Source organism: Petromyzon marinus, chromosome 34, assembly GCF_048934315.1.
Source record: "Petromyzon marinus isolate PM22_M1 ecotype Great Lakes invasive population chromosome 34, UKy_Petmar_22M1.pri1.0, whole genome shotgun sequence".
In the NCBI taxonomy this organism is placed as follows: Eukaryota; Metazoa; Chordata; class Hyperoartia; order Petromyzontiformes; family Petromyzontidae; genus Petromyzon; species Petromyzon marinus.
In genome coordinates this window covers 6,386,998-6,531,176 of record NC_133700.1, presented here as the reverse complement: position 1 = coordinate 6,531,176, position 144,179 = coordinate 6,386,998, and the positions used below count along the sequence as shown (strand labels likewise).

Sequence of the window (144,179 nt, the reverse complement as noted above, 5' to 3'; positions counted from 1 at the left end):
GTTTACCTTTCCTATACTCTGCACTAATGTCGTGCGTTTGTTTTGTTTGTTGTTGTCACGTTCTGACACCCAGCCCCTCCTAGACATATGTGAAAACGAGCTTTATAGCTCATCGGATTCATCCAGCATAAATATTCTGATTCTTATGTTGAACTGCTCTTCGCACCATACTTAGCATATCGTGCTGATCGGAGTTGCGGGGGAAGAACAACAAACTAAACACACAAAAAACTGTTCTAAAAAAAATCTATTTTTCAATCTAAATTTCAAAGTGCATAGCTCCAGTGGCTTCCTAATAACGGAAGGGAAGAGCGTTCCAGATGGCCACAGAAGCGCGTCTGAAATCGCCGCGCGATGCAGCGGCCGTCTTTGTTCGATGGCCAGCCAGACCCTGGGTGCGAATGCAGTGATTAACACCGGATTCTCAAGTGTGGTGAGTTGATAGTCTCAGCCCAGTCACAATTACTGCAAACTTGCATATTTTTAAATATATACAATTAGTTCCACGCTTAATTTACCAAAATTCGATATCTGAAAATTAAATATCAGTTTGGCTGTCACTCGGCGAACGTTAGTCTCATATGCACAGCGGGTGGGAAAGTGCTGCCCTCTTACTGCGTGGACGAGAGCTACTTGAAGGGACTTCAGAGGTAGCTCCGTGGTGTCCACTTCAACGGGCCATTCTCTAACACGAAGAAGCGTCGCGCTGCTCTGCGATTGTCTTTTTACGTGAAGTCTGTCGCACCAATTGGCGTAAAATTGGAGAGGAGGGGGGGGGGATAACGAACAACAACAATTCATGCCCCCACCCCCCACCCACCGCAAAAAAAAATGCAATTCCGAAACAAAATCCACTTTACCACATCTACAATGTGCACATTTTTTTTTTTTATTACGTGTGGCGCATGCACTCTCACGCACGCATTGGCAAAATCTCACAGCTCTCACGCAGACAATATTAGCGCGGCGCCCAAGCGTGAAATGCCACTTCAGCGGACGATGACAAAAGGCCTCATCCGTGCGCTCGCCGAGGCTGGCACGAGGAGCCCGCCACCCTAATGAGCCTTATCCGCTTTGAAATGTCGCCGCGAGTTAAGGGACGGCGCCAGCAAGCGGTGGGGGGTGGGAGCGATGCTGCTGCGGGTGTGATGGTTACAGAGCAATGGACTCGCCAGTTGTACACAATAGGGGGGTGTGGTGGGGGGGGGGTCACGTTTCTTTAAAAAAAATCGCCCTCGCCTCTGTCCACCCAGCCTGTGTGAACGTGCACGCCGCGGTTTAGTGCAACGATCTTCACTCGTTGTTTTCAGTGGGGGGTGGGGGGTGGCGGTGTAACTGGCGCCGATAAGACGTAATCAGTGTGTGAGCTTCTGCCACACATTTGCAACCATTCGGGTTTGACAGCAGCACGATGATGATGATGATGGGGGGTGGGGGGTGTCACTCTCTGTCTATTGCCGGGGGGGTGGGGTCCGCATGTCAGGGACCGCACTAAAGGTCACCAGGGGTCACCAGTGGCCCGCGGGCCTTGCAGTGAAGAACACCGGTTTAGTCGCGTGTGGTGAGGTCGAGTGTGGATGCTCCCACCCCCCACCACCCACCCCTCTTCAAAGATGACTCGCCAGCATTTAAGAGAAGGCCACATTCCACGACAAAAGGGCTTTCTAGAGCTCCCTCCAGTGGAGGACCCTGCTGCCAGTAGTGTGGGCGAGCAAGCGATTCACCGCTGGATGGGTGCCTCCCCACGCCTCCTCCCGGCGCCTTGCTAGTGAGCTCCTACTCAGGCTGGGCATGGTGCAGGAGAGGATGAAATAGCGGGGACCATGTGTGTGCTCACGTTTGCACACTGCGGCAGAGTTGACTGAGAGGAGGCCTATAGGACTGCTTCATACAGTGAGGGAAAAAAAGTATTTGATCCCCTGCTGATTTTGTACGTTTTCCCACTGACAAAGAAATGCTCAGTCTATAATTTTAATGGTAGGTTTATTTGAACAGTGAGAGACAGAATAACAACAACAAAATCCAGAAAAACGCATGTCAAAAATTTTATGAATTGATTTGCATCTTAATGAGGGAAATAATTACTTGACCCCTCTGCAAAACATGACTAAGTACTTGGTGGCAAAAACCTTGTTGACAATCACAGAGGTCAGACGTTTCTTGTAGTTGGCCACCAGGTTTGCACACATCTCAGGAGGGATTTTGTCCCACTCCTCTTTGCAGATCTTCTCCAAGTCATTAAGGTTTCGAGGCTGACGTTTGGCAACTCGAACCTTCAGCTCCCTCCACAGATTTTCGATGGGATAAAGGTCTGGAGACTGGCTAGGCCACTCCAGGACCTTAATGTGCTTCTTCTTGAGCCACTCCTTTGTTGCCTTGGCCGTGTGTTTTGGGTCATTGTCATGCTGGAATACCCATCCACCACCCTTTTCAATGCTCTGGCTGAGGGAAGGAGGTTCTCACCCAATATTTCACGGTACATGGCCCCGTCCATCGTCCCTTTGATGCGGTGAAGTTGTCCTGTCCTCTTAGCAGAAAAACACCCCCAAAGCATAATGTTTCTACCTCCATGTTTGACGGTGGGGATGGTGTTCTTGGGGTTACAGGCAGCATTCCTCCTCCTCCAAACACTGCGAGTTGAGTTGATGCCAAAGAGCTCCATTTTGGTCTCATCTGACCACAACACTTTCACCCAGTTGTCCTTTGAATCATTCAGATGTTCATTGGCAAACTTCAGACGGTCATGTATATGTGCTTTCTTGAGCAGGGGGACCTTGCGGGCGCTGCAGTATTTCAGTCCTTCACGGCGTAGTGTGTTACCAATTGTTTTCTTGGTGACTATGGTCCCAGCTGCCTTGAGATCATTGACAAGATACTCCCGTGTAGTTCTGGGCTGATTCCTCACCGTTCTCATGATCATTGCAACTCCACGAGGTGAGATCTTGCATGGAGCCCCAGGCTGAGGGAGATTGACAGTTATTTTGTGCTTCTTCAATTTGCGAATAATCACACCAACTGTTGTCACCTTCTCACCAAGCTGCGTGGCAATGGTCTTGTAGCACATTTCAGCCTTGTGTAGGTCTACAATCTTGTCCCTGGCATCCTTGGAGAGTTATTTGGTCTTGGCCATGGTGGAGAGTTTAGAATCTGATTGATTGATTGATTGCTTCTGTGGACAGGTATCTTTTATACAGGTAACAAGCTGAGATTAGGAGCACTCCCTTTAAGAGTGTGCTCCTAATCTCAGCTCGTTACCTGTATAAAAGACACCTGGGAGCCAGAAATCTTTGTGATTGAGAGGGGGTCAAATACTTATTTCCCTCATTAAAATGCAAATCAATTTATAACATTTTTGACATGCGTTTTTCTGGATTTTGTTGTTGTTATTCTGTCTCTCACTGTTCAAATAAACCTACCATTAAAATTATAGACTGACCATTCTTTGTCAGTGGGCAAACGTACAAAATCAGCAGGGGATCAAATACTTTTTTCCTCACTGTATATCACTTGGCCACTGATGTTAGCCGTGGATGGGAATAAAACTCAGGTTCCTGGGATCGTATGCCACCGCTGCCCATACGCAGACATAAACATTAATGCACGTAACATTTCTCCTGTTCTGGGAGGCATAGGTATTGAAATATATCCACTATTTTGAATAAACAACGATATTAAATGAAATTAATACTTTAATTGATTTATGGCTCTTTGTCAATGCACTGCCAGACGCAGGCCTCCCCCATGCCGTGTCAATCGCGGGGGGTTGTTTGTCCATGCTTCACCAGCTGAACAAGCGTAGGTGAACCGTTAACCGTTTCGGTTATCACTCGCCACTGGTGCTGCACTTCTGCGGCCGTCTGGAATGCTCTTCCCTCCGATATTGGGAAGCCACTGGAGCTATGCACTTTTAAATCATCTAGCTAGAAAACATTTTTTTTTAGAACTGCTTTTTTCTGTTTAGTTTGTTGCCCTTCCCTTGGACCTCCGATTAGCACAGTTGGCTACGTACGGTGCGAAATAAGTTCAACATGCATAAATGTTAGCGCCATGCCTGGGAATCTAACCCAGTTCACCAAGTTCGTAGCGCAGCGGGCTAAACACTACACACTAACAGTTGGCATAAACGTAGCACATACTCTCATCCGAATATCTCTGCTATTCGTTTGCCGTGTTACGTCAATGCATTATAAAAAAAAAAGAGGCTGCCCGCATGGTCAGATCCGTTAAATCGCACAATTTGTTTTAATATCGCGTCAAAATACAAAGGTATCTCTAGACGCTGTACAGCTGTGACAGGGTTATACATCACAAGTCCGTGGTAGGGAATAGGAGCAGAAAAGTGGACAACTGTGCAATATTTACGTATAATGGAGTAAGTATGCAGGCGGAGAGGAGGGAGATTTTAACAAAACAACAAAGTATTTGTGGAATGTTAAAACAAGAACAAAACATTTGAGAATTCAACGCTCACCGCGAGGGAGTTGGGTATGTGAACAGCAAGAGGGACGAGTTACAAACAAGACAGATCGCATGCCGGTAAAATATTGGCTGGATTTGACGAGCAAAGAAATAGAAGAGAATTCTGGGAGCGATGAAAGTCAAAGGATGTTACAGAAATACCTCGAGATGTGAAGCAGATGTGTTCCTGGAGCTTCGTTCGTATATTGAAACAGCGTATATCGAGTAACGTATAACATTAGTATTGCCAGGATGCGTTCCCAGCCTTCAGTACTTGCCATTTCATACCATGAATACTTCATAATTTACCATCATACTGTAAAGAGAGACACTTAAATATTGACGATTTTTTTTTATATATATTTTGTACGATGCGATATTCAAATACAAAAACAATACGAAAGGAGGAAACCGCATTTTATTATTATTTATACAGTGCTGTAGATCGATGAATGTATTACTCATTTATTCATTCCAGTGTATTTATAATTTAACTTAATTTTTAGCTTTCTGTGTAAAAGAACAGCAAAAACAAACCTAACGTTAATTATACTGAAACTTCGTTTATCGAATATACGCATATTATTGTATGTATATTTTAAAGCACTTGGTCAATCCACTGCTATGCGATGGAATACCATGCCGTGTCAGTTGCAGGGACTCTATGACCATACTTCACCATTCTGGTCAGTGTGGGATGTTAAAGAAGACCGAGAGACTGGTGCGGATTTAACTCACGACTGAACGGCCAAAATATTCGGCTGTCAAGGAACAATGTTTCGTCCATGTCGCAATATGAATTATATCAATTCCATGGAATAATCGACACAGCTCTACGTAACCTAAATGATTGGCTACGTACGTTGCGAAAGAAGTTCAACATACATTCATACATATGGGCCCATGATTATTGCTATTAGCGTCGGAGATCGTTTTTCAAAAGGCCAGAAAAATCGACCGCGAAAAACGTGACCGATGAAACAAATTCGTCGATTAATCGACTCATTGACTTCACGGATTCGTGGGAGTCGGCGGTAGGCCGTGATGATTGTCCGTATCGGAGAGTAGGGGTGGGGGTGATCTACCAGGGTTTTGGTTTCGTATAGAATCACCCCCACACCCCCCACCACCACTTCGGCGGGCCTCGCTTGGGAGACGACAGGGCTCACGCATGGGGTCCTGTGATGAATGAAGGAGTCAGTAAAAGCGTTCATACAGCGAACGGGCAAGAACTTTGCGAGAGCGGCAGCTTACCCCGAACGCACACTCCCAGACCAGCGCGATCGCGGGCAGCTATCCATCTTTCGCGCCGCTCAGACAGGCGTGAAACAGTGGCGAATTAACAACAACAACAACAAAAACCAGCCCCCGACCCCCCAACGGAACCGTCTCGAATGCCGAGATGTAATTTTCACTTGCTTTCCCCCACTGCCCGCACCCCACCACCACCATGCATATAAATCGCCTTGCTGCGGGGGACCGCAAAGCCTCTGCCGAGTTCGTATCGCAGTGGGCACGGACAAGCAAGAGAGGGTGCCTGAGCGCACAATGGTGCACGCAACTTTGGCAATTGTGTCTTTTTGTTGTTGTTGTTTACAGCGAGGCATATACGTTTAACACGTAGGCTTTCGCGTCCAATGTTATCCATAATAATTGTCAACGTCGGTGGGTTTACCTCCTCAACACACACCGGTGGTTGCTGCACTCGCAATGCCCTGGCACGTTCTGTTTACGTGACGGGCCTTACGGAATTGGCTGTCGGGTGGTGGCGGGTTTAACGACACATTTATGTTTACGCGATCTAACCCAAAAAACCTCTGTTATGGATCGAGTCAAATACATTCCAGCCATGCCTAATCGACATCCCCATGCCTAATCGACATCCCCATGCTCAATCGACCTCCCCATGCTCAATCGGTCCATACTTTACCCACGCTCGTCAGTGCGAGTTTGGTGAAGGTGGAGTGCGGTTTAGTTGTAGAGTGGAGGAGAGCAGGACCGGTGGGATGCGTACGATGCGAAAGAAGTTCAACATGCACACACATACACTTGTTGTCACTGAGGTTAGCCGTAGCTGGGAGTCGATCTCGGCTTTAACTCCTGATTCAAAGTGCAGTGCACTAACCGCTGTGCCACCGCTCCACCCAGTATCTCTGTTCAGATAACTTCAACAGAAATCTCGTCCACAGCACTTTCCCACCCGCTCTGCCGCTGAAATGTTCGTCGTACGACAGTCAACACCGATATTTGTTATTCTCGCAGCGAGAATTCAGCCAAGTTAAGGGCAAAACCATATTTCGTATGATGCTTTTCTTTAAAAAAAAATTGATATATATATCATCTTCGGGTATATTGCCGATGATCATCTACTCACTACACTTGAAAACTCGATTTGATCACAAGTGGCTACCTGGATTCACACCCAGGACCTCAAAGGTGCCCGCCCAGCACTGTGAGCCACCTTGCAACCTCAACCAAGAAGCCCTCCACAGCAACATGGAGTAAAGTAGATAGAGCTATGAACCAAGGCCGTAATTATAATATATAATATATTGTATATTATAATATATTATAATATATAATATATTGGGGGGGGGACACATCCCCCCTCAATATTCAAATATGCTCAAAATGTCCCTCCCAATATATTGCTATAAAATAGATTTATGTTTATATGATTGTGGTTATGGTTGTACTGTATTAATCCCTCATCTCTGCCATTACATACAATGAAACAAGAAAGGTAAACAAAAGAAAAAACAGAGCATTGTAATACAATACACTATTAGACATTATTGTAAAAAAAAATCCATCTTATGTGTTAGTGAATTTTATTATATTTTAGGCAGGAAATGGCAGGAAATTAGTTTTCAAATTTTGATTTTTTTCTGGGGGGGGGGAACCCCCAGACCCCCTGAAAGATTTGGTTTCCCCCAATGTTGACTCCATGGCTACGCCCTTGGTATGAACGATACTTTTTGTTTCATAACTCTGCTGATTATGTTGTTGTTGTAGATTATGTTGTCAGTTTGTAAACTTCCAACTTCTGGGAAAACGCTTCCACGGGTTTCTTCCATTCCATCTTTTATCCGAGTTGTTGCTGTCCAGTATTTTATTATCATCATCACCAAGGAAAGCCTGACTGAGTCTCGTGATTAATTTTAAGGAGGGTCCTGCCAAGTTATCACAGTCGAAGGTGATGTTGCTATGTGCGATCGGAATCCAGTCATTCGCAGTGTAAACTTTATAGCGGTGGGATGTTTTGTGCGAATACCGGCTATACATTGTGTGGGGTTCTTTTTTGTCGATGGGAAGAAACTGGAGAACCCCGTGGAAACCGTACAGAGTAGGGGGAGAACATGTAAACTCCACTCACACGCACACACACGTTCACTCACATGCTCTGAACTCGCATGCTCACTCGCTCAGATTCACATGAACAACAAAAAGTCCTCGGCGATTTCGTCTCGCTGCTACCATCTCCTCCGCTCTCGTCCGCTCCTTCTTTCGCATTCCCTCGGTATTATTCCGAAATGTAAAAATAAAACCCATACACAGCAGCGCCTTCCACCCCATAGGGGGGGGTGGGGGTAGAGAAAGTGACAAGTGATGTCGCGATCGCCAACGCGTGTTCTGCATGGCCTTGGACGTTGACGTTAATTCCCCCTAGCAGGCCACATGATATATTGAGCCACGGTCCTTGACAGGCACACGTCTCTGCCGTCACCCCCATACATCTCCCCCCCCCCCCCCTGCCCGCGCGAGTCCTCCTGTCCCACTCGCGTCGCCAGCGCTAACATTTCCATCTCGCCCGCCGACCAGCGCCTTTCCCGCAAATCGACGTGGAATGGGAGGGTAGCCAGGCGTGACAAGGAACCCCTCGGGGGGGGGGGGAGGCGGGAGGGGGGGCGGGGGGAGGCGGGAGGGGGGGGGAGACGGGATTGGGGGGGGGCACCGACCCCCCGGTGCGCACGTGTAACAAATAAATGCAACGGCCGATCTAAATGGAATTTTCCAAAAAAAAGAATCACCCCGCAAAACAAAACTAGCGTGCCAAGCCAGGCTATAAATTGAACCCCCCCCCCCATCCACTTTGTGAGCGGTTGGCGGCATTGGGTCCCTCTGCTAACCCTGTTCCGGTGAGCCGCTCTCCTGCAATTCTGCACAGGCGCTTCCACCACTTGTCAAATCGAGCATCGTGAGTACATGCGGTGCTTTGGCCCCTTCTCATAGCGCAAGACTAATTCGCGACGGGCGCTACGTTTCACAGGCAGAGTCTGCATATCGGTTTTTTTTACTTTTCAGAATAAGGAGGGCAACGTTTTAATGTTTTTGTCATTATAAGGTAACTTACGAGTTACTCATTACATTTAGAAAATTCGGACCGTGACATCCACACACGTGACCTACTATCTTCGAATAACATCGTGGAATCTTTAAGCGTCCGCTACAAAGCAGACAGCGGGTATTCATGGACAATACACCCGCAGTATTAACCAGGGCGGTCGTGGGAATCGAACCACAAAGGCTCTGCAACCAGTGTCGATCGTGATACCGCTCAATCATGTCACGTCCCCGACCTCATTGCATCGCATCTACAAATCCCCGTTGCTCATGCACACACCCGTGGGTTTGATCCCAACACTGGCGAGTTTGCGCGTCTTTCTCCCCGTGGTCGCGTGGATTCTTCTCCGGGTCCCCCGATTTTTTTCCTCCACATTTAGAAACGTGTGTTAGGGTATTTGGATGCTATAAATTTCCACATGATGCTAACCCACTTGGTTGAGAAATAATTCGTGATAGCCAGGTCGCTTCCGAAAAAAGCTATAGATATGTCAGTGGACTTTACCTGGTAAAATAAAAAAAACAATTTCATTTAATGCGTTGTTGTATTCTATTCTGAACCTCCAAGTTGCTTACCCGAACCTGACACACACACTCCTCAGCATCCCCAGTGGCAGAGTAAATAACCAGCACTGCAAACATGAACCCACCTACCGGAACTCAGTTCTAGGCCACGGCTAACATCAGCGGAGAGTGATATCTGAATCAGTGCTAGCCACCACTTCCACCAAGCCTTCCTGCCCAGCGTGGTGAAATATGGTCAAACAACCACAACACCACAAGGACGTCTCCATCCAGCAGTGGAATTGATAAAGTGTTGTAAATTATAATTTTGTGATTTCTATATTTTTCTGCGAGTGTACTTAAAAATCCCGCTTGCGTTACTGGCATGTTGACACTGAATAAAATGCATTTTTCATTCTAGTATTATTGTTTTTATACAGTCATGACACATATCCCATAGACTGACCTAAAAATGGCACTTGGAGACCTTTACCTAACACAACTTTGCCTAGAGCTTCTTATTTTCAGCCTTACAGATGAGTGAATAGTTAACACAGCAACTGTCGACTGAATAAGCCCTGAGAGATGAGTTTGGTCGAAATTATAATAAAATTAATTCCATTTATTTATTTGGGGCATAATTTTTTGCCAAGTCTGACCGGGTTGGCGATCTGAAAAATATTTCCACACCCAGCACGCCACATCCAGTAGAACTTTTGCTATGGCTGTGGTGACGAATCACGTACCTACCCCAATCTAATAGCAACGTAGAAAACATTCAGTTTCTAATGCTCAGGTTGTAATTTGCAAGTTTTATGCAAAGTATATGCACATCTTAAATTTAGGCCAATTGAACCAATTACGCTATAAAGTGGAGAAAAAACGAATGAAAATTGTAAAACATAACACGATGTGGAATTACAGAGCATGTGAAAGCAATAACGTCTCAAGACGCTGCACAGAATACGGTGCAGGGCACATTTATTTTAAAGAGAGAGAGAGGCGGCCAGTTACAAGCAGAGGAAGAAAGGAAAGGGTCTTGGGCGTGGGCCATGGACAGGGGCAGGGGAGTCGACAACACGGGTGGCTGGGTGGAAGGGAGTTCCAGACTATAAGGGGGGAAGCAGAGAAGAAGGAGCGACCTCCCAGTGATAGTAAGACTGAACGAGACCGTGAATTCAAAAAGATTCTTGAATTAAAAAAAATCGTGGCCTCGAAGTAGTGGTCATCGAATCATGGGAGGGGGGGGGGAATTATTTCTTGCCTTGAAACGAGTGTGAATTGGTGATACAGTCGCACTCGGATACAATCACACTCGGACATAATCACACTCGGATACAATCACACTCGGATGAAACCACACTCGGGTGCAATCACACTCGGACACAAGCACACTCGGACATAATCACACTCGGATACAATCACACTCGGGTACAATCACACTCGGACATAATCACACTCGGATACAATCACACTCGGATACAATCACACTCGGACATAACCACACTCGGATACAATCACACTCGGGTACAATCACACTCGGACATAATCACACCCGGATACAATCACACTCGGATGAAATCACACTCGGGTGCAATCACACTCGGATAGCATCACACTCGGATACAATCACACTCGGACATAATCACACTCGGATACAATCACACTCGGATACAATCACACTCGGACATAATCACACTCGGATACAATCACACTCGGGTACAATCACACTCGGACATAATCACACTCGGATACAATCACACTCGGATGAAATCACACTCGGGTGCAATCACACTCGGATACCATCACACTCGGATACAATCACACTCGGACATAATCACACTCGGATACAACCACACTCGGATACAATCACACTCGGGTACAATCACACTCGGACATAATCACACCCGGATACAATCACACTCGGATGAAATCACACTCGGGTGCAATCACACTCGGATACCATCACACTCGGATACAATCACACTCGGACATAATCACACTCGGATACAATCACACTCGGATACAATCACACTCGGACATAATCACACTCGGATACAATCACACTCGGGTACAATCACACTCGGACATAATCACACTCGGATACAATCACACTCGGATGAAATCACACTCGGGTGCAATCACACTCGGATACCATGACACTCGGATACAATCACACTCGGACATAATCGCACTCGGATACAATCACACTCGGATACAATCACACTCGGATACTATCACATTGAGATACAATCACACTCGGATACAATCACACTCGGACATAATCACACTCGGATACAATCACACTCGGATACAATCACATTGAGATACAATCACACTCGGATACAATCACACTCGGATACAATCACACTCGGATACTATCACATTGAGATACAATCACACTCGGATACAATCACACTCAGACATAATCACACTCGGATACAATCACACTCGGACATAATCACACTCGGGTGCAATCACACTCGGGTACAATCACAGCAAACGTACGATGATGTATGATATTTGCCCAAACCTGAAGTACATAAACATTAACTACAATTGTAAAGCAGCGATATGCAAAGCTGAAGTCTCCTCTTGATCAAACGTGCACGGGTATTTACTAAACTCTCCGTTGTGACATGCAGATATTCAATCAGCTGTTCGCGCGTAGATTTGTCTTTGATTTTAAAAAACTGGGATTTGAAATGTACAATGTAACACTTTTTGATTAAGCAAAGGGATAGTCTGTCGTGCGACGTCGCCACGTAGTGGTGGTACAGGGGGTAGTTCTTAGCGTGAGACGAAGCGTTGGGAAAGTTATTGCAGCACTGTATTTATTTTTCTTTAACTATTTTTATTTATCTTCTTTGGTTCTTTCGGTAAAGTCACGTAGAATGAGAATAAAATAATAAATTGATAAAATAAAATAACACAATAAAATTCTCACGACGTTATTTAACTCGGTAAAAGCCCCACTGCGCTATGTAGTTATTTTTCAGAAGCGCCCAGGCAACACAAATGATAGCTCAACGAAGTGGCTTATCAACACGTGGAAATGTATAGCAGCCAAATACTCTGAACGCGTTGCTGTTGATTCTAAAGGAGGACCCGGAGTAAAGGCCACGCGACCACGGGGAGAGAGAAAAAACACAAACTACAAATATACAGCAGGCGTCAGGGTGCAGGATCGAACCCACAGTCCTCCTCAATACCAAGCAAGGGAGTTAACGTCTCACCACCGCGGCACCCCTAACTTTAGGCAGACAGAATTTGTAGCTTTAACATTGATATATGTGTAATGTTTGAAATGTTTTAAGTTCCTCATGTGATGAAATCATTTTTATTGTTCATGTTGTTCTCATTACTTAACTTCATTGCGCTACTTTAGGGCCGTCCATAAATGACGAAACGCGATTTTGGACGATTTTTAACCCCGCCCCCAATCGTCACACGTCACAAAAAGTCAGACCCCCCACCCCTCAAATATGACGTCACAAAGCTCTGCCCCCCCCCCCCCAAAAAAAATATATAAAACATGCTTCAATCTCTTTACACTATTGTCATTGTAGTGCGTATTTAACGTGGCGCTGCACTCTGATGTTGTAGGAGAAAACATTTATTAAAAAGTCTAATTAAGTAGAACGTGTTGTCTATATTTATTTAAAGTTGCGCATTTTGATGTGACGTCTCATTTCTCAACCCCTCTCCCCCCTCGTCACACATCGTCACAAATGTCTGACACCCCCCCACCCCCCCCCCCCTTAGGTTCGTGACGTCATTTATGAACGGTCCCTTTGTTTAGTTTGTTTTACTTTTGCCATTTTGGTGACCCAGATCAATCTTGCAGATGAGACTCATGCTGGGTCTCTTGAGTTATCTGTGAACATCTCGCCACCGCGTCTGGTGTCACAGACCATTCCCAATGACGAATCAAACACAGGCGTGGAACTCATCCAGACATCACAAGCGCCCCAGGGTAACTGCACAATATTCAATTTACTTGCTGTGTTGTCACTTCTCCGCTCCGCCGCGAGCGTACTCGCCGTGCCAATTTGGGAGCTGGTGGTCAAATCGGGCACCTGCAGGGCCATCACCAAACAAGGTTGGCAAAGTTGCCCAACACCAGACGATGCCCGAGCACGTTAAAATATAATTATGTATAACGATTACTGCGCCAGGGAAACCTCACTCGTTTGTCCTGCCAAGATTTTACAGAAGGAGGCGGCGGTGATTGCTATTTACATTCTAATTGATAAATTTACGAGTGTTATTTTCAAATTTGGCAAAGTTTAAAATGAAAAACTATTTTAAAAATGTATTGCACCAAGTAAGGCCCGCTGAGGTATATAACTCTTCTTCAGAAGTGACTTGGTCATAAATTATCGCTCAATGAAGTGGCATTTCAGGTGGAAATTTATAACAGCCAAATATATTTTTTATGTCGAGGGAAAAACTGGAGGACCCGGAGAAACATCGACACGACCGGGGGGAAAACACGCAAACTACAAATATACAGCAGGCGTCAGGGTCGGGATCGACCTCCTGCGTACCAGGCGAGGTAGTTAACATCTCACCACCGCGCCCCCCATTGACCATGACGCCAGCACACGCTGGCCTCCTCTTGCGTATGAAGCCACGGGATCTTTAACGTCCACTATGAAGCAGACGGCACGCAGTATTATGGTTATTGTTTGTATGCTTTGTTTCATTGATTGAACAATCTGTTTTGTATATATAGTCATTTTTTTCGGTGTGGTTTTCATATAAGTCCTCTTGGGTTTCCAACCTCACCTGCACACCTATTTACCTTGTGTTTTTTTATCTGCGGTGTTTGCCTTTCATTTGGCCTTTTTTGTGGGAATAAACAATACAATACACACAACGCAGCGTTAATCAGGGCGGTGGCTGAATTCGAACCGGTGAATCCCTGCAGCGAATGGCGAACGTCTTCAGGTGAAGACGATTGAAGACGATTGCTTGTGTTGCGATCGAAATGTCGTGATATTTTGTATAATTATTTTTTCTATCTACGTGGCTTTACCGAAAGACCCATAGAATATGTACTTAAGTTAATTTATCAGAGGATAATTAACTTTTACTTCATAGCGTATAGTGTAGGTGAGTATCCACAGAAACGCGCCATGGATATGGGGAATGTGCCACCCACACATTTCTGATACAGATGTCGTGACTCGTCATGACACGTGAGCAAGGTCCCTGCGTCGGTGCTCTGTACCACTTCAGATGTAGCTACACTGCCCTCTGCTGTAGCCTCAATGTGATGATCATCGAAAAGGTACGGTTACGAGACGTGGAATTAACGTATCGAATTTATCCATCGCTCAGTGCTGTTTCTCGTGTTCATATATATATATTTTTTAAATCACAGATAGCATTTGCACCAGTGCAAAATTAAAATAATCCATGACTGGGTGTTTAAGGTTAGCGTTTTGTCATATTATCTGGCTGTATAGAAAATAAAAAAATACAATTACTTGACTATGCAAGTTAAGCATTTGTGTTTATATATTTTTTTATTTAGGGCCCTTTTATAATATATGCTACAGGCCCCGCACCAGTTTAATCTGGCACTGCCTAGCCCTTAACATTAACCTTGGGCCCTATGCCTTCTCTCAAAACTCGTTGCCTTGCCCTTGACTCAGGAGGAAGTGAGGGGTAGTTTTGGAGATAGTGAAGCAAGAGTGACGTTAATGCGGTTGTGTAACTCTCGAATGTCGCAATCGACCTACTAGTAATGTGGCTTGGGTTGCTCTTGCTGCTATTGCCAGAGCAGGTGGCTGCTGCTGCATGGATTTGGAATCTCAACTAGAACTCAGATTGCCTCCCTCTTTTGCCATGCTAATTTGGTCTAATTAAACTACCTTTTTTACCAGGTAAGGCCCACTGAGCTATGTAGCTCTTTGTCAGAAGCGACATTGGCCACAAATGATAGCTCAACGAAGTGGCTTATCACGTGGGCATTTCTAGCAGCTAAATACTCTAAACCCATGTTTGATTATACACGTGGAGGGGAAAACCGGGGAACCCGGAGAAAATTCCACGCGACCACAGGAAGAGAGACACGCAAACTCTAAATATACAGCAGCAGGCGTCAGGGTCGGGGTCGAACCCACGACCTCCTGCATACCAGGCGAGGTAGTCAACATCTCGCCATATACAAACGGTAATTAAACAAAAAAAAAGCTGATAGAGAGCAGAAACCAGTGTTGGGAAGTGAATTACACTAACACACAACAAAAGCGTGCGTTTCATAAAATAAAGTAATATTTAAAAATACTTCTTTTTTTAAACACGCTTTAATGAAATGTACCGTACGAGTAATGGAAGAACTCCACGACTCCAGGAAGTGGCCCCGAAGCTTGCCACAACGTAAGGGGACCGTGGTGGTTTACAGCCAACGTGAGTTGTGCGTGGACAATTAGACCCAAGCTGAAACATAATATATATAAAAAAAGATTGCTTAAAGATATATATATTAATTTTAATGATAGAATATAGTATTGTCATCAGTATGACATAGGCATAGCAAGTTTCCAGTCGATACGACATTGGGAAGTGTGTTAAAATTGAGTTACAAGATTTGAGGATACGACAACAGAAGAGTTGAGGATACAACAGAGTTAAATAAAAGCGTGTAATAAAAAATAAAAACACACACGCGCTCACGTGCGCATTACAACCCAGGCGATACACGAAACATTGCGTTTGGTGGTGGCGAGTTGGAGGGTAAATATTTTCCATTCAAATTCCAGTAACAATTGAACAAGCTCAAACAAAACTGGCACATCCCAGCCAAAACAAATGCTGGGCACGCATGGTGGAGGGCGGTTTTCAACCGGCGGCCCGAGATCGATTCCCGCTCGTGGCCAACACCAGTGACGGTTATTTGAAGCGGTTCTGGGCCTCCCTTAGGTCGACTCAGCCTCAAAATAATATCTGGTGCGGTGTGTTAATATCGTCACTGGGGAGACAAAGACGGTCGGGCGTTGTGCTGGTCACCTTGTGTCCCGTGCCAGCCTTGATAGGCGTTCCCTAACAGTGCTTGCCCCAACAGTCTTTTAAGACTCGGGGGATCCTTGTCTTTGTAGGAGTGTATGCATGACCACATAGAGATGCTTTCAATGGCTGTACCAGAGGAGTTTCCATCTGGTACAGACACAATGGGAGGCTGATCGATGCCCACGTGCGGTCAAGGGATGACCTCCCTATTGGTCAACCATGTTGCGTGTGCTGATGATCTGGTCATTGCTGCTCATTCCGAGCAGTTGGAGACTCTAATGCTAAACTTCAAGCATTGTACAAAGAAATGGGGCCCTACTATTAGCCCGACAAAAACATGCCAAGGCCACTGCATGCCCAGCCACTGCGCGTCCAAACAGCTTCTGTTTGGCCGGATGAAAGGGGCTAAATGACCACTGCACGGGCTAGGGAAAAGATGGACTTCTTCTTTCGCACCGTACGTAGGCAAACGTGCTAATCAGCGATGTCGAGCGTGCAGTGGTGTAACGTTGTGTGTGTTGGTGAATGAGTGGGCGAGTGAGTGGATGAGTGAGTGGCGCGGGCTCGAGAAGAGGTGGGCTAATGCGGTATAGAAGGATGTGGAGCTAATAGGACATGCCGATGACTCTCACCAACGGTGTAAAAAGACCGGTCTCTGTGGAGGAGGTTCGTAAAGGGAACTCATGGGCAGTTGGAGGCAGTTGCCCTCCAAACAACAACAACGGAGGGCAAAACGCCAGGCAGCTTTCGAGGCAGCAAGTTGCCACAGTAGGGTGTACAGCTGGTGCATCTCTGCCAGTCATCTCCTTAAGTCAACCCATGGCACCAGGGTCTTGTCCCGTGACCTCCTGCCAAGCGGGCGTTCGACACTTCACGTGGCCTTGCAGTGCACCTAGATTGGCACAAGCGCCGTGGTGACGGTGTCGCCATTCAGTGGAGAATAGTGGTGCTGGTCAGGCTGCCTTGGCGAAGGAGTGAAAACAAGGACCAGTTGCTGCTGCCTTGACACTTCCCCATCATTGATTAAAATAAAATAAAAAGTGTTAAGTTTCGTTTAAATTTTAAATAAAAAGTGCGAAGTTTAAAGAGCCACCAGCCGCCACTGGTTTTGATCTGTCGACCACAACCGCGATTCACCACCACGTCCCTCCGCACACGAATTCCAACTTTCCCAACAGTAGCCGCAAGAGACTGCGGTACACCGTAACACGTCAGATAAGTGGACATCTCGAGACCGTTAGAGATACACGATGCACGAATACTGAGCGGTGCATTCGGTCGGAGCGGACGTTGACGGTCAGATACGCGACGTTGCGTAATGAACAACGTTATAAACTGTGGATGAAGGCTGACGCTGTCTCTCTTGTGAAAGTAAACCATGTCCTCCGGGCTGAACTACACGCGGGATGACTTTGCAAAAAAACAAATGCCACCTGACGTGATTGTGGCGACGCCCTTACTCGTGAGATAGCATTGCCACGAGGTAATCCGTAGAACATTCGCGATTGAAATGTAACGCGAATGCACTTGGCAACGTGCAGCCAAAACGTCCTCGTATAAAAAGAATTGTCCTAAATGTATCGGCGTTCTTTGGCGCTCAGTGAAAGTTAAACAAAAGCACAGTGTATGTGTAGAGTAGGAGTTAGTGACGTCATGTCACGCTCACCCTCTGGTACGATGGTGTCATGGATGGGGACGTCATGGACAGGGGGCGGGACGGTGACGTCATGTCCCCCCTGGGGGATTTAAGCTGGAACCCGTCACGGGTTCAGGGTCGTCTGGAGGGTCTGGGAACGTGAAGGGTGAAAGTCGGGACCCAGGGTAGGGGGAAATTGGCACCAGGCTAGCGTAGCCTGCGGGTGTGCTAGGGAATCCCCAGTACCCTTCCCGTGGGGTGTGGAGTGTAGACAGCGAGGGGGCAGTACACAGAGTCGTGTGCGGAGAGGTCTTTAATAAAACAACTGGCGTAAGCCCCTAAATAAACGTGGCGTGAGCCCCTACACGAAGATCTGCCTCGGAGTCATCATTTACACCGCAACATATGTAATGTTCCATTCATCTGCAAATACAATTTACAATAATATACATACGATTTACATCTCAAGACTGTGTACAGAATCACTGGGCTCATTTGTAATATATAATACATAGTCGGTATCACAATCTTTATTTATATTAGAGGAATCCGATGAGCTATAGAGCTCTTTTTCACAGATGTCCAGTAACCAAAATAACAAGTAGAACCTTAAATTTTGATTTAAAGCTTTCGTGACTGCAGTAATTCATATTCTTAGTTTTTTCGGTAAAGTCACGTTGAAGAGAAACAACAAAATAATAAATATATATATTTTATTAATAAGTAGAACCTTTTTTCGAATTCGGTAAAAAAGAACCCTCAATATTTCAAGAGCCGCAATGCGCGTGATGAACACGAGGCGATGGTGGTCCTCAATAAATAACGTCTCACGAAGCGGTCTTTAAAGAGCTGCATGCGGCTCCGGAGCCGAAGGTTTGCCGACCCCAGGCATAGACATAAGAAAAAAAGGTCTCGAGTCTGGACTTGCACAGGGACAGGGAGTCCACAGCAGGGATTTCTGGGGGGAAAAGGGTTCCAGACTACAGTACTTAAAAATCAACGTTGTCAATGACAACGGTAAAATGTCATCATTAAATTGTGTTTTGAATTTGAAGGTATCACCTTTCCACAAGCTTCAAACCTGCAATTCCACAGCCCTCTTGCTCTCAATTGAAAGCGTTTCTTTCGTGTTCAAATAAACGTGAAAAGCGCGAACATCCACTGGTGGTCCTGAGTCAGTGATGAAAATTCCAACATTTCCTTAGCAGGGGCCAGTCTATCAATCGCACGCACGATGACTGGGTTTACAAAGTGACACTCATTTATTGACCCTGAGTGAAATTATTAACTGAATACGATTACACCCCGGCATTGAACCCACAACCTTAGCGTTGGTTTTATGAATGGACTCGAAAAGCACCTTGACAAAAGAGATTTACAATCTTAGATAAAAAATCAAGTTCTGGGTCGATGCCCATTTCTTAAAGAGAAACCCCTGAAAATTAAACATTTGTTTAACACGCAGTGGTTTGAAACGCATTACACAACATCTGCCCTTGAGGTGAACTCCACCCCAACCAATCAGAACACCGAGACCCTTGCCCTACATTCCGCTTTTATAACCTACATTCTAGAAAGTTCCACAGTCTCAGCTCAGCCAAGGGAGGGGGGTTATAAAATCGGTACCACTTTGTGTATCGTCGTCATTGAGCTGAGCACTCAGCGATCTGAGGTCGATTCACGTCCAGGGCTAACGTCAATGGTGCATAGTTTCATAGTTTCATTTATTTTGGTATAGCCCTGTGAGCCATTCGGCTCTTGAATCGGGTGCAACCGCAACAAACAAAAAAACAAAAACATGAACAAGAAAACATCTTAAAGTGACTTTGTGCATGTGGAAACAGAAAATCCAGAAAAAAAACATCAAAATATTCCTGAAATAGCACCGTACACCAACGCTGTGTGCAAAAATCCCAGAAAACAACAAGAAAACTTAGATTAAGGCCATCAGTCTAACTCCGTACTACAATAAACAAAAACATGGCCAAACCAAAAAACTTTTAGAAATCACCAAAATAAAGCCATAAATGTAATGTAACAGTGCTCATAGGAACTGTGACCGAATTTTTAACAATAAACTACATAAATAACATGTAACACCAAACCCTAGAGCCACAGCTGGCTGCATGAGTCACTCCACAAACAACAGGAGCATCAGTCGGAGTATCACATTTTTCAATGCACCTTTAAGATCAGCACACTAAATCAAAATACTGATAATACTTTGCAGCGGTCATCCGGAGCGAAACATTTATTTTATTTTAGGCCACTGAATGGCAGTGGCAGCTAGGGGTGTACAACTCCTCTAGAGCAGTTTTGAGTGAAGACCTCATAACCCATCCTGGGAATCTTCACCAACTCTATTCCCCGTGTAGTACGGTTAAACAACCCCCACGACCGACAGACACAGCGTGGAGGCGTTCATCTAGCAGTGGAAAGACAAAGGCTGTGATTGTATTAAGGAATCGCTGGTCATGCCATAAGAATATGGAATTTCTATGACTGGCCAACGAAGGTGAGCACAAAGTGTAGTCAGCAATGGTTGTTTTATGGAATAACTGGCCCTGTCATAGGAATGTGGAATTTGACACGAATGGCCAATTAAGTGGAGCATTTGTGGAGTCAGAAATGGTTGTGTTGTGGAATAACTGACCCTGCCATAGGAATGTGGAAATTCCACGAATGGCCAATTAAGTGGAGCACATTGTGGGGTCAGAAATGGTTCTGTTGTGGAATAACTGACCCTGCCATATGAATGTGGAATTTCCACGACTGGCCAACAGAGATGAGAATTGCTTGAGACTTTCTCGAGCAGGTTATGTTACAGCCTATTACTTTTTTGACATTGAACTCAACGTTAACAAAGCAATGGCCCTACCCTGGATAACCCCCCCCTGACCCCCCCCCCAATCCTGACCACGTGCCCCGGTCACGCGCGCGGTTGCATCGCGATGAGATCATCCTCCTCAATAGATTCCGATTCCATTCAAAAATGATTGTCCGGAATCGATTCCGGAACAAATTAAATAAGAAAACTTGAAATTGTTGCGGAACACCTAATGTTATTTGTTCCGAGTTCACCCCTCAGCTGCCTTGCTATAACATTAAGATCATAAAAGCAGAATTTAGTGTATACAGCGCGTTCGAACCGTTGTAAATACCTCGATTACAACCACAACAACGACAAGCCTGGCTGAATCGAAATTGAGACGGCACCGCGCAATGGCGGCGCCCGATTGCGTCAAGGCTGCCACGTGGCCTTTAAAGCGCGTGATGGACCAGGGACACGCCACGCGCATGCGCACGGGGGTCACGTGACGTAGTGGCGGTGAATTAAGGGGGGGGGCTCCGCGGGGTGAGGGGAGGGGCGAGGGTGGTTGGTCGGGGAGGGGCGCGGGGGGGGGCGGTTGGGCGGGCAGGGGAGGGGCGCGTGGGGGTTATTGTTGAGAGCATTGGGCGGGAGGAGAGCGTGGGGGGGGGTAGTTGGGAGGGGTCACGTGGGAGTGGGAGGGGCGAGGGTAGTTGGGCGGGAGGAGAGGGTTGCGTGGGGGCGGGGTTGGACGGGAGGGGTGGGCGAGGGTTCGCGGGAGGGGAGGGGCTGGCGTAGGGGAATTTCCCCGTGGCGCGTGACGAGGTGACGTCATCGTCCACCGGCTTCTATATAAAGGAGGGGAACGGGCGGAAACGGTTGCGCAGTCGGAGTGACCCCCCCCTTGTGTGTGTGGTTACCGTAGGGCTGCTGCTGCTGCTTCTGTTGTTTCCCGGCTACTGCTAACATCCCACGTCTTCGGACAACACAGCCCTCGCTCGCTGTACCATGTACTGCTATACAGCCCGTCGTAGATGTTTTATTCGCGATCGCCGGGACACGAGAGAGTACTCGATTCGAGCGGTGAGTTAACGCGCACATGATCGCTGTGTGTAAACTATTATATGTGTAAGTGTACTGTTGCTATGTGCTTCGGGCCCCATGTGTTGTGGCGTTGTATGATGGCTGTTATCGATGCTGGTGTGTGCATTTCAGTTCAAATTCGTTGCTGTCAAGGCCAGTTTTCTTAATGTCTTTGGAATTATTGTTAGTGATTATTTTGTAACATGCGTGGACTTGTATGCATTGATGCATATTGTTGGTTATGGCCATGTTTTGGTGATATTGCTTACTCTTTGGTTCTATTCGGTAAAGTCACGTAGGTAAAAAATAAAACAACAAAAATCACGACGTTTCGGCCACAACACAAGCGGCCTTCCCCGAATACAACCAAAGAGTATGGATCCTTGCAGTCACGAAAGCTTTAAATCTAGATATGATTGCTATCAGTGCGTCCGAAGTTTATGTGTGTACACAGATGATGGTTTGATGGGAGGCAGTTGTATTTTAAATGGGTAACGGGGCAGGGTTTCTTCATTTGGGCTTAAATGAAAGCGGGTTTCTGTATCTGGGTCAAGTTGCATAACCCTCCTTTCATGCGCGTTTCGTGTTTTGCAGCACCTAATTTGGTCTCATTTTACATTTTGGCAGTCCAAACGTCTTTACATTCGGATGCAATGTTTTGTATTTGTTACTTTTGTAAAGATTTTAGTAGTACCGTGATTTATATATGGATAAAGTGTATTTTAATTGGTGTACATACGTTGGTAGAATTTCAGTTATTGAAACGAATGGCGCAGTGTTCATAGATGTTTAAACTGGTAAAGAGACCGCAACCGTTTATGTAATCCTCGTAATAACTAGTTCAAAGATTATATATTTTTATCAACTCTAAAGTTTAGTGATTTCTTGGCAGTTTGTCATGTATTATCTATATCAGGTATGGTCGATATACTTTAATTATCTTGATTTGAAGCTTTCGTGACTGCAGGAATTAATAATGATATTCTTTGGTTATTTCGGTAAAGTCCCGTAGATGGAAAATGAATTAATAGATCACGTCGTTTCGATCGCAACACGAGCAATCGTCCTCGGGTGAAAGAAATACACCTGTCGGAATGCTGAGACAGGAAGAAATGTAGCGAGAGAGCGACTGTTTTCTTCTTATTTGTATATGCAATGTTATTTGTGCATGTAATGTATTGCACGGGAGTATACTTCATTATTTAGTCTCCAAATACTTTCCCTTAATCGGGAGGAATCCGATGAGCTATCAAGCTCTTTCTCCCCTCCCCCCCCCATTGATGTCCAGTTATTGGCACGGGGTCAGAACGTCACAGCAACAAACTAAACACAACAAGCAGTTCTAAATATATACAGGAGATGGATGGATGGATCCACTGCAGGAACCATCGGAGAGATGGAAGATGGCTTTAGGGAGGCCTTCATCAAGCACCTGGTGACGATGATTTCGATTTAAAGCTTTCGTGACTGCAAGGATTCATCTTTGGTTCTTTCGGTAAAGTCACAGCGCTGTCCTCCAGACGTCCCTTCACCTGACGAAGGCAGCTTGTGTTGTGGCCGAAACGTCGTGAGAATATTGTGTTATTTTATCAATTTATTATTTTATTCTCATTTTACGTGACTTTACCGAAAGAACCAAAGAAAATGACGATGATGATTAGGAATTGGGTAGTGTAGAAATTGTACGTGGAGGATAAGTGTGTAATGTATGTGCTGTGTGCATACCTGTGTTCTTGTGGAGGTAATTTGAGTTCTCAAGTCCACACGGCATTACAGCCCTTTAAATATGGGGCAAAAACACTTTTTAGTCTTATTTGTTTTGTGTGTTTCTCCCTTGTAATGGAACGTTGTAGGATGAACGTTGAGATTTATAAGGGGCACGGGGGTGACCAATAAGGTCTCAATTGGTCAGTAACAAGATAAGGGCACTGGTTAAGGGGTTCACAGGTATGGCCAGTAATTGGCGAATATTTGAACCGGGGTCCCCTTAGGCACAGGACCCCGGTTCAAACACTGGTGGGGTCGAGCCAAGATAAATACGTCAGGAATTAGCGGAGAGCGTGAATGGTGGGGGGGGGGCCTTTACGGTTAAGTATTTGTGACGAGCGCCCAGTCACTTTGGGACCGTCCATAAATGACGTCACGCACCTGGGGGGGTGGGGGGTGAGATATGTGACGTCGCATCAAAATGCACAACTTTAAATAAATAAATTTTATGTAAAGCTTTCGTGACTGCAGGGATTCATTATCCTTGGTTCTTGACTTTACCGAAAACCAAGAATACGTTCTATTTAAATAAATTTACTTTTTCAATAAATGTTAATCTCCTACGACAACAGAGTGCAGCGCCACATTAAATACGCAATACAAGGGCAATAGTTTAAAGCGATTTGAAGCATGTTTTTTTTATTTTTTTTGTTGGGGGGGGGGGGCGCGCAGAGCGTTGCGTGACGTTATTTATGGGCGGCCCCTTACGAAATATGAATATTTCGTTACGCCGCTGGCTGTGGTGGGCTATTTAAAGAAAATACCTCCTCCTCCATGGGGGGGGGGATTCTCACGGCGAGCCACAAGCTTCCCCCGGCTGTCCGTGTTGTGCGGGGTAATTTCGCAGAGTCACGCTGCCGTCACTTGGCAATGGGGAAGTCGGGAGAGGCGGAAGGCGCGGGCCAAAGCAGCTGACGCTGGCGACTCGGGTGTTGTACAAACCACGCGGCTTGGCTGCTACAAGTTGAAACCGCCTCGGAGGAGCCATTAAATGTGTTGCAAAACGTGAACACGCACTGCGACCCCACGTTCGAATGCAATGCACAGCGGGTAAAAACACACGCGTTGATTTCCCTAAGAATTGTTGATCCGTTGTCTTGGTAAAGTCGCGTAAATAGAAAACAAAATTTAAAAAAAATATTAAAATAATACAATTTAAATCTTCAAAATAAAATTTAAATAATAAACTTCAAATTATAAAGGCAAAAGATCCATTGTGTTGGTAAAGTCGCGTAAATAGAAAACAAATAAAAAATAATATTAAAATAATAAAATTAAAATCTTAAAAATTTAATTTAAATAATAAATTGAAAATAATAAAAGCAAAAAAAAACCCACGACGTTTCGATCGCTGGCTTCGTTTTTTAAACGCTTGACAATCGCTTGATAGGGTTTTATTGTATCACCTCCCCCACAGATGGCTACACGGGTGAACTTAATTAATAATTAACTCAAACCGTTAATGTAAAACCAGATTTGAAACCGTTTATTAGACCTTTAAGCATTGTAACCCACTGAAATGTGGTGTTGTATTACTGGTCACGGTGGTTGGCGCTCTGCTAATGGTGCCCCGCAACCTTTGATCGATTCCCGGCCACGATTGTGACGTCAGTGGCTACGTGCATCAGGTGCAGGGGAATAACGTCGAGTTTGTCCTTGACCCGCACTTCCGATGAGCACGCTTGGCTACGTACGGTGCGAAAGAAGTTCTGCAAACAGTGCTTTAAATGTTTAAATGGAAAATAGATGAAAGTGCCAGCGCATTAGTGACCATCTGTAACTTTCGCTCGGGGAACCAAGATGGCCTTTCTGTATTTGGGTATTTAAAAACTGAATTTGTGTGCGCGTTTTGTCTCTCCTCCCCCCCTACCACCACCACCAGAAGAGACTGTGGCGCATCAATCAAACGCATATTATTCAATCCCGAACTACCAAGCGCAATGCAGGCTGAGTTCGGCTACGACGCGACACGCAGCCTTTTCGGCGCAAGCATGCCGACCCACGAGTGGTTCCAGGGCACTGGTACATGCGGGAGCTTGTGGGACGAGCCCTGGGCCGACCCGCTGGGGCCCCAGCGACCCGCACACGATCCCAGTGACAAACCTGGGGAGGTCTCCGCCGCCCCAGTTTGGCACTCGAATCAACGGCGTGCGAGTGGGCGAGTCGCATCACTCTACGGCGACTCTGACCACAACTGCAACATGAAGGTGAGTCGAGTAGTAGGTGTAGGGCCCTGCATTTATTATTGGTCTAGTAACTGACGGTACTGCCTTGACCGTTTCATCTCGTCCATGCTGTGTTCAATGACCGTACGGCAGGTCAAAATACTTATTTCTGCCTATTTCCCTGCACAAAATTGCTCAATTGGGAGAAACGTGTGGCCGATACAACTTTAATAGCGTTGTTTGTTGCCAGCCGCTTGGATCTTTGGACCTGTGCTTGGCAACTGATAATATATATATAAAGAACTTGTGACTGTTCACCTCAATGTTATGGAATGTTAGTTTTTTGTAAAGCAAAATAAATATCCCATGGAGGTGTCAAATCACGCACTTTTGTGAAAGGTCCAGGGTATGTAAACCACAAGACTGAGGAATAAGTTGGTCTGTGTCCACTTCACGTTTAGACTGGTATCGTATTCTGACAGTATCTTGGCCATCACTACAAGGAACACCCTCTTTTCTTACACCATCTGTTAAGAGCTTTATGGCTCAACGGATTTCTCTAATATTAATATTCTGATTCTGAAGTGCAGTTAAATTTGCCAGTAATGGGTCTGTTCAGCTGGATGACTTGCCACTGCTAATTTAAATGTGTTTTAACATGGGCAAAGTGTAATGCAAAGTACTGTGCATTATTCATTTCAATTAACAGGCTTGTTAAAATATCTCAATTCACGTACAAATTGCTGTGTATTTTAACACTGCAGTAACTTGCTATTAAAGTGCACAGATTAACAAAATGCTTGTTTCTTTTTTTAGATGGAGGATGGCGATCTGAACAGTAACCGCATCACCGATGACATCTTGGACATTTGTGACGCGTACAACAGTGGGCCTCGTCCGTCTGCAAGTGACGCCATGAACTTTAGATCAGAAAGTTCAGTGCAGGTGGGGACACATTTTTCCGAAGATGGAAGTGCCATGAGGCTTGAGAGTGGCATTGATATGTTGCCGTTAACCAACGAGGTGTCTTCATTTTGGGATGTTCTGTATGAGGATGAAACCGATTCCAACTATGCGTTGAGTGAGTTTGTCTTTGAGGACATATTTTCCCAGGGTGCGGACATCATCGATGCACAACCTACGAGGCCAATATATTCGGAGAGCCATGGAGGAATGTTAAATGGTGGCGAGCAAGCGACAGAAGGTGTGGAATTGGCAGAAGACGTTGGGGAAGCCGATGGTAGCAATCCGCCGGCGGCGGCGGATGGCAGTGGTGAAACTGCGTTTGCGGGAAACGCCGATTTTTTGTCACACGATGCGATTGTCCCCAACGCCAGTCCATCCCGCCTGGAGCGGGATGAGGTGGTGAAAGCTGGCACGAGTGAGGAAAGTTCTACAGGAGGTCGAGACGAAGGAGGAGGAGGCAGAAAGCGGGTGGTGCGTAGCAGGAAACGACAGAAGGATACGGGAAAGGAAAAGGAGGGACTCTTGACCACACTCGCGGCAAGGAATAAATATCTTAAAGCAGAAGCCGAGCGTCTTACTGAGGAAGTGGCCGCAGCCAAACGTCGACTCATCGCCTCCATTGTTGGCTCCCCTTGAAAGAAGCAAGTGTAATTGTCAGACTGGTCATGATTTCACAACTTACATTGGTTTAGTAAAGTTTTAGGAACGCTAATGGGCATATCAAGAATCCTAAATGCCACATTAATAATTACTCGAACAAGATGTGGGGGAGTTTAAAACAAACATTTGTGACCTACAAGAAAGTTGGAGCACGCATTAGGAAATCAATAACAGCCTCAGTCTGCACTCTCCACTGAGGTACAGATTTGTAGGTTCAGTTCCCACTGAAAATACCGAAAATTGACGTCCGTTTTTTAAGTAGACTTGACCATAGCATGCTTATATTATTAGAACATCGGTTAAGTGTATACTTTATAACCTACTAATAGCTTATAAAGATGATTTTTAATTATCACCTCGTTTACAAGCAAGACCTTTGTAACCCAGTTATGTTGAGTGGTAGGTATTGTTGGTGATTTCTAATGTTAGTTTTCAAATGTATGCTCCGTACTGTAGAAGGTAGGCACACGCCAATTTTCATGTTGAAATACAAATACTGCATTTGAATGTCACAACTTAAAAAAAAACTACGGTTCCTTTCACTACATTTGACCAAGTCTCACTTTTCAAAGATAGTGAATCTCAACCTATCCCAAAAATATTTGGATAAATATTTACTGTTTATGTTTATATATACGAATCTGTTGTACTGTAATAGTTGTATACTGTAGTTCTATTAGCCTCTCGCATGTTAAATGGCTAAACAATTATATCATTGCCGTTAAGGCTATGGTAATCGGTGTTTTTTTTATGTTGTGTCTTTATTCATGGTGAACATGTATCCTTAATTACACCCAATTAAACAAACTTGGAAGTAAGAAATGAATGTGATTTTTTTATTGTCAAAAACACAAACAAGGCCTTTGTCAGTCCACTTCCGAATGAAGGCCTCCACACCGTATCGGTCAAGGGGCGTAGCGACTACTTTATTCGCTTCCCTAGTGTAGCCATCAAACAAAGACGGTCACCGCATCGCGTGCTTTCAAATGCGCTTCCGCGGCCGTCTGGAACGCTCTTCCCATATAGCCACTGGAGCTATATGCACTTTTAAATCTAGGTTGAAAACTTTGTTGGTCTTCCCCCACACCTCCAATTTAGCACGGTTGGCTACGTTTGGTGCAAAATAAGTTCTGCATACGCACGTGTGGGTTGGTGAAGGAGAGGGGGGTACATGACTGGTGCTGATGCCACTGCTCTTAAATCTGTGGCTGCGGAATCCGGGAATTTAACTCCGTTTTCCATATTCCTAGCGCGGTGCACCACCATCTGCCGTGACGCAGCTCCCACTTGGCACATTTCTGAAATAATTTAACAGCGGCGTTGACCTTGTGTAGAGTTTGGAGGCCCCATGCGGCCTTGCTCATAGCCTAAAAACATCTGTTGGCAATAAAAAGAACGAGCCATTATTTTCGAATTATATTTTAAAAAAACCCTCATTTAACAGCCGCAATGTATGTGAATACAAGATGGTGGTCCTTGAGTCGCAGGTTGCCAACCCTTGGGCTAAAATCGAAAAGCATGACGACGCGCAAAAACGAAGACGCAAAACATCAAATTAGGTGCATTACATCTAAATGATTGTGACTGACAAGTAAATTCGAATTCTGTTATTTCAGGGCTGGAATACAAAAAAATTGCACAACTGTAGTCCAGTCTATTTCTAACTGGAAAAAAATGTTGAAAGATTTTTATGGTTTGAAGGTTGGTGGGTTTCACGCATTGGGCAGAGTTGGCATAGCGTTCTTGCATCGCTACATATGCTTGTGCTCAACAAATCTAATAGTTCCATCGGTGAACCAGATGTGTGGTTTTGGTAAGACTGAAATGTGGTGGTTGACACAAGCCAATACGTGTAAGTGGCAAATTATTTTCCAGTATTGTCAAACGAAAACCTCAATGTGGCAGATCAGATATAAATATAGGCTCATTTGACTGATTTGGTAGCTTTCAATGTTTTTTGCTGTACAATTTTACAGTCCCGCACTTTGGAATCGGATCGGCCACGCGGCCCGTGTCAAAAGACATGTGTGACAAGAGCTTCAGAGCTCATAGGATTCCTCCAGTCCAAATACATGATTCTAAATTTTGCCGTCTCAGAAATGCCACTTGTAAAGCAGACTGCACCGGGTGTGCTCAACCACAAGAGGGCGCTTGGAGACACGCTGCGGCAGCTCGTGCTCGGGACGCATTTCAACCTCAATCTTGAGTATTTATACTGGAGGTATCCGATGAGCTATGAAGCTCTTTTTCACATGTCCAGTAGGGGCACGGGGTAAGAACGTTACAACAACAAACAATGTGAAAACCACGATGGTAGTGCAAAGTACAGGCAAAGGCAAATAAATCGCCCAAACACATACAAATACAACACGAAACCATCCCCATCCTATCAGGCGAAGGCCACTGAGGTATTCACTTATTTTTCTGAAGCAACCTGGCCGCAAATGATAGCTCAACAAAGTCGCTCATCATATGAAAAAAAATAACAGCAAAATAATCTAACCTAAGGCCATTTTGACAGCTTGGGCACAAATGACACGAGCTTGAATATATAACTTCACAGATACAAAAATGCTTTCCAACTAAGATTGAGATCGTTGATGCACGTGCTCTTGTCTGTACCGGGCGGTGGGGGTGCACCAAGTCTATAGATAGTTTAGTAGGAACAGGTCTGTAGTACTGTACTGTGTAAAGTTGTCACTGTGAACAACTTGAACCGATTGAAAAGCAGCCAAATGGATCAAAGGGTTGCCCAAAACTAACTTTCCAAACCGTTGAAAAAAAATATAATTTAAATATGCCCTGATAGCTTAAAAATGCCCTAATAGCTAACCCAGTAAGCATTCATCATTTGGGCCAACGTTGACATGTGGTTGGAACCATTAGACCAACTTTGGACCAACGTTCCTCGTTTACTGGGTAGCTGTCAGCTCCTTATATGGCTAATATAAACTTCCGAGAACATGCACAAGTTGGAAAGCGTTATATAATCCATAAGAGGGGTTTTTTTGGGTTAGATCGCGTAAAGATAAATGTGTCGTTAAACCCGCCACCACCCGACAGCCAATTAGTAAGGTTTGTCACATAAACAAAACATGGCAATTCGTTACTAGTACAGCACACCGGTGCACCGGTGTGTTGGAGAGTAAATCCACAACATTTACAATCCGAGTGTGATGTTTCGCCAGTAATTACAACTAGCATCATCAGGTGACAGCCAGATTTGTGGAGAAATCCTGGATAATATTGGTCGCGAAAGCCTACGTGCTAAACCGGCGTTATATAACTTGTTGAGTTTATATTTGGACTAAAGCCGCAACACAATGTCCAGCTGTTGTGAATTATGTCACAGGATCTTTTGATATGTTCATTGCAAGATTGCCAGGAATCCACAAGGATCGAATCATCGGCTCTAAAATGTAGCTTAACTGTACTGGAGTGATCATACCAACCACGAGGACGAGACTCATTAGCCTTGATCAATACACGGCTGGATGAAAGCTTCCCTCGTACTGCCACCATCCCTAGCACGGCAATGCCATACAAATATCAAATTGTTGGAAATTAGATTTGACTTGTTTTAATATAGCCTTGCTTTGGTTAGAGTGACTTGTAACGTGGTTATTCGGGTTAATGCTGCGAGTGGATTCACTGTCAATATATCCCGTCTGCTTCACAGTGAATGTTAAAGACCCTGTGATGTAATTCGCAAGAGCCGGCGTTGTGTGCCACCGTCACGGTCCGAATTTGAATAATTAAATTACTCAATTGGGATTTTACATAGCAATCATTGGTCCCCCGCTGTGAAAACTGCGACAACTGTTGGCAGAAACCCTCGCGAAGAAGTCCTGAAGGCTCGGGCTTGCAATTGTGAACAAGGATAGTCGTAACAATAAATAGAGTGACTGACCCAAAATCGGAAGGTTCACTATTCAAAGTCCATTCGGGAAGCAACTGAATTCTGTCATCGCTTTTGGGCCACTGAACTTAGTACTGCGTTGTTTGAGGTCACCAGTGTGAAGTCACCTTCGGAATGTGGAATATCCGCCACTGGTTTCTGGCCACCAGCAGAGATGAGAACAAGGATACACTTGACTTTTAATAAGTAGTTGGTCTGTGTCCATACGACTAATTCTCAGCACGCCTGTGTCACTCGGTATTGGAATACAAAACAGTGTCAATCCACTGCTGGATGAGGGTCTACCTACACCGTTCATGTTGTGGTGTTTACTTGATCGAAATTAACGATTATGGTAAAATGTGGTTGTCGAATGTAGGGACCATAGCTGTGGTAGCATAGAAATCCAGTCAAAGAATGGATGATTCCACACTGCTCTCTACTGGCCACCAAGAGGCCCCAGAGGCCTTTTAGAACCTGTTTATGCAAGCTAAACACAATCAGTTCTGCTATAACGCCGCGTGCTTTCGTCACGCGAATTTGGATGTAACGTGATGAAAATGTAGAGTGGAACAGGTACTTTTTATAACGCGGATGCGAATTGGATATAACGCGATTGAGTGAACATAACTACGTCGTGCGAGTTGGAAGTAAGCGGTTGTACTGTTGGCTCGTCACATCATCGCTGCTGGATGCTTCTAGATCAGGGGTGTCCAAAAATTTTTTCCCGAGGGCCACATACAGAAAAATATACGAAGGACTGGGCCACTCACTAGATGTAAGGTATACTGCCTCACTTCTCATGCACTAATATTGGCAAAATCAATCAAATGCAGGTAAATTACGTTTGATCATTGAACATGTTTAAAGAAAAACAGCCTCCATCATAAGCTCTCCATTAGTAGATTTTCATTAAATTTTTTACAAAAAAGTTGGCAGGTCATTTTTTTAGTGACAGCCTCAGATTGGTTCTTAGGGTGCTGATCCCCCTTCATTGTCCTGTATGAAGGGAGAGACAAGAAGAGAAATCGGGGATGTGGATATTTCAAGCTTATTACACAAATAAATTATTGGGCTTGTTAACACATCAACTAACGTTTGCTAAAAAATTGTCATCAACTTTAATTGACTGAATTTATTAAGCAATTGGGCTTATTAACAAATGAAAACTGTGTGTATATTTTTAACTTACCTGTAATGGGAAGAATGTTGCGCTCAGTGGGAGCAGTGATGCTGCGCTTTGGTCTGAAGGATAGCTGACAGGTCAGGAGTAAATTTGGTAGTTGAGATCCGAAGGACGTCACGGAGATCGCTATCGGTCGTTCTGGTTCTCAGTCTGCTTTTGTTCAGCGTTAACAGAGAGAATGTCTGCTGACAGATGTATGTTGAGCCGAACAAACTCATCATTCGTTTTGCGTGGCGTCTCACCAGAGGAAACTTGGCCTTTTCCAAGCTCCGGTAGAAGTCAGGTAGGGAGAGAAGCTAATGCTGATTCTTCAGAGAATCATCACACTGAATTTCGATCAGTTCTAATTGCAGACTCTCCTCCACTTCTTTTGCATCCATTGAAAACGGAGCCGCAAAGAGTGTGATTTCCTTCTCAATGACAGAAAAGTATTGGAAGCGCTGACTGAATTCTGTCATGAGAGATGTGATCACAGACACATTCTCCCATTTTTGCAGAGAGCATGGCATTTGGAAATGCGCATTTGATTTTGGTCAGCGTGGGGAAGTGCGCTACATTGAAGTTGCGCAGTTGTGACTCGAAGAGACGGAGCTTCGCATGGAATGCTTTCATGTGCGCATACAGCTGTGGTACCAGCTGCTCTTTGCCTTGTAGTCTCTTGTTCAGGATGTTGAGATGATCAGTGAGATCAACTAAAAAAGCCAGGTCTGCCAACCATAAAGGGTCACTGATCTCATGGGAGGTCTTCCCTTTTCTTTCAAAAACTTGTCGATATTTGATCTCAGGGAATAAAACCGCTGCAGCACGGAGCCGCGACTGAGCCAGCGCACTTCAGAATGGTAGAGTAGGTCCCCGTATTCAACATCGACATCAGAGAGGGCTTGAAATTCTCTGTGGTAAAGCCCTCGTGCCCGAATTATGTTGACAGTTTTCACAACTGTGTTCATCACATTGCCAAGCTGGATTATCTTGGCACAGAGGGCTTCTTGGTGGATGATACAGTGCATTTTGACAGCCTCACCTCCGCTCTCCCGCACCTTGGCACTCACCATAGAGGCCATTCCTTTGCGCTCGCCTGTCATTTCTGGAGCCCTATCCGTTGTAATTCCACACAACTTGTCCCATTTAAGTCCAGCCTGGTCAATTGCATCTGACACAGCTTCAAACATGTCCTTCCCAGTTGCTGTCCCCTTTAGACTCCGAAGATCGAGCAGTTCCTCCGTAATGCAAAAATTATCAACTCCCCGCAAAAAAATGAACAGCTGTGCAGTGTCCGTGGCATCTGTGCTCTCATCACGTTCAATCGAGTAAAAATCGAAAGCACAAGCTTTATCTGACACTTGCTGTTTTAAGTTAGCCGACAAGTCTTCAATTTGCCGCACAACCGTATTTCTGGACATACTAACATCGTTGAAATCCTGCATTTTCTCCGGGCACATTATTCCCATGACTTTAGTGAGGCACTGTTTTATGAAGTCACCGGCTGAGAAAGGTTTCCCGTGTAGGGCAATGAGTTGAGCTATTTTATAACTGGCTATTGTTGCATTTTCTTGAGCTTTGTTAGCACGAAAAAAACCTGCTGCTGCATTATTAGCAGGCTAGCTGCCATTTGCTTTTTGCTTTACCTTCCGCTCGGCGCCAATGTAGGACGTGAAGGTCTGATGTTTCGTTTCATAATGCCGTCGTACATTGTACTCTTTTATCACGGCAAGACTCTCACTACAAATCAAACAAACACACTTCCCCTTGGTTTCTATGAAAAAATATTCATTTTTCCACCGAGTCTGAAATTTTCTGCACTCGCCTGCAATCTTGCGTCTCTTCGGTTCCGGCATTTCTGGGGACCCTGAGCAAATGTTTTCTTCGATTGCTTGCTTTGTGGAGACGGTGCCTTGTTCAAGACAATAGCGCCACCTAGGTTTTAAACTAAGAAGTGCAGTACAGTGGGCCATAGTCCATTATATTTTTAGACTTTGATATGGGCCAATTAAAAATGGATGGCGGGCCGCAGTTGGCCCACGGGCCGTAGTTTGGACACCCCTGTTCTAGATGCTACACATGCGCCTCGGTCTTTGTTCAGCCTGCATACACATCTTTCGTGTTATCGCGGACTGTGCTTTACGTAACCCCATATAATTTATTATAGCGCGATTTTGCCATTATGCGGGGTTCTTCAAGGAACGCAACTACTACCGCGTTATAGTAGAACAGACTGCATATAGGTGCAGCCCTTCGATAATCTGCTCATGCCACTGCTGCCCCACTTGGCAGACGTTTTTTTGGTCTACTCTTTCAGAGGTCTTGGAAGAGCTGGGGAGTAACCCACACTTTACCCCACCAAGCGCGACTTTCTGATTAACTGTGGGTCTACTCATTTATATTTGTGGGTCGACAGAGGGGGCCGGCTGGGGGGGGGGGGATTTAAGAAACGTGCCGGCATTGTTTCAATTGCCGCACCGGGAAATCAAACGGGCGACCCCTGGATTGGATTCCAACCAATGCATCACGACAGCATTTCCCGCACCTCCCATTAGCACGGTTGGCTACGTACGGTGCGAAATAAGTTAAATATACACACTTACATCCCATACAAACAACAGCAAGCCGAAAACATCAGTGGGTTAAAATGTGACACTCAAAGGCAGTAAGGCAAACAACATACCCCCCCACCCCCCCAAAAAAAAACCGCATGCACAACCACCACCGTGCAAACACAGTCATGACCGGCACATTTACGGGTTACACAGCTTTATCTTGTGCCGAGCATTGCATTAACTCCACACAGTTACCGGGCAACTCCCAAGCTGGGTTTCTGTGCTGGAAAATGCCGTGAGTGGGGGATGGGAGAGTTGGTGGCAATTGGTGGTTAGGGGGTGGGTGTGGACGAAAGGGGCACATTAGGACACGGACCATCATTCCGAAAATGCGTTGAGAATCCACGATCACCTGCCGCAAAGTGTGGGAACTGGGGGAACCGAAGCTAAGTAAGCGCAACCGCTGCTGTGGAACGAGCAGGGGGTGGGCGGTGGGGTGGGGGATAGGCAGACGAAGGGAGAAGGCCATTAATGGGAGAACTCATTATGCAAATCCAATCAGCGAGACTCTCAAGTGATCTTTCGAGGAATGTAAGGAATTTGATGGTGAGAGCTCGGAGACAATTGCACGATGTGACTGCTCAATACAAAGTGAGCTGAATGGAAAATTGTCGCGGCATCTTCGTGCATTCTGGATGCATGCTGAAATTGTAATTAATTCGTCAAATATATTGTTGATCTTTTTCAACCTTTGTCAATTGACTACCGGATACACAACAACACAAGTAGGCCTCGGCAAGGTAGGGTAATTGACCCTTTTTACCGGGTAAAAGGGTAAGGTAAAAGGTAAAGGTGTCGACATGCCAAGGGGTAAGGTAAAGGGTAGGGTAAAGGTAGCTCGGAAGAATTACCAGGTAGGGTAAAGGTAGCACGAAGTATTACCCGGTAAATACGGTACCTTGTTTACCGCTAAAAGCTCCGTGGCGCAGTCCGTGGCCTCCATTTAATAAGTAATATTTTTTAAAACATTTAAAAATAAAAAAACACGCTTTTATCAAATGTACCGTACGAGTAATGGCAGAACTCCACGATTCCAGGAAGTGGCCCCGAAGTTTGCCACAACGTAAGGGGACCGTGGCCAATTACAGCCCACGTCAGTTGAGCATGGACAATTAGAGCCAAGCCGAAACATAACATATAAAAAATAATGTTTAAAACAAATCTTTTTTTAATGATAGAATATAGTATTGTCATCAGTATGACATAAATATAACAAGTTTGTAGTCGATACCACATTGGGAAGTGGGTTAAAATTGAGTTACAAAATTTGAGGATACAACAACGACAACAGACAGAGTGAGTTAAAATAAATCATGTAAAATTGGAATCATTGAGAGTATTCTATATTAATTAAGCGCTCTACCTAGCATTTACCTGTTATAAACCTTTTTTCATGTACATGTAGTACCCCAGTAATTACGCTGTAATCGGGTAATTTGTATGGGGTAAGGGTAAAAGGTGGGGTAAGGGTAAAAGGTAGGGTAAAGGTAGGCTCGTTGCTTTTAACCTTTCACCTTACCTGTGATTGTATTGTGGTAAGGTAAAAGGTAGGCTCGTTGTTTTTACCTTACCTTGCCTCGGCTTGTGGTGTTGTGGGAGTTGTTTGACCATAACATAGCCGCACTGTTTAGTGCGGGTTGGTGAAAGGGAGGTCCAAGGATCAGTTCAGATATCACTCACCACCAGTGTTAGCCATGACCAGGAATTGAACTTGTTGCCTTATGTTCCATAGGGGATGAAGAGGAGTATGTAAGGAATCGATCTTAGGTGGCTGAAAATGTCAAAATGAAATGCAGTCCTTCCAAATACTGTATTACATTTTTAACACAATTAGATGTATTCATATTTTTTCCACGAATTATTTTCATCCTACACATTAATGGCAAAAAAACAGTTGTGATATTTAAACGAAATAAAATGTTCCCTTGGCTTTTTTTCGCCTTCCCTTTAAGTGCCCTCTTGGAATAAAGCCATTTAGCCCTTCTCATTACCTACAATTGTGGGTTTAATAAAACTCTAACTTAACTTTATTTATTTTTATTAAATTGAATGTACGATCTTCTTTGGTTCTTTCGGTAAAGTCACGTGACTTTACCGAAAGAACCAAAGAAGATGAATCATTGCAGTCACGAAAGCTTTAAATCGAAATTGAATGTACGATGTACAGCCCTTTTCTCAATCCATTGCTGGATGAACATAACACGCTGGTCACTGCGTGGCAGAGTACAAAGCGTGCTTCTGTCCGGCCGGATAAAGGGGGCTGAACGGGCACAGCACAGGCTCGAGAAGAGATGGACTGATGTGGTACAGAAGGATGTGGAGTTGATTGGACTTGCTGATGACTGGTACCGGCAGTGTCAATATCGACCTTTGTAAAGGAGGTTTGTGAAGGCCGCTACTGGGAAGTTCGAGCCAGTCGCCCTCCAGCAACAAAGTAGGATGGGCAAGAGAAGTGACGCTCACAACAACGAGCTGTGCGCCGGTGACTAAAACGCAGAGAGTTTTGCACAGTGGGGAACACAGTTGGTGCATCTGTCAGTCATCTCGGTCAACCCAAAGCAAGTAACCTCCTTCCAGCAGGCCTTCGACACTTTACGTGGCCTCAAAGTGCACCTCGCATGGTACAAGCGCCGTGGTGACGTAACCGCCACTTAGTGGTTGTTGTTGCTGTTGTGCCCTGGCCTGGTTCAGATAATGACTCGCTGCTGATGTTATCCGTGGCCAGGAATCTAACCCAGGTCACCGGGTTCATAGCACAGTGCACTAAGCACGATGCCACTGCTCCACCCCTTATACTGTACATGTGCTCTGTAGCGGAATCATTGCCCGAAACGTCACTGATTGTAGCTTTTTATTTTAAGCCGGTGTTGTTGACGAGTGTGAGTTTTTTTGTTATGTATACAATAGAGTATTTTAAAAGTGGCATATTGGAGTCACATTACAAGATTACCATGCTATTACTCTCAAAACAATAAGTGTTTGGTTTGCTGCTGTGACAGAGGCACAAGTTTGTGGCTACTTGTTAGGACATGTGTACTTATGATACCAGAGAATGTACCCTACCGTAAGCGATGCCGACCTCAAGAGGATAGCGATAGAATGGAATAGATGCATTACAATCGTGGATTTTGCTTAAAGCAGCAATTATAATAATAATCACTCAATTGATGTCTCGCTTGTGCACGCTCTCCAAAGTTACCATCGTTATCTTTCTCTCCATTGCCGTTTTTTTTACATCTCTATAGACACAAAGATGTTTGAGAAATAATTGTTAGTGAGCACCTGTTGAGACCAGTACGATACACAAGGGAGCTGTGTCGTAAGCCGCACACACATGTCTCCGCCACCTTTGTTTGTTTCCTTGGGCGTTGATGATAATCTCAGCAATTCCGTACTCGTTTTACACTAAGACAACCTAAGGGGGAGACCCATGCAGACAACAGACAGACCGGATTTAGACACCGCTTGCTAATGGGAAAGAGTTGAACTCGGGACACCATGATTATAGTGTGGTGTGGTCACCACTGCCGCCACCACGGGCAGCCAATTCCCCATCTCTCTCCCTTTCTAGCCCTCTCTCCATTGCACTGTCTCTCACACACAACGCACACATACCCAGTGGGAAGCCCCCTTTATAGGGTGGCTCGTTAATCTAAAAGGAGACATTATGACCAGATGGAAGCACCCCGCCCTATGGTGTGGGGTGGCGGTAGCTCGCAGGATTCTCATTACGGGGTCTAGGGGAGGGGGCATTAGACAGGGAGAGCATGGAGTTATATACTACTGGTGTTTTTTTTGCGGTTCATGCTGTATAGCTTCTCAGATGTGTTTTGGGCTTGTTCCGCTGAAGAACCCGCCCAACACACGGAGCAAAGCTTCTGTTTTCGACAATTTTGTTTAGATTACTACGTTGGCAAGTCGTGCACAAACATAAATAACAAAAGACTCAACACACGTGTTTGGGCAATGGCCCTTCTTCGTGGCAGAGAGGTTATCTGTTGGCTATGATTAGGGGAAATTACCTGAAATGTCACCGATTACTGTATATATTGTCAATTGGGGCAGTGCTTTCGACACATGTACTCTTTCTGGTTTTGTTTTAAATCCTCCGATATATGTACGTATGGCTTATGCCTGACGTTGTCCGGGAACGATGTCCGAGGTTTCTGAACTTAGTCGCTCAATAAGCTTTCCACCACGTGGCAGGAAACATTGAACAACGGTGGTGCACGACACACCGTACGGACCCGACGACACGTCGGAGATCGAGAGTGTGGGGTTGGTGCAGGCAAGTGTTGGTGGCCACATGGACATTGAAAGGAGGCAGCCTTGGGAGGAGGGGAGGGGGGTGCAGTGGTGGTGGTGGGGATTGTTGTTGTCGGGTCACACTATACTATAGAGTGGAGGGAGTGGTGATGGGAGCGGTGCAGGGGTCATGGTGCCAGGGGCCCTGCTTGCGGGTTGCTGGCTCATGCGCGGTGTGTTTGTGTAAAGTTCCATGTCAGCACTCATAACGCTCATTGGTGTTACAAGCAACATCAATTAAATCAATTTCCTTCATTTGACCAGGCGAGAGCCGATTGAAATCCATTTGTAATGTTCTCCTTGCGATGGGGAAACATTGGTGGAAATGCAATACAACGCAAGTAACTCGCCGTGTTTTTCATAACCACTGGCTGAAAGAGGGCCATTGCCCCACCCGCAAAAAAAAAACCGAGCCTAAAATATTGTTGTTGTTAAAAGGCAGTGTTTATGATGAATGTGGCCATGTGTTTGTGCTCGTGTACGCCTGCCAACAGTCTCTTTTTATTTTTTTGTTTAACTTGGTTACGGTATTTATGCCGGGCAGTAGGTACCGTCGGAATTTTTTTTATGTTTTACTCCACTGTAATTAATAACAATTGATCTCATGAAAACCTCTCTAGGCACTCAGTTTGGGGGAAGGGGGTTCTTTTGAGCATACTTCACCACGTTGGCCAGTGCGGATGGAAGGGGAACCGTTAGGATTTTTTACACTTATTTTTGCAACATTGAAGAAATGCTTGCTTGATCATTTTGTTCTGGAAAGCTAAAACAGTTTTAATACGCATCTATGTGGAGACAGAACGGAGTTCTGTTTATAGAGAGTAGCATACTGAATTCACGAACATTTATTTACAAAAAATCGTCATGAAGACCATAACAATGACAAACAATGGCCACCACTTGTGAAAGCTGTCACGTGGCATTTGTTCCACACTGTTGGAGGGCGCTTTTGGTAATTCCCCGCAGAAATTCTTAGGCGTCTGTGCTGAACCTCTCATCATCAGCAGCTATGCTAAATCCACTATTGGATGAAGGCCGCTCCCCCGCCCCCCCCCCCCCTCAAGCCATCACCATCAGTCATGATCTTCTTTGGTTATTTCGGTAAGGTCACGTAGAATGAGAATAAAATAATAAATTGATAAAATAAAATAACACAATAATATTCTCACGACGTTTCGGCCACAACACAAGCGGCCTTCATCAGGTGAAGGGACGAGACTGTCTGGAGGACAGCGCTGGAGTGAAAAAGCCACGCTCAGATCGCGACCTTTAAGCTGTGTGAGAAGAAATCCTTGCAGTCACGAAAGCTTTAAATCGAAATCAGTCATGATCCCGTGATGTAACAATCTACCTAGCACCTGCAGACGAGCGTATTTAAACGTTCTGCAGTAAATTTTGACATAAGACGTTCGTGACTGCAGGAATTCATATTCTTTGTTTATTTCGTTAAAGCCACGTAGATAGAAAAATAGAAATAAAAATAAAGTGAATGAAAATAATAAAAAAACAAAAAAACATTAATGTAGACTGTAGCCTGGTTCTTAATCGAGTGAGTGTACTGGCAGTCTATAGTGTAGACTGTAGCCTGGTTATTAAGTTTGGTGAGTGTACTGGCAGTCTATAGTGTAGACTATAGTAATGGTTATTAAGCTGGGTGAGTGTACTGGCAGTCTAATGTAATTAATAACCAGGCTACAGTCTACATTATAGGCTGCCAGTACACTCACCCAGCTTAATAACCAGGCTACAGCCTACATTATCGACTGTCAGTACACTCACACAGCTTAATAGCCAGGCTACAGTCTACATTATAGACTGCCAGTGCACTCACCAAACTTAATAACCAGGCTACAGTCTACATTATAGGCTGCCAGTACACTCACCCAGCTTAATAACCAGGCTACTACAGTGTACATTATCGACTGTCAGTACACTCACACAGCTTAATAGCCAGGCTATAGTCTACATTATAGGCTGCCAGTACACTCACACAGCTTAATAACCAGGCTACAGTCTACATTATCGACTGTCAGTACACTCACACAGCTTAATAGCCAGGCTATAGTCTGCATTATAGACTGCCAGTACACTCACCAAACTTAATAACCAGGCTACAGTCTACATTATAGACTGCCAGTGCACTCACCAAACTTAATAACCAGGCTACAGTCTACATTATAGACTGCCAGTGCACTCACCAAACTTAATAACCAGGCTACAGTCTACATTATTTTTTAAATTATTTTTATTTTTATTCACTTTATTTTTCTATCTACGTGGCTTTACCGAAAGAACCAAAGAATACGCTCTGCAGTATTTCCATGGTGAACGTCTTCTTGTATGTATGTACCGTATGTTGAAACTTCTTTCGCACCGTACGTTAGCCAACCGTGCTAATGGGCGTGTTTCCTCGCCTGGCCCTGCCACTATCATTATTCTTGACTGCCGGGCATCATCTCTTCTCGCGACGTGTCACGAGAAGGGACTCGTCAATCTGTGGTTGTGGTGCTTATTATAATTTTAATGCCGGATTTAGTATGTGGTTGTGAGTGGTGTAGCGGTTTTTTTCAATTAAAATGTGTCATTTATAGCAGGTACTGTATAGCATACGACGACAATGGGGTAGTCACAAATGCAAATCAAAGGCACTGCCAGTTTAAGGGAAGATGGCTTTTGGGCAGAGCACCTCGCGGTTTGGAGGGAGGTAATGGCCTACAGACGAAGAACTTCGATGAAATGGAACCGATGGAGAGGATTTGCCCGCGAATATGACCACCCACAGAGAAGAATCGATGAGATCAGCTCATATGCAGGAGATGGATGATTCCACCGCAGGAACTATGACAGATGGGAAGATGGCTTTAGGGAGGCCTTCATCCAGCACGTGGGTAGACCACTGCTCGTAATGATGATGATGATTATTAGAAAGGGGGTGGTGTAGAAATTGTACATGGAGGAATAGGATAAGTGTGTATGTATGTACTGCATGTTTAACTTCTTTCGCACCGTACGTAGCCAACCGTGCTAAAACGGAGGTGTGGCGGATGGATAAACTAAACGCAACAAGCGGTTCTAAATAAATGAGTTTTCAATCTAGATTTAAAAGTGCATCGCTCCAGTGGCTTCCTAACATCTGAAATGTGTGATTTTATGCGGTGTAGTGAGGGGGTTAATGAGTGATTAACGGTGCATTTTAGTGTGTGGTTAAGTGACTAGTTAACGTATGGTTTAGTGTTTGCCTTAACGTTTATAGCGTGGTTTAGTACGTGTTTTATAAGTGGCTATAGAGTTAGTGTGTATTTTTCTAGATTTTAAGCTTTCGTGACTGCAATGATTCATACTCTTTGGTTTTTTCGGTAAAGTCACGTAGGTAAAAAAAATTAACAAAATAAATGAGAAATAAATTAAATCACGACGTTTCGGGAGCAACACAAACGTCCTTCTCAAGGTTTGTGCTTTCGCTACGTTGCCCCCACCTGAAGAAGGACGCTTGTGTTGCGCCCGAAACGTCGTGATTTAATTTATTTTTCATTTATTTTGTTTATTTTTTACCTACGTGACTTTACCGAAAAAACCAAAGAGTAGTTAGTGTGTATTTCGATTTAAAGCTTTCGTGACTGCAATGATTCATCTTCTTTGGTTCTTTCGGTAAAGTCACGTAGAATGAGAATAAAATAATACATTGATAAAATAAAAAATAAAATAACACAATAATATTATTGTGTTATTTTATTTTATCATTGATAAAATAAAAAATAAAATAACACAATAATATTATTGTGTTATTTTATTTTATCAATTTATTATTTTATTCTCATTCTACGTGACTTTACCGAAAGAACCAAAGAAGATAGTTAGTGTGTAGTTTAGCGAGTGGATTACAGGGTGGATTGATGTGTGGTTTAGTGATTGTGTTGGTACTTCAGTGAGTGGTTGTGCAGAACTATATTGACAAATCTTGTGATATAAGAGCTACATCATCAAGTGTAATTTCACGAGCTGTCTCCACATTAATATAACACAAGAGTCATGACAAAACAGTACTATACTGTAACAATAATTAGTGTTATCTGGCAGGATCTGCACTTCGATAGGCTGGTTCACATTGTACACTATACAGTAAAATAGTAATGCAGAACAGCAGTAATTATATATTTCAATACTATACAGGATACAGTATTGTATTATTAATACCGGAACCGATGTGACGTGACCGCGTGCTATATTGTGCACATTTCGTGTCAATAAACTACAATACTTGAGGACACAAATACTATATATGATTGTTTTATGTTGTAGAGGGATAGAGTTGGGATGAAAGGCAGTGAACAAAGTACAGTATCTGAATAGGCGAATGCATTGTGTGCATAACAATAGGGGCAATAATTAGGCTTGTGGATATACAATAACAATAGGCAATGCACTGAAATATAATGGGCAGTTGATGGACACAGCCTCTGGCGTGCCTGTGATGCGGGAGCGGTGGCGCAGTGATTAGCGACAACCCGAGTTCCATTCCCGCTCACGACCACCATCTATGAAACGGTCTTGGGCCTCCTCCTCCCCTAGATCGACTCGGCCTTAAAACGAGAAACTGGTGCGGTGTGTAAAAAAAACACATCAACGTTGGGGGGAGAGGTGGTGGAGATACAAAAGAGGCGGTGGTGAGGCGTTTGCTAGCCCCTCCCCCCCCCCTTTCGTAGGTGTTGTCGTGCCGGTCTTAATAGGTGCTCGCTAACATCAACCCCTGCACTTCCACACCCCCTCCCACCCCACCCCAACAGTCGGCTAAGGCTAGACGGGGGAGCTTTGTCTTTGTGGGAGAGGGCAGTGGGGGGGGTGTGCAGGGGTGGGGGCGGGGTAGGGGCGGGGAGGGGCGGGGGGTAGGGGAGGGGCGGGGGGTGCCCGGCTGTGCACATGAAAGGCGCCGCACATCCGGGGCCCTGCCCCATCTCTCTCCCCCCCCCCCATGCACTCTCTCCACTCCAGAGAGCTCAAACTCCTCCTCCTGCTCGTGCTGCTGCTGCTGCCTCCCCCCCCAACTCTCCCTGACACGCACGGGGAGAGAGAGAGAGAGGCAGCGGGCAGAGCTGGTTGGGCCAGTGAGCCAACACGAACAATTGCCGCAAGCACGCACAAACTTCCACCATTCAAAAAAAACCCCACAACAACGATCATTGTCGCACGTACACAACAACACTACTACTACCACCACAACCACCAATCTTCACCACGAGGAGGAGGAGGACACCACCACCACCGACGAGGAGGACGACGAGGAGGAGGAGGAGATCACCACCATCTTCTTGCCGAGGAGATATGGAGCCGTTCTTCTCATTGTGGCACCGAAACGCGCTGTCGCTCCTGGGCTGATCCGCAAGCTTCATCACCACCAACCACCACGCGTGGCCTTTTACTTCATAATCATTCGCTTTTCCCTACGGCGTGGGCTGTTCTGTTTATTTAAAACATTTATTTAAACTTTTCCTCGCTACCGCGACGTTGTGTGGGGGGCCCCCGCAAGGCCGTGAGAGAGATAGAGAGCGAGCGAGCGAGCGGTGAAATGAGACTTGTTTCTTAGTAGCGAAGAACTTACGCGAATGTTAACTTCGTAACTTTAATCGTCAACGCATTGGGTTTTTGTTGTTGTAATATAAGGTAGCCGCTGTGGTTTCTCTTAACAGTTTTTTTTTAATTTAGTGACCATTTAAGTGGCGAGTGTTTGTGGGTTTATTTTGAAGGGGGGTTATTTTTGGCTGCCTCAGCCCGGACCACAAAAGTCGGCAATCTCTTCATCATCTTCATCATCATCATCCTCGACAATGGAGCCCAGGAGATGCTTGATACTTCGGCTGATGACGGTGGTGATGATGTGCAGACGAGCCGGTAAGGAAGGGATGTTGATTGTGGTGTAGTGATGGGAGGTTGATGTTGTGCTGTGTTGTTGACCGAGATGGTTATTGGTACTAGTGTTGTGTGTGTTGATGGTGATTGAAATGGTGGGTGATTTGATGGTGTGGTTATTTATAATGGTGCTTTTGCGATGGTGGAGTGGTGGTGGTGGCGATGACGCTTGTGACGGTGATACTTTCATGGTGTTAGAGGTGCAGTTATAGTGCTATCATTGAGTGGGTGAAGAACATTGTGGTGGTGGTGATGATGGTGGCGATTATTATGTATGTCGTGGTACTGCTGGTGAAGTGATTGTGGTGATGGTTTCGTGATGTGATGGTGGTGATGTGGTTCTCGCAATGGTAGGTGATGTTGGTTTTGTGATGCCATTATGGTGTTGATTTGCTGGTATTGATGCTTCTGAAATCTGCTAGTTACGTGATGGTGGCGGTATTAGGTGGTGATGATTGTTTAATGGTAATTGTGGTGTTTGGATGAGCTGGTTGAACCGAGTTAGTCATGGTGGTCACGGTAATGTGATGCCGTTGTGCTGATAGTGACTTGGACAGGCGTGCAAGAGCAGATTGATGGCCTTGATAAGTTGATGGTGGTTGGTGTTAGTCGCGTAATGAAGGTGGCGTGGATAGGTTGTTCAAAAGAGTGGTCACTGTGGTAAACGTTTTGATGAACGATGGTAGTGAACTACTGTGGTTATATTGATGATTGTGGTGAATGTAGCTATGGTAAAAGGTGTTTATCGGTAAGAGGGATGATGGTGAAGATGTTAAACGTGGAGGAGATATTTGAATGTGGATGGCCTGGAAGATTGCCATGGTAATGGTGGTAATATGATTGTAATAGTGGTAATATGATTGTAATAATGATTTTCTGATCATAATGATAATTTTGGTGGTGTTGATACACTTATGATAACAATATCGATAGATAATTTACCGTGTGATTGTTATAATACTGCAATGCTATGGTTATTTTGGTATTGTGGTGGTGATGATGTTTGTGGTGATTGATGGTCTTGGTTATATTGATGGTCTTGGTTATATTGATGGTCTTGGTTACATTGATGGTGATGGTTACATTGATGGTGATGGTGTGTCATGGTCTGAACTGTTATCTCTACTGTGAAGTATAGTGTTCTTTTGACAGTCAATGGGATCAGAGTGGATATGTTCACTGTGTGATGGAGGAGTGAATTGGTGTGAAGCTACAAATCGCTTGCCATATGTCACCCTCAAAGACAATTGGCCATTATTACGCCCCAATACGGTACTACATTACAGTATTATTGTTTTCATCATATGTTTAAGAGTGTTGTTTTGCACTGTAATGTACTATATTATTACACTGCACATTTAAATGTGTATGGCTTAGTCTAGTAATGGTATCCTGGAAGGTTGAGTGTTTTCCCAGGATGTAAACATTTTTGGCGAAAATTGTTGCAATTAAAGCCAATGAATAGTAGATATTTTTGTGCATTGAGAAATGCATCATTTTAAAAATATAAAACATTGAGTAATGTAGTGAATGGGCATACCATTTTAATGTTAATTTTATGCTGGCCAGAAAAAAAACACTACTTTATACGTGCACACAATAGTACATATTGTTGTCTTATAAAGTTACTTGAAGATAAATTAATCTAATTTTGGGTTTTTTTAAGTTAGTGACTTGTTTTCGGATGGTTAAGTTTGGCATGTTTTTGTTTTTTAAATTTATATATACGGCCTTTTGTTAATCCACCGATGGATGTGTTTGACTCGCGGCTTGCTTCACTATACTTCACCGCACTGGTCATTTCAAGTTGGTGAATTAGTCCTTATCAAGAAGCCAACCTACAATGTAAGAGTTTGTGGTGCGTTTGCTGTCTGCTTGGCGACTCGGTACCACCGACTAGTTTAATAGTATTTTGTTTAGGCACCGTGAAGTGGTACTCAAATTCTGTTTACATCCCTGAGACAATGTTGGAAATGTCCCCATTAATATGTCCGGATTAGTCTATCCATTGACTTATTTGGCCATACCCACTCCGGTATCTGTTTTGCCACGGCAGTTCATGTTGGCATACAAGACAGTCCCATAAATCACACGGAATGCAACCAAATTTCATCACGTCTCAGAAGATTAGGCAGGCTTGAGCTCCAATCCACTTGGAAGGATGACCAGCATTCGCAAAAACAAGGTTTTCACAGTACTGTGGGGCCACGTGGTGGGCAGAAGATAGCAGTATGGCAAAATCCGTTGCACTATACCCCTCTATGCCCCTGCATCAATGTTCCCCGCTTTCACCAATATGCACTGACCAGCATGGTGAAGTATGGTCGAACAATCCCAGTGACACACATGGCATGGGGAGGCTCTCATCCAGCAGAGGATTCACAAAAGGGGATGTACATGTATTTTATATATACTGTACTGTACATATTCATGTAAGTGGCAGAGTGTGATAAATGGCTTTTGGGCAAGTTATGATAACCATTTTTTGTTGGGTATATGGGAGCCTATAAAGTCTTTGTGGTAGGAAAGGTCACCATCTCCAAATATTAAATATTCGGATCCAAAACACTTGACACCAAGAAAGATGATAGTTTACTATGCCTCTCTGAAATGTTAAGTCCACATCTGAAAGGGTAAAATAAATTAATTATCATACATGTGAGTACGTCAACCGCACGGATGTGCTCTCAGGTTGTTACCACGTGTTGTTCGGAGCCCTCTAAATGTTTCTGTGCGCTAGCGGAAGCTTGTTTTAGGAACTAAATTTTGCGGATTTGAAAGAGCTTCCATGGCACATGGAGCAAAGCATCAGACATTTTGCAGAACAATACGTGGTACAACCTAGAAAACCTATCGGAAAGCTATACAGCATAAGCGTGAAAACCACCGGTAGTTTAAACCCCTCCCTGAGACCTCTAACATTTGGCATTTAGATGTATGTTCTCTAAATTATACATTGCCGTGTATGTATACAATATAGCGAATGTTATACAATACACCACTGGGCAATTGTTTTTTATGTTATGCATGGCTTGGCCGGAGCAATCTTTAATAAAAACGTAACTTCTTTTTATTTATAGCATCTAAAAACAAGTAACATTCCTATGTTTGTTGTGGAGAGTTATTCGCCATTGCTCCTCGTTTTAAAAGTATAAAGTTTACAGAGAATAACATTGTTTTGTGTCGCATTGAGAGAGAGAGAGGGAGAAAAAATGTTGCCACAGTATAATTTCCAGAGACCTCTCCTCAAGCCATTGTGATCTACAAGAGCCTGCAACAGGGCCATAAATAATGCTCTGAAAGAGCATTGTGCCTTTGAGACTCAAACGCCTTGGTTTTATTCTATGGGCCCGAGAAGAATTGTTACCATGTGAGGTGGCAGAAGTATCGTGGTAGCATGTTTTTTTTGCCATCAACATCAGCCATGGTCAATATCTACTGCTGGATGAAGGCTTCCCCAAGCTACTGGTTACTGTATTATATCGCGATAATGTAATGTACCTTATTGTCTGGATTATAAGACGCACATTTTGTCGCCGTACGTGTTTACTAGCAAATATGGGGGGGGGGGTGCATCTTGTAATCCAGTAGATGTGTGTGTATGTGACCAAAATTGTATAATTTTGGCACTGCACAAGTTTCAAGTTTTGGGGTGCGTCTTACGTTCCCAAAGTGCCTTATCTGGAGCATGCCGTTAGTAATCCACCCAGTGACTGCACATGAGCTGGTTTCAAGTGCTCTGTCTCCTGCGAATGATTTCCTCTCGGTCACGTTCCATTCCTTTTGGCTGCCATTCCATCACTATACTCGACTCACGGCTGTCATCCCTTCCTAGTAGCAACATGCCGTGGCCAAGCTCACTTTTCTTAAGTGCTTTATATGGCCAATGAATGTTGAATGATATGCTATCATATTTAAGGGAGTTGGCGTGGGCACAATGGATCACACTGCGCGATGAACCCTGTGACCTGAGTTCGTTTCCCAGCCACGGCTAACAGTGGCAGCATGTTCGACTATTCAAGTGTAGGTTGGATTTCTGACAAATAATCTCTTATACGTCATATAATAACTTCACCATCCCGTACTGGCCAGCATGATAAAGTACAACTCCCCACACACAACAGGGAGGCCTAAACCCCAGCAGTGGATTGACAAAAGGCTGTGTAAATAAGTTTTTCCTTAATTTTTTTTTATTAAATAACATCCGTGCCGCTCTTGTGTTCAAAAGAACGGGACTTTAACCGACTCTCTTTTTTTGGTATGGGACAAATTACATATCCGCCAGGTTCTGAACAGGGGTACCCCGTGTGGACTATTTTGACAAAACAAAGTGTGCCGTACCTTGGGCCCGCTCTGGGTTTGCTGCCAAGATCCGAGTGTGCTCACGACTTCATAAGCGTGCTGCTGGGATAAACGGCGTGGCAGCAGCAGCAGCACACGGACCACGCTCAGCCATGTGTGTGTGCCGAGCCCCTGGCGCCTGGCCAATCCGCCTGAAGCGGTCCTGACGGCACTAGGTCACCACACGCACACGCGTACGTACACAAATAAAGACAAAGACCCCCCCCCCCCCCACACACACACCCTTATAGCCTTAACAGACTGTTTGGGGCAAGTGCTGTTTGCGAGCACCTATACTGGCACGGTAACCCGAGGGAGTAGTGGGTGGCCAGGACCACACGCCCGGCCGCCTTTGTCTCCGCAGTGGCGATGATTGTATACACCGCGCCAGTAACTCATTTGAGTCGATCGAGTGGGGGAGGCTCATGACCGGTGCAGATAATCGTCACTGGTGTTGGCCTTGAGCGGGAATTGAACTCGGGTAGCCGGGTTCATAGTGAAGCGCGCTAACCGCTACACCACCGCGAACCGCTAAGCGACTACGCACGCACACGAACGCGCATGCACGCTTACCACATGCGTTGTATTTGTAATGTATTACATTACCACACAACAGTAATACAGTAATGGCAAGCTGCCGTAGTGTGTAATGGTTCGTACACTGAACCATCTAAGCCAGAGGTCGCTGGTTCGATTTAATATACTGGAACTGCAGTTTAAACAATAGGCAATATTATTTAATCGTCCCCCCTCCCCCGCTCTCTCTCTCTGTCCACCCAGTAGTATAAATGGATACAACCACAGTTGATTGGTAGGTCACATGTTGTGGGGTAATCAGTGGCGGGGGGGGGGGTAACTACCACCTCTTCCAAGACATGTGGCCAGCGTGAAAGACTAGGCCACAGTACCCTCTAGATGGGCTCGAAAGAGCTCCCTCTAGTTGAGGCACTTCCACCAGCAGTGGTGTGAGCAAGACATTGCAGGGCTGAACCTTGAACCTTTTTTTACCATGTGACAATTACAAAGTAGACGGTAATAAAACTATACAGTATGTGCTCATGTAAAGTGAGGTCACTGGTTAAATAAAATCATCCACCCTGAGGGTTTATGCAGTATTTAAGTTTGTGGGAAATACTGAATGGTGGTTTGTCCAGTGAATGAACTGGCCTTGGCCATGGGAATGTGTAATTTTCACCATTGGCACAGTGACGCTATCACAGATGAGCCCCCCCCCCCTTGAATTACCTAATAAACGTAGATGATCGTAACTGAGTAAAGTACATTCTAATGAAGTTTTAGTGGAAGGCCTAGTAAATTTTAATTTGGTACTATTCCAGTGTGTATTTAATAACTAGGAGAATTTGAAAGCCAAAGTCAATCAAATATTTCAATCAGCGCAGACGTTGATTGGTTTAATTTGTAAAGCAGGAGCAACCAATCTAAGATTCACATTACTTATGGGTTTCATGCTAAACATTTTAAAAATATATGATCCCAATCAGTAGTGTGCCAAGTAATTTTCCTCCCATGGAGTTTCATGATAAAATTAAAGGGAACGCGTGCAAAGTTGCTAGTTTTCTACGAGTTGCTGTGTGGGTAGTATGTCACATGGGGTGAACAAACTGGCACCACATTATTGAAAGTAACTGGAATGTGTTTTTTTTGTATTATCCAACACCCGAGTACAGTACAGCAGTACCCCAAACCGGCATTCTACCTAATTTTAAATGATTATTTTTTTGCGAGACCTTACAGCCATGAGCAGAGTGATGTTGAGCGATGGTAGCGCGTGAGCATGGTGCTATTGCTCGGCCATGTGATCTGACTGGATAAACAGGTGCGCAACATTGAGCGTACATCTGTTTTCCATCTTAAGAGTGCACGCGGGGGGGGAGGGTGTAGTGCAGTTGTGTCACGGAGACTGGCGATGCAGTTGGCTCTGTGACTGCCCGTCAGGAGCTCTGTGAATGCTGTCAATTTGCTCGACGGCCGCCGTTGGGAGATGAGCGACCCCGTTCAGGGCTCCACGACCGTTGAGAACTCACGAATTTAGCTTGGGGCTCGATAACGGGTTACGATATGTTGTCGCTTTGATTTATTGTGTTTGAATTCACCAGACTATCAAAGGAGCTACGTTTTTAGAGATAACGGCGGTCATAGGTTCCATCATCATTTTCATCCTCCATCTTTTAAAAATGAAATTGTCATAATGCAATCATTATCAGCATCGTGCAACAATCATGCCATCATTACCCCCATCGAATGTGTTCTCATCACCTTTTGCATTTGTTACGGACCAGTACAGCATACAAACATTACTCTTTTGCATATGCCACCACAATCTCACCACAGTTCTTCTGTTAATGATATTGTTGAGCCATTTAAAAGGGTAACATATGTCATTAAAAAAAAACGTTCTAGCAGCCTCCATTTCAGCTTACCAACCAGGCAAAAGTCGGTGTGTCGGGCTTTTTAAAGCATTGTTGAATGGGAACAACAACTGGTGGAAATGGATTAAGAGCGTGCTGTCTGCCACGGTTGCCTGTAATTAGCCGGTGGTGATGGAAAGCACATCAACAGCTGGCCTAGGTGTCTCGGAACACCTGCTTTCCGTATGTCACGTGCTGGCACGCATGCGTGCAATGGCACTGTTTAAATTGTGATCATTAGCAGAAACCGTTTTGCTTCGGTTCCTAGAAAAAGCACTCGCTTAACGCCAACTCGGTGATTAACGCGTGCATTTGTAAATTGCCGGCATTACCACGCGCTTGGATAAATACTGAAATGTGCCCCTGCAATACGCCCCTGCAACTTACTCGTGCCAGAATTAATTATAAATTATGGGTTCTTTCGTGATTTTTGCACCATAATGGGGTATAAAAATTCTAAATCCCGCTCAATTGAGGAATTGCTGCATTGTGTATGAAATATATATGCATTTGTTATTCTTACATTTCCCTTTATTATATTTATTGTAGAATTAATGTAGCTTTTTTGCCAAATACGGTTAGTGTAGGATGCTTTCTGAGTGTAATGGTTATCGCACTGGACTTGCAGTCAAAGTGGGTACACCACACATGTGGGTACTCCCACCTCTTCCAGGGTGTTTGTCCCATGTGGTATGATAGACGAAAAATACCCTCTTAGAGGGGCTCTCAAGAACTCCCTCGAGTAGAGGCCCTTCTGCCAACATTGATGCGAGAAAGAAATTGCAGGGCTGCAATTTTTACCTTTGCCAATTATTTTTCGTGCTCACCAGTAGCTCAGTTAAAACAAAATCTATTTCAACTTCCCAGGTTGTGCATTGTGGTTACAGCACAGCAGTTGAAAGTACACAGTCTCCTAATAATTCACGGCTGCAATGGATCCCGTGTCATAAGTTGCAGAATTTAGCCATTTTTGGGTGGAGATGCAACCAGATATTGAGAATTGCCCACCAATGCGCTTTTGGACGCGTTGGTGTAAGCACAGTGTGTGGGACTGACCTTTATTAACCCAACTATTGAATTTTAACTGTCCTCTTTTTTTAATGATTGCCCTGGCCAAGATGCATGTTTGCCGAGTTAAGGCAGGTCGTCCTGTTGTTGAACAATTTCAAAGCAATGCGAAGTGTACAATTGCATGGAAATATTGGTCATGTGCAGTCCTTTGCTCAATCCACTGCTGGATGAAGGCCTTCCCCATGCCATGTGGGTCATCGTTATTGTTTGACCCTACATGTTTGACCATGACAGTACTTCACGCTGGCTCTTTGACCATGACCATACTTCATTATTCTGGTCAGTGTGGGTTGAAGGCATGGAAGGGACCGACGGGGTTTGGGGGGGTACAGCGTTGAGAGTAAGATGTCACTCGTCAGCTTAAGTCTAATAACCCATGCAATATAATATCGTTGGCAATGAAAGTTAGATTTTTTGTGGTTATGGGGGGGGGGTGTTAACACAGTAGGATTTGCTGTTGCTGTTTTTGTTATCACTCACTGCTTTGTACTCTCATCTGATCACACAGGGTGAATGACCCTGAAACTGCAGTCTCTCAGTGGGTCATTTCATCACTGTGGGTCTGGTGTCAAATGGTTCTTAGTAGCCGTCTGCCTGAGCCAATTGCAACAGATATACATCGTCTCCTGTTGATCTGCCATCGTTTATATTTAGTGGCAAATAGTGGCGTGCTGTTGTCGGTTAGCATTTGCCCAGTCTGTGTGCACTAAAGAGACTGAATATTCTTGAGGCGCAGCTAGGGATTGTGTACTGATGACAGTGTAAAATGTTGAACAGATTTTGTTCATGATATAGCCAATTTATAAAGTTTATTTTATGGAATAATACAAATTCAGCCCTTTGTCAATCCACTAATAGAGACATCTCCATGATCTGTCAATTGCGTTGGTTGTTTGGCCTGGTCAGTGTGGTTTGGTGAAGGGGTTTTAATGTTAGCCACGGTCAGGAAACCAACTTGGGTTGCCGAGTTCATAGTGTATTGCGTGAACCCACTGTACCATGACTCACCCCAGATGAAAGATGTAAAAAAAAAACGTTAAATAATGCTTAACAAAAAAACAATCTGTCAGCAAATGAAGTTTGTTTCCCTAAAAATTGCAACAGAAACAACATGGACTCGCAGTTACATGTTTGAGAAAAATCCTACAAGTGGATGTTTTCGTCTACGCAGAAGTAACAATGTGATGCTTAAAGTGAAACATTCATCTCAGCACGATTATGAAAGCCACTTGGTTTTTTGGCAGTCGCTGGATGAAACAGTGTTTGTTTAATTTAGAGAGGTCAAACAAGATCGTGACATGCCCGTGATAAGCTCTGCAGCAGACGGCAGTGTTTTGATATTTGATATGCGTCATCTGAATCTTTCCAAAGGGCCTCCCGAAGGTCATCACCACTTAAAACAAAGTTACAGTTTGCGTTGTCTCACCGTCTGTACTTGGGAGATACTGAATGGGTTGGGTGAGGTTGGTGCTGACCCCCATCATCCATTGTGTGCCATGATAGCCTCAGTCAAATACTTTAGTCCAGGGTTCTTCAATTATATTTTCCCATGGGCCACATAATAACAGTTTGTGTGTGCTGGTGGGCCATTGTAACATCACTCGTCAGACCTCGTAACATCATAACCTCTATACATGTCACCATTAAAATCTCTCCTCCCAAAGGCCTTGTTATTACTCTCGTTTTCATCTTATTAATTTGCCTCTTATTCACAGCTCTCATCTCGATCTGTCATGTCTCTCTTTTCGTCTTGCAAACCTCTACAATCTTCCATGTCTCAGCAGGCCACACCTCCGTAGGCCACTCTACAGCCAGCCTTTGCAGTCCACATCTGGCCGTCAATTGAGGAACCCAACCGTAGTTAAAATGTCTCGTTACAATGAGCATGGCGCCATGCTCTTCTCCCTTTGGCGCTGTGCCAGTGATGTGCATTCTATATATTGACAGCAGAGGGGCTCAGTCGAATGGCGCAGTCGGTGCATTACGGCTGAGATTTCAGATCGCAACTTTCCATATTGCGAGTCGTGGTCTCAGACACCACAATGGCATATGGTCAATTATCCAATCTCAATAGATGCCCGATATTAGCAACTGCCTCAACATACTAACCATACTCTTTGGTTCTTTCGGTAAAGTCACGATCGAAACGTCGTGATCTATTATTTTTTTTCTACCTACGTGACTTTATCGAAAGAACCAAAGAGTATGGATTCCTGCAGTCACGAAAGCTTCAAATCAAGACTAACTATACTAAGAGATTATCTGTTCACGCGTGTGTGTATGTGTTCGCGCATTCCCTTGGGGGCCTAGTAGCACAGTGGCTAGTATACAGAATCGTTTTCATCACGGTTGTGCAGCTGAAAACTGGATTTAAAATCAGTAGTTTGGTGGTGCAGGCTTAAAACTCTGAGCCAACCAGTCCACTCCATGTCTCTTACATGTAACGACTGTTCCCTCTCAGTTTGGTTTGTATGATCCAACTGCATGCATTCTTGGCCAATTTGAATATGAATACTTTCCACATCACCCCTTAGTTTATATCCTACTTTGGGTTGCCAGTGCAGTGCTCTGACCTCTTAGCCACCCTGCCACCTCAGTGGACAATCATATTCAATGTGATTGTCTCTTTGTAATCATTGGTGGCTGGGGCTGAGACCATCAGCTTGAGAACCCAGTCTAATCTGGGAAACTGAATTCAATCCCAAGATCTCAGCAGTACCAGCTCAGTGCTCTGCCCTCTTCAGCCATCCAGCCACCTCTAACCATATTTTCTTTACCCGGGAGGCAACATCATGCATAAAGGGCATCTGAAGGTTGCGAAAGGGTGTGAAGTTTCAAATTTTACGTGATTACTTTTGTGGAAGTCATTAGGATGGGTAGAGACAAAAAAACCTAACAACTTCGTTTTGTATGTATGTTGAACTGCTTTCGCACCATATGTAGCAAACCGTGCTAATCGAAGGTGTAGTTAGCCATGTATCAATCGGCATTGCCAGATGGAACTATGAACTGATCCCAAAAATGTTTGCGTGTGCGAGTGGGTCAGCCTCATCATACATTCTGCTTGGATTGACATATCGCGGTGAGATCTGTCTTGACAATAAAGTACTTAGCGCATATTCGAGTATTTGGTTGATATAAATTTCCACGTGATAAGCCACTTCGTTTTGCTGTCATTTGTGGCCCGGACGCTTCTGAAAAAAGAGCTGTAGAGCTCAGTGGGCCTTGCCTGTCAAAATATTTTTAAAATATATTTTTAAGCACCCTTGGCCATCGCGTTGCCTCATTCCTTCACAGCTCCAGGCGTGCTGTCGGGTGGCTTGACGTTGGCGCTGGCCGGGCCGCCGCCTGCGTTCGTGGAGACGCGCGAGTGTGTCTACTTCAACCTCAACTGGGAGAAGGAGGGCACGGCCGCCGGAGGCACGGAGGCGTGCGACGGCGACCGCGAGAAGCGGCAGCACTGCTACGCGTCGTGGCGCAACGTGTCAGGTGGCGTGCGGCTGGAGAGGCAGGGGTGCTGGCTGGATGACTTCAACTGCTACGACAGGTGAACCAGCGCGCCGTGGGGCTCGGGGGGCATTCGGGAGGTCGCCGTCGCTTAAGCGGCCGCAAATGAATCGCTCGTCGGCAGCGGTGGTGGTGGTGATGACGACGAAGAGGGTTCGCGGTTCGAATCCGGAAGCCACCCTGATTGATACCACGTGGTGCATTGTCCATATGACGAGATGTGCAGTGGCCACCTACGGACTATCAGCCCATGGACCATGATGATGATGACGATGCTGCATTGCCCGTAAAAATACATGCTGTCTGCTTCGCAGTGGACATTAAAGATCCCCTTGAAGTCGTCCGAAAGGGTAGGCCTCATCGTGTTCTGGGTTCGCAGTCCAAATTTGGCTGATTTTAAAAATTACCCGCAAGTTACTCGGTTTGGATACGCATTTCAATCCACGCTCCCTCCTGCAACAACTTGGCAGGACCCTCGTGAAAAAAGAGTCTTGAGCCTCAGTGAGGTTTTCTTGGGTAAACAAAGCATACTTCAGGTTTTACTGGTAGGAACGAAGTTGTAAACTGAGTGTACCAGCCTGCAATAGATTAATGTGTCCGTCCGTCCCCTTTCAATACTTTATTTCAATTAAAAAAAATTACGTCTATAGCAAACGCAAAATTCCAATGTTCCTACCAGCCCACCCTGCAGGGACCTGTTATTCACTGCTGGATGAACGCCTCCCGAAGCCATCGCTAGAATGTTTAATTCCCACCAGTCTTTCAGGGCTCGTATGCAAGGCGATAAGCACACACAAAGAAACGCCCATAAGTGATTTAATGACGCCGTTGAAGCCTTTGGAGCGCCACCTAGTGAATGTGCTGGTAATTTCTCTCCATCGGTCAACTGTGTGGCCCTTTTGTGCAGGAAACCTCCGGAGAGTTGGCCGTGATTTATAGCGCCCTCGCTGCAGCACATTTCCACACCGGATGCCACCTCTAATTCGCAGACCCACTATGCAGGGCTATCGCTTTACAGCTCCCTGCAAGAATCCACAAGCGCCGAACACTTACACAAGGGCCCACTGTATGTCGCGAAACTGAGATTTCAGCTGACTTATCTTAGTCGCTCAACTGACCGGGCATGCATTACTTACGGAAGGTAACCCTTAAAGTTCCGTGCCATATTCGGTGTGTCTTTTATTTTTTTCCTGGTGAAAATCCACTGATATACTGCATCCATGAATGTGTAATTAATATTATAATGGGACATCAAACAGCAGCTGTCAAGATATATAAACTAAGGTGGGGCATAAGGAAGTTATCAAATGTATTTGTAGTCAGGTTTTCCAAGATTGCGAAAACAACAATTTCAGGTTGTCATAGAAACCCAAATGAAAGGATACGGTTGTTAAATGTTAAGGAATCAATGGGGGTGGCCGGGTGGTTCGGAGGTCGGAGCACGCGGCCGGCATTGCTGACTGGGTTTGGGTGCTGTTGTGAACCAGGTTCTCAAAGTATTAGCTAGTTGGTCTCGGCCCATTCACCACTCACTGCTCAAAACAGCATTCACGTAAAAATTCGGCCCTGCTCTTATTTTAGCTAAATTCCAATTTAAATTAATAGCTTTACTTTCAGGTAATGAATATTAATCTGCAAAAGCATGGGAAAGTTCCGCACTCTAGTGTACGGATTAGAGCATGCTGGAATGGATCTCAGAAGTAGTTCTGTCATATCTGCTTTAACCAGCGATTCTCTTACAAGGGTGGGGCGAAGGTTGCATTACTCTGCAACATTTCTGAACAGATTTTCCATCGCATGTCATCTTGCCGATCAAGTATTATTATAGGAATGTTGTGGGTTTGTCAGGAATGTAGGCACATTCTCCATATCTATCATCCTGTATTTACATCCTGAAGCTCCTCGGTTCACCATTCATTGACAGTTTCCACACGGTTTTTATTTCCAGTTAATTAATTTTACTTGTGCATTGTGCACCACTGGAACCCATGAAGGCGATCGATCACATTAACTCTCGCCCTATTTACTAAACAACCACAGTGTTCCCACTCGTCTTAATTTGCGTCTGCATTGTGTATTATCTTAGTGTGGTCTGGGACTGTTTTTTTTTTCTGTCCTTGTCCAAGCTTGATAAATTTGACTCAAATAAGTAATTTATATTCAGTGACTTGCTTATCCTTTTCTACATTTTGCACTCCTATATGTTTTTTTGTTGTATTGTTTGTTGTTGTAACCTGCTGACCACCCCGCCACCATACTTGACATCTGTGAAAAAAACCGAGCTTCTTAGAGCTCATCGGATTCCTCCTCCAGCAGTCTTAAAGAAAGACTCCGATTGGTTCTGATGAGCAGGAGCGAGTGCGTGGAGTCGAGCGAGAACCCCGCCGTGTACTTCTGCTGCTGCGATGGGGACCTGTGCAACGCCATGTTCACCCACCTGCCCGTCCTACAGCCCCGGGCCCACGGTCAGTGTGTCGGGAACACACAAAAGACAACGGTTTTTTTTTTTAGTTAAAGCCGCCGGAAGAAACCTTAGAGCTGTTGTTAAGTTATTTTGTCACAGGTTGTGTCCAAGCTCAGCTGGTGGGCAATGGCATTTTTTTTGTTTACAGAGGGGAAGGTAGGTACGTTCAACGACCGTACGCAAGCTTGAATGAGACGGCATAATCATTTAGAGAGACATTTTTTTTTATCCAAAGCAAATAGTTAAACATTACACAGAGAAATGATAAATTAGACATTCACAGCTATCACACCATAGTTCTCAAAATCACATCTGCATGTCAGAGTTGACAATGTGAATGTCGTTGAAATCCAGCACATCCATCACAAACCCTGGTTCTAAATATACAGCTGTGAGTTTTTTTGTTAATGCTCAAATGAGTATCCCTAAGCCATTGGTGGAAAATGCCACATTCCCATGGTAGAAACAAAGTCTCCTCTCCCTTAGACAACCACGTTTGACTTTCCCACGAGGTGGTACGTATTTTATGGACCCTGTAAGGGGTGATGGGCTGAGTCAACAATCCCCAACCAGGATTTGAACTCGCAACCTTCCCTTTGAGAGCCGCTCGCTCTACCACTCAGCCACGTGGTCGGTAATACCAGTGCATCCTCAAAATAATGTTGGCGGATATATACCTTGCATTTCCTGTGTATCATGGGTTAGAAACAGTAGCGGTGCAGTCCTGAAATTGCTGGCTCATTATCGCGATGGCGGAACGGTCTCAACCAGAGGGAGCTCTTAGAGAGCCGCTCTAGGACTCCCGTACGCTTCAATATAAATTACCAGACAGCAGGATTTGAACTGTTTACCCCGTCAAAACCGGTCCAGTAGTAAGCTTGGGTTGCCAGTGGAGTCTCAATTCCCACAGCCACTTTGAATTTCCTGTGGCCCAATGTTCGAGTGTGTGTAATCTTCTCTGAAGTAGATATTTTAAAAAACCTGGACTAATTTTGCAATAATATTATATTTACTTGTCACTGTCATGACCTAAATCAAATCTTTGAAGATCGCTTCACCGTGAAATAATTAATTAAATACTGCTTCTGAAAACCTACAGTTACATAGGCTCTAGCACCATTACATTTTTAAAAATGGAAAAAATTAATGGTGCAGCCCTGCAATTGCCTGATTTCATCACTACTCGAAGAATGGCCTTCACTAGAAGGAGCTCGAGAGAGCCCCGCCAGAGGGTACTTGGTCTGCTCTTCCACCGTTGCCAGACGTCATGGAGAAGCTGGGCGTACCCACACTCTATCCCACTACATGTGACCCACCACTGATTGACTAACATTGGACACCGCTAAATTAAGAGCATTTAATAGTATTCGAACCGATGATTCCTGGGTCCACAGGAAAATGCACTCAACCATTCGGGCACCCAACCACCAAGTAATATTAATGATCTCATTCCTTGTAAATATTTTAGTATTTCATGCTCATATGGGCAGTTCCTTGCTCTGCAGTGATGCACTGTGTAGGGCTTGTATAAACACGAGCGTTAAAGCTGGAACTACAGACGCCTACAAAAACACACGGCGCTGTAAACACTCGCACAATGTATAATCAATTTGCATCGGAGACCAGTGCATTTGTCGCAAACTAAGTTTCCTATTTCACAATGAATGGTTTTACAGTCCATTAAAGAAGTACCACGCAGTGACTTTATATCGACCTGTTCTCGGTCAGCAAATGTACGGGTTTGGTGATACTGCATTGGCAGTGAAGCTCAAGCACAAATAACAAAATGACTCGACACATTCGTCATTAACACTGGCCATAAAATGACATATATAGGTGACATTTCTGGCAATGGGCTTTCATAGAACATCAAAGTGCAATGACGAAGGGCCATCGTTTGTGCTGTCGAAAAGGGCCATTGCACTAAATGTCAACTATTATATGTTTTTCCTGTTAAGGCAGTGGTATTGATGAATGTGAGTTTTTTTTTATATTTTCTCATCAAGCACATTGTCAATAATTAATGTAGCACTAATTTTTCTGAATTTTTTTTAATAAACAATTTTTTTTCCTATTTTTGATCATGAACAAAAAACAATTATTACTTTGCAGAAGTGAAAATTGCATGATTTTGCACGTGGTAAAACATATTCAACATTAAAGACATTTGTTAAAAAGTCACATTTCAGATAAATAAAATAGTTTTGAGCAATTCAGACAGCCAGTTTAATTGTGTTCCAGATGATCTTCACGAAGGCGGACATTAATTTTGGCCAGATCTGTCCAGAAAATACTTCCACACCAAACAAACCACATTCGGTAGACCTCTTGCTGTGGCTGTGGCTACGAGTCATGTGCCGCTTATTCCAGTCCACAAGTGGCCCGGAATTTAGTCGGTGATAAATTAAACCTTCGGCATCTACGATCACGATCGTACTGCCATATTGCATGTGGTTGCTAAGCATGGTTATCGGCACGCTTGTCTACCCATACAGCCGGCACGGTTTCACTGGCGGCTATTTGTATAAATTAATCCGAGACTCTTTGTAATCTGGCGTGGAGTGTGGTGCTCTGTGCACTCTGCTATAGTCTTCTTTCGTATGATGGGGAGTTGATCAGCAACGTTTATTTGTTCATGTCGAGGTTGGCGAGTGAGCCAAGTAACTTGGTGAATATCTGAAATGCTGCCGGCGAATGATCAAAAGCGGGCATTGGTGTGATGATTTTTCATCCTCATTAATTGTTTTTGCATGCTTAGGTTTTCGCAGTTGTGCTGTTATAGCTCGCCAAATTGTTTCCGGGCAGTGCCGCTTTTGGTTTGGAGTGATGTCCGACGTTTCGCTGAAGAAGCTCCCTGGCACGCTTACCCAAACGCCTCTTACCCCTCCTCCATCATTAACACCGTCATCCCCTTTCCCAGCTTCGCTACCCTTTCATCACACTCTTCACTAGACACTCATTGTCACGTTCATCGATTGTTTATTTCGCAACATCATCATACTCACGTACTACCGTGATTCTCATAAACTCATCTCACCTCATCACACTTTCTGCTGTACAAAATAATGAATTCTTTGTTCAGCGCCTTGGTCATCCCGAGACTCCTTGTAATCTCTCCTGGAGTGTGGTGCTCTGAGCGCACTCCAGGACGGCACAATGCGCTGTATCAATTAAAAAACGATAAGGTGACCCTAACTGGCTTACTGTTGGGACTCCTGTGCAGAGGGGGCTCAGCCCGGCGTGGCGGAGAGGCAGTCCACGGCGTCGGGAGCCTTCCTCTACACGCTGGTGCCCCTGCTGGCCGTCACGATGGTGCTGCTGCTGTCTTTCTGGACGTACCGGCACCACAAGCTGGCGTACGCGCACGCTGCACTGCCTCCACAGGTGTGTGTGTGTGTGTGTGCGCATGTGTGCTCCAGGACACGATGTGGGGAGCGGTAGTGTAGCGGTTAGCGCGCTGCGCTATGAACCTGGAGACCCGGGTTCGATTCCCGCTCACGGCCAACACCAGTGACGATTATCTGAACCGGTCCTGGGCCTCCCCTAGGTCGACTCGGCCTCAAATTAGTACCTGGTGCGGTGTGTAAACATCGCCACTGGGGAGACAAAGGCGGTCGGGCGTGGTGGTGCCCACCCAACCCCTCGTGTACCGTTCTGGCCTTCATAGGTGCTCGCTAACAGCACTTGCCCCTACAGTCTGTTAAGGCTATACGGGGGATCTTTGTCTTTGCCCAGGACACGAGGCGGCGGCCGGCATTTGTCGCGTGCTTTTGTGTAAAGTTGTGGGAATAACAGGGACGCGTCGGTTTGCTTGCGAGTTAGTCCCATGGAAGAGAGAGGTACAGAGTGTACGATAGTACATCACGTATCCAACCGTCACGTCCGGTTGCCCTGAACAATGAATCACTATTCATTCGTAAGTACCTGTCTGATGTACAGTGATGCTGACATATTTTCAAACTTAGAAATAATTGACTCTTACACGGACACTGTGCATGTATTGTGTTCATGAATAAAAAAAACCCTTCTAATTCAAATTATTTCAATTGTGAAAATAGTTAAACATCTCCTTTATGGTGGCTGTTGACAATAACCCATTTCTCTAGTTATAGAGTTTATGGTGGTGGTATGTATGTATGTTGATCTTCTTTCGCACTGTACATAGCCAACCGTTCTAATCGGAGGTGCGGGGGAAGGACAACAAACTAAACACAGTGGGAGTAGTGTTTTTTGTGGCAGGGATGAAGGTGGTGATGATGACGATGTTGTGGTGATGGTGACGGTGTGGTGGTGGCAGTAATGATGGTGGTTTGGTGATGATGATCTGGTGGTGGTGTGGGTGGAGGTGGTGATAGTGATGGTGGTGACGGTTCTGTTGCCATCAGGAGGCAAGCCTGGCACCCCCGTCGCCCGTGCTGGGTTTGCGACCCGTGCAACTGCTGGAGTTGAGGGCTCGCGGCCGCTTTGGCTGTGTCTGGCGCGCTCAGCTACTATCCCAGGTCGTCGCTGTGAAGATCATACAGCCCGTGGTAAGACTGCACACACAGGCCCACGAAGGCTGCTGTGCCACCAATCCACCTGGAAATATTCCTGTCGATAGTTCATGTTTTTTAATTGCATAGAAATAAATGATCTCAATGGAAAGACAACACAACAGCCACAGGTGATACCTACTGTGATTCATGGCAGCGGACACTTGAAACTCGCAATATTGCAAGTGATGTGATCGAAAACTATTTGTATTCTGTAAAAGCTGTATGGTGCGTGCAGGACTTCATATCAGCTAGGTTTTTTCAGATCGGTGACCCTGAAAATACTTTCCCCACCCGGCACACCACGTCCAGTATACTACTGGCTATAGCTGTGACTACCTAGTCACGTACTTACTCCAGTCTTATCAGCAACCCAGGATGTATGCAGTAAGGGATTACATCATTAGACCTCCTTTGCCACTACCAAAATATAATAATAGGGTTTTTCCCCTTTTGGCGTCCTCTAGTCGAGCACCAATTGGGTCGAGGCTCAAAAGAAAGCCGTCCCTTGGTGTGGACCAATCGGTTTCAAGGACAATGCATATATTATCATAGTGTGTTTTTTGTTTGCATTTGACTGCAAGTATTGTGGTTAATGCAGACATGAATCCTTGTAAAAAGGTTTCAGTTTTGTTGCCAGAATAAAGGGGAAAAACCCTGTTATTACAGTAAGGGGTTGTTATGAAAACAAGTACCTTTGCACATGGTGGCAAAACTTTTTATTAGGAAGCAACTGCAGCTATGCACTTTTAAATCTGACAAAATATTTCTTTATAACTGCTTTTTGTGTTTTAGTTTGTTGTCCTTCCCCCACACTTCCTATTAGCGCAGATGGCTATGTACAGTGCGAAACAAGTTCAACCTACATGCATTCGATCTTTAATTTGTAATCTTTATTTTGCATTGTTTGTCGTCTGGATGCACGCAGAATAAACAGTCGTGGCAGAACGAGATGGACATATTCCAGACGCCGGGCATGAGGCACGAGAACCTGCTGGAGTTTATCGGCGCCGAGAAACGGGGAGCGAACCTGGACATGGAGATGTGGCTCATCACCGCCTTCCACGAGCGGGTTCGTGCGCGCAAGCGCCGCGCTCGCCACCATCATGCGCGATCGTGCGCAGCACCTCCGATTGGCACAGTTGGCTACGTACGGTGGCGAAAGAAGTTCAAAGATGATCAGTTCCCCGTGTAACTTTAACAGACTGTTGGGGGCAATTCCTGTAAGCGAGCAACTAATGAAAGCCGGCACGGCACACAAGTGGCCGGCGCCACACCCGTCCGTCTTTGTCTCCCCATTGGACATGTTTACACACCGCCCCAGGTACTCATTTGAGGCCGAGTTGACCTAGGGGAGGCCCAGGACCGGTTCAGATTATTTTCACTGGTACATATGTGCTGCGGCTCGCACACACGCGACAGCAAATCGAATCGCATAACAAGTCCGTTTGCTTTTTGTCGCGCCGTAAAACAAAAGTTCCGTTTCCAATAACTCACAGCTGCCTAATGTTAATGCGTGGTGGTGGCGGTGTTCTTAATGCCGCATTGCTGCTGCCGGCCGCGTCTCATTCTGCTAGGGCTGCCTGTCGGATTACCTCAAGGGCAGCACGCTGTCATGGGCGGAGCTGTGCCACGTTGCCGAGACGATGTCGCGCGGACTCGCCTATCTGCACAGTGACGTCCATGGCAAGAACGAAGGCAGCAAGCCGGCCATCGCTCATCGGTACGTTAACAGCCTGGCTGCCGTTCGACTGTCATAAATAAAACTATAAACTGCAGGGTGTTTTAAAGTGATGGACCCGATTTGGAATCGCTGTATCTCTGCAACCACGAACCGCCCATTAATGAATCTCTCACCACTTGAAAGGGCGGGGCATAGATGTTCAAAATGATTACCGCTAGATGCCTCTCCCAGCGCACAAACAGCCCCTAGCCTCAGTCATTCGCAAGACGGTGACCCCGCAAACACACAAGGGGCGTTTTGCGTTCTGCAGTTCATTAAGACTGAATTTGTAATTGCGGTGCGGTGTGCGTTTCAACGACGTTTTGGCATAAATCCGCCAATGTCAAAGAGCATTTGTCATTGGTACCGACAGTTTGAGGAAACAGGCTGCTGTTGATGTAAGGGGAAGAGCACAGGGTGACCACGCACCTCAGAGGAAAACGTGAGAAGAGAGGCGTTTGGGACAAATTCAACTATCGTCTCGATGTTGTCCGTACAGCAGGTGGAGGGCACATAGAGCATTTATAAAATGGTTAGTAAAACTTGATAACTCATTAAACCGTTGGTAATTTTTTGTGTAATTGTAACATGTTGCCATCGTGAAATATACTGCTTTGAAATTGGGTCCATCGTTTTAAAACACCCTGTATATTTATTTTACCAGGTAAGTCCCCCCACTGAGCTATATAGCACTCTTTCAGAAGCGATCTGGCTATCACAAACGATAGCTCAACGAAGTGGCTTATCACGTGGAATTGTAAAGCAGCCAAATACTCTGAATGCACGTTTCTAAATGTGGAGAGAAAAACCAGGGGACCTGGAGAAAAATCCACGCAACCACGGGCGTCAGCATGGGGATCGAACCCACGACATCCTGTATGTCCGGCAAAGTAGTTAACATCTCGCCACCGTGGCGCCCCCTTATACCACTGGCATGTTGGAGCCGAGACGACACGGAGGGCCATCTATGGTACGTGTGGTTCTCCACTGGCTGTTTGCTAGGGCTAGCTGGAAGCAAAAAGTCTCAGGACTGATTTTTTTTTAAATGCGAAACCACAGCATCACCAGGCTGGATGCATACATAACCATTTTTTTTAAAGTCGGTGATTTCCTGCCCAAATGAGCATATCAGGTGATACTCAGCTTCTTTTTACAGCCCTGAGCCACTGGTGGAAATTCCACTTTCCTATGGATGAGTGAAGTCTATTCATAAGACGGCCAACGTCGACTAACCCATGAAGTGGTTCCCATTTTCATGACCCCATATTGGTGATGAGCCGAGTCAAAAACTCCAACCAGCATTTGGACTTGGAGCCTCCTGATTGCTATAGCGCTGAGCCGCCTGGCCACATATATATACAGCGCAACATATCGCATACAAATGCATGCACAAACATCAATCACTCGGATACTCCATATTTATTGTATTAATAATGTTGCCTAACCTTGTATTTCATACTGCTGTGTAATTGTAATTTGTAAGTAATAGGCGATGCCTTTCTAATAATTTGAATGCTCACACACACGTACTCGCGGCCAGTGCCCAACATTAACCACATGCCCACCCCTGTCGTTCCTGGCGGTCTTTCTTTCGTGCAGTGACTTCAAAAGCAAAAACGTGCTTCTGAAGAACAACCTGTCGGCTGTCATCGCCGACTTTGGGCTGGCGCTCAAGTTTGAGCCGGGATGCTCACCTGGGGACACCCACGGACAGGTTCGTACTCTGGCCATCCATACTACGCGAACTTTACAAACGAAACTCAAATGTTTTTTTTAATTTACCAGGTAAACTCCACTGACCTATTTAGCTCTTTTTCAGAAGCGACCTGGCCTTCGCAAATGATAGCTCAACGAAGTGGCTTTTCATCATGTGGAAATGTATAGCGGCCAAATACTTTAATTGCATGTTTCTAAATGTGGAGGGAAAAACCAGAGGACCCGGAAAAAAATACACGCGACCACAGGGAGAACATGCAAACTCCAAATTTACAGGCATTGTCAGGGTCGGGATCGAACCCATGACCTTCTGTATACCAGGCGAGGGAGTTAATATCTCGCCACCGTGGCGTGATGAACTGTTCAACACGAAACGTCCTCTCCACACCGGTCGGATCCCAATCAACGTACCAAGACGAAGCCACGGGGGCGGTGACGCGGCCCAGCGGTTGGCTCGTTCGCCGCTAGTTGCAGAGGTTTGCCGGTTCGATTCCAGCAGGCCACCCTGGCTATTGCTTAGGATGTAAAATACTACGCAACCTCTGCTGCACAGTGGATGCTTAAGATCACCCTGACGTCATTCTAAATGGCATCGTGCTAAAAAAAATTGCCAATTTTTTAAATGACACGCAATTTACTCAATTGGATTTCACGTAATGATCACTGACCCCCTACTCGCAGGCTAATGCCCGCTTGCAGACCAGGTGCCGAGTCAACTTGTACCGTACAGGGACCGAGGTGGGTTGGGGGGGGGGGCTTTCAAACGGGGGCAACGTGTGATGTCACTTCTCGCGTGTAAAGCACCTTGAGACGCCCCAGCAGAGCATAAAGGGTGCTCTTTCAAAACTGTTTATTATTCTGGTGACACACACCTCTAATGCAGTACTTCGAGGGGCCTGGGTTGGTGTTTCACATAGATTTGTGAAATTCCCCAATCCGCTGGGGTATTGAGGTAGGAAGTGCAGCTAATGCGTTGATGAACCTGTATGTGTGTTATCATTGAGCGTTATTAACTTCAATTCATGCACGGGAGAAGGTGGGGGGGGGAATATTTTCCAGACCTCAGCCTTGGACGGTTCTGGCAAAAGCAAGCGTTCATCTCGAGTCCTATTACGTGGGGCAGAACAGAAACACAGTATAAAACGTCATGAGTCCTCACCTACGAGACTGCGCAGCGTGTCGCGAGCGTGGTGCGAGTGTGGCGCGTCGCCACTGCCTCGCGATGACGTGTCCATCCTTGTCGTCGAATCTGGCAGGTGGGCACGCAGCGCTACATGGCCCCGGAGGTGCTGGAGGGTGCCATCTGCTTTCAGCGCGACGCCTTCCTGCGCATCGACGTCTACGCGCTGGGGCTCGTTCTGTGGGAGCTCGTGTCACGGTGCACAGCCGCCGATGGTGTGTGGTGCGGTGTTGCTCATTGCACGCTCGTCATACGAGAGAAACCCCCTTTTGCAATAAACAGCATGCCCAAACGCTCGTCACGTGTATGCCTCGAGCAATGAACAACAATGAACGGTGCGATCCCTGTTTATACGTGTGCGTGCGTTCATTCGTGTGTATAATTTATAACCAAGTGAAATCCCATTGAGAGTAATTGTCTGTCTTTCAATAGAGAATCAGAATATATATTTAGACTGGAAGAATCCGATGAGCTGCGAAGCTCCTTTTTCACAGATGTCCAGTTGGGTCGAGGTTATAAAGTTACAACAACAAACAATACAAACATAGGAGTCCAAAGTATAGGAAAGCTAAGCAAGTCACGATATAAAATTAACAAAGTATTTGTGCAAATTGCATATTTTTCAACACCAAATGCAATCTTGGGCAAGGCAGCAAAACAAAAAGTAGTCCCAGACCACACTAAGACAACACACAGTCTTCTTAGTTTTTTCGGTAAAGTCACGTTGAAGAGAAACAACAAAATAACAAAATATATATAAAACAATAAAAAATTCTCACGACGTTTTGACCATAACTCAAACGGTCATCATCAGGTGTGTCGGTTTGCATAAATTTATTTTTAAAAAAACGGCACATTTATTTATTTATAAAAAACGTTGGCGTCACGCGCAGCGATTGGCAGTTTGCCCAGGACTAGTCCATCTATTTTTTTTGAAAAGAGGAGGGGGGAGACGAAATTTTTTATAATGTATGCTGTCTGAAAGCCACTGTAAGCGTGAACAATCAATCAAGAACTGAAATGATTTATCAAATCTTTCCAATGATTGCTAAGATAGAAATCCATCTTCTCGGTTGAAATTGTCTCTGTGCTTGTATATGTGGATAGCCTCATGAACGAATCTCTCATGGAAGCCAGATGGCTTACAAAGAACCTCCGTCTTGGAAAAGTCAATGGCATGTGAGCCTACTGAATTAGAACAATGATCTGCTACGGCCGAGGTGTTGGTCCTACCGTGTTTAAGGTCTGCTTTATGTTCACGAATGCGGTCCGAGACATGGCGTTTGGTTTCTCCAATGTAACTACTACCACAGAGGCAACTTAGTTTGTAGACACCAGGGTATTGTATGTCCAGAATCACATCTTTTACAGACGGAACCAGATCACGGATTTTATGTAATGTGTTGAAACGGACCTGGATCTTGTGTTTATTCAAGATTTTGGAGATCTTTTTTGTGATCCCAGCAATGTAGGGTAAAGTGATGGTTTTGAAAGGCTCCTCAAGAGGGTTCTTCTTCATGGTTTGAGTGATAGCTTTGCGGATTGTATAGTCGGAGTAACCATTAGCCCTAAGAGCTTGGTGTACGTGCTTGAGTTCACTGCTTATGTGTTCCTGGTCGGATATGCATTGGGCTCTATGATACAGAGTCTTGATGACAGAATTCTTCTGTGAACATAAAGCAGACCTTAAACACGGTAGGACCAACACCTCGGCCGTAGCAGATCATTGTTCTAATTCAGTAGGCTCACATGCCATTGACTTTTCCAAGACGGAGGTTCTTTGTAAGCCATCTGGCTTCCATGAGAGATTCGTTCATGAGTCTATCCACATATACAAGCACAGAGACAATTTCAACCGAGAAGATGGATTCTATCTTAGCAATCATTGGAAAGATTTGATAAACCATTTCAGTTCTTAATTGATTGTTCACGCTTACAGTGGCTTTCAGACAGCATACATTATAAAAAATTTCGTCTCCCCCCTCCTCTTTTCAAAAAAAAAATAGATGGACTAGTCCTGGGCAAACTGCCAAATCGCTGCGCGTGACGCCAACGTTTTTTATAATTAAATAAATGCGCCGTTTAAAAATAAATTTATGCAAACCAACACACCTGAAGATGACCGTTTGAGTTATGGTCGAAACGTCGTGAGAATTTTTATTGTTTTATATATATTATTATTTTGTTGTTTCTCTTCAACGTGACTTTACCGAAAAAACTAAGAATATGAATTACTGCAGTCACGAAAGCTTTAAATCAAAATTTAACACACAGTCTCTCAATAACATTCCACATTAAAAGTGAACTATCGTTACAAAGCAATATAGTGAACGTGTTATTAAAGGGAAATAGAAACCGTGTACATCAAGGGTAGAGGACCTCCAACCACAGGTCAGATACTGTCTGTTACTTCATTGTTTGTACGGCCTGTCGAAACTGTATGCCTGTCGCTTTGAAACGGTACGCAAGCGGTATTTATCAATCACTGCAAGCATATTGGCTAGAGCGGAACATTTAATGTCTGGCAGTACCGTGTTACTAATTTTAGCACACTCAGTCACTTTCTGTCACTTCCAGGGCCCTGTTTAGTTTTGGTCGACTCCCAACATTTTTTCCATCCCTGCTTTATTTCTGCATTCCACAAAGGTGTGTGTTTGTTAATTTGTGGAACCCCCAAAGGTATTTGAACAATAGTATTCATTCAGTCTTTGTTATGGAAAAGGTTCCACACCCCCCAGTCCACACCAATGGATTAAAAATGAAATCTCAATTTTGCGAACTCGTACTCGGCAAGACGTCAGTTCTGCGTGCGCACATCAGCATTGAAATCTCCATTCACGAGCCCAATTAAAGTGACCTCGGCTTTATGAACTCTTTAACAGCCAAACCTCAATTTTTACGAACCTGTTAACAGTGACCTCCGTTTTACGAACCCGTTAAGTGAGACCTCGACTTATGGCAGCCATTATTAGTGAAATCTTTATTTTATAATCCCATTATCAGTGAAACCTCGGTTTAAGAACTCATTAACAGTAAAACTTCAAATGTATGAACTCTTTAGCAGTTAAACATCAGTTTTATGAACCATGAAACCTCAATAATATGGATATGTATATATTTAAATGAATGAAGAGCCACGCCTCTGTTGGTGATTCGATGCAAGACCTTTCTGGTTAGGTTTGTCTTTAATCTTGCATTCTTTTACATGCCCATCCACTATTTTGGAATGACCAATTTTTTTTTTCTTGGAGAGTGGCTCAAGATCTTCTTTGGTTCTTTCGGTAAAGTCACGTAGAATGAGAATAAAATAATAAAATAACAATAAAATTCTCACGACATTTCGGCCACAACGCAAGCGGCCGTCTTCAGGTGAAAGGAACAGACCTGTCGGGACGACAGAGCTTCAATGAAGCTTCATTGAAGCTCTGTCATCCCGACAGGTCTGTTCCTTTTATTGTCATTCTACGTGACTTTACCGAAAGAACCAAAGAAGATGAATTCTTGCAGTCACGAAAGCTTTAAATCGAAATTTGGCTCAAGATCATTGAGGCAAATGGGCTCTGCTCTACTGATGATCCTTAATGAACATTTTAGTGGATCATTGCAGAGCAGAACTTTGTATAAATTATTGCTTTTCCCTATTGGAATTAGCCCCCAATAGTTTAGATGAAGTGCTGTTACCAATAACTTCTGATAAGCCAACGACAGCATTTGTTTAACAAGCATAACTGCTGATGAAACCAATGATGGTTGAAATCAGTCCAGAATTAGCTTATTTGTTGCTGAAGATGTAGGATGTCATCAGTTTTCATTATTTCTTTAAAAAGATAGGTTTACTTGGCAATAACTGTGTGGTTACATGGGCAATGAGTCGCTGACCCTCGACGAGTGAGGAGCCAGCTAGCCATCGAACAAAGACGGTCACTGCATCGCACGCTCTGGAATGTGCTGCAGCCGTCTGGAACGCTCTTCCGATATTAGGAAGCCACTGGAGCTATGCACTTTTAAATCTCGATTGAAAACTAATTTCTTTAAAATAGCTTTTTGTACTTAGGTTATTGTCCTTAGCTCGCACCTCCAATTAGCACGGTTGGCTACATACGGTGCGAAAAAGAATTTCAACATGCGTACATGCAAACGAGCACACTGATAAAAAAAAATCCTCTTCGCACGCACCATGAATCCGCGACTCGGATTATCCTCGTAGCTAATCAATGCTTATCTGGATGATGATGATGATGATGACGATGACTGTGCACACGTTTTATTTTGAATTCCTCCTCGGCAGGTCCGATAGACGAGTACCGTGTGCCGTTTGACGAGGAGATCGGTGAGCACCCCACGCTGGAGGACATGCAGGACATCGTGGTGCAGAAGAAAATGCGGCCAGCGTTTCGGGAGGCGTGGCTTAAGCACCCGGTAACGTACACAGGGCACAGCCCCAAATTGTCTTTTATCATCTCGTTGGTAACGTTTCTCGTCTTCTCTCTCTTGTTTGTTGATTGGGATTTATTCGTAGCAGTGATCGTTGCCCCTGACTGGCAGAATAATGCCAAATTGCAAACCAGGTGCTGAGTGCCAATTGTGCCACACAGTGACAGCTGCCACTGGGGGGTGCCCTTTCAGATTTTTGCGATAAAATGCGCACCTCCGATTAGCATGGTCGGCTAGGTGTGGTGCGATAGAAGTTATACATATGTAGAAGAGTTCCCGACGACTCTGAGACGAAGGTAATGTTTTAGGGGCTTTCGCCGTAAGTTTATTCGAAGCTTATTCAAATAACACAAGGGTGTAACAACTTCCCAGGGGTTAGGGGTCCCGGGCTACATCCCACTAGCCCCCGTCACAGCCGGCTGCCCTGTGCCGTCTCCTCTGCACCGGCCGTGGGTTCAGCCAACACGGCCGAGCGAGGAGCACAGTCACCTCCAGCCCTGGCGCTGTGCTATCCCCTATTCCTACCCTCTTGCCCCTGGCTCCCCGTTCCACCCTACTCCCAACCCCGACTCCAGCAACGACCCCGCTTACGTCACGGGGTCCCCTTTTTATACTAGAGGAGACGTGACGTCATCGAGCCGCCCAGCGCGCATGACGTCACGTTCCGTGACGCCATCGCACCGGACGGCACACCTGACGTCACGTTCCCATTTTACTCCTCTACACATACGTAGAGCGCTAAGAAACACCCTTGCCGGTAGTGCGCTATATCAACAATATAGCATTGTCATGAATATTTGTACAGTGTTCTTTCCTCTGTGAGCCTAAATATAACCTTTCCATGAATTGTAAATCACCTGTTTTCACATGCATGATTCGATACATGTTTCACGAGTGTAAACATTTAGTTATTACAACAAATTAATCGGTGTATTGGCACGTGCCTTTTGTCTAGGGGGAAAGCCAAGTTTGAATGCAGATACTCAGATTTGGCTATGACCTAATTATCCAGAATGCACCTGATTTGCATCGGATCTCAGACGTTAAGCAGAGTTGAACCTTGGTTGGCATGGGTGACCACCATGCACTGCAGCTTGGTATAGGATGCAGGATTACACGGGGGGGGCAGCAGAGGGCAGCAGAGGGCAGTGCAGCAACATCTGGATATGTACTGCAACGTCTGTGTTGTCCGCCTTAACCAAGCTACGGTTAGCTGTCACAACTTTCACAGTGTGGGAAGGCCCTCATCAAGCACTAGACTGTCCATGTACAATTTGGTATTATTCCTGTAGGGGATGAGTGGTCCTCCATGAGCCTGACGACCAACGAGAAGTGCAGACGGTGGGATATTGTTCAGACGGATCTTGGCGGTGGTATATCTACCGTAGCAGCAGTAGCAGCTTCGGGATTTGCCAGAGGGTAGACATTTTTGGCGCGGTGCGGTGGCATCAGCAGCTTTAACGACGATTCAATTTTGAGCTCTTGATTTTCATCTTGCGCGGTGGGGGTGGGGAACGATGATGCTCGCAGGGACTGGCTCAGCTGTGCGTGACCATGGAGGAGTGCTGGGACCACGACGCGGAGGCTCGCCTTTCGGCCGGCTGCGTGGAGGAGCGCCTGGTGCAGCTGCGGCGCCACCCGGGGCCTCCAGGCCTGCCCGGCGGCGGTGGCACCACCACCGCTACCACCGCCTCCTCTCCTCCCACCGCCGACACCACCACTGCTGCTGCGCCCCTTCACTCCGACTCCCTCATCATCTCCATGTCTCCGACCTTACTCAACCTTCATTCGTCGTCACCCAGCAAGGAGTCGAGCCTCTAGACCAGGGGTGGGAAACCTCGACGGACCCAGGGGGCCGGATGTGGCCCGCGACTTCATTTCATACGGCCTGTGACCTTCAGTCACTGCAAGGGGCCCCCTTGAATATTGACAGAAGTGATGAAGCTGTTTGTGTTAACGTGTGGCCCCACCTAAGGTAATTCAAAGTGCTATTCGGCCCCTGGTAAGGAAAGGTTTCCCCAGTCCTTCTGTAGGCGATCGTCAAACTGTTCGAATCACTTTTCATTATTTAACCGGGTTTAGAGGTACGCATTGTTCGTTATATGCATCACAAGGAAGGCCTCGGAAACTTAAGGGCGTCACGTACGAACAGTTACAAATTTTTACCCAATTTAGTTTTCCTATTTTACACACGTTTTGGATTTGGTAGGCATTGACCCTTGGATAGATTTCAGAACGATATTGCTGGGTCATTGCCGTATGCTTTCCAGCAGGGGGTGAGATGAAATTGAATCAGCGCAAGTACCGTGACTACTAAGCATTGGGGAATTGAAACAATTTTAATTTCCCGCAAGCTGGCTCAGTGTGTGGGCCCTGTACAAATACAATACAATTTTGATATTTATCGCATATTAATGCAACCACACGTCAAGGTTCTGTAAACAGCTTGGTGTGTGCACCACCAAGCTGTTTATCTGCCCGTCCAATCTGGTTTTATTTCATCGATGTCACCGGGAGACTTGCTTAGTTTAGCCAGCGATTATTATTTTTACACTACCTGCTTATCCTAACCAAGGTAGAGATGCTATCTGTTCATGGCGTTGTGAGGTTATAAAAAAAAAATCACTCAAATAGTTCACGTTGTAAGTTGGACAAAAATAATAGTGCTTTAATTTTTTTTAAACCAAAGTGACTTGAGCTGATTTTATACTTCGCATATTTGAAATATGAAATGTATTATCCCTCTTTCCCTCCCCGTTCCCTCCAATTGGCTCTTCTGGCATTGTAGTAAGAAAAATGGACATTTTATTTAAGAAATAGTAATTCATTGCAGTTGATTGTAGTTAATAAACTTAACACTGGCGTTAACTCATAATCCTAATTTGGATACGTAAATGGTTACCAAACACTGTCCTCACCCAGATTACATTTTTTTTAAACATTTACCGTGAATGTTTAAAAGTAAATGTTTATGAAGCGCGCTTACCTGATGGTCAGGGTTAAGACCAGGGTTAGCATTTAGATATTGGCTGGGGATAGTCTCATTTTAGGTTAAGGCCTTGGGCTAGCGATAGTGTTAAGGCGAGGGTTAGTCATATTGGCTATAACCGTCTAAATACTTTATGATAAACTAAATTAGAACATGTAATATATTTGTTAAACATTTTTATTTTCACGATAAAATGTCCCAGTCTCCCCTGCTGTACATGAAACCAGGTCTGGTCAGGACCCTAGTTAGAATGTAATACCCCTCTTCCACTGGCACATCCGAGCCGAGCCAACACGGCACCTTCACAGTACAGGTGATTTTTTTTTTTCCACCGGCCAATTACCGTGCTAAGCTGGAACCAAATCGTGATGGCACGCTGGCCTCGCGAGACGTCGAAATCTGGTTGCTTTTTCATTGCACGTGGCATCAAACCGTCAGCTCTTAAAGGACACAGAGTCGCGGCGTCATCTACACGCGGCTCTCCACCCATTCGTTTCTTGTTACGTCAGCGGCTCGACTTGGCTTCGGCAGTGAAGAAACCAACAGCTGTGGCTGTGCCGGGCTGGCTCGGCGCAGCTCCAGCGGAGCTTGGTTGTGCAGTGGAAACGGCTGTGAATGTGGGGTGTCACGTTGAGTTCGCTCTGGAGGCGTGTCTCATCAGTCTGCCATGCGTTTTTAGCATTTCAAGGGACATCCCAGGGAATGGGTTTGGTATTTAGGCATTGTCAAATAATTGTTCACATTGCCTACTTTAGAAAACGATAAGAAAGATGTCATTTAAAATAATTTCATGCCTTGTTTTTTTGCTCAGTTATATCGAATTGCGATTTTTTTTTTAAAATAACTGATCGTGTGTGTACTGTACATGCCCAGGTCATGGGTCATGTTCCTGTGACTTGATTTGGTAAGATAGATTTGAGGAGGGTAAAGCGATAGTACTCGTAGCGAGACTTAAAAAGACCCTTTCAAGGTTGTAATTCCATTCGTCTTACTCAAAAGTCAAAATTAATTGCTGCTTAAATGGGGCGGTACTCATTTCTGCCCTGACCCAGTGGTGAAAATTGCACATTCCTATGGCAGGGGTGAGTCTCTCTACAGGCTGACCACTACCACTGTTGACCTCCCCCCCCACACAATGTGGTACTCATGTTATTGATCCATGATGCTGGGGTTGGTGAAATTGATACCACTTTGAAAAGAGCCAACTGTTGTAGCAAAAGACTGGGTCCTTCCATACCAATGTGGAATTTGCACCTCTGATTCAGAAGCAACAAGACGTGAGGGAGGTCTCGGTTTTCTACTCGATAATTGTGAACTTTTGCAAATGAAATTGGAATATATGTGAAGAATATTAAGCTTGCTTGTTGCCATCAAAGATGATGATACTTTCCTCAAACATTGCTTTCCCAGAGCAATGCTTATTTTTTTTGTTTATTGAGCATAAATCAAAAACATGCCAGTTACAAAAAAGGACGGCGCGTTAGCTTGTTGTTTTGTACGGTGGGGGGGAAAGCTACGTGAACGCACGTCATGTTTTCAATGGTGCTTTGAACGCACATCCTCAGTGCGTGTGCCTGGTGCAAGGCCCGTTTTATTTGTCCCGAGGGGCCTTTTTTTGTAGCCTTTGCGATAACTACGGCAAGTGATGGTTCTACAAAAGACACGATTTGAATGGGTCTGAAACGTGTTATTTTAATGCGGTTTTTTTCTCCCCCCCCTCCCCCGCCCCCGCCCATTCGTCTTTGGTACTTCAAGCCTGTTTACGTTGCGGGAGATTTGTGACTGGGTTGATTTTGCTGGAGTAACGACTTCCCTCGTCGATGCTCATCGTTGTTTTTATTCATCAATAAAGGGGGGGCAACACACCCGGTGAACGCGGACGGTAGAGGCCACCGGATATCAGGACACAAGCCGGCTGCAGGCTGCACTTGCACTCCGAGGTGTGTGTACGGTTGCCACTTGTCCCTGGTTTCCCCAGGATCATACTCTCTGGTTGAGGAGGTAGCTGTCTTGGGATCTTCGTAAGTCTTGCCAGGATATTAAAGCGTCCCCCCCCCCAACCCCCCGTTCTGGTATTATGAGATATCATTTCCATCATATGTCTTGGGTGGTTTTTAGTACCTTGGAGGTGGCAACCCTCAGTGTGTGTGTGTCCCTATTGCATGCAATGTAAAACTATCATGGCACAGAATACAGTGGGGAAGTAACATGCACATCTCCCTGCAGATAGAGCAAGGAAAAATGTATTGAGGAGTTGGAGGTATTCATATCCATTCCATACGGTCAAATCAAGTTTACAATTCGCCAAATAAAATAGGTAATTACGCCAATTGCACATGCATCGAATTCTGCATGTTGGAATCATTCCACTGCAGATTCTACAGCGGCAACTGAAAGAAAAATAAACCGAGTTGAATCATGGCCTCATTTTTATAATTAGCAAATTCGAAGCGGCATGTTCTGTTTAGGAATCGATGCATCGTCAGTTGACCACGAGCAAACAATGGAGGATGCGTGCTTTTCCCCCTCGATCTATAAAAAACCTCTTAATTCAATAAGTCGGGTTTTAGCGATGCTGGAGACGCAGCTCAACAATTTGAATGAAACGTGTTCATGCGCAGCGGTGACGAACTATGCGGGGTGCAAATGCGGCCCGCAACGTCTTGATGTCCTTAAGCTTTTTGTGTTCACGGAATCCTCTTCAGCAGAGGTGTTGGGGGGGGGGGGGGCGGTTTCCCAAAACGTTCCAAGCCCGCGGACCGCTGTCAACCGTCGACGTTTCGCACGCCACCGTTGTCGTGTAAAACGTGTGGCGTTTTGTGAAATGTTATCGTACGGGACGTTCGGTTCCGTGGGTCACTTCCCCACCCACGGCACGGCCTTGCCTTGCTCTCGAAAAGCAACGGTTTTGTTTTTGTAATCTGTGTAAACTACCTCAAGTTTCATTTTTTTTTTAAATATAAACTGCAAGTTTGATTCTTGCCACATCGAAGAGTCCCTTACAAGGAGAGAGCAAAACGTTCCAGATTTTATATACTGTATAGTGATATAAGGTTGTTTTTTTTTACCTGCTGATGGTTTTACAGTCGAATGGTTGGTTATTCTAGTTGTAGATCTGGGAAGTCTCATTGTACGACGTGAGCAGAAAATACCTCAGTCTTGGATGCACACTGTGTTCACTTCTGTTTGTTCCTCGGTATTCTCCATCAAATGTGAATTATCCGTTCTTAAAACATCCTACTCGCAAAGCCCTTTTTGTGCTCCAGGTTTACAGAGCAAATGAGGCTGTGTTGAAACGCAAAATCGCCAAGTCTGGGAATCGAGCTCATTTAAGGGAGGCATCCTTTTAAAACCTCTCTCGTGCAAGAATTATTAGAATGAAAACCAAACTGTTTCTCTATTGGTTTAAGGTAATTTTAGAATTCAAAAGAAATCCCCACCTGCCCCCCCCCCCCAAAGTGCTGATAATAGTTTTTGTATCATTTCATAGCGGTCATATATATCGTAGCAGTCCACCGCAGTATATATGATGCATGAGAGAGGGTTAACGTATACCCTTTATATGTGCCCGGCACCATAGCATGTGCGCCAATGAGCATGGTAGAATGCACATGCTGCCTTCCAAAGGGTTTATTGCGCAAGTTTTATACATCCTAGCAACTGTGCTGGTCAATCGCAAGTGTTCTTTCAAATCTGTGGTTGCGGACTCGACGTTACTTTCGACATCTTGTGTAGCGCGATGTAAGAAAAAAAAAGCTTTTTTTCCTGGTGCCCAAATCGTATTCATTTTAATGCCATGTGGTAGATTGTGCACACCTTAGCTCAGGGGTTTTACGTGTTCAGTGCTTTACACCGTAGGCGAGTCAAAGTCTTGCCATTATGAGCAGCGACACTGGGCTGCACATTCCTATGTTCACTGCTCCGTTGTTTTGTGCCGCTTAAGGTGGATCAGCGATTTGAATTCTACGCTGCACGGCAGCTCATGTCACCTCTTTTGCCAATCATAATGAACATTGCTGACATGCAAAGGCACTTGTTAATGCGGCCTCTTGTTAAGGTAGATTGTAGCACTTGATGTCATTGATTCTGTATTTAATTTGGGGGGAACCACAACAATGGATACATTCGGAAGTTTTTTTTTGTAATTGGCCTACATGTAATTGGGGTAAAATGGAGGTGCATTGGTTATGCACTACACAGTGAACCCAGCGACATGTTTTATTCCAAGCCACGGCTATCATCAGTGGCGAGCTATACCTGAATTGGTCCTGGGGCCCCCTTTCAGCCCGCAATGTACGGTCAAACATCCGCCATGACCAACGTGGCATGGGGGAGGCCTTCATCCAGCAGTGGATTGACAAAAGAAAGGCCTGTGCATTCTATTTTATTTTTGTTAACATTTGTGACTGAATATTTTTTTCTGGTTGGCTGAGAGAGTCTGAGAAGCTTGCGGATTTGGAGTATCTTGTGATGAATGCACAGCTCCTGAAGTGAATCATATCCTTAGTGTTTCTGTATTATAAAATCGGACTTAAAGAAATGTTCCTTTGACATCAGGGGCACATAACACCTGGTGGTTATGCATGTAATGATGGGTTACCACAGCTGTCTGTTGAATTGCCACGATTCTGGCTCGTAATTTGATTCGACAATACTCTGGTCTCACAATGTACATTACCATTCTTGGAAATCCTTGCAAATGCGTTTCCATCTCGATGGACTTTCCCAGGTGAAATATTTAAAAAAATTGAAATAATATTGTTTGCTATAAATTGATAATGCTAATTCCTCAAGCGCAATTTTATGCAATTATCGTGAGTAAAAGAAACACTTTTAATAGATGGATTGATACTGCATTGCCTACGGCCTCTTTTCACAATACTTTCAGATCAGCACATTTGGTATTTTTGCACCATTCTTAGGAGCGGGAAGGCTGTGGCAAAAGCGCTCTGCTTCACAAGATAACTGAAGAGTCTGCAGGAGTTTCACAAGTAGAGGAGGGGCATTTTCCATATAGGCCTTACCAAATGAGAGTGTTGATTTGGCGAGTCCTTTTCAAACGTGCCAAATTTGGCAACTGTAATACCAGTGAGCTTTTTTTTCCTGAACGAAGCCTCCCTTTAATGTGACACGTGACAAACTGCGGTTTAAATTACGGACATGGAGTGCCTACAACCTCTCACTGAGGCGGGGCCCTTTTTTTCTATACTTTTAATAATGTATTACTGTCACGGTTAGATTCCAGGTATTATGTTAAACCTACATGCAGTATTTTGGTTTGTGAAAACGATTTGTTAAGTGCTGTTTGTGCCTGGACACAAATAACTACTTTAAACATCGTGTCGTCAGGCGGCCAATTTTATAAGTCTCGTTTTTTTTGTCTCAGTCTGCAGGACAACTGTTTTAATGGAGAGCTCAACCCAGTGTCTGGTCTTAAAACCTTGTAAATTAAAGAGTTTTGTTACGAACGTATTGTTATCGTTATCGGTTTAGTTGATGTCGTTTATTTTGTAGAGTAAGCATAGGGCTTTTGTTACATTTTAGTATTTAACATTTTTCTAACGGGAAGGAAATGAGTGTGGCGTTTCACACGGCGCACGTTTTTTCATGTTTATGTGGGGGGGTCTCACGCAACCCAAGATGTTTCTGTCGGTTTGAAGGGCTTTTTTTACATTAAAAAGTTCCGTCCTCATGTTTATACAGTGTTCTATGGGGCTGGGCCTTCTTTGTGAATGTTCATATGACTTTTGTTGTTGCCAGTGTTTCATTTAAAAAAGAAATCTGTATCCTAATAACCTCAAGTCTTCATGTTTTCTTGTGTGCGACTTTTATGTCTGTCCAGAAGCCTAAGACAGCCAACATTGTTCCGAATGCATAAACTGTGAAACTGTACAGTCAAGTCTAAATAAATTCCTCCGGTTTTTACGTCTCGCTGTTGGGATAAGTACTTAACTTGCCTTGTGTCGACTTGCCTTGCAGCTTAGATGTCATGATGCAAACTGCGGCGAGTCGTGCTCCATATGACATTCAGAAAACACCGCACAGAGCAGTCTGAATTCCACATGACAACGTCGTATATCCGACCATCACGTGTCCGCACAAATCAATGAACCGCCCACACCCAGTGCCGTACCTGTGCATGGTGGACCATCAGATATCCGCCTATACCTCATCCCCCCCCCCCGCATCGTGTCGGATATGTGACGTTGCACTACATTCGACACTATCCACACTTCGGCCGGTGAATGCAGTGAACACGGTGCGGCCCTTTTGCCAACCCACCGCTGGATGAGGGCCTCCCCACGCCATGCCTATCACAGGGGGGCATTAGCTAATCAGGGGCGGGGGCATAGTACTGTACAACAATGAATTTTGCTGCACAATACTGATTCCGGTATAGGGATCTGACTTGAGTGGCGAGGGACTCATTACAATGCAGCATATCCCCCTTGGGACTCCTGTCCATGTGCAGCACTTATAGCACCGCAACGCACGTGCGTGAAGTAACAATTTTCCGCTGTAGAAACCCCCACCGACCGTTCCAATCCAGTGCCCCCTCATTTCGAGTGCAAGACATGAACCATTGCCGTGGGCCGCACTCATTCCAGTGCAGTCACTCGTCCGATGGCAAAGAGGCCCACGTTTCCTCGTACAGCAACACCTGCTCCTGTGCAGACAGCTCCGTGTTGCCGTGCCGTTTGGTGGCGAGATGTTTACTGCCTCGCCTGGTGTGCAAGGAGGATCGTGGGTTCAATCCCGACCCTGACGCCTGCTGTATATTTGTAGTAGTTTGCGTGTCTCTCCCCGTGGTCGCGTGGATTGTTCTCCGGGTCCTCCGGGGGTTCTCCCTCCGTGTAGAATCAACATCACGTGTTTAGAGTATGTTTGCTTCTCTCAATGTCCACGTGATGAGCCGTTTCGCTGAGCTGTCATTTGCGGCCAGGTCGCGTACTGAGAAAGAGCGATGGGGTAAAGCTCAGTGGGCCGTCTACGTGCGGTGCCAAGGAAGTTCAACATACCATACCTGGCAACCCCTTATTACAGACCAATTCAGACCTTATTGGTCACACCGTGCCCCTTATAAAGCTCAACGTCCATCCTACAAAGTCCCATTACAAGGAGCCGTCCATAAATGACGTCACGCGATTTTTGGCGATTTTTGACCCCCCCCCCCCTCGTCACACGGCGTCACAAATATCTGACCCCCCCCCCAGGTGCGTGACGTCATTTATGGACGGCCCCAAAGCGATAAACACAGACCAAAAAAATTCCCTTATTGAAACGGCTGTACGCCGCATGGACCTGAAAACTCAATTTCCCTGCACAAGAACACGGGGTAAACCCGCATGCGTTGACAGCTAAGACATACAACAACTACACGACATTACCCGGTTAAATGAAAAAAAACACGTTAGAATCTTCTGAATTCTGGTTGTAGTGCCACCCATACCGGTGCAGTCCACTCTCCCAATTTCAGTGCAAGTTCCACCCGTCCCGGTGCAAATCACCCCACCAAACCCCATTCGAGTGCAGACACTTGGCGGCGTTGCAGCAATCACTCCTCCCGCTCGTTCCGGTGCAGTTCCGCCTGCGGTGCCGTGGCCAATTCCAGTTCGAGTGGAGCGGGCGAGCCACGTGCTCCGTGCGTGGTGGGGTGTGGGCTTTTATAATAAAGTCCGGGCAGCAGCCGCAGCAGTTGCTGCGTGAAAACCATTCAGCCCCCGGCAGCAGCAGCAGCAGCTGCCACGGGCATCATCCGCGTGCAGTTTCGCATTTCTCGTCTCCTTTGGGCTCTCCAACTCCGTCGCTCGGCGCTCTTCGTGCGAACTTTGAAAGCACTTCGGCTCCGCTTTGCCCCCGCTTGTCCGTGATGCCGGCGGCGTCGCTCTCGTCGATGTTGTTTTTGTTTGTTAATATTTTGTTGTTGTTATTGTAAAGAGAACGTTTTAACCTTTAGCACGACTATACTAACCTCTCTGTGTTAGGTGTCGTCTTTAAAAAAAAAAAAACTGCTTTTTATTGAAACCGGACACAAAGTATAGCAACCTGTTCTGAGCAGCGACGGATCGATGCTTACAGCGTAACATCTCTTAGTGCGTCCACTGTTAAGTTATCGGTTCTGCAGTTACGTATATTATTAGTGTAGTAGTTTAAACGTTTTAAGTATATACTGTGTGTGTGTATATAACGTCGAGCAAAGTTATAGCAACATGTGCTTAGCAGCGATGGCCTGTAGCGTATCGTGTCCTGCTCTGAGCATGGTTATACACGGCTAAGTTATCTCTTCTATAGTTAAGTATATTAATTAGTGCAGTGGCAGCATTAACCTTGAGATTGCGCACCTGTGTTTTTTTTAGAAGATCGGCAATGTTTATCGCTTCGTTTGGTAACCGTGTGTAGCTTCCATCGGCACGTTGCTTGCGTACGCAGTCGGAATCTGCGCCTTATTATTATTATTGTTGGACGATCTCTTCGCCTCGCTCGCGATGTGTTGCTGCGAGTTAGGGAATCTGTCTCGCTGATCATTGTATAGGCGACGGTAGCAAATCGTAGCTTGTCTTTTATCTGGCGTAAAATACAATGTTTAAGTCCATTAAACCATCACTCTATCATCAGCAGTAGTAGATACGTACTCTGTTCACACACGCGCATATTATTTTCTACATTAGATCTCTATAGTATTAACGCATACATTCTTACACGTTATATATACACACGCGCGGTATATACTTATACGCTCCGACGTTGCGTCTAGTTCATACGCCCTTTCCCCCGCAGCTCCGATTAACACTGTCGGTCGGCTACGTACGGCGCGAAAGAAGTTCAACACACACGGGGTAGCTTTGGGAGGCGACCAATACCCAGCACCACCACCAGCAGCACCAGCACCACCACCAGCACCACCAGCAGCACCACCACAAGCAGCACCAGCACCACCACCCACCAGCAGCACCACCACCAGCAGCACCAGCAGCAGCACGCGTCAAGCCGAACCACTCGAATCAAAGCGGCTCACGCGCAGCTCGCATCTGGGGTGGCTCGCCAAGAGGCGGCTGGGGCTGTGCGGTAGCCCGCGACTTTAGTCCTGGGTTGGACTCCAGCTCGCCGGTCGCGATGGAGGGAAGCTCCTCCGAGTGTAACATCAAGGTGATGTGCCGCTTTCGGCCAAGGAGCACGGCCGAGCAGACGGACACGGCGAGTCCGGCTCGCCTCTGCGGCGATGGTGACACCGTGCTGTTCGGGGTGAGCACCTTCCGCACGGATGCACCTCATTCATTGCGTTCATCCATCGTTTCGTTCGTCCACCGCTTCGTTCATTGCATTACACTCCACTGCTCCAGACTCCGTCTCGACCCACCTCGATGTGAAATCGCGGTCGTTGATCTGCATCTGCACATCCAGCCACACGGCGAGAATAATATTCGTTTATTTTAACCGATTCGTTCGTTGATTCATCCTATTCGATGCCTGATTGGTCGATTCATTCATTGCTTTAAGCCATTCGTTTAGGAATTTCATTGTGTTGCTTCTTTGAGCCATTCGTTGATCATGGGTTCATGTCATTCGTTGCTTCATCCGTTTGTCACGTAATCATCGCAAAGCCGCTTAATTATGTGATCGATGTATCGCTTCGTTGTTGCATCGCTTCATTCATTTGTCATCTGCGTCGTTCGTTGGACACTTTAATTAATCAATCGCATCATTAAGCAATTGCAATGGAACGTTAAAAAAAAAACCAAAGCACGGTACGTAATGTAATGCAGTGCGACTGTGGCCATGCAACCCACGTGGCCACACGGCCACACGGGTGGCCTACTGAAGCCCTCTCGTCGTGAGCAGCAGGACCTCGACATTGGCAATCCAGCTCCTGAACGTACCGCCATCCGCATGGAGATGGAGATACATAGAGACCCAACGAGACCTAACGACTCAACGAGACGCATCGAGATACAGTATTCATCTCTAAGACAAGTCACATGAGTGCGACTGTGGCAATGTAACCCGAGGTGTGGACCCACACCGTAAAGCCACTGTGGCGGTCTCTGCGCTCCTTCAACGGATGAGGAGGAACAGCGACACGACACGAACTCTCTCTCTCTCTGTCTCGCTCTGCTTAAGCCCTCTTGTCGTGGCCAGCACCGGCAGCAGCCCTCGACATTGGGGCATCGATCTCCTGAACGTGCTGGATTTTCCATACGCAAGAACGTAGTTCGTCAACGCTTAATCGCGTCGTGCAATGCGTGCATTCATTGAGCATCTAGTTATTCAATGATTGCATTCATTAATGCCATCCGTTGCTTCATTCGTCAGAAACTGAGCCATTGTTGGTGTTGTTCAGGCATTTGGCTCCGTGGTGGTTAATTGGAATGCAGAAGTTTGCGAGATGAAGAAACAACACAGCAGGTTATTGAAATCTTCGTAGAATAACAGCCAAATATCTGCACAATAATAACAACAAAAACAGTAATGCCCTTTATTTATGCACGTAAGCCTCCGTGAGTCTCGGTTGCAAATCGGAGACATCGATTGTTCAATCGCAGTAATTGAGCATCAAGCACTTGGTGATGCTCATGCTGCGTTGGCAGTAGTGCATAAGCAGAACTAACAAAAGAGTTCAACGCGTGGCAGTGGTATTCGTGAGTTGCGTTTGGATTGGGATTATGTAGGCTTGAGCAGGAGAGGTTGCGAATACGGAAGCTGTGCCCCATATGTACAAGACTCGTGATGGAATGGCAGCCAAAGGAGAGGGAGGGAATGCAGCCGCGGGGGAGGGGGTGACGACCATCATGGAGATGGAGCGATGGAGAATAACATTCGTGTGCAAGGGGTGAGATGGATTAATTGCTGCATCGCCCGACCGTGAGGTTTGGGGACAGCATGGTAAGGCCGCCGTCATCCAGCAGCGGGATAGACCAGGTGTCGGCAACTTGCGGCTCTTATTAAGGACTGCCTCGTACCGTTATTTATTAAGGACCCCCACCGTCTTGTAACTACACACGCATCGCGGCCCTTAAAATATTTTCTTACCGAATTATGGAAAAAATATTGCTCCTCTTGTAACGTTTGTTTGCCGACCCCTGGGATTGACCATTGGCCGATGGTGAATTGATGCATTTTGGGTGTTACGTCTCCCTGGAACTGATCGCATGACGGTGATCGACGGCGCAGGAGGAGCCACGTGTCCAGGTCTCGGGCGGCTCCGCTGTTTGTTTTCGAGATGTACATGGAGCCAGGATGACGGGCAACCCGCGATCCGTCACTCGCGATGCTAAGCGTGTGCTCACTGGTAGCGCAGCTTGACGAGCGTGTTGTTTGTTTTATAGGGGCGAGAGCTGTGACACAACGGTTAGTGCGCTGCACGATGAACACCCCCCCCCCACCACCTCTGCCTGAGTTCGACACCCAGCCACGGCTAACATCGGTGGGAGTCGTGTACGGAAATCTAAACCGGTTCTGCCCCTCTCCACTTGCTCCATCCCTATCGCCAACCCACATTGACCAGCGTGGTGAAGTATGGTCAAATCAGCCCCCGTGATCTTGGGGAGGCCCGGCATCCGGTAGTGGATTCATAAACGACGGTACATTGCATTGCATTGTTGTTTGTGAATCATCATCGTTTAGTTATGACCCCATCTGGAGGTGAGTGGACACACAAAAAAAAACCACTGTCAGCAAAAAGTAGCACTCAGAGCTGTAAACTTTTATGAAACGTTCCATCACACACCATACTTCAAGTATAAAACATTTACACGTTAAGTTTATGTGTTTTACGTGCTGCGCGATGTAAGCGCGGCCCTCTTGTCAAGCCACTGCTGAGTGAAAGCAACCCCCTGCACTCCCGAATCATTAGTGATCGGAGTCGTTTGGCCATACTTCACGCTGGTCAGTGCAGATTTAGACCAGGACGGGTTCAGTTATCGCTCGCCCTCTGTGATGCTAGCAATCGAACCCGGTTGTCGAACTTGGGTATCCAACTCGGGAGTCTTGGTTTATAGCACAGTGGCACTAACCTCTCTGCCACCGCTCCCACGCACACCCCCCCCCCCCCCACCTCTGTTTCTGTACTTTGCACGCAACACATTCACGGCGTTGTAGTATTGTAAAAAATATATATGCACGTGCATGCACGGAGAATGCAAATCTCGTAGAGGCAAAGTGAGCGAGTGTTCTTGCCACCACAACGAGTAGTGTCCCGAGTCAGCAGTGGAAGTTCCACATTGCTTTGGTTGGGACCAGTGGCGCCGTAGGATAATCTAATGGACGTGCAAAAATCCAACCACTCTCTCTCTATACGTGAAAATGTGTATGTGCTGTGGGTAGATAGATGCTTTTAGTAAGTACCCCAGGAACCAGTTGAAGGCCAAATCCGTTTTCAAGCCGAGATTGGTGTTTTATTTGGAACACATTTCTACCCAGATGTGCCTGCTGAGATATTCACAACAATACATTTGAACGCAAAACTCCCTTCTGTGTCTCCGCACACAAACAAAAAATAAGTTTTAAGTCAAATTGGCCTATTGGCAGTTTGCAATGGTAAACTGTGAATAATTTTGCCACGCTTGCTCGAAAACGTAGTGCAACACAAGAACCAATTGTCAATGCGGCCGTTGCAATAGTACTGCACAAGAGACAGCAGCACTGTTTGGGATGTAGCAATCGCGCACCGTGTACTCCATCTGCTCCTCACGTGCACACACACACACACGTGTGTCTGTGCACTCAGTTGGGGGGGAGCAGTAGTGTAGCGGTTAGGAACCCAGCGACCTGAGTTCGATTCCCGCTCACGGCTAACTCTAGTAACGATTATCTGAACACGGTCCTGGGCCTCCCTTAGGTTGACTCCGCCCCAAATGAGTACCTGATGCGGAGTGTAAACATCGCACACTGGGGAGACAGAGCCGGGCATGGTGCTGCTCGCTATTACAGCACTTGCCCCAACAGTCTCATACAGGCTTAAACGAATACTCTCATTGTTGCTCAACTGCGTTAGCGATTCTGAAGCCGGTCGTGGAAATGTTGAGTTCTTGGCCAGGGAGACATTTTTTGACTTGAAGATGTCAGGATGTGTCCGGCAGCAGTTGTGTGCTAAATTCAGACATTACTGCGCGGCATTCGGCAGTGCTTGCAATAGCTGCCCTCCCGAGTGTGACACCACAACCCAGACATCTGCCCGGGCGTTCTCACAAGCCACCGCACGCATCTCCCGCGCAGCAACTATGAGAGAATTGTTTGGCCGTCTTCTTGCAAACAATATCTACCCAAAGGCAATAGCTCTGCAGCGCATGCCTTGCGTATTGCACATAGTGTACAATTTGTAATGCCCAGCAGTTCAACTTACAATAATAATACTAATAAGACATTTGCTTGTCCAGGAAATTTCCACCGATTCTTTTTCAGGAGGGTCCTGCATCGGGGTGTTTGGCCAATTCCATCAAAGATGTTTTAACTTTGAGGTGGGAAGACCTTGTCAGGAGCATTATTAGAGCGGTGAGTTGAATTAGATTAGACTGCGCTTTGAACCCGGCGGATCCAAGTTGGAGTCCAGGCCACGGCGAACAAAAGTGGCAAAGTAATATCTGAACTGGTCTTGGCCCACCCCTTGACCAACCCACATCGGCCAGAATGGGGAAGTAAGGTCAAAGCGCTGTCAGCGCAGCAACTTGATTTTGATTCCCAGGGCTGTGGCTAAAACTTCGTGGTGAGTTATACGTGAACCAGTCCTGGACCTCCTCCCTTCATCGACCCACACTGACCAGCGTGCTGAGGTACAGTAAAACCTTGGATTGCGAGCATAATTCGTTCCGGAAACGTGTTTGTAATCCAAAGCACTCGTATATCAAAGCACTCGTATATCAGTTGTGATCACGTGACGCTCGGCAGACAAAGCGTATACGTACTGCTCGTATTGCAAGACCTCGCTCGCTTATCAAATTAATATTTTTAATTTTTGCTCGTCTTGCAAAACACTCGCAGACCAAGTTACTCGCAATCCAAGGTTTTACTGTATATTCAAGTAGCCCCTTACTATGTATGTACACGACATGTATGTGTGTACATTGAACTTCTTTAATACCACCGTACATAGCCAACCGTGCAAATCGGAGATGCGGGGGGGGGGGGGAACAACAAACTAAATGCACGACAATGGAAAGGACTGTTTGTACGTCTGATTTTAAACATGTGTTTGTGTATTTTCCTCTCTCTGTGTCTCTGTCTCTCCCACCGGGGCCCCCCTTAGGGGAAGCCGTTCGTCTTCGACCGAGTCTTCTCATCGGAGGCCATGCAAGAGCAAGTTTACAACGCGTGTGCCCGCGCAATCGTTAAAGGTTAAACTTGTGGCCACGCGGGCTCGCACTTATTTTAACGCCACCCCCCTTTTCCCACGTTCGAATCTCGTGACTGCCATTAAAGCACGAAGCCCGGTCGCCGCTCGTTCGACCGAATCGCTCACTAATTACCGGTGACTTGTTTAGCTTTGCATTTTTATTATTGTCCGAGCTTGCAATTCCTCACCTGACGGCGCACCGTGCAAAATTTATGGACCTGCGTAAGATGTGGGCAATATCTTAAAAGTACCCGATGATCCATTTACGACTGTACACGTGGACGGTGGCGCGTGCATGTAAATCCGGCACTGGAGGCGGCGAAGGTTGGTGGATCACTGCACCGATGTTGATGATGAAGTAAGAGGAGTTTTATATATATACACTCTTTGGTTCTTTCGGTAAAGTCACGTAGGTGTAAAATAAAATAAATCACGACGTTTCGGGCGAACACAAGCGTCCATCGTCAGGTGGGAAAGCATGATGGTCTGCAGCTGAGGCAGACTGTTTTAAAAGTTTGTGTATATATACACACCTGATAACAATAAATGGATCGCCGATTATTTATAAATTCGCATTGCTTTTCAAATTGTGTGGCCGTTACCGCAATTGTTTGCGATAATGAATGACTTACTTAGGCGGCGCCTCTCGTACATTTGCATGAAACACGGCAGGGTTAATTTATAAACGGATAAAAAAAAAAGTTAAACTACCAATTGAACACTGCATTGTGGCCACGATGTCAAGGCCCAGCCCTGCAAGTGCTCGCTCACGCCACTGCTGGCGGCGGTGCCTCCACTAGAGGGCGCTCGAGACGGCACCACCAGAGAATGAACTTCGACCTCCTCTTCAGAGCTGGCCAGACGTTTGGAAGTGTTGGGAGCGCTCGCACTTGACCCCCACCACATTGCGACCTTCCAACGATCAAATAACTTCTTGTATACCCGTTTATACTATTGGGCCAATAGGCCTGTGCCGATGGATATTTTAAACCGTTTGAACATTTGCGCCAACTGTTCAGCGATGTCAACACGCCCGCTTGTCAATGCATTGGAGAGCGCTGTGACGTCAAACAATTTCTAAGCGTTGCATTCAACATTCCTAAGCCAAGCAAACGTGTCATTGCAGATGTCCTGGAAGGCTACAATGGGACGATATTCGCCTACGGCCAGACATCGTCCGGAAAAACACACACGATGGAGGTATCCTTTTTCTCTCTTCGTACTTCGTACATGCGTCTCTCTAGATCTCGGAATGTCGGAGCGCCGTGCTGGCATTGCTGGATCGCTGGCTGTGATTCCAGGTCGCCACCTACGCAGTGATTTCACGTCCTCGGCCTGAGTAACCCCCAAGGATCGCACGCGGAAAAAAACCCATCGCGTCGAAGTTTGTTCCGTGCTCGATTCGGTTACATTACGGCTATGGGAATGGCTGGGAATTAATGTCGAGAGGTTTGACTGTCGTGCGATGAGGAGTGCTCTCGGTGACAGTGCAGGATGGGAAAGCTCTGCAAGGATATCTCCGCTGGAGTGTCCACGACCGAGGGACGTTATCTAACACAGAAGGGTCGCTCTGCTCTGCAAGAGTTCCAAATGAAACGTGAGGCCGATATCATGGTTGGGATAAACCGCATTGGGAAATCGAGGCGATCACTCTCAGGTGTTAAACGCTCAGCTTGCAACTCGAGATAGCACCGGGGCGCCTTTGTGTAGTGAGTTACGTATCTGTTTGTAGCGAGTTAAATTCCCGTATGTAGCGAGTAAGGTACCCGTGTGTAGTGAGTTAGGTGTCTGTGTGTAGCGAGTTAGGTGCCCATGTGTAACGAGTAAGGTACCCGTGTGTAGCGAGTTAGATTCCTGTGTGTAACGAGTAAGGTGCCCATGTGTAGCGAGTTAGGTGCTCGTAATTTTTCTCCAGGTCCTCCGGTTTTTCCCTCCAAATTTAGAATATGCGTTTATAATATGTTGGCTTTTTGATTTAAAGCTTTCGTGACTGCAGTAATTCATATTCTTAGTTTTTTCGGTAAAGTCACGTTGAAGAGAAACAACAAAATAACAAAATATATATAAAACAGTAAAAAATTCTCACGACGTTTCGACCATAACTCAAACGGTCATCATCAGGTGTGTCGGTTTGCATAAATTTATTTTGAAAACGGCATATTTATTTATATATATAAAAAAATAACGTTTGCGTCACGCGCAACGATGGCAGTTTGCCAGGACTAGTCCATCTATTTTTTGAAAAGAGGAGGGGGGAGACGAAATTTGTTTTTATGTATGCTGTCTGAAAGGCACTGTAAGCGTGAACAATCAATCAAGAACTGAAATGATTTATCAAATCTTTCCAATGATTGCTAAGATAGAATCCATCTTCTCGGTTGAAATTGTCTCTGTGTTTGTATATGTGGATAGCCTCATGAACGAATCTCTCATGGAAGCCAGATGGCTTACAAAGAACCTCCGTCTTGGAAAAGTCAATGGCATGTGAGCCTACTGAATTAGAACAATGATCTGCTACGGCCGAGGTGTTGGTCCTACCGTGTTTAAGGTCTGCTTTATGTTCACGAATGCGGTCCGAGATATGGCGTTTGGTTTCTCCAATGTAACTACTACCACAGAGGCAACTTAGTCTGTAGACACCAGGGTATTGTATGTCCGGAATCACATCTTTTACAGACGGAACCAGATCACGGATTTTATGTAATGTGTTGAAACGGACCTGGATCTTGTGTTTATTCAAGATTTTGGAGATCTTTTTTGTGATCCCAGCAATGTAGGGTAAAGTGATGGTTTTGAAAGGCTCCTCAAGCTCTTAGGGCTAATGGTTACTCCGACTATACAATCCGCAAAGCTATCACTCAAACCATGAAGAAGAACCCTCTTGAGGAGCCTTTCAAAACCATCACTTTACCCTACATTGCTGGGATCACAAAAAAGATCTCCAAAATCTTGAATAAACACAAGATCCAGGTCCGTTTCAACACATTACATAAAATCCGTGATCTGGTTCCGTCTGTAAAAGATGTGATTCCGGACATACAATACCCTGGTGTCTACAGACTAAGTTGCCTCTGTGGTAGTAGTTACATTGGAGAAACCAAACGCCATATCTCGGACCGCATTCGTGAACATAAAGCAGACCTTAAACACGGTAGGACCAACACCTCGGCCGTAGCAGATCATTGTTCTAATTCAGTAGGCTCACATGCCATTGACTTTTCCAAGACGGAGGTTCTTTGTAAGCCATCTGGCTTCCATGAGAGATTCGTTCATGAGGCTATCCACATATACAAACACAGAGACAATTTCAACCGAGAAGATGGATTCTATCTTAGCAATCATTGGAAAGATTTGATAAATCATTTCAGTTCTTGATTGATTGTTCACGCTTACAGTGCCTTTCAGACAGCATACATAAAAACAAATTTCGTCTCCCCCCTCCTCTTTTCAAAAAATAGATGGACTAATCCTGGCAAACTGCCATCGTTGCGCGTGACGCAAACGTTATTTTTATATATATAAATAAATATGCCGTTTTCAAAATAAATTTATGCAAACCGACACACCTGATGATGACCGTTTGAGTTATGGTCGAAACGTCGTGAGAATTTTTTACTGTTTTATATATATTTTGTTATTTTGTTGTTTCTCTTCAACGTGACTTTACCGAAAAAACTAAGAATATGTTGGCTGCTATACATTTTTACATGATAATCTACTTCGTTGAGCTATCATTTGTGATAGCCAGGTCGCTTCTGGAAAAAATGTCTATATAGCTCAGTGGGTAAAATAAAAATCGTCAAATCAAAACAAACCACGTACGCTTCACGTCCTGATAAGCCTTGCCTCTCTGCCTGGCAGCCAAGGAGAACGCATCGCAGAGGCGACACGCACACGCGTGCACATGCGCGCGTTATGCTACCGCTTTGTCTGGAATGAACGCCACGCGCGTCTCCGCTGACGAGCCAATTGAGCCGCCGGCCCACGATAGCCGTCGTAGACAGTCACAAGGCCAAAATACCAATGGCCAACGGGCACCGCACGGGAAAGTGGGGCACCGCAGGGGCGACAGGTGGAAATAATGCTTCGTGGGGGGCTAAAATAAATAGTTTTGTGGGGTGGAGGGGGCTGAAAATAATAATTTATGTGTTCTTAAATGAGTGATATATTTTTCGTTGGATGTATTGCAGAACTTCTTTTTGCACTGTACACAGCCAACCGCGCTAATCGGAGGTGTGGGGGGGGAAGGACAACAAACTAACCACAAAAAGCACTTCTAAGGAAATTAGTTTTTAATCTAGAAAAAAAGTGCATATATCCAGGGGCTTCCTAATATAGGAAGAAAGAGCGTTCCAGATGGCCGCAGAAGCACGTCTGAAAGCGCTCTATGCAGTGACCATCTTTGTTCGATGGCTACCCAAAAGCCGCTGCAAGGATGGCCGGGTGAGTTCGCGTGATGGTTTTATGCTCCTTGACGAGATCGGCAAGGTATCGTGGTTCATTTGTGCGAGGCACTTTGTGCGTAATGAGTACAACCTTGTAATGTATTCGTTCGGCAACCAGAAGCAAATGCAGCTCGGCGAACACCGGACGGACACGGTCGGCTCTTGCAGTTGAAAGTTAATGACGCATCCAAAGGGCACAGGCTCTCACCGTGTGTCGGTCTACCGCGCACTCCGCCGGTGGTCGAGGTGGCGGTCGTGGTGGCGGTGGCCTTGCGCTTCCATCAATTTTGGACATTGTCCGAATTAATGAAATTGCTTGGGTTCACCGATTTGCGTGCAGCCTACGACGTGGTGATGGCACGATCGTCACCGACTTGCGAGAGCTGGCTTACCATGCAGGGTCCAGAGATTAAGTTCCACATCGTCAACAGTGGTAATGCGGGGGCCTTGCTAGCCCATGCAGGGCGGCAGAAGGCCCCGTCACGTCACCCGTAGCAGCAGGGCGCTGTGTCGCAATAGAACGAAGGAATGCTGTCAAAAGTCCAAGCAATTTCCAGCTCGAATGAGCATTGAGGCAGCTCACAATCGGGAACGATTGTGAGTTCAGAATCCTGGTTGGGAGGTTGAACTGAGTCCATCGTCCCTCCGGGTTCGATAGCATGATTGCCAGGCTGTCGAAACCCCCAATTAGCACCGTTGGCTATGCACGGTGCGAAATAAGTTGAACGTACATACATGCAATGACGGTTGTCCTATGGATAAACTCACCCCCTATCATAGGAATGTGTAAATTCCACTTCGGGTTCAGAACTGTGTTTGGAGATAAGTACCACCTCAATCCGCATTTGAACAGGATATTATATTGACTTTGACTGGTTGGGGGAGAGGCTTTTGGGCTTGTTAAAGCGAATTCTCTTAAATGGGTTTGGTTCATTCGGTACCCTTGAATTGAACCCTTGCCGCAGCTGCTCCTGTAAGTATTCTCCCATTCTTCAGCTGTTGTTTGCCCATCTCCAGAGATGCTCGCAGAGAAAACGAACCGTGCGCAGCAATACGTCTGGGGCTGGAGTCGCTGCCGCCGCCGCGGCTGATGGAAGGAAAGCCTGACATTTAAAGTGACGCTGCCTTTCAAGACCGCACTTGACCGCTATTTCTGTCCGTGGGCACGGAGTAATCCGATAACACGTTGCGTGTGTGCGGGGGGCAGAGCTGCTGGCGCAATACTTTGGGGTGGCAGAAAGTCTCTCTCTCTGTACAGTACTCGTAAAAACACACACACACGTAATGAGCTGTTGTGATGTTTTGAGTGTGTGGGTGGTTGTGCCTAAATTGAGACGCTGGATATTCATGCAGAGCATTTCTGGCGTCCGATATAAATTGTTGGATAAAAAAAAACTGATGTAGATTTTTGTTTGTTTGTTCAGTTCCGTCGCCTATTCACGGTTCTTACGCTTTAGGCACCCTTTGGGTTAAAGTTGTTTATATCGTGCGTGGCTATCCATTTACAGATACCCCACTGGTTTCTTATAACTTCACTCTCAACAGTGTTGTAAAGGCAATGGCTTCACGGATTACAGAGGAGAGGCGTTAACAACGATTCAACAAGTCCATTGAGATTGGTTTCGGAGACGAGACTTTGAAATTAAAGATTGTTTTCTCAACACGCAATGTATTCCTATTTTATGAGTGGGGTATCTGTAAATGAATTTCATTATATAGGCAGTTTCTGTCGCACGGTACTTCTATGCTGCCAACGTCCAAGGCTTCCCACCCCCAGCTTCACCAACCCACCCTCACCAGCGCGGTGAAGTAGAGTCGCTTAACCCCGCCCCCCAATGGCCTCGCCCGGCATGGGGAGGCCCGCATCCAGCAGCGGATTGCCCCAAGGGCTGTAGGCGTGCACGTTGTGTACACTCGGGCACTCGGACGTCGGTTTCGAACGGAACACGAGCACGCCTGGAATGCTGCTACGTGATGGAAAGTCTCTCGTTGTCCCCCGATCTCACATCGCCAGGCCCGGTCGCCTGCGGTGGAGGGGGGGGGGGGTGACCTCCGTGTGAAGGGCCCTTCTTGTGTATCGTGCGGCACGTTTCAGCCAAGGTCAAAGTGGTCAACCCACGCAAATCTGTGTTTGGCAAAGAGTGCTCATCTGGTGTCTGTATGTAGTTTGTATGTAGTTTGTATGTAGTTTGTATGTAGCACGTACGTATGTTGGACGTACGGAGCCAGCCGTGCTTATCGGAGGCATGGGGTTGGGGGGGGGGACATTTGAATTGCAAAAAGCAGTTCAAAATAAATGTTGTCAAGAAATTAGTTTTCAGTTTAGTTTAAGAGCCTTAAGCCAGCAGTGGAACTTCCACATTCCTATGGCAGGGCCCGAGAAACCTAGACGACAAGCACTGTTGACTTTCCCCAGTGATGCTGAAGTCATTGACCATGGAGGGATGAGAAAAGCGAGTTCAACCCCTCCCTGGGATTTGAGTGGTTGACCCGTCACATCATCCATCTGGGTTGATAAAATCGGTATCACTTTGTCGTGCGGCAGCGACTGGGTTGTTTTTTTTTACAAACTTTTATATAACTTGCCCCGTTGTCTGTTTATATTCTTTCAAATATTTGACGCTTAATATTTTCGGATCTACAAAGCCTAACGAGCTGAAATGTTGTACACACAATCGTCTCGCGTGACAATCCAATATTTCATTTAAAGAACAGGTCCAGGTCCTGCCGATTAACAAATAAAGTAAGAAACTATTTTCAATGCACAGACTTTTATTTGCACTCAAAAGTAGAAAATACATTATTTTGCCCCGAGAATTAATCAAATTTGATATGTTAAATTTTCTTTATGCAAGCCACCCACATTTATTTCAGCACATCAAATTTTAGACATTCTGCGGTCAAAACTATTCATTTTCTAGTAATAGTTTTTTACCCTTTTAGCTGGCACAAAAACTGACACCTTTATACAAGGGATCATGTTTGCAACAACCACAACACAAGCAGTCAAAAATGCAAACAAATATAAACAACTCTGATAATGATATGCACTGTCCTTGAATTTGATTGGTCCACACCCGAGACGGCTTTTCTTAGAGCCTAGTCTCCACTGGTGTTGGACCAGATGACACCATAAGGCGTACAACTCAAAAACAGCGCACTATCAGAGTATTGAGAGCTCGGGGTGAGCCTTTACATTATGAGACTTCCTTTGCCAGTAACAAGATATAGTAATAGGTTTTTACTCTTTTAGCTGGCACAAAAACTGACACCTTTATTCTTAGCTCTTTCGGTAAAGTCACGTTGAAGGGATCATGTTTGCAATAACCACAACACAAGCAGAAGTGTGTGCATTGAAAAACACCAAATTTTTGTGTGTATTTTTTTACCTTTCCAAGGGGGTGTTATTTACGAATGTGTTGTTCTTTTGTTATTTGTGTCCCTGTGGATAGACTGGACTCTGCCATGTGACTGTGGAATTTCTACCACTGGTTCTGGGTCCTCCAGCAGCGAGGGGAAATGCCTCCCATTGCTCAGTTGAGCACAGAGACTGAATTCAGGCTTCCGGATTAGTAGAGTAATGCATGTTCAAGTTCATTTAATTGAACTCGTATGTGAGGGGACTGGGTTATGGAACCGAATGCCTGTGTTTTGCGAATGTTCATTTTCGTCCCAGATTTTTTTTAGCGATGGGGCAAAATTGTCCCCTCGCGATGCGTTTCGTCCGGTTCCATCGCAATATGAATACTGCCGAAGCGTTTGAATCGCAACTTTTTGTGTTTGTGGTAACGTTTTTAGAGTTGTAGTTGGTCGCGTTTACTCCAGTGATTCCCTCATTTTTCGCGAGTGGTACATTCCGGAGATGCTCGTGCATAGCAAATTTTGCGGAAAATGATATTTGCCTACGAAAATCTTTATTTTAAATTAATTACGTTAAATAAATACATAAATAAGCTATTCAATACATTAAAATCATCTGATCCCTTTATCTCATCACATTCTCGCATCGCAAGCTCTCGCATCACTTTATCTCTCATCACTTTATATCATCATTTTATTTCTCCCCATCTCTCGATGCAGTCGTGTAGAGTTCCAGATGCGATTCGCGGATAACCAAAATTGCAGATGGCAAGTTCATGAATAACGTTAGAATACTGTATTACTATTATTTCGTCTTTTTCTCTCGTCTTGCCCATTGGTTTTTTACATTTGTGCATTAGCCACCATAAGTTACCAGCTGACATTGTGTATTTTAAAATAAATATTATAAACCGCTACGTCGCATGTCCGACTCGTTGGGGACTGCGGGACAGCCAGATATGTGAACGTCTGTGGGAAAAGACAGAGCATTTACACATACGCTACTGGATCAAAATAAATGTGGGAAAATGACTTTCACTGCACTTTGTAAGTAAGAAAATGTGGCGCAAATTACGTAATGGATAAGTACTGCAACTGGGTCTCGGCGGGTTAACTAGCCAGGGCTGATATGTGACGGTCGGATATGTGGTGCAGTACCGCGCGATATTTCGCTCGCTCTATTATCCAAATCACAGGATTCTTTTCAATGACACGGCTACGCATTTTTGAGTCGGCGTGACAACAGCTCCTGCTGTGGTTGTGCATGCTGACGTCTCTCGGCCGCTGTTTGTTTGATGCGTTCAGGGAGACCTCAACGACCCGGAGCTCATGGGCATCATTCCGAGGATTGCGCGGGACATTTTCAACTACATTTACTCCATGGACGAGCACTTGGAGTTCCACATCAAGGTCCGGCCCCCTCCCGATAACTTGCCGCTCCCCGCCCGCTTGCTCGATCGCTCGCCGTGCCGCGGGTCAGCCACTAGGTGACGGGGGGGGGGAAAGAGCGAAACAAAAACCTTGCGGGTGGCAGCGAGGACGCCGGAAGCTTCATCGTTGCACCCGCTGATTAGCACGGTCGGTTACGTACGGTGCCAAAGAAGTTCAACACGCGTACATACGTCACCATCGTATTCATCAGCCATGATCAATCCACTGCTGGATGAAGGCCGTCGCCATCTCTCATGGTCCTGCAATGGAGCAATCCATCGAGTAGCTGCACGCGAGCCGATTTCGTCGCTGCAAGCCAAAGCTTGTTTTGCGCAATTTTCTTACGTTCATTTGCATTTTCCTTTTGCATTTTCCGTTTTAATGTTCGTGTAAATCTCTCTCTCTCCGCAGCATCTCATGGTTGCTCGTGCTTTGTAAGCGAGTGCGTCAATTTACATTCTAGTTTTACCGTGATTGTTACAGTCCGTCGTTTTGACATTTCAGAGGTGGCTGGGCATCTCGGGGGAGGGCTTGCGTCCTGCCAGAGGCCTCAGAATCAGAATTAGTATTTTGGACCGGAGGAGGAATCTGATGAGCTGTGACGCTCTTTTTCACACGTGTCCAGTATGACCTGAACCAGCACCACTAAAATGCTTAGTTTGAATCCAGCCAGCCACCCAAGATGAGAATCCGGGGCAACCAGTGAACATTTTCACCTGCGGCCAACCGTTATTAGTGTCCCAAACTGGTCACCAATTACCGCACAAATTAAACGAAGTTAAGGGCTTTGGACATTTAGTCACAAACAAGTTTTGCCATTTTGATTTAAAGCTTTCGTGACTGCAGTAATTCATATTCTTAGCTCTTTCGGTAAAGTCACGTTGAAGGGAAACAACAAAATAATAAAATATATATAAAACAATAAAAATTCTCACGACGTTTCGACCATAACAAAAACCAACACACCTGAAGGCGACCGTTTGTGTTATGGTCGAAACGTCGTGAGAATTTTTATCGTTTTATATATGTTTTATTATTTTGTTGTTTCCCTTCAACGTGACTTTACCGAAAGAACTAAGAATAAGTTTTGCCATGTTCAGCCGTGTATATATATACACGTGGATTGCACATAATGAAAGTGTTTTGAGTGTTGGATATTAATATTTAAATGTGCTCACATCAATTTTTTTTATTCTGACTGTAGGTTTCCTACTTTGAAATATACTTGGATAAGATCCGAGACCTCTTAGACGGTAAGCAACAATCTCACTTGTGTACAACGGATCCATTGCATCCTTGCCTGCGTGCGGTCATTTCATTTTGCAGCCTCATATAATTTGCCTTGCGCCGTTCATTTCCTGAGATACAATGACACGCATGCCTCTCCGTGCGTGCGCCTTCTTACGGCAGTGGAAAAGGTGAACTTGTCGGTTCACGAGGACAAGAACAGGGTTCCCTACGTCAAGGTAACGTCACATACTGTCGCATTAAAATGGTGTAGATTGATTGAAAGTTATTTTAACATTCTGATTATAAATCTACAACCGATACAGCTACAGGGAAAGAGTAATGGACCAGAGAAGCGTAAAAAGTTTTCCCTTTTCAGAATGCAAGTTTAGGTTTTTTTGAGAGGGTGCGGACCTGATCTGGAAAGCGGGGTGAATGTATGTGTGTTGAACATCCTTCGCACCGTGCGTAGCCAACCGTGCTAATCGGAGGTGCAGTGTTGAGCCTATGGGCAGTTGTTAGTCTGTGGGCAGTGTTAGTCGTCTATGGGCAGTTGTTAGTCTGTGGGCAGTGTTAGTCGTCTATGGGCAGTTGTTAGTCTATGGGCAGTGTTAGTCGTCTATGGGCAGTTGTTAGTCTGTGGGCAGTGTTAGTCGTCTATGGGCAGTTGTTAGTCTATGGGCAGTGTTAGTCGTCTATGGGCAGTTGTTAGTCTATGGGCAGTGTTAGTCGTCTATGGGCAGTTGTTAGTCTGTGGGCAGTGTTAGTCGTCTATGGGCAGTTGTTAGTCTATGGGCAGTGTTAGTCGTCTATGGGCAGTTGTTAGTCTATGGGCAGTGTTAGTCGTCTATGGGCAGTTGTTAGTCTATGGGCAGTATGTATGCTGAACTTCTTTTGCACCGTACGTAGCGAACTGTGCTAAACGGAGGTGAGGACGCGGTGAATGGAGAGCGTCACCTCAACGCTCTTCATCAGGATTTTAAATTTGAAATCCACGGATTGCGCATTAAGTGGTCTTGCAGCTACGCACGCCCGATATTGTGGATTTAATTATCGGTGTGAATGTGATCATCAACTGTGGTGGTGGTGGTGGTCACCTGACTCAAGTGGGGATCGTCGTCGTACTGCGGTGTAAGAAAGTTTTGCTGGCTGGCTGGAGGGAGATAGGGACGGATGGACAAATATACAGATGGTGTCTTGCTCGGCAAAGGAATACACGGACAATGAGCAGAGGGAGACCTGTTGATGACTTGGATCATATTCAGGGTGTTGACAGACTAGCGCCCCGCTGAAGCCACGTATGCTTTCCAACACACCGGTGTGCTGTACTAGTAACAAATTGTCACATTCTGTTAACGTGACAAACCTCACTAATTGGCTGTGTCGGGCGGTGGGCGAGGATTCAACGACACAATATAATATTTGTCGCGAAAGCCTGCGTGGTGTTAAACAGAAGCCAACGTGTGTTTTGTGCGCCTGACCAAACGCCGATGCGTGGTGATGTCGGCGACACGGGGGACCCCTCCACGCTGCACAGGGCTGCACGGAGAGGTTCGTCTCCAGTCCGGAGGAGGTGATGGACATCGTGGACGAGGGGAAGTCGAACCGGCACGTGTCCGTGACAAGTGAGAGGGATTTCTCGTTATAATCGGTGCGCTCGTTCACCAAGGACGACTCTCGAGGCTCGCTCACGGGAGGGTTTCCTCCCAAGTTTCCACAATGGGGGCAGGGGGAGGAAACCCGGAGAACTCCAAGGAAGCCGATATGCAGAACGGGGGGGGAGAGACCTTACAAACTCTACGCAGAAAGGCACCCGAGTCAGAAATTGAGCCCAGGCTCTTGGTGCTGCCACGCAGAAGTGCGACCCACTGTGCCACCCTGCCGCACAACTTGCCCTCACACTTCTAAATATACGGAAAAAAATTTCCTTAAAGAAATGAGAATTCATTTGAGAAATGAGAATTCATTTCTTTAGAACTGCTTTTCCTGGTTAGTTTGTTGTCCTTCCCCTGCACCTGCATTTAGCACGGCTGGCTACGTACGGCGGTGCGAAAGACGTTCTACATACATCCGTACTGTACCTACGTACGTTATACTCCTCTCACCGGGTGCCCACGTGTGCCAACCGCGCGGGTGAGCCACCGCAAGTGACTTGGTTGAGCCCACTCCTTTATTTCCTCCGCCTGCCGCAGACATGAACGAGCACAGCTCGCGAAGCCACTGCGTGTTCCTGATCAGCGTCAAGCAGGAGAACATCCTCACGGAGACTAAGCTCAGCGGGAAGCTCTACCTGGTGGATCTCGCCGGCAGCGAGAAGGTGAACGCCCCCCTCCCCTTTTTTTTTTTTACAACGCCGATTCTTTTTTTATGACAGCGCTTTACGAGACAACCGCACGCTTGAAATTAAACCGATGGGCAGGGGAAGGGATGGGTTATAGAGCGTGCGTCGCTTCTCTCTCTCTCGTGTGCCGCTGAACGCCGAGCCTGTACCCCGTGGCGTCTCGACCGCAGGTGAGCAAGACGGGAGCCGAGGGAGCTCTGCTGGACGAGGCGAAAAACATCAACAAGTCGCTGTCGGCGCTGGGCAACGTCATATCCGCGCTGTCCGAGGGAAACGTGAGCCTCCAGTTGGTCCCTTCCTTTACCCCCCCTTCGGCAGCGACGACAGTGAGGGCAGGGCGGTGGCACGTGGTCTAATCCGGCCCAAACAGCCAGCCGGGGGAATACTGAGCGGGAAATCAAGCGCGACATTCTTTTCTTTGCCAAAAATAGTGCCACTGAAAGTTGCAGGGTTGGTCTCTCGCCCGTTCACCGCTGAATCTCGGCGTAAATTTTATTTCGAGGGGTGGCGGAGCGCCGTCGTTTTTAAAGACGTTGAGCTCGCCGCAAACAACTGTAGCGACGTGACCGCACTACGATAGCTGGTGCCAAACTGTGCCACATGCTCTCCCGTAATGGCCTTGTGGGAGACTCGGTACTGATAAAGTAAAAAAACAAATCCGTTTCCGTTTGAATGACGTACACACGCACGTCATCGGAACGGGAAAGGGTTCATAGGAATTGCATATTTACTTTCCTATAGAGAGACGTAAGCATCCCATATGGATGTGGAATTCGCCATCACTGTTCCAAGGGCCGTGCCAATGGTTCAAAGAGCACTGGTCCATTGCTGGCTTTGAGCAGACGTAGTGGGGTGGAAGACTCTCTTTAATGACCATCTGGGGTGATTAAAGCGCCACTGCTATGGGGAGCGGTAGTGTAGCGATTAGCGCACTGGACCACGAACCCGGCGACCCGAGTTGGATTCCCATTCATGGCCAACAAGGGTGACGAGTATCTGAAACTGCCCTGAGCCTCCCATCGATCGACTCAGCCTTAAATGAGTACCTGGTGCGGTGTGTGAACATTGCGCACTCGGGGAGTCAAAGGCGGTCAGGCGTGGTGCTGGCCACGCCACCCCCCCCCTCGTGTGCCGTGATGGCCTTCATAAGGTGCTCACGAACAGTCTCACTCGCCTCTATCACAGGGTATACGGGGCGGCGGGGGGGGGCGGGGGGGATCTTTGTTCTTCTAGCGGCTCCGGTTAGCACTGTCGCTAACACTCCCATCGACATACGGCGCAAAGGAAGTTCAACGCTCACACGTACCCGCAAACATTGCTGCCGCTCTTTTCGCGGGGAGCGCAGAAGGCGTACGTGCCGTACCGCGACAGCAAGATGACTCGCGTGCTCAAGGACTCGCTGGGCGGCAACTGCCGCACGACCATCATCATCTGCTGCTCGCCCTGCGCAAGCAGCGAGGCGGAGACCAAGTCCACGCTGATGTTCGGACAGAGGTGTGGCGGCAGCAGCAAGCGCCGCCGCCGCCGCCACGGTGGTGGTGGCGACGTCACCACGGCGGTCGCAGCTTCTGTAGCGGCGCCTTTCGTCGTCGAGCCTCAAAGGCGCTTTGCATCGATGACGATGGGCGGGATGGGGGAGTTTGGTCAAAAAGTGGGTCGAGTTAAAACGGGAAATTCCTTCTGAAAGAAAATTATTTTAGATCGGGATGGTGCAGGTGGGGAGCTTGGACAAGGGCACGTCAGAGCATGGTACGATGCAACAGTAGATTTGTTTTCACCGCAGCGTGCGGCGTTTACAGATGCGCCGCTTCTTCGGCCGTCCGGAACGCTCTTCCATCCAATATTAGGATGCCACTGGAGCTATGCACTTTTAAATAATCTAGATTGAAAAGGAATTTCTTTAAAACTGCTTTTTCTCCCACACCTCCATTTAGTACGGTTGGCTACGTAGGGTGTGAAATAAATTGAACACATCCGGGTTTCGTGCTTGCGTGCTGGTTGCCGATCCAAGACACCCTCTCCCCTTAACCAGGCTCAGCCCTGCTTATTAGCTTCCACGGCCTGCCGAAGACCGGGCGCGTTCCCACGGTGACTCGGTCACAGGGATGGCCCCCTCCCTGGTTAAAAGTCTTAGCGGCGAGCGAAAGCGACGGGGGACCCCGTCCCCCCCCCACCGTGTGTGTGTGGTGTGGTGTGTGTGTGGTATGTGTGTGGTGTGTGGTGTATGTGGTGTGGTGTATGTGGTGTGGTGTATGTGTGGTGTGTGGTGTGGTGTGTGTGTGGTGTGGTGTGTGTGTGGTGTGTGGTGTGTGTGTGGTGTGGTGTGTGGTGTGGTGTGTGTGTGTGTGGTGTGTGGGTGTGGTGTGTGTGGTGTGGTGTGGTGTGGTGAGTGTGTGGTGTGGTGTGGTGAGTGTGTGGTGAGTGTGTGTGGTGTGGTGTGTTCACCCGTGCACGCGCGCCACCCCCCGGTGGAACCTCGGCAGGGCGAAGATGATCAAGAACACGGTGACGGTGAACCTGGAGCTGACGGCTGAGCAGTGGAAGAAGAAATACGAGAAGCAGAGGGAGAGGAACAAGAGCCTGCAGGGCACCATCCGGAGCCTCGAGGCAGAGCTCCAGCGGTGGCGGAATGGTATGGCAGGTCAGAGGTCGTGGGCCGCTGCCCCCCCCCCCCCCCCCGTTCTTTGTAGCCTGGTGGGGTCGCGTCAGTATTTTTGTTCCGTTATATTTTATTCATTATTATTGTTGTTGTTGTTCTAACATCAACTAAAACCAACAATGCCTTGGATGGGGCATTAACTTTAAACTAAAAGATCCGACGTGTGTCCGTCCGTCCGGTGCTCGCCGAACTGCATTTGCTTCCATTTGCCGAACGAGTACATTACAAGGTTGCACTCGTTACGCACAGAGTGCCTCGCGCAAATGAACCACGACACCTTGCCGATCTCGTGGAGGAGAATAAACCGTCACGCGAAATCTCCCGGCCATCCTCGCGGCAGCGGCTTGCTTTTGGCTGGCGATCGAACAAAGATAGATGGGGTCATCTTCTTTGGTTCTTTCGGTTAAAGTCACGTAGAATGAGAATAAAATAATAAATTGATAAAATAAAATAACACAATAAAATTCTCACGACGTTTCGGCCACAACACAAGATGAATCCTTGCAGTCACGAAAGCTTTAAATCGAAAGATGGGGGTCACCGCATCGCGCGCTTTCGGATGCGCTCCCGCGGCCGTCTTGGAACCCTGTTCCTTCCGATAGTATGAAGCAAGCCGGAGCTATGCACTCTTAAATATAGATTGAAAACTCTTTTTTTTTCTCAGAACTGCTCGTTGTGTTTCGCAGGCGAGATGATGCCGCCCCCGTCGCCGGAAGAGGAGGAGCGGCGCGGCGCGTGGAGGCCCCACGTGGCGCAGGCAGCGCCGGGCGCTCCGCCCTCGCGAGGCGACACCGTGACGCCGTCGGCGTCACCGCCGGCGTCACCGCCGGCGTCACCGCCGGCGTCACCGCCGGCGTCACCGCAGGCGGGAGACGACGGCGGCGGCGGTGGCGGCGGCAGAAGCAGCGTCTACCCCGGACTGGACGACGCAGAGCCTCGCGCCGTCGAGGAGCGGCTCCGCAAGCTCTACCGCCAGCTCGACGACAAGGTGCGGGAGTGGCCCCCGTGGCAAGAGGGTTCGCGGTTCGAGCCAGCCGGTCGCCCCTGGTTAATGCCCCCGCGGCTCCCGCGTGCGTTTATTGCGACGGTGACCGACATCTGCTTCGCGGTGGATGTTAAAAATATTTCGGAAAAAAATTAAACGTGGGCCAGGCGGGGCCCGAGCGTCGTGGTCCGAATTTTGCCGAATTTGATTGCTGGCAGGCTAAAGCCCGCCGGCTGGCCGGTGCTACGTTCACCTCGAGCCGCGCAGGGACGGCTGCCCCCGGGGGGTTCCCTGCCTGCGGGCGCCTCGATGTGTTCTGCGTGGGAGGCACGGTGTGAATATTAAGTGATGATGATGACGATTGTGATTGGGCGGGTGGACAGGGTGTGCATATGACCCGGCAGTTTTTAGGTTTTTATCGGCTTGTGACGGTTGAGCTACAGACGATCGATCAAACAACCGTAGCGAGGTCCACAAAGGAGTAAGGATTTGCATGTACAGGCTCGGATGCCAATTGCCACTGGAGTATTTTTTTTTTTTTCTGGCAAGGAATCAAACCTGGGTTTCTACACTGCGGTACTCGCTGTGCTACACGCTAGGCCCAATGCCCTCTTGATGTACGCTCGCACACACACTCAAAGATGAAGGCCTCTCCGCACCGGTCATTGGGCGTTGTTTGACCACGCCGTACTACACCGCGCTAGTCAATGCCGGTCGGTGTCGGTGAAAGGGGATGGGCAGGTTTGTGTCACTTGCGTTCGCCACGGCTGAGAATTAAACTCTGCTCGCCAGGCTTATGTTGCTCGCCAGGCTTATGTTGCGCAGCATGCTGACCACTGCGCACCACCGTTCTCTGCTGCGCTCAAAGACGACGCTGGCGAGTGACCGCGGTGGCTTTGCGTGCGGTTGCGTTGGCAGGACGATGACATCAACCAGCAGGCTCTGCTGGTGGAGAAGCTGAAGCAGCAGCTGATAGAGCAGGATGAGGTGAGCACCCCAGGCCTTGGGCTAAACAACAACTCTCAGGACCTCATGTATTGGCTTTATCCTGTGTGTGCGACTGTTGTGTGTGCGCTTGCGTGCCTGTTTGGCCACGTGCCGGTTTGGCCACGCGGGTCCGTTAAGGTCGCTGCGACTCGCGAGCGGCACTCGCGAGCGAGTCACACGGCGCGGGGGTGGGGGGGGGGGGGTGTGGGGGACCTTCGCCTCCGCTTCCAGATGCTGGCGTGGTCGCGGCGGGACGACGCCGGCCTGCGGGAGGAGCTGGCGCGGCTGCAGCGGGAGAACGAGGCGTCGCGCGACGAGGTCAAGGAGGTGCTGCAGGCGCTCGAGGAGCTGGCGCTCAACTACGACGCACGCTCGCAGGAGGCGGAGGAGGGAGCCAAGGAGGTGGCGCTGCTGCGGCTCGACCTCCAGCGCAAGGCGGTGAGGGACGGCCTTGGGCCGTGCGCCCCGCATCTTACGCGCGTCCGATGCCTCCGCGCATCCGATGCCTCCGCGCGTCCGATGCCTCCGCGCGTCCGCGGTCTCCGCGTGCCCGCCATCACGCTTTTCCGCGTCTCCGCGTGTCCAGGCACGGCTGAACACGGTGGAGGCCGAGCTGCTCCGCCTGCACGAGTCGAGTTCCTTCCAGCGCAAGAAGACGGCCGAGAGCGCCGCTCTGCTGCTGCGCGACGTCGCCGAGATCCACGCCGTCCTCGGCGCCGCCGACGGCAAGGTGGGGGGGGGGGGGGGGGGCCCTCGTCCCCGCCGAATCGGAAATCTTTATTTGGAGGGAGGGAGGGAGGGATCCAATGAGCTCGATGGAGCTCGATTTGTCCACCTATGTCCAGATTGGGCGGAGGTCATGAAAGTTACAACGGCAACAACAAAAAAACGACGAGAGAGAAAAAATATGGACGAACTACCTCGCCTGGTATACAGGAGATCGTGGGTTCGATCCTGACCCTGACGATGCATTTGGAGTTTGCATGTTCTATCGTCACGTGGCCACGTGGAGTATTTGGCTGCTGTACATTTCCACGTGATGATAAGCCACTTCGTTGAGCTATCATTTGTGGCCAGGTCGCTTCTGAAAAAAGAGCTGTATAGCTCAGTGGGCGTGACCTGGTAAAATAAAAAAATATAGTCACTAAATATAAATGCGTAATGTTTGCTGTATATATAAGTCCCGACTTATCAACATTGGGCAAGGCAGCACAAGAAAAAAAAACACAGCAAAAACAGTCCCATACCACACCACGATGACACCCCCCCCTCCCCCCCACACAGCAGTAGTCCCTCAATAAAATGGGATATTAACATTGAACTCTCGGTACCTGCACAGGTAACAATCAAATTTACAAATTGCACTTGCGGATGCGACCGCTGTGTCCAGCAATAATCTTTCGTGGATGGGGCCAGGAGGACCACTGCCAATGCTGGCTGCTTAGCGGCACTAATCGAGTATTTAGGGGGAATGTGTTTTTTGACCTGGCAAAATAACGCTTTGTGTCTAATTGTCTCAACGCTCGGTCACCTTTTTTAAAACGCGAGCCCCCTCTCGATTGCTAAACATTATGATGGGATGTCGTAAAGGTGTGTGTGTGTGTTAATGTGTGGCCCGCTCAAGGTATTTGAAAGTCGACATATTCAGCCCTCGAGAGGGCTGAATTTCCCGACTGAATATGCTAGGGGTCGCTGGCAGACTGGAATAGGCACGTGACTCGTAGCCAGAGCCATAGCAAGACGTAGACTGGATGTGGTGTGCTGGGTGCTAATATCTCTTCTGGATCGCTGACCCGGACGAACCCCGGCTGAAATAAAAAACTGAACTATTTAAAACTATTTCAACTTTTTTTTTATTTTACCAGTTCACGCCCACTGATCTATATAGCTCTTTTGCCGAAGCGACCTGGCCACAAATGATAGCTCAACGAAGTGGCTTATCACGTGGAAATGTATCCCAGCCAAATACTCCACGTGACCACGTGATGATAGAATATGCAGACTCCAAATGCACAGGCATCGTCAGAGTCAGGATCGAACCCACAATTTCCTGTATACCAGGCAAGATAGTTAACATCTCGCCACCGTGGCGCCCATCTACTGCCGCATCTACTCTCGGCACGGCGGAGATTCTCTCTGCTCCGTGCGTTGGCGAGACCCCCCCGTAACGCGTCTTGGCCTCGGCTTGAGACGTCTGAAATTAACCCCCCCCCCCCCCGGGGCGACGCTGCCCATCCCGTGCAGGCGGAGCAGCAGGCGGGCTGTGCGGAGGACGACCTGTCCACGGTGCGCCTCTTCCTCACCAAGCTCAAGTCGGAGGCCAAGTCGGCGACGCGCCGCGCCTCGCAGCTCGAGGTGGAGCACGCCGACGCCGAGCGGCGAGCGCGGGCGACGGCGCTGGAGCTGGAGGGCGCGCGTCTCGTCACGTCGCAGGCAAGCGCGGGCGGCGTCGGCGTCGGCGTGTGTCCGTCTGTGAGAAGCGCAGAGGGTGGTGGCGCTGCGGCCCTACGAGCCGCGTGCCGAGACACACCCGCCAGTAAGTCGCACGGCGGGCGGGCCGGCGGGCGGGCCGGCGGGCGCTTCGCTCGCTCGCGCCGGTTTTGGCCGCGGGCGGTTCTCAATTTGGGACTCTGCGACGTCAACGGGCCGATGCTTTAAAATGTTCTCGTCGTTACTTCTCTTCCGCCTTGTGCGATATCCCGCAACGTGTTGTCAGGTCGGGTCCCGACGGCTATCGGGTTTCTCGGTCGTTCCCTTGGCCACCGACATCTTGGCTGCCACTCCATGGTTAGTCTCGACCTCCGGCTGTCATCGTCCCTTCTGACTTTGGAAGAAGCCCCGTTGACCTTGTTAAGTAGCCCCAGGGAGTTTAACACGTAGGAGGCTGTCGCGACCAATATCATCCATAAGAGTTTTTTGGGGGTTAGCTCACGTAAATATATAAATGTGTCGTTAAAACCCGCCACCACCTGACACAGCCAACTAGTAAGGGTTGTCACGTAAACAGGACATGCCACCACATCCACGCCTCCTATATAAGGAACGAAACGGTAAGACTTCTCCACAAATCTGGCTGTCACCTGATGAAGCTAGTTGTAATTACTGGTGAAACATCGTACTCGGTTTGTTAATGTTGTGGCTTGGCTCTCCAACACACCGGTTAGTGCTGTACTAGTGACGAATTGGCCACGTTCTGTTTACGTGAGACAACCCTTACTAGTTGGCTGTGTCGGGTGGTGGCGGGTTTTAACGACGCATTTATATATTTACGCGATCTAACCCCTAACACTTCTATCATAACCTCCGGTGACTTTGCCGCGTGCCCTGTGTGCCGCTGCCGTCCCCTGGCAGCACGAGTCCAAGGTGCGATCGCTCTCCGAGTACCTGCAGACGTGCGAGCAGAGCAAGCGGCACCTGCAAGAGGCCCTCGACGCTCTCAACGAGGAGGTTGTGACGCTTCGAGCACAAGGTGTCCTACCCGCCAGCCAAACGCCGGGATCTGATACTGAACGTCTGTGAAAAGGGGGCTTCCAGAGCTCATCGGATTTCTCCTCGATAGAGATTCTGATTCTGTGGGCACTGCCGAGACACTGAATGTACGTTTCTTGTTTTGTTTTTTGACGCGGCCGACTGAAACGCCAAAGAAGCTCGCGCCGTTGCCTTCAGAGACAAGGAGCAGGAGCATCTCAACAAGATGGAGAGCGAGAGGGAGATGAAGGTAATGTCCTTCCCCCACGCCGCTTTTCTCTCTCTCTCTCTCAAGTTGTCAAATTTAGTTTCTCGCATCCAAGCCCTGTGCATTGCCGTTGAGCGAGGGCAGGGAGACACGGGGGAGAGAGGCTCAGCTAAAACGAAACTATTTTTATTTTACCAGGTAATGCCCACTTGAGCTATGTAGCTTTTTTTCATAAGAGACCTGGCCACAAATGATAGCCAAATGAAGCGGCTTATCACGTGGAAATTTATAGCAGCCAAATACGCTAAATGCGTGTTTCTAAATGTGGGGGGGAGAGATACACGCAAACTCCAAATATACAGCAGGCGTCAGGGTCAGTGTCGACCCCACGACCTCCTGCACACCAGGCGAGGTGGTTAATATCTTGCCACCGTGGCGTTAACAGACAAGATAGCAACATCACGATACCATCCCGAGACAAACCCAACCGGCACTCGCAGTGAGTCGCATACACAGAGCAGCACCAGCGAGTCCCAGGGCATCCTTGGGCAACCGAGGACCTTGAATGAGCTGAGCCCCAAGACATCCTTCCTAGGGGGGAGTCCTTCACCACACAAGTGCCGTGGCACCTGCCACGTTGCTGTGTGCGCAACACTCGCCATATAGCCTCTAGCAGACTGGTGGGGCCAGTGCTGTTAGCGAGTATCACCTGTGATAGCCGGACACATGGCAAACTCGGAGGTGGGTGGCCAGCACCACGACCACTTGAGGCACACACACTCGCAAAGACAAAGATCCCCCGTAAAGCCTGAACACTGTTGGGGCAAGTGCTGTTGGCGAGCACCTATGAAGGCTGGAACGGTACACATGGGGGTGGGTGGGTGGCCAGCACCACGCCCGACCGCCTTTGTCTCCCCGGTGGGGAGACCTAGGGGAGGCCCAGAACCAGTTCAGATAATCATCACCGGTGTTAACGGCGAGCGGCAATCGAACTCGGATCGCCGGGTTCGTAGCGCAGCGTAGCGCTAACCTTGGCACTACCGCTCCCCACGGCACACGAGGGGGTGGGTGGCCAGCACCATGAGCGCTCGACACACACGCACACACAGACATGCGCACACGCACACACGCACACACAGACACGCACATATGCACACACAGACACGCACATATGCACACACGCACACACGCGCACAGGCAGACATGCGTGCGCGGCGGTGGCCCCGAGCGCTTTGGTGTGGTCCGCCCAGGAGTTGGTGGAGCAGCAGCTGGAGAGCCACAGGGAGGCGCATCTCCTGCAGCTGGCACGGCTACGTGACGAGCTGGCCGGGCGCCAGGCCCTCTTGGACCAACTCACCGAGTACGCACGCACGCACGCAGTCACGCACACGTCGTTCACCTCTGCCGATATTCTCCAGCTGACGCGGTTACTCTGATTAACTTCAGGCACGCGGGAGCTCGCGGACAATATAATGATGTTAATAATTCGCATTCGTAAAGGGGTGCGTCTTGTCCGTAGATCTCATTGCGCCACCGTGCACCGCAAAGCCGAGAAATAAACAGAACCTGCGCAGGGTAAACGGCCAGAACTAGTGGGGGGGTGAAGGTCAGATTATAAAGGGGCGAGTTTTCAAGACAGGCATAACTATCTCTAACGACTCTGATTGTCTTCCGAGCAACGGCAAGGCGTTTCAGAGCTTGAGAACTGCGCCGTTGTAAACAGCCCGATTCACCCCAGGCGCCAGAGCTTTAACCTCGGAGTCTTGAGAAGGCGGCGGTCCGGAGATATCGGCCCCTCGCTTGGAGAGTCAGCGCGGACCAGTTCCTGTAGACATTGCGCGAGGCCACGTAATGGTCTGGCCTAGGATTATGTCGTTTGGACCTCCACCACCCGACAGAATGAACAGGTGAAAGCTGTTGTTTGTACGAGCGGTTAACTACGCAGCCAGTTAGCGTTGCTTGAGGTCACCGCTGAGCTGAAGAAACACTACTCGCAGCCAAAGTTAGCAATTGGATGCGATATCTGAATGACTGAATTGTCAATAATTGTTACATGTGGCCAGCGTGTTGTTCTACGACATATTATCGAGCTGAAATATAATAATTGACGCATTTAACGCTTTTCATGTGACAATCTCGTGCGTTCCCGAAATAATATTTACCATCATAATGCCAACGCGATTGAGTTCACACTCCGTCGGTAGCCTTGACCGTGGTGCTTAAAATGAACGGGCGGAACCGGCGTGCCAACGCTTTGGCATACTTGAATTTGAAAGTCGCTTTATGAAGTAAGGGATCACTATGATCATCACACGCGGTGATGTTTTGTTGCTGTGACGTCGACGGTGCTCGTGCCGCTGCTGCCACGCGTGCGTGGTGGTGGTGGGGTGGGGGGGGCGCAGCACCAACGCGGAGCTGGCGCTGCAGCACGGCGCTCTCCGTGCCGACTACGAACGCCTGCGGAGCGAGGAGCAGGAGAAGAGCAGCCGCCTTCACGAGCTCACGTGGGTACCCCCCCCCCCCCCGCGCCCCTCCCCTCCAAGCCCCCCCAGCCCCCCCCCCCCCCCCAACCCAACCCCCCCCCCCTCCCCCCCCAACCCAACATCAGTGGCTTATGATATCGCGGCTAACATCAGTGGCTAATGATATATCTAAACCAGTCCAGGCCCTGCCCCTTTCATCGAATCATAACCTCCAATTGTGAATAGTTCATTGAATGGCAAGGTGGGGAGTGGAGAGGTGGATTGTTGAACACGATGAGAGCACACGCTTCTATTTACTGTTTCACGATTAACATTCCCCTGTCCCTTCGTAGGTTGGTGCATGACCGCAGGAATCAAGCTCAGCAGGACCTCAAGGAGCTGGAGGAGACGGTGGTATACAAATTATTTTATTCGCGTTCAACTTGAAGCTCCAGTGTTGTTGAAACTAAGCGAGAACGCAAAAGAGGCCTGCCATCGTCTCATTTGGAGGAGTGACGGGGGGGGGGGGGGGCATTGAGTGGCGCAGGTTTACAGTGAGGGAAAAAATTATTTGATCCCCTGCTGATTTTGTACGTTTGCCCACTGAGAAAAAAATGACCAGCCTATAATTTTAATGGTAGGTTTATTTGAACAGTGAGAGACAGAATAACAAAAAAATCCAGAAAAACGCATGTCAAAAATGTTAGAAATTGATTTGCATTTTAATGAGGGAAATAAGTATTTGACCCCCTCTCAATCAGAAAGATTTCTGGCTCCCAGGTGTCTTTTATATAGGTAACAAGCTGAGATTAGGAGCACAATCTTAAAGTGAGTGCTCCTAATCTCAGCTTGTTACCTGTATAAAAGACACCTGTCCACAGAAGCAATCAATCAATCAGATTCCAAACTCTCCACCATGGCCAAGAACAAAGAGCTCTCCAAGGATGTCAGGGACAAGATTGTAGACCTACACAAGACTGGAATGGGCTACAAGACCATTGCAAAGCAGCTTGGTGAGAAGGTGTCAACAGTTGGTGCGATTATTCGCAAATGGAAGAAACACAAAAGAACTGTCAATCTCCCTCGGCCTGGAGCTCCATGCAAGATCTCACCTCGTGGAGTTGCAATGATCATGAGAACGGTGAGTAATCAGCCCAGAACTACACGGGAGGATCTTGTCAATGATCTCAAGGCAGCTGGGACCATAGTCACCAAGAAAACAATTGGTAACACACTATGCCGTGGACTGAAATCCTGTAGCACCCGCCAAGTCCCCCTGCTCAAGAAAGCACATATACATGCCCGTCTGAAGTTTGCCAATGAACATCTGAATGATTCAGAGGACAACTGGGTGAAAGTGTTGTGGTCAGATGAGACCAAAATGGAGCTCTTTGGTATCAACTCATCTCGCCGTGTTTGGAGGAGGAGGAATGCTGCCTATGACCCCAAGAACACCATCCCCACCGTCAAACATGGAGGTGGAAACATTATGCTTTGGGGGTGTTTTTCTGCTAAGGGGACAGGACAACTTCACCGCATCAAAGGGACGATGGACGGGGCCATGTCCCGTCAAATCTTGGGTGAGAACCTCCTTCCCTCAGCCAGGGCATTGAAAATGGGTCGTGGATGGGTATTCCAGCATGACAATGACCCAAAACACACGCCCAAGGCAATAAAGGAGTGGCTCAAGAAGAAGCACATTAAGGTCCTGGAGTGGCCTAGCCAGTCTCCAGACCTTAATCCCATAGAAAATCTGTGGAGGGAGCTGAAGGTTCGAGTTGCCAAACGTCAGCCTCGAAACCTTAATGACTTGGAGAAGATCTGCAAAGAGGAGTGGGACAAAATCCCTCCTGAGATGTGTGCAAACCTGGTGGCCAACTACAAGAAACGTCTGACCTCTGTGATTGCCAACAAGGGTTTTGCCACCAAGTACTAAGTCATGTTTTGTAGCGGGGTCAAATACTTATTTCCCTCATTAAAATGCAAATCAATTTATAACATTTTTGACATGCGTTTTTCTGGATTTTATTGTTGTTATTATGTCTCTCACTGTTCAAATAAACCTACCATTAAAATTATAGACTGATCATTTCTTTGTCAGTGGGCAAACGTACAAAATCAGCAGGGGATCAAATACTTTTTTTCCTCACTGTATGGGGCAAATTGTCCTCCTCGTGATGTGTTTCGTCTGTTCAATCGCAATTCTGCCGAAGGGTTTAAATCGTAACGTTTTGTTTGTGGTAACATTTGTTTTTGGAGTTGTATTTGATGTCGAGGTTTACTGCAGCTATTCACAAAGGCGTACGTTCCAGAGATGCTCGTGAATAGCAAATTTCGTGGATAATGGCCATTAGCCTACGAATATTGTACGTGCAACATCTGCAGATGCTTCTAAAGCATCGAAGTTTCCTATCTCTCTCATCACTTTATCTCATCACATTCTCTCTCATCACTTTCTCTCTCTCAATGCTGTTGTGTAGAGTTCCAAACGCGATTCCCGGACAGCCAAAATCGCGGATAGCAAGTTCGTGAATCACGAGGGAATTGCTGTAATTCCAAATGAAGTAATTTGCGGTGTAAGTTTCAAATTTTGGGCCCTGACGCCGATGGCAATTCGATGGGTTGTCACGTTTCAGGGTCAGGCTTCAATTTGAAGTCGATTTTTAACATTGTGCTGCCACTCCGTGTGCCTTTTTAGCGGTTGCAGAGGTCGCATGAATGAATTACACAAAGTATACGATTCTAAAAAAAACATTTTATAAATTTTTCGAGCATTGGCCAGTGTGATGATGTGTGAAAAAACAACCTCCATGACCAGCGCACAGCAAAAGTCGAGACCTTTCTCCAGCAGTGGAATTGGCAAGGGCTTTCAATAATTATTCTTAATCGGCAAATGGATGTACCCTTCAATGTCTTAAGTTTGGACAAGCCTGGCATTCACAAGTAAAAAAAAAAAAACCCCATTGATTAAACGCAGCAAAACTGATCATGCAGGCAACTGGCTGAAATGAAGAAATTTTATTGTATTTTAATACAGAGAGGATAGTAGATATACATTCGAGTAATTCCGTTTAACGTAGTTGCCACCGTGCCACGTGGCCCCTGCTATCCATGACCGGCTTGGAGGGGGATTGATAGTGAACACTTCTCTTGCCCCGATGGGACACCGGTCCATGTCAGGAGTCTTTGTGCGGCAACCTGTGAAATTGCGGATGGCTGGCTTGGGTATTGCCGCTGTGCACACACAGTTCATTGCTTTTGTGTCTCTCCCGCCACCCTTCCCCTGGCAGGCTAAAGAGCTGCAGACCCTGCACAACCTTCGCAGGCTCTTTGTGCACGATGTTGCCACCCGCGTTAAGAAGGTAACGGGCGAGAGGTGGCCTGGCGGCTGCGAGGTCGGAGCCACCCCCCAACCCCCCGAGATGTTACCGCTGGGATCCTGCGTTCTAAACTAAACTCGATTTTTTATTTCACCAGGCAAAATACACAACTTGGCTACCGTACGTCCGACAGCGTCCGTACGTAGGTCTCTGTGAATATCCCAGGGCAGCGTGCAAGCAAAACACCACGCACGCAACCTGCTGCTCTGCCATGGGGACCTTTTTTGCCAGTAGCCGGTGTACTGTCCACCCTGGGTGATCACAAGCAGTAAACATTTTTTTACACTTTTTTATTTTACTAGGTAAGGCCCACTTAGCTATATCACTTTTTTCAGAAGCGACCTGGCCACAAATGATAGCCCAACGAAGTGGCTTATCACGTGTAAATGTAAGGCAGCCAAATAATCTAAAATGCACGTTGTTCCTAAATCCGGAGGGAAAAATTGGAGGACACGGAGAAAGATCCACCCAACCACAGGGTGAACAATGCAAACTCCAAATATGCAGGCGTCGGGGTCGGAATTGAACCGACGACCTCCTGTATAGCAGGCGAGGTAGTTAACATCTCGCCACCGGTTCAAATCCAGATGGCCACCTCTGATTAAACCGAGTTCTCAGTTGAAGAGAGTTTATGCTCGGAGTGGTCACCAATGAATGCTAAAAAACACATTTATAATTGGCCAAATGTTGTCACGTCACGTGATGGAATTTGCCCATGAACCAAATAATCTGTAATGCATCCATTCTTATCAGTTCCAAGAAACCGCACACGTTTGAGCCTTGATGGGGGTGACCAGGACGTATCGTAGATGTCATAAGCTGTGAGGCTGCATTGTCAGCAGAGGGCGGTGCAGTAGAATCCGTTGTTCTGCAGAGTTAAAGCTCCGGCTAGCTGGACTATTTGGAGGGGGATCCATGCTCTGGATGGCTGAAGCTTCTGGCCATCAGGGAACGCATTTAAAATAAATTAAACAACAAACCCATTTGTATTTGAGCATCTTTAGTTTATCACCAAATTTGTCTCCACATGAAAGATAAAATGATATCTTACACGACACATCGGCCGCCATAGCCTACTGGGAGTCCGTTTCGGCAGCATTGTGTCAAGACGAGCAAACTCTGGGCTGGTTTTAACATTCAGTGTCATCAGCTTGCTTGGATCTGTTCGTGAACTGCCCATCTTAGAGTCGAGGAACCCTGTCTTTACAAATATATATTAACTCAAATTAATAATGAGCGTGGTCGTCGAGAATATAAATAACAAAACAAGCAAGCAGACAATGCACCCTTTCGCATATCCGTTTCCACATAAAACATTTTAACGATTTCTTACACATCCCATCAGCCGCACGGCCTTCTGGGGGTGCGTCATACCAGCAGCATTGTTTCAAGACAAGCAAGTGTGTGCAGAGTGTGCTCTGGAACACCTTCACCAAATGGTCAACTCAGTGTTGAGGAGGCCCTCATCCAGCAGTGGATTAACAATGAATCTGCGATGGAATGTCTGCCTCATCCTCCGCCACTTCTACAGATGTCGGGGACGGACCCAAAGGAGAGTGCGGCCAATGGCACTCACAAGATCGGCTTCCTGGAGTCAAACCTGAGCCAGCTGACATCTCTCCACAAGCAGGTGTGGACTGTGCTCATATTGACCTCATGTGAGAATGTTGGATATTTATTTTTTTACTTTGTATCTGTACCGTTTTCAGAAGAAAAAAAAGAAAAACCTGAAGTTTTTCGGTGCTCAAATAATCGTTGGGGCCCTACTCATCGGTGGCCTTACAGCTAGAACACTGTGGAGAACGCCTCATCTTGTCACACCCCGGGAGCCAAGCGGGTCCGAGCCTGGTTAGTAACAGGTTAAGAGACTGCCTCAGGAAAACGCCGAGTGATGTGGGCTTGGTCTGCAAGGGGGGCCCGCGAGGTGGTAGTACAGCAGTCGATTGTTAGATCCATCTGTGCGGGGGGATTGTGTGATGATAATCGGCAGCGGTGGCGAGATGTTAACTACCTCGCCTGGTATACAGGCATTCATTCGATCCCGACCCTGACACTTGTATATTTAGTTTGCTTGTTATCAACTTCCCGAGAACACGTGGATTTCCCCCCCCCCCGTGTCCTTTGGTTTTCTCCCCTCCACATTTAGAAACGGCATGCGTTTTAGAGTGTAAATTTCCACGCGATAAGCCACTTCGTTGGGATGTCATTTGTAATAGCCAGGTCGTTTCTGAAAAAACAACAACTACATAGCTCAGGGGGCCTTACCTGGTCAAAAAATCAAAAGTCTTAAATAGTTTAGTTTGTCCATTTGAGCCGGGGTTGGCCCGTACATAAGCCAGCCGTGCTAAAAATCGATGAACACCCCACCCCACCCTACCCCACCCCACCCCGCCCCACCCCACCCCGCCTCTCACCGCGACAGCTGGAACGCGACAACACTGACCTGCGCGGGGAGCTGCCACGCCTCGAGAGGCGCCTGCGGGGCACGGCGGAGCGCGTCCACTCGCTGGAGGGGGCGCTGGCGCAGGCGCGCGAGAGCGCCGTGCGTGAGCGCAGCCGACACCAGCTCCAGATGGAGCGCATCAAGGAGAGCGTGCGGGCCAAGGGCGCCGCGCGGCGCGCCAACGCTCGTGAGTGGCGCCACCCGACCGCAGCGGCTGCCCCCAGCATCTGGGCGGTGTTTGGTGCCCAGTCGTTCCCAACCCCCCCACCTCCCCGCTCCGATTAGCTCACCTCCGAATAGCACCGTTGGCTACGTACGGTGCGAAAGAAGTTACGTTGAAGCTCCGTTCTCAACAGCCACCAAGTTGGGAAGTCAGCGGAGGGTGGTCCAGCACGATCCATCGCTAGTCCAGCACGGTCCATCGCTAGTCTAGTACGATCCAGTGTTAGTCCAGTACGATCCATTGCTAGTCTAGTACGATCCAGTGTTAGTCCAGTACGATCCATCGCTAGTCCAGCACGATCCATCGCTAGTCCAGTACGGTCCATTGCTAGTCTAGTACGATCCAGTGTTAGTCCAGTACGATCCATCGCTAGTCCAGTACGGTCCATCGCTAGTCCAGCACGGTCCATTGCTAGTCTAGTACGATCCAGTGTTAGTCCAGTATGATCCAGTGTTAGTCCAGTACGATCCAGTGCTAGTCCAGTATGATCCAGTGCTAGTCCAGTATGATCCAGTGTTAGTCCAGTATGATCCAGTGCTAGTCCAGCACGATCCGGTGCTAGTCTCACCAACACGACCTGAACTAAAACCCCCCGCGAGCCATGCACCATGGCGGAGGGCCCTCGCCCAGCAGTGCATCAACAAGAGCGGCGAACTCCGCGCACCGCGAGCACGATTGGCGATTCCGATCCGCGAAATCGACGCGTCACGGCTTTGCCTGCTACCAAACTACGCAACATTGATGAAGCTGGTTGTAAGTGCTGGCGAAACGTCGTACTCGAATTGTAAACGTTGTGGGTTTACCTCCCACACACCGGTGCGCTGTACTCGTAACGAATTGGCACGTTCTGTTCACGTGACAAACCTTACCAATTGGCCGTGTTGGGTGTTGGCGGGTTTTAACGACGCATTTATATATTCATAAGATCCAACCTAAAAAAAAAAATTGTATTACGGACATTTATATATTTACGCCATGGAACCCTAAAAAAACCTGGTAGTAGGGATGACATTGGTCACGAAAGCCTCCTACGTGTTAAACCGCACAGTGTTTTGTTGCAGCTAAGCGCGTGCTGCCGGGTCAGCCTCCGTGCACCACCGCCATCCGAGGAGGTGGCGCCCTCGTCGTGAGCCATCACATCGCCGTGCGTGGAGGTGGAGGAGCCGGAGGAGGTGCTGGAGGAGGTCGCTGGTAAAAAGCCGCATTGTCGGCATCGCCACAGCGACACGGGGGGGTGGGCGGTGACTTTGGCGAGCCGGAGCGCGTTTGCCGTTTAGTTTCGGATGATTGCGGTTCGAGCCCGGTGGCCGCTCCGGTTAATATGGCGGGTGCGTTAAGCGCAAAATACCACGAGACAACTGCTTTGCGGTGGACGTGAAAGATCCCGTGACGATATTGGAATCTTAGGAGGCCATGGTGTGCCGGGGTCATGGTCCAAATTTACCGGTTTCGAAAAAAAGTACACGCGCATTTGAAACAACTTTTTGAACAACATTTTCCTTCCACAGGGCACGGTGGTGTTTAAGTAGATCCCATGAAGAGGGCCTTTGTTCGGGCAGTTCCCACAGCACGTCACTGATGTGGCTGCACAGTGGGATAAACCTATTAATGATATCCCAAGCACGCACCTTGTACGTTTGCCGAGGTCTGGCCGTCCACCCAGACACCTGGTTATCGTGAGATGGCCAGCGAGGGATGATGATGATGGTGGTGGTGATTTAGACGGCTCGCCAGAGTAGCTTGTGTTGTAACAATGCCTTTGGTTTGCTTCCCCCATCTTCATCCGCGCAGCGTTAATCCAGAGACTGATGATGCGGGGAGCTAGTTCCTTCCGACAGCCTTCGCGACACAGTCAAGGTAACGGGATGAATGGTCTGTCCACATGGGGTTGGTGGCTGGGTACTGGGACATCTGTGACAAGAGCTTCATAGCTCATCCGATTTCTCCAATATAAATATTCTGATTCTGATAAAGATTCTGATGCCTTGGGCACCCGATGATTCACAGTCAGATGGTTGGGAGTTCAAATCCAGGTGGAGGGACCAACTTGGCCAAATATTATTCGAGGGTAGAAAAAATAGGTACCATATTGTGGAAGGCAACATGCTAAATCAACACATCCCCCCACACCAACAACAACCCCTCCCTCCCCCTACCTACCCCACTTGGTCCACCAGTTGTCTGTCACTGCTGCCACCTATCAATCCACCAAACATGCCCAAATATATTTTGATGTGCACCAAAGACCAAAAGGACAATGAGGCACTTAAGGAAATGCTAATGGGGCTTTTCACGTCCTGTTTGAGACTTGAATCTGAACGTTGTTGTTGCTTATTGTTTTATTTCGTTTGCTTTGTACAGACGACGTTGCATTGAGATTCAAGCGGAAGTTTGGACATGCGTAATCGCACACCACAAAATCGCGTGCGTGCAAACACACACACACACACGGAGATCCTTCATTCAATACCCCCGTACCCTTAGGGCAGTTGAAACAATGGGGCAAGTTTCTCTGTCCATGACCCGTATCGTGGGGTTAAAGTGTGGGTACTCCGTCTTTCTAAGCGCCGCGCCAGCATGGGAAGAGTAGGCCTAATACTACTAGAGGGGCCTCTGGAGCTGCCTCTTAGTGGAGGCCCTTCTGTGAGCAAGAAATTGCAGGGCTGCATCTTGCGTTTCTTTTTGGCCTTCGCCCTAGGGGCACATGTTAATGAGCTCCTGTGAAGCCCGGCATTTACGCTGGGAGCTTTACCACGTGCAGCACACACACACCTAGCCACGAGTGCGGATTTTAATGCACTACACATTACTTTTTTGAGGCCGAGTCGATCCAAACTAAACACAATTACACTTTTTATTTCACTAGGCATGGCCCACTGAGCTTTATAGTTTTCTCAGAAGCGACTTTGACACAAAATAGCTCAACTTTTAGTGGCTCATGTGTAAATTTATAGCAGCCAAATACTCTTAACGCATATCAATTGAGGCAAAAGCCGGAGGACACAGAAAAATCCACGGGACCTCCGGGAGAGAGAAACGTGCATTCTACAAATATACAGCAGGCTTCAGGGTCGAGATGGAAACCCACGACCTCCTGCATACCAGGCGAGGCAGTTAACATCTCACCGCCGTGGCGATCCAGTGGGAGGTGCAGAGGATGTTTTGGACGTGGATCGTCGCAGGCGTCCACGAGCAGGAGTTGAATGCGGTTCTGCAGATATTGCAGCGCCCTCGCGCGAACCACCACTGCACGCCAACGCCAAGCGCGCGTGCCGCCCGTCGACATGTTGCGCGGACCGCGTGACGCGCGTTGCTGTGAAAGGATGTGCTCCACCTGGCCAAACAAGCGCAGTAGAGGAAAAAAAGGACAAACCAAAAAAAATACATGCACGGGTTTTGTTCGTTTTAAAATGTTACTGTATCGTGAAACATTTCTGACAACGTAGCAATATAAATTAATTGTTGTAAAAAATGTCAATTTGACTCGAGCACTTGCCTTAATTATTGCCATGATGGTTTTCCAACCAAGTTTAATATTTAAGCGATGCGATAAAGATGCGTCTGCGCTAGTTGACATCTGCATGGTTTGCGAGGGCTCTTCCTGCTTGAATGTCCGCAAAACATGAACTGGACATCTGTGATCAGCTTCACAGCTCCGATTCCTCCAGTCTACAATCAAGATTCTGAACATCGGAGGACTCTTACAGCGAGGGAAAAAAGTATTTGATCCCCTGCTGATTTTGTACATTTGCCCACTGACAAAGAAATGATAAGTCTAATTTTAATGGTAGGTTTATTTGAACAGTGAGACAGAATAACAAGAACAAAATCCAGAAAAACGCATGTCAAAAATGTTATAAATTAATTTGTATTTTAATGAGGGAAATAAGTATTTGACCCCTCTGCAAAACATGACTTAGTACTTGGTGGCAAAACCCTTGTTGGCAATCGGAGGTCAGACGTTTCTTGTAGTTGGCCACCAGGTTTGCACACATCTCAGGAGGGATTTTGTCCCACTCCTCTTTACAGATCTTCTCCAAGTCATTAAGGTTTCGAGGCTGACGACTCGAACCTTTGGCTCCCTCCACAGATTGTCTATGGGATTAAGGTCTGGAGACTGGCTAGGCCACTCCAGGACCTTAATGTGCTTCTTCTTGAGCCACTCCTTTGTTGCCTTGGCCGTGTGTTTTGGGTCATTGTCATGCTGGAATACCCATCCACGACCCATTTTCAATGCCCTGGCTAAGGGAAGGAGGTTCTCACCCAAGATTTGACGGTACATGGCCCCGTCCATCGTCCCTTTGATGCGGTGAAGTTGTCCTGTCCCCTTAGCAGAAAAACACCCCCAAAGCATAATGTTTCCACCTCCATGTTTGACGGTGGGGATGGTGTTCTTGGGGTCATAGGCAGCATTCCTCCTCCTCCAAACACGGCGAGTTGAGTTGATGCCAAAGAGCTCCATTTTGGTCTCATCTGACCACAACACTTTCACCCAGTTGTGCTCTGAATCATTCAGATGTTCATTGGCAAACTTCAGACGGGCATGTGTAAGTGCTTTCTTGAGCAGGGGGACCTTGCCAGCGCTGCAGGATTTCAGTCCTTCACGGCGTAGTGTGTTACCAATTGTTTTCTTGGTGACTATGGTCCCAGCTGCCTTGAGATCATTGACAAGATCCTCCCGTGTAGTTCTGGGCTGATTACTCACCGTTCTCATGATCATTGCAACTCCACGAGGTGAGATCTTGCATGGAGCTCCAGGCCGAGGGAGATTGACAGTTCTTTTGTGTTTCTTCCATTTGCGAATAATCGCACCAACTGTTGTCACCTTCTCACCAAGCTGCTTGGCAATGGTCTTGTAGCCCATTCCAGCCTTGTGTAGGTCTACAATCTTGTCCCTGACATCCTTGGAGAGCTCTTTGGTCTTGGCCATGGTAGAGAGTTTGGAATTTGATTGATTGATTGCTTCTGTGAAATCTGATTAAGAGGGGGTTAAATACTTTTCCCCCATTAAAATGCAAATCAATTTATAAAATTTTTGACATGCGTTTTTCTGGATTTTTTTGTTATTCTGTCTCTCACTGTTCAAATAAACCTACCATTAAAGTTATAGACTGATAATTTCTTTGTCAGTGGGCAAACGTACAAAATCAGCAGGAGATCAAATACTTTTTTCCCTCACTGTATTGAGTTCTCACCAAGGGTGGGACCAGGGGAGCTTCCCTTGGGCAACTTAAACGTCTCATGCAATCTCAGATCTGTGCATCACGAGGTGGTGATCGAATGGCGATTTATCAAGTTTCGCCAAATTTACGCTGGAGTGCTCGCGATATTAAAACGCAACTTATATAACGCGTTACGTTTCCACGATTCGAACGCATCGTTCGAGAGAAAGCGGGAGGCAGAGGAGCTCAAAATTTTTATCCTAAGCCGGGTCTGAACAGGTGAACTTCAACAAACGAGAACCTTTAAGCTGTCACTTGAAGGTGGATGGTGATTGGACGCAGAGAACGTGCAGCGAGTTCTCGATGACTGGAACAGCTACAGAAGCGTTGCTCAGCCAAGAGCTCGGCTGTATATTAAAACAATGCTTAACTATGCAATTGTGTAGGAAAATTCCTTATTTTTCAATTCCGCTGATCTGGTTTTTTACAGAAATAATTTGCCAAAGAGGCTTTGATGCAAGACAGTTGACCGTTTTTCGTAACCCCAACCAAATCAGATCGCCCGGAAATGCGCCCGGTCTCATTAGGTCTTGGATGCCCAGAAAATGTGACCTTGATTCGTGCGTAGATGGGCGACCACCATGCACACAAAGAGCTTGTCATATGGCTGTGGATAGTGCAGCAAAATCCATAGTTTTGTACTTCATATGCCTCCATGTCCTCCGCTTCCCCGCTTCACAAACCCACACTGACTTGCAGGGTGAAGTACGGTCAGATAATCCCCATGACTTGCACGGTAGTGGGTGGCCCTCATCCAGCAGTTGACTGACAAGATCGCTGTAAAAACCACGTAAATGCCACACACACGAGAGCCACGCAGATTCATCTGACGCACAGTTCTCTAGTTGAAAGGCTTAATGTTTCCTGCCTGCTCAATTCTCAAAGTTCACAACCTAATTTGGAAAAACTGCACAATCTTAATTTTCCACTTTTGATGTCAATAACTGGATGCATAAACTATAAAACTCAAGAAATCGGGGTTTAGGTCACATGAGAGCCCAGGGCTTGAACCCAATAATGTGTATACTATCATGTACGTGTAATGTGTTTTTGTTTGCCTCTAATGTATGCTTTTAAATTCGTCATTTGATGTATTTATCTTATTCGGTGATCCACGTGATTTTTTGAGCGATTGTTTTTTTCTTCACAAGCAACATTTGGTTTTGCTGTACGGTGTTTTAATTTGGTAAAATCAGGTCTCCATTGAAAAAGGAGAATTCTCAACGGGCTCCTGCCTGGTTTTAAATAAAAGTCACCCGTCTATCAATCTATCTCAAGTGCCAACCGTTGTTTGCAGGTGTTAACGCAATAAGCCACGAAGCAATATTTTTCATAACATTTAGACGAGTGGTTCTTCACCCTTTTCTGCAGCATGCACCCCTTTGGTTCTCCATCGTTAGAACATGCATCATGTTAATAAATAGAGGTTTCATTAAATAAAGTAGTTGTACTTAAGTGCCCGTGCTTAATTTGTGTTTTCGATTATTTACCTTCTAAAAAAATGTGGCCTATGTCTCGCACCCCCCAGAAAGGGCATCTCGTGTCCCAGGTTAAGAACCACTGATTAAGAACAGTATTCTCCGACTATAACCCACCACAGCCAATCAAAATCAAGTTGTCGCGTAGGCAAATACTATACCAGTTGACTTGGATTATTCGGCAAAACTGTAACGTTTCAAAGCAGAGTTTGGTCGACACTAGGTGGCAGCACTTGTCCATGGACTGAAAAAAAACAAATAAATGTTCATTGCATGACGGTCCGACTTTGTAATTTATCTAAATTCAGGTTGAGAGAATTAAAACAAGTGCAAACCCAAAATAATACGTGTGTTGTTTGTGTTCCGTCATTGTGATAGCTAGACGCAGCTATATTCTAGAATCTATCAGATGGAGGAAGTATCGACAAGTGAAGCATTTTAGTCTAGATCCAGTCCTGTGGAAAAAGTGGAACCTGCACCAGGGCCCACCGTGCCAGAGGGGGCGTAGGTTATACGTACACCCTGTGTAGACCGACAGGTCTCTCTCTTCGTTCTGTCTAAACAATAAAGTGACCGGTACATGCGCAGCGTAATCCCACTCGAGCCAAGACCTTTGTGCAAGCACTGTAAGTGTTGAAAGAAGTCACTTTAAAAGTGTGAAGCACGTCCATCAGCCCCGCTCAAGTTTGCTAATCCCTTTAGTGCGAGCGGTCAGCGAGTTTGTAAATCGGCGATTAAATGTTTTGTCACCACTGTTTAGAGTTTTTTTTACCTGCTTACTCACCTGTAAGGGGGCATTCCCTTTATTTAAAATCAAAGAAAGTTCACGTTTGTCCCAGGTCAAATTTGCACGAGTCGCTGCTCATCCCCGGTGGTCCCGAGCCAGTGGTGGAAATTCCACATTCCTCTGGTAGGACCCCCAACTGCTGTTGCAATGGAACAATAATGGGCTCGGCTTCCTCCCAGTCAGGATATGGACCTCGCGAACGGAGGCGGTTGTGGTTCGCACCATGTATCACAGCACCACCTTTTTTAAAATTGTATTGTAATACAATGTATATGTTTAACTTATTTTGCACCGTACATAGCCAGCCATGCTACGGTGCGGGGTGAGGACAACAAACGAACCACGAACAGCAGCTCGAAAGAAATGAGTTTTTTCATCAAGATTAAAACATTGCATAGCTCCAGTGGCTTCCTAATATCGGAAGGAAGAACGTTCCAGATGGCCGCACAAAGCGCATCAGAAAGCGCGCGATGCAGTGACCGTCTGGTGGATGGCCAGCAGCCAAAAGCCGCCGCTGCGAGGGCCACCAGAGTTCACGTGATGATTGACGCTCTTGGCGAGATCAGCAATGACACTAAATTACAAAGACAACAAGGACTTATGGCATCTAAAAAAAGTCACTATTTCCAGACACCTGGACATCGTCAGCGTAATATTATTCACGGGGCCAGCCCAGCATACGTCTCTAATACCAATCGTTGGGATTTACGCGAGAGTCTACACAATTACCAATCAAATCTGAATTTAAAATCACGTCTAAATGTCACTGCACCTGAAGAAAACTGCGCACAGAAAACTGTGGGTGTATTTTTTTTTGTAAAAACGAGGCAGCCCTTGTTCCATGCAAAACCACAACACAACACTCATGTACACCTCCTTTGCCAGTAGCAAAATATAATTGTTTTTTTACCCCTTTTATCTAGCAACAAAACCGACACCTTTTATTTGGCGTCATCTGGTCCAACACCATGCGAGACGAGGCTCTAAGGAAAGGTGTCTCGGGTGTAGACCAATCAATTTCAAGGACAGTGCATTCATTATCAGAGTCATGTTTTTTGTTTGCATTCCAACCGCAGGTATTGTGATCAATGCAAACATGACTCCTTGTAAAAAAAGGTGTCAGTTTTGTTGCCAGATAAAAGTGTAAAAAACCAATTATTACAACACTCATGAGCACCGTTGTGCAGAATATAACAAAGGCATAAGCAGAAAACTACGCGTCCTCCCCGTATACGTCTCTCGACACAAAGTATACATCAACTCTACTTTGTACCATGTAAAAACAAAACCTTTCTGGGTCGAGCATAACTTGGAGCAGCAATTGGCTCAACACGAGCAAAACACACAACTTGGATTCGTTCAATTGGCAACCGATGGGCACCCTCGTCCCAGCAAATACGACCGCGACGAGGGGGGATTATCCCGGGGTAATCCTCGCCTCGTTTCAAGTTCGGTCTCTCTGCCGTCGCCACTAAAAGTCTGCCCCGTTTGCTGGAATGCATTCACGTGGCTTCGTGGCTCCTCAGTCCAGCCCCTCTGCCCCCACGCAACCACCTCCCCCAGCTCAACTGTGGCGGCCACCGACTGACAGATCTGCGATTCGCATCTCGCCCGACCTAAAGGGCTCCCCCGCAATGAAAAATACAAACCCGCACACACACAACGAGGGGTGGGTAGTGGGTGGCGGTGCGTCAGATTTCTTTTTTTTTTAGCCGAGGAGCCGGTTTGTTTTATCCCCCTTTTTTGGTGTGTCACGAGCAAGGGTTTAGGGTAGCCGGGGTCATTGACTCTCCCAGAGGCGGGTGGGGGGGGGGTGGAAGGAGAGCAGAGAGAGCAAAGTGAGAGTGAGCGAGCAAAAACAAATAGCAGAGAGTTTAGGGAGTCTTAAAGTACGCGTCCACAAGTATTTGTGAAGGGTCTCGTCAGTGAACATTGTAAGCCGCTCAAGGAGGGCGAAGTGGGGGGTTTATTTTTTGCAAAAGAACGGTAGCGTAAAAATGTGATTTCCATTCAGATTGCCATTCCACAGACACCGGCAGATGTAGCATCTCCCCCCCTACCACGCTCGTTCTCTTGGTGCACGTGTAGTGAATGGGACTGCTGGAGCAAAGCACCGTTAGCGAGCGCCTATTAAAGGTCGCCACGACGCGACCCGAGCACCTGCAGGGGAGGAGCCACTGTCAACATGCCTCGTTGGGACGTCAGAGACACCTGCTGGAATTTCAGCGAAAAACTTGAAATCGCGTCTTCGCCACCGACCTTTTGGTGTTGTAACACTGCCTTCTAAAATGTGTACAAACAGAGAGTTGACCATGGATGTAACAACTTCACCAGCACGCGCCCCTTCCTCCACACAATCGCTGCGGCTAGATTCGAGAATAGGTTCGTTTTAACAATGTGGTGCAGTGGCCTCTCATGGCTGCATGGGTCACATGAACCGACAGACGAATATAATATAATTTTTTTAAACGACAACCCCCCCCCCCCCATCAAATCCCCCGCATGCGATATTGTCAGATCGCGAGACGGTGAACGACAGCGACAGCTTGGGGGGAAGGGAGGCATTCATCCAGGAGTGGGTAGGTCTCATTGCTTCTGTTGATCAATATGCATTGCTCGCCTCGTGTAAATCGGTTCCCGACGTCTGGTGTTCCCAGCTCGCTGTTGCTGCCACCGCCGCCGCCGCCGCCTTTGTTTCCACACGGCGCAACACGAGGTCACGTTTCTTTAAAGGCGCGTGTGCGTGCATGCCCCCCCCCACCCCCACCAACGTCCTAATGTTCGGGGCGAGCTTCGACTCCATCCCCACTGCTCGTGAGAGAGAGAGGGAGAGCAGGGCAAGGCGGGGGGGCTTTCCTCTGCGGGCTAAGGCGATGCACCACGGTGGAATGTCGTCTGGGCTCGGCAGACGTCTCACGTGGGTCACAGGTGAATGCAGCCGCGGGTTTTAAGTCGATGCCCAGAGGAACGATAGCCCCCCCCCCTCCTCTGCCTTTGCCCTTACGTGGCCTTACCCCCTCGAGGTCACAGGTAGGATCATGGGTTTATGAAAAAGGGTATGCTTGTCGCTGGCCCACCCTGCCTGGAGTAGAGAGACGCGTGAGAGGTATCCTGGATGTTGTGTGCTGGGTGCGGACATACCCATTAGGTAGCCAACTTGTACAGACCCCGAATGACATTTAGCTCTGGTCTCCTACCAAGTATTGTATATCTACAAACCTCATTATTATATAACCTTGCATCCTAATGGGTAGACTGGACTTGCCATGGAAATGCGGAATTCGACGAGTAGTTCAAGGATCTCTCCATGGCTCTCCGCAGGGATAACCGATTTTGTTTTGCCGTCCGGAATTCATGGCTTGAAAAGTTAATTTCTTTAAGAGGTGTAATAATCGTAGAGACGGCGAATGCAAATGTATGGGGAAAAACATTTATACGTGAAATGGATTTTTTTAAAAACAAAAAACAATGTTTTTTATTCGACGTATGAAGGAACGATGAACGTTTTTACGTAAAAGCACGCGATAATTTAAATCTTTGTTCATGTTCTTTATGTTAGGGAGGGTAATTAGTCAATGATGACAAATAAATCCTGGCTGGGATCTGAATTCACGGTCGAGTAATTGGAAACCCCACTGCTCCACCAGCTGAGTTCTACTACCCCAGATATAAAAGCTGCTTCTAATCTGGATTAATTTGGGCCGATACCCTGTCTAGACAGTCGAGTCTGTATTAGTAGAACAATACAAGAAATCCCCCAAAGTATGTAAAAATGCCACAAATGATGATACGCATGGCGAGATTTCTATACGTATATTACTTGCGCTTTACGGCAACTGAAATGTTTTTGGACGTATGCATTATAAAAATGTGACGACGTTAGAATTATCCCGAATAGCTAGAATATCAATGTGTCCCATTCTATGGATTAAAATAGCTTGCATTGAATGTTACCATTAGTCCATCGTCACAGTTCTGCTGTCAAACCTAAGCCACAAGGTATATAAAACAAATAATTTGTGTAAATTTCTTACACAAGTCTACCCAACGTTGTTGTGCAGTGATCGGATCGCCAGGCTGTGACGATCAAACGCCCTGCATTTTGAGAACTTGGGTTCAATTATCATGTTGCCGTTGGGGATTTGAACGTGGGTCTCAGGATGCTCGAGTTCTTATAGAGTAAGATGCCTCTGTCCTGGCCAATGTACCGCCCACACACAGTGCAGCTATAACTTACTATGTGTGTGTGAACATCTACCAGTAACGTACTATATATAATCTCGGGGTACATTCGCTTATTTATGCATGAAGCAAAACTATATTTGGCCATTTCCATCCCTGAGCGTTTGGCGTGTGGAAAGAAACCAGAGTATTTGCAGAAAACCCACCACAAATTAGAGTCAAACGATCTATTGCCGTCTTGTGTATCTGGTCACCTGAGCCCAGGCATCCACGACTGCCCCCCCCCCCCCGTCTCTCAACCATCAACATCAATAAACCTACTGCTGGATTAAAGCCTTCCAACGGCTCCGCCCGTCCCCGCAACGTAACAATCCCATCAGAGACCTGCGCACGAGAGACGATCTTGCCGGCTCCATCTCAGCGGCGGGCGTCCTCTGGGGCGCGTTCCCTCTCCCTCGGCCGTCGCTCCGCCCTCAGGCCTCGACCCCCCCGGGGCATCACCCCTCGTCGCCGTGACGGCGCGTCCCCTCGACCCAAGGGGCCCAACGTGGTGCAGCATTCTGAAGCGACCGCATCGTCCCGCAAAAACTAGGAATCGAACTCGGGCCGCCGGAGTCCGTGCCGCAGCGCGCTAAATCACTGCGCTCCACCGACATCGTACACAGGCACACACGTGCGGCTTGCCACCACTTACACTGCACATCATAAAACAATTTCGTCTCAACAACCACATCCACCTCTTAGACATTGCAGTACTGTCGGGTGTTCCATTTGTTAGGTATCATCTTACTGCTCGCTGTCAGTACGTTTAAATATGTTCGTTGCGCGCAGTTACACTTTATTCTGCCAAGTCGGCGTTAGCCACAGGGGTCGCGACGGGGTTCTTTCAATCCTGTTGCTCCATGCCCCCCTGTGCCAGTCCCGTTCTGTTGCGATGTTCACCAATCAATGCCCACTTTCTGGGAGGGCGATAGTAGAGCATAAAATAACGATGGGACAGATGTCACCACATCTTGGAAAGCGCCAAGAGTTGGACCTGGTTAGAGCTAAGATTGAGTCTTCTTTCGTATCGGCCCGACGCAGACGCAGAGCAGCAACTGCATTGGTCACATGCAGGTGGTCAAGCCAGATGACCGCGCCAGGAGCAGCGCGGTACATCGCAGCGATATCTCCTTCGTATTTGTGTTTCGGGAGTTGCGTCGTTACGTTGTATGGTCTAGAATTAAGATAAGAACTGGAGGCAGAATTTCTAGGAATTCGAGACGCAGTAGTTGACATGAGAAGTCACTCGACCCAATGCTGTTTATGAGCTTGTATGCTTACAAGTGGCTTACCAGAAACACAGATTTATTTTCCCTTGTTACTTAGAACCCAGACTCCTGGTGGCTTAACGGTCGAGAGCTGCTCACATTTGGAAGATTACACCTTCAAATCCTGGTTTAGGGATAAAAACGGTTCCCACTTTGGTTGGGGAAGTCAAGCGTGGTTGTCCTGTGGGTTAGACTTGCCCCGCTATAGGAATGTGGAATTTCCATCACCGTCTCCGGGCTGACAGCTGGCGTCAAGCACCGCCTCCGTGCTCATCCGAACGGGATGTCACTTCAGACTTGAACTTTTGAACTTGTGTAAAATAGGAAAATCAAAGTGTTCAGCACAATATTTAATATATTTTCTGAAAATTATTTCCAGACCTTTGTCAATCCACTACTGGATGGTCCTCACAGTCCCGTGTTTGACCATACTTCACCGCGTTGGCCAGTGTGGGTTGATGAAGGGGAACCCAGGTCTGGTTCAGATAATCGCTCAACAATGAAATTAGCTGTGGCCGGGAAGTGAACTCTGGGTCACCAGGTTCATGCCTCAAAGTGCCACCGCTATATTTACAGTACTTGTGTGTGTATCTGGAGAACTGGAGACTGTATATATCCATTTGTCAGGCAATTCTAGAAAAGTAAAAAAACTAGTGTTTTTTTCCCTCATGTCAGGAGGTAGGCGCACCTGCATAAAAACATCAGTTGAAGGTCGCTCTTTCAACACAACGATGTAAGAATTCCTCTTTGTAGCTTTTGGCCCTGTCCGTCAAGTTTCTAAGGGAGGCCAAAGTTTGCCAACATTGACGTCGATCTGCACCGCGCGACGATTCCGTTTCGAAGTGAAAGGTGGAACGCGGGTACTTGGCCCCGTACGCAACACCTCAGGGACTGAACCTGCACCCCCCCCCCCCCTCTCTCTGTTCTATAGCGGACAAAGACGCTGCAGCGCCTGCAAGACGCAAGCCTCCCCGCCCACCCCCCAGTGTCGATGATTCATTGCCTTCCCGCGTCGCTTCGCAGGGCGCCTTACGGACGCAGCAAATTGCCCAACATAAGCAGGACGGCACGCCATTGTTCTGCAAGACCATATGCGCCACGGGTATTATTGTTGGCTCGTTTGTTTTTGTGCAGCTCCCCCGTCCCACCCCCCCTCCCCCTTTTTCCTTTCGGTGGCTAATATTTGTTGGCTATTGTGCGCGCGTGGGCGTACAGGTAACATTAATCTTTTGAACCTCGTCGAGTCTGCAAAGAGCGGAGTTTGATCGGTGTCAAAAAAAATGAGTGGTCCTTGACATAAATCGTTATAATCAGCAGCGGCTATGGTCCATCCACTGTCAATGTAATTGCAAGCATGCATCTCTCCATGCTTCCCTGCACCTCTTTCCAGCTCAATTTTATTCACTCTTCACCATGTTTATGATCCAGCACAAGGTAAGAATGTAATATTTGACCTCTTTGTGGGTCTTTCAACAATCGCACACGGCTTGAGGGCCATTTGACCATACTTCGCCGCACTGGTCAATGCAGGTTGGTAGAAGTGTGCACAGCCCGGTTGGAATTTTGGTCTTGGAGTTTTATAGCGAAGTGCGTTGTGCACGACAGTTGTAGCTCCAGCAAATTAAGGGCCATCCATTGAGTCGGTCCGCATAAATCTGTCAAAACTTGACCCCACCCCCCCTCCCTGTACGCACGCGGACTTTTTACACCCCCCCCCCCCCGCCGAATCCTATAGAACGGCCGATATTTAATCCACGCAGAAACGATCAAGGATTCATATTATTAACGTTTTTAAGGAAACAGATAGTCCACCGCCGGCTGCATTAAAGAATTAAGTTGCATACCTTGGGCACTTATTTAGCTGAGCTGCGTGATAGCTGCAGTCAGGGGTACAGTGGCATACAAGTGACACCTCTCCCACAGTCCTACTTCTACTGGTAGTATTTGTCTTACAGCTGAAGAAACTGAACTGTGGCTCATTTGATGGCCAATGCAGACGAATTATTATTCACCCCCCCCCCACCCCCGTTTTCTATGTGTACGCACATTGTCAGTAGAGCCCCCATACGCAAGCGTACGCATTTTGGTGAACCCACCTCCCCCTCCATGCGTACGTACTCAATGGATGGCCCCTTAAACATAGCCAATGCTACAAAAGCAACTTGAATGAGCATTACGTTTCAGTTAAAATCAAAGCCAAGGCAGTCTCCAAAGGATTGACCATGGATCGTGTTCATTTTATGGAACACCGCGTACATTTTCGAATATTTCACGGAGTACTTTATAAATACCAAGCACGGGATTCCATTGTTATTTCTACAACTTCATGCAATCAGTAATCCCGAGAACGCATCGATTTCGTCGATTAAAATAAATTATTTTAAAAGCACGATACGTGCTCTCGAATTGTCTGCACAATGATCGATTGTTTACCGTCAGATTATTTGTGCTCCGTGGAGAGCTGTTAACCATCCCACCTTGTATACAGGAGGTCGTGGGTTCGATTCCTACCCTGACGCCTGCTGTATATTTGTAATTTGCGCGTTCTCCCCGTGGTCGCGTAGAATTTCTCTCCGGGTCCTCCGGTTTTCCCCCTCCACATTTAGAATCACGTGTTGAGAGTATTTGGCTGCAACACAATTTCCACGTGAAAAGCCACTTAATTGAGCTATCATTTGTGGCCAGTAGCTATATAGCTCAGTGGGCCTTACCTGGTAAAATAAAAGAGTCAAGTGTTTTAGTTTACTGATCACGCAAATGAGACGTCCATTAAATGTCGGCTCATAGAGCGCACCGAAAGGTGGACCAAGGAAACAGAAGAGATGGGGAAAACAATTTGAACAAAGACACGAAAAGACAATTAATTATGAACATAATCGTGACCGAATCGCGAGCTATTCATTGGATCACCATGTGGGGTTAAGGATCACCATGCCAAGTACCAACACCCATGTTCGTCTTCTTCCGTACGACGCGTCGCAGAGATCAGCACCTGCTTTTGGGAACAGCAACAAAATGTTCCAAGTCGACGTCTCGATTCCTTTCCCCCATTTCACCAGGCATCGGTTACAAGTCGATTCATTTCTTTGGTACCGTCGTTCGATTGAATCGAGCCGCCGATCAATGGGACTTCCACGTCTACTTTTCAGAAAGCCGACAAAAAAAATCACCCTCCCAACCTCGCAAGCCCCGCCACATCCGCTAAACTCGAGGGCCTCCTCCGCATCGCATGTTGAAGCCGCTGCCTAGACGGGACAGCAGAACAGAGGAACAAAACAAAGCGAAAAAAAGCCACCACCGTGCTCTCGCTTACGACTCCGCGTGAGGCCGTCCCTAATTGCGCCGCCCTGTGACCCTCGGGCTTTGCTGCCCTACAATGGGGCATCTGGCAGAGCGGCGTGGGCTCGCCCCATGCACGGTGCCCCCCCCCTGCTCCGATCCGAGGCCTCCCACGCGCTTCGCGTTTACATTTCTGCGCGCGCGAGCGAGCAGCCGCCACACGCACGCGCGCACGCGCGCGCGCGCTCACTCACTCACTCGCCTCCCACCCCATGGTCACACACACATACACACACGTGCATTTCTCTTCACCACTTCGGTCGTTAACGTGTTCAAAAGATGGTGTCAGTCACGATCTCGTTTCATTTCTTTTACGCCGTCGATTCACATTCGCCAGGTCTTGTTTCATGTGCCGCTGTCCACGCGTTGTATTATTTGTATTGCTTAATCGAGGTTGGCATTTGAAGATTTTTTTTGTTGCGCTCTTACAATTATTTGCAGCGGTTTTTTCCCCTTTTTTTGTATGTCGAGCGGCAAGGTTTGCCGAGTGGTCCCTAAGCTCAAATCGCACAGGACCCCTTCACACAGAATCAGTTGAATTACTCAAGCGGTTCAATAATTTCCGCGGGGAATTACCAAAAGCATGACTTCATCTCTAAAAGCAAATGTTAAAAAGCCTTGTACATCCGTGGCACGTGGAGGCCGGTTTATGCCATTGCTAGAACCCAAATCTCAAATTTCACAGCTGCAGTAATTTCTAAATTCAGCTCATCATCTCTTCAGGGCGGGTTGATAAAAACGAATACCACTTTGTGAGAATTGAACGGTGGTTGTTGTTGCATGAACGGACATAGCCCTGCCTGAATACTATGGAAGGTCGCCACGAGTTCACGGCCACCCACGGAGAAGCATCAGCCCACGCTCACGTGAGTATGGCGGTGGTCCGACGACTTTGAAGGTGAACATTCAAAGCACCGATAGAACGACGCCACACGAGGACCCAACGTCTGAGATGATCCATCATGTTTATATGCAGGATATCAGCCCGTGGAGAATTTAAGTTTTCAAAGCCTTCAATCTGTAGGTCTTCGTGATCGTGCTGGCACGCGCCTCTCCACAATGCGTTTTTCGGGGTTTTTGCCGCGATTTGTTTCAGAATCAGAATTTATATTTGGACCTGGGGAGGAATTCCGATGAGCGACGCGCAGCCTCTTATTCACAGACGTTCAGTAGGGGGCGGCCCGGCAAATTTGTCAACAAGTCTGATGGTTTCGCTCCACATCGTGGGAGCTTCTTCAGGAAGATGTGTATTCTTCTACGCTCACCTTCAGGAACTAAGTTCGGTTCCTGAATAAGAAATTCCCAGCGTGGAGCGAAAATGTTGAACATCCTAAACACCATGTCCGCAACAACTAATGCGGACTTTTTTTTCCCCAGGGGTGTACAAAGAAGCCCGGGATACACATCATGGCACTATACATATTATAATAAGATCTCACAATAGGGGAGAACACAAAGTGTCTTAGTATTGCATTATGTTTTATGCAACTCACAATATCAAGACTTAAGGTCCCAGGAAGGCTTGCAGAATTTCCCAGGACCGCTACCCTCATAAAGAAGTGTTTTGGGTTGGAGCGCAAAAACATAATTGTGTCGTGAAACCTGCCACCACCCGACACGGCCAATTAGTAAGGTTTGTCACGTAAATAAAACTTGCCGATTCGTTACTCGTTCAGCACACCGGTGTGTTGGAGAGTAAACCCACAACATTTACCATTCGAGTACGACGTTTCGCAATCAGCCTCAGGCGACAGCCAGAGTTGGTGGCGGGTTTCACGACACAATAATATATTTACGCGATCTAACCCAAACACCTCTTATAGATAATATTGGTCACGAGAGCCTACGTGTGAAACTAGCTCAATAAGGAAGACCAGGACTGGAAACACAAAAAAGATGGGAACAGGCGAGAACCATCCTGGGAACGAGGTAACAAAGAGAGGATGATCTCCTGTGATCAGGGGATAGATGGTAGGCGTAGGTAGAAGCCACAAAATACGTGGGAGAACTCTTTCAGCCTCTGATACTTGCTTCGGAGCCGAGATGTTAACTTCCTCACCCGGTCGTGTGGGTTCAATCCCAGCTTTGACGAATGTATATTTGTAGTTTGCATGTTCACCCAGTGGGGGTCGCTGGGATTTTTCTCCTGGTCCTCCGGGGGTTTTCCCCTCCACATTTATAAATCAAGCATGCGTCTGGAGTATTTTGCACGATACAAATTTTCCACGTGATAGGTCCAACTTCGTTGGGTTGTCATTTGTCTTCCCTGGCAAAATAGGTTGCTAATTTATGCTTCCTTTTTTACTGTCGTTGCTGCAGACTGCTCTGGGCTACTGCTGCTGCTGCTGCAACCCGGCCCCTGTTCTGACGTTTCGCGATCGCAACAGAATTGACTGCTTGCCGAGCAGCAGCCGAGCGAGGATGGAATGGGGCTCGCGTTTCAGCCGTGGGCCGCGAGGGATCCTGGGAAACAACGATCCGCCGCGTGTAAGGGAGGGAGTAGGTGGGCGCGTCATCATGGGTCGAGTTGCTCTTTCGGTAATTGCTACGACAAAGTAAATTTATAAATATGTACGCATTGTTTTTTTGTTGTTGTTTTTTTAAGACGGCAGTCATGCCATTGATTGGCCTTTTTGTACGGATACTGCTGCGTAGAAGTATTTTTTTTTAAGTCTTCTCTTTTCAAACTGCTTTGTGTTTAGTTTGTCGTCGTCCACCCTCCCCCCCCCCTTTGATTCTTAATCGTTAAAAAATGTAAAATGTTAATCAATACATAGAGGGTTTGATTAAACAAAGTAAGTTGTTACTTAAGTGCCCGTGCTTAATTTGTGTTTTCGATTATTTACCTTCTAAAAAAATCTGGCCCATGTCTCGCACCCCCAGGAAAGGACATCTCGTATCCCGGGTTAAGAAGCACCGATTTAGAACATTATTTTCCAACTATAAGCCAGAACTATAACCCACCACAGCCAATCAAAATCAAGTTGTCACGTAGGTAAATATGCTAGTTGACTTGGTTTATTCGCCAAAACTGTAATGTTGCAAAGCAGAGGTTTTTCTAAACAATTTTTAAGGCGACGATTTGCCGGAGATAACAACCAGCAATATCAGTTTGTGGGCCTTCTCCGCACCTTCGATTAACACGGTTGGCTTCGTACGGTGCGAAAGAAGTTCACATGTATGTGGGCTGTGTTGGTGTCATTGTTATGTCATCGGGTCGGTTACTGTACTCGGTTTGCTAATACGGTGTAGTATCGAAGCCGGTTCGGAGTTTGCTCGTATTGAATCTATGCTGCCGAAATTATCCACTCCCCAGAAGACCGTGGGGGCCGATTAGTTGAACACTTTTTAACATTTCTACGTGAAGTAACAGATACGTGAAGGAGACATTTTCCTGCTGAACTTGTTATTTATATACTCTTTGGTTCTTTCGGTAAAGTCACGTAGGTATAAAATAAAATAAATCACGACGTTTCGGGCGCAACACAAGCGTCCATCATCAGGTGGGAAAGCATGGTCTAATTTTCCCCAACGATGCCCGTGATTATTTTGAGCTCTAGATGTCTCACGGTTGGTTGCCTGGAACACTACGTACCACGATGTTTGTTCCTGGGTACTAAGGCTTATTTCCTCATTGCTTTTGCCTCAAAAGTCTAGAAAATTACTATAATTCCCCACAAACGTTTCTTTTGTGACCAGGACTTTATATCCTGGTCACAATGACACAAATGCACACCACGTTGTCTCATTGAAAATAGGTAAATTTAAAAAAAAATCACTGTCCTGGTCACAAAAGAAAAGTTTATGGGGAATAATAGCCATTTCTGTACTTTTGAGGCATAAGCAATTAGAAAATAACACTTACTACCCAGGACATTTTTTTATTACACAGTGTAATCAACTATTACACGATGTTGAGCGGAATCAAATGAGTGTCATTTGACACATTTGTCGATTACTTCTCAGGATTACTGTCATTTGAACAAAAAAAAGTGGGGGAATTGATGAGGATGACGTCGGAAGCTTTGGTGAACGCGAGTGAAGGTCAGAGGTTACAACGCCTACCGGCCAGGAGGTAGCGCTGCTAATTTCTGGGGGTCCAACCAAATTTAAATGCATTCATGCAAAGAGCATAGAATCAGACATACTTTTAAAATAATAAAGAAATGTACGAGGATTCACCGTTGATTTTTTTTGGGTCAAATAAAAGTGTGCGTATCGTACACTCTGCCCGACGGGGGAAAAAAAACCAATGGAGTTGTCACGTTATGCACAAACGTGCAAATGTATTGCTGCTTCGGCACCACCACTGCGTGTGTGATGGAGAGCGAGCCACAGCATTGAACAATTGGGAAACGACGTTTGGGATATGTTGCATTGCTTGTAAAACCTTGGGTACTTTGAAACCGATAAGTAATATCAAAAGGTAGTAAACTAATTAATATTCTTAGTTTTTTCGGTCAAGTCACGTTGAAGAGAAACAACAAAATAATAAAATATATATTATATTATATATTAAATAATAAAATATACCTTATATATTTTATTATTTTGTTGTTTCTCTTCAACGTGACTTTGCCGAAAAAACTAAGAATATGAATTACTGCAGTCACGAAAGCTTTAAATCAAAACTAATTAATGTTGCCTGGAAAGCTCCAGCGAGTCTCAAGATGTTTTCAGAAGGGTTCCCCCCGCATTGGGATGATTGACCAATAACTCCTATTATTAATGTTTTGCATACAAGGGGAAAGCAGAAGCAGGAGAAACCCCATAAGTGGATCACTCTCACAGGTTTGCACAGAGGGGGGTGCATTAAAACCCATCTGCTCTGCTGATATCCCATGGCCTTGTTGAAGTCCAACGCGGGGTTTCGAAAGTTTCACAAATCTCCCCGTGATCCACAAACCCTTGCCTCCAAAGCACTGGATATCACGTGTCACCAGCCACCACATGTTTGGATATCCTGTTGGTTATACAGTTTTCCAGCAAAGGTGGTAGGTAGGGTATCGCTTGTGGTTTATGCACGTGCAGTGTGCCTAGATATATCTCGTTGATGTGTTTACGCCGATTGTGGCACACATTTACACTGCGTCCCATATGCACCTTGATGCATAGAGGGCATCCCGGGTTTTTAAAAGCCTTTCCTAGCAACACGCAAATGAATCATTGCAGCTTTTACAGGAAGTCTGGCAAAGTTCCTTCTGTATACAGACGCCTTGCCTAGGGTAATTTATCAACGGCTCAGTTCCCACTGAAGAAAAGGGGTCTGGTTCATTTCACGTTGCATTTTCTCCACCATCATATTCCAGTTCTACTATCGGCATCATAATCACGAGACGAAACCACTTCCATTTGGAATGCTCACAGTTGGCAGTGCACCACCCTGTGTTTGAGAATAAACTAAAGCTATTTTAACAAAATATATATAAAACAATAAAAAATTCTCACGACGTTTCGACCATAACTCAAACGGTCATCATCAGGTGTGTCGGTTTGCATAAATTTATTTTGAAAACGGCATATTAAAAAAAATAAATTTATGCAAACCGACACACCTGATGATGACCGTTTGAGTTATGGTCGAAACGTCGTGAGAATTTTTTATTGTTTTATATATATTTTGTTATTTTGTTGTTTCTCTTCAACGTGACTTTACCGAAAAAACTAAGAATATGAATTACTGCAGTCACGAAAGCTTTAAATCAAAATTTAAAGCTATTTTGTTTAGCAGTGAAAGCCTACACAGTTATTAACTCTTTTTCACGAGACTATCTGGCCACACACGATGGCTCATGAAAGTGGTTTATATCACACGTGGGAATTTATAGGCGCAACCAAATAATCTAAAACGCATGTTTATAAAATGTCGAGGGCAAAAACTGGAGGGACCTGGAGAAAGAAAAAAACACGCAACCACAGGGAGAACATGCAAACTCCAAATATACAAGCGTCAGGATCGAACCCACGACCTCCTGCGTAGGAGTCGCGTGAGATAACATCTGGCCCCCCGCGCAGCACCTATCATGACTCTGATAGACATTGTCGCAAGGTCGTTTCTGCAAGGCTCTTCATCGTCATTGTGCTACCGCCATCATTTCATGAGACAAAGTGTCCATTTGGATCTCTCACGCGGAAACGCAACCTTCGTGTGTGCAGGTGGCCCACTGAAGTGGATATTACAGAACTACCTTCCGTTTACATGAGGAGAGGGTGGGGGTGGGGGGGGGAAGAGACAGCACTCTGCATACGAAACCAATGTTCACTGCATGACAGTCAACCCAATATGTTGAATGCTCAGGATGATGGGATCTAATCATAGTAAGTGCAAATATATCGTGGAGATTTATTTGTGCAGTCATTGGTGACCCACACCGAGACAGGCCATCAACTCTGTACGCTGAAGAAGGCAGTTTTATTTATTTATTGAGCTGCTCATTAATGAACTCAGATTGTCAGTGGCGACAGGTCGATGCTCCGACCTCTGTGTTTTAAATGAATATGTTGAGATCTGAACCGAGACTCTCAAAACTCGCTTTACTAGACAGCCTTGATTCAAACCCCCATGGTCTCGGTGTTCCTGGGTCGAGTGCTCTTGACAATGGCCATTGCATTAATCGTCTGAATCACTCAGCCACCTAGAATAACTGTGTAATTTCCTGGTCGGTTGGGCGAAAACAATGGGCACTAAAGCAATGAAGTGTGGAAGCACATTACAGCGTCTGCAGACAAGTGTTAGTGACAAATTCGTCTGGCTACTGCCCGTGCCAGGTGTAGTGTGGCCGTTGGCAGCCTATATTCTGGGACAACAGCTGATATCACTACGTGTACACGCACTACACTTTGTCAATCTACTGCTGGATGTGGGCTTACCCCCATGCCGTGCGGGTGCTGGGGGTTACTTGACCGTACTTCAAGAAAGTGCATTTGCCAATATTACATCTGGCAACTCGGCAGCCTTATATTTTTTTTTTAACAAGCATGACTCTGCCGATGATACTCAAGGAGCTTCTGGCTTAAATAAACACTGCTGAACAATATTGGTCTGGAGTTCCGATTAGATTTGCTTTAAAAACAACGCTACCGAACTGAAATATTAAGCAACTATAAAATTCGATTGTATCATTTAATGGTATACGGACGCTTTCACGACAAATATTTGAATTCATAATCCATTTATTTGTATTTAGATCGTGGAGGTATAATGACATTTGTTTTACCGAAACCCTCCTAGACCTGACAGCCAACGAAATCAAGTTGTCACGCGTGAAATATGCTATCAAAACTGTAATGTTGACAACCAACCACAAATGTTGACACTTTTATATACGTTTTTTTAATGGAAATTACATAAAGCATCATCAAGCAGTTAACAAAAGCTTAAGCTTAAGCAAAACGTCCCATTGTAAAATTATTGACAGAGCCAATCAAATCATAACCCTCCACGATCAATAAAATCAAGGTGGTGGAGTGCAATAGTTACAACAACAAAAACTTCAATTTTTTGCCTACACAATTTTACCCCAAAATGAAACTAATTTCGTCCTCACACTTACTCTACATCATAGCTCGTGGTTGAGATTCGAGATGCAGGGCAGCTGCAGCTATTGACCCATTCACTCTGCACCCATTAGGCCGTCCTCGTTGTAGACTCGCCTTAAAAAAAGGGGGCTTTTTTCCCCAGCCCCTTTTGAAATTCACTTTGCCCAAGGGAAACATGCCCTGTCCTGTCAACCGTTCTTGCGTGCATTTAAGCGCATTCTTGCCGCTGTGGATATTTAACCAACGAGCATAACTTGAAATGTCCCATGGCACCCGAGTCCTTGGGCATTGCCCTCAATTGATACGATTTTGTACTCGCCTCTAGATGGTCTAACACTCACCAATATCGACTACAATCGCCTGCAACTTTTGCATTATATTTCTGTATTGTTACAATTCAGGTTTGGTCGCGGTTCTGCTGTACAGCGCTCGTGCGCTTTCGGGTTATTCGATCCGATATCCGACGAAGAGGCTCCTCGGGCACGTGGGGCGAAACGTCGGACATCGTGCCGAACGACACGCGGCGGTGCAACTCGAATCATCGAGCAGCTCAGGGTTGTGGCTCGATCACTTAAAGAGCCAGATCGCCGAGCGCATCGCGCAGATTGCTTGACCATGCTTCCCTACGCTCGTCAGTGCGGATGAGCGAAGGTGGGCAGCGTAGAAGTACAGTACAACGATGGGTTTTGCTG

The 144,179-nt window shown here is 46.7% G+C and overlaps 3 protein-coding genes across 7 annotated transcripts; all 3 read left to right on the top strand.

Annotated features, from left to right (window-relative positions):
* Window positions 1–21,643: 21,643 nt before the first annotated feature.
* On the top strand, window positions 21,644–28,234 carry LOC116948638 (uncharacterized). 2 transcript variants are annotated; one of them, XM_032965521.2, is made up of 4 exons: window positions 21,644–21,854; window positions 24,469–24,671; window positions 25,504–25,828; window positions 26,603–28,234. In XM_032965521.2, the coding sequence occupies exons 2-4, from the start codon at window positions 24,661–24,663 to the stop codon at window positions 27,386–27,388; spliced, it is 1,122 nt and encodes a 373-aa protein (XP_032821412.1). In that variant the 5' UTR covers window positions 21,644–21,854; window positions 24,469–24,660; the 3' UTR covers window positions 27,389–28,234. The 2 variants fall into 2 exon arrangements, with proteins under 2 accessions (XP_032821412.1, XP_032821413.1); XM_032965522.2 differs by lacking the exon at window positions 24,469–24,671.
* Window positions 28,235–44,363: 16,129 nt separating this feature from the next.
* Window positions 44,364–81,610, top strand: LOC116948637 (activin receptor type-2B). 2 transcript variants are annotated; one of them, XM_032965519.2, is made up of 11 exons: window positions 44,364–45,281; window positions 56,438–56,687; window positions 58,961–59,112; window positions 62,335–62,495; window positions 63,497–63,640; window positions 64,572–64,715; window positions 65,221–65,366; window positions 66,966–67,080; window positions 68,339–68,477; window positions 72,551–72,681; window positions 74,227–81,610. In XM_032965519.2, exons 1-11 carry the CDS (start codon window positions 45,218–45,220, stop codon window positions 74,515–74,517), a joined length of 1,737 nt encoding a protein of 578 aa, XP_032821410.1. In that variant the 5' UTR covers window positions 44,364–45,217; the 3' UTR covers window positions 74,518–81,610. The 2 variants fall into 2 exon arrangements, with proteins under 2 accessions (XP_032821410.1, XP_032821411.1); XM_032965520.2 differs by having other exon boundaries at window positions 44,365–45,281; window positions 59,000–59,112.
* Window positions 81,611–83,197: 1,587 nt separating this feature from the next.
* LOC116948636 (kinesin heavy chain-like) lies at window positions 83,198–126,119 on the top strand. 3 transcript variants are annotated; one of them, XM_032965517.2, is made up of 28 exons: window positions 83,198–84,928; window positions 89,925–90,012; window positions 91,138–91,211; window positions 99,122–99,226; window positions 100,452–100,500; window positions 100,658–100,713; window positions 102,012–102,099; window positions 102,667–102,791; window positions 102,986–103,090; window positions 104,161–104,309; window positions 105,299–105,456; window positions 106,161–106,462; window positions 107,378–107,446; window positions 107,678–107,884; window positions 108,033–108,176; window positions 109,691–109,879; window positions 110,798–110,915; window positions 111,091–111,164; window positions 112,373–112,482; window positions 113,525–113,626; window positions 113,938–113,998; window positions 116,875–116,946; window positions 118,496–118,594; window positions 118,750–118,812; window positions 119,387–119,594; window positions 120,692–120,821; window positions 121,422–121,487; window positions 121,992–126,119. In XM_032965517.2, exons 1-27 carry the CDS (start codon window positions 84,800–84,802, stop codon window positions 121,453–121,455), a joined length of 3,108 nt encoding a protein of 1,035 aa, XP_032821408.2. In that variant the 5' UTR covers window positions 83,198–84,799; the 3' UTR covers window positions 121,456–121,487; window positions 121,992–126,119. The 3 variants fall into 3 exon arrangements, with proteins under 3 accessions (XP_032821408.2, XP_075927785.1, XP_075927786.1); XM_076071670.1 differs by having other exon boundaries at window positions 83,200–84,928; window positions 105,299–105,447; XM_076071671.1 differs by lacking the exon at window positions 118,750–118,812 and having other exon boundaries at window positions 83,204–84,928.
* Window positions 126,120–144,179: the final 18,060 nt, after the last annotated feature.

What these genes read in the sequence shown, in the direction of transcription:
- LOC116948638 (XM_032965521.2), top strand. An exon ending in ACCACAACTGCAACATGAAG is followed by an intron (nt 25,829 to 26,602) that starts GTGAGTCGAGTA and finishes TTCTTTTTTTAG; the next exon opens with ATGGAGGATGGCGATCTGAA.
- LOC116948637 (XM_032965519.2), top strand. Translation starts at nt 45,218, where the DNA reads ATGGAGCCCAGGAGATGCTTGATACTTCGGCTGATGACGGTGGTGATG. An exon ending in AAGCCGGCCATCGCTCATCG is followed by an intron (nt 65,367 to 66,965) that starts GTACGTTAACAG and finishes TCTTTCGTGCAG; the next exon opens with TGACTTCAAAAGCAAAAACG. An exon ending in ACGGTGCACAGCCGCCGATG is followed by an intron (nt 68,478 to 72,550) that starts GTGTGTGGTGCG and finishes CCTCCTCGGCAG; the next exon opens with GTCCGATAGACGAGTACCGT.
- LOC116948636 (XM_032965517.2), top strand. Translation starts at nt 84,800, where the DNA reads ATGGAGGGAAGCTCCTCCGAGTGTAACATCAAGGTGATGTGCCGCTTT. An exon ending in TGCCCGCGCAATCGTTAAAG is followed by an intron (nt 90,013 to 91,137) that starts GTTAAACTTGTG and finishes GTGTCATTGCAG; the next exon opens with ATGTCCTGGAAGGCTACAAT. An exon ending in TCGACCTCCAGCGCAAGGCG is followed by an intron (nt 107,885 to 108,032) that starts GTGAGGGACGGC and finishes CCGCGTGTCCAG; the next exon opens with GCACGGCTGAACACGGTGGA.